The 105,020-nt window shown below is 47.8% G+C and overlaps 4 protein-coding genes and 1 non-coding gene across 10 annotated transcripts; 1 reads left to right on the forward strand and 4 right to left on the reverse strand.

The window, feature by feature from the left end:
* Positions 1-621: 621 nt before the first annotated feature.
* SARS1 (seryl-tRNA synthetase 1) lies at positions 622-14,792 on the reverse strand. The gene is made up of 11 exons (XM_090026007.1): positions 14,574-14,792; positions 11,052-11,122; positions 10,488-10,568; positions 8,544-8,702; positions 7,699-7,842; positions 6,889-7,044; positions 4,916-5,137; positions 4,239-4,368; positions 3,346-3,503; positions 1,775-1,904; positions 622-1,237 (listed from the first exon to the last, which is right to left on the reverse strand). Exons 1-11 carry the CDS (start codon positions 14,707-14,709, stop codon positions 1,080-1,082), a joined length of 1,545 nt encoding a protein of 514 aa, XP_089882133.1. The 5' UTR covers positions 14,710-14,792; the 3' UTR covers positions 622-1,079.
* A 799-nt stretch (positions 14,793-15,591) lies between these two features.
* On the reverse strand, positions 15,592-91,918 carry ELAPOR1 (endosome-lysosome associated apoptosis and autophagy regulator 1). Of its 6 annotated transcripts, XM_090025279.1 has the most exons (23): positions 82,142-82,413; positions 59,566-59,686; positions 56,327-56,519; positions 52,639-52,786; positions 51,703-51,783; positions 50,702-50,807; positions 50,428-50,577; positions 46,570-46,658; positions 44,987-45,164; positions 40,917-41,045; positions 39,790-39,880; positions 38,942-39,047; positions 34,125-34,262; positions 33,094-33,351; positions 31,465-31,638; positions 29,797-29,977; positions 27,768-27,864; positions 27,266-27,367; positions 24,965-25,091; positions 23,715-23,893; positions 22,666-22,831; positions 21,640-21,723; positions 15,592-20,699 (listed from the first exon to the last, which is right to left on the reverse strand). In XM_090025279.1, exons 1-23 carry the CDS (start codon positions 82,250-82,252, stop codon positions 20,631-20,633), a joined length of 3,078 nt encoding a protein of 1,025 aa, XP_089881405.1. In that variant the 5' UTR covers positions 82,253-82,413; the 3' UTR covers positions 15,592-20,630. The 6 variants fall into 6 exon arrangements, with proteins under 6 accessions (XP_089881405.1, XP_089881400.1, XP_089881403.1 ...); XM_090025274.1 differs by lacking the exons at positions 21,640-21,723; positions 82,142-82,413 and adding an exon at positions 91,629-91,918; XM_090025277.1 differs by lacking the exons at positions 21,640-21,723; positions 82,142-82,413 and adding an exon at positions 82,931-84,220.
* On the forward strand, positions 82,749-91,636 carry CFAP276 (cilia and flagella associated protein 276). The gene is made up of 5 exons (XM_090025280.1): positions 82,749-82,911; positions 84,260-84,376; positions 84,546-84,661; positions 86,816-86,949; positions 87,860-91,636. Exons 1-5 carry the CDS (start codon positions 82,831-82,833, stop codon positions 87,928-87,930), a joined length of 519 nt encoding a protein of 172 aa, XP_089881406.1. The 5' UTR covers positions 82,749-82,830; the 3' UTR covers positions 87,931-91,636.
* Positions 91,602-91,899, reverse strand: LOC149853930 (small Cajal body-specific RNA 2). The gene has a single exon (XR_016439086.1).
* A 1,771-nt stretch (positions 91,919-93,689) lies between the features above and the next one.
* Positions 93,690-96,191, reverse strand: TMEM167B (transmembrane protein 167B). Its single transcript, XM_090025379.1, has 3 exons — positions 96,050-96,191; positions 95,823-95,954; positions 93,690-94,947 (listed from the first exon to the last, which is right to left on the reverse strand). The coding sequence occupies exons 1-3, from the start codon at positions 96,057-96,059 to the stop codon at positions 94,865-94,867; spliced, it is 225 nt and encodes a 74-aa protein (XP_089881505.1). The 5' UTR covers positions 96,060-96,191; the 3' UTR covers positions 93,690-94,864.
* Positions 96,192-105,020: the final 8,829 nt, after the last annotated feature.

Below are 105,020 nucleotides of genomic sequence, written 5' to 3' on the forward strand. Positions count from 1 at the left end.
ACAGGAACCAGCTGGCACAGTAATGAGGAAAAGAGAGATTTCAGCCAGCTGACAAGAAGAAATACCCACACTTTGGAAGTGTAAAGATGAGAGGATTCCCATGGTGAAGTTCTCATCTGTTATGTGACTGAGGCAATTGACTTTTTTAAATCAAAGTGCAAAGCACGCACTATGTAGATCTGAGACCTACTACACATGGCACCTGGAAGTGTTCTGGCTGGAACCAGAATCAGTATAACGTAGTCAGTGGTTCAGCACTGCAGACAGGTGGTGATGGTACACAAGAAAGGGTACTGTGATAACCAAAAAGCTTGTTTAAATCTATCCCAGCCACATAGTTGGTCCAATAAAAGAGATCACCCACAAACACTCTTGCCTATTTCCTGAACCATCGTGGCTACATCACTTCAACACTACCAAAACATACAGCAAAGTAGACATTTACTGCCTAGGGAGCAAAGGGAGCATAGGTGACTTCACCCTTACCATGTGCTAGTCCTGCTAAGACAACTGCTCCACTGACTGCAGCCTCCAGGTGAATATCTGTGTGGGGATGGTTGATCCACCAAGCAAGGTAAATCCAAATAAATGGCGATATCAATGATGTAAAGAAGTACACACTTGCTTTCTCAATAGTTTGATTTATTGCCTTGTACTGAATCCAAGATAAAATCCTACATCCATGCAATAGGTTACCAATACAGTAAAACTGCACACGGAACTTGAGAGCCTATCCATATTTTTCCCTTTTTATCTCTTACCCTGTGATATTCAGGTGGGGAAAAGAGTTCTGTTAAATGAGGATGAATATGATATCACCACTTTGTTCCCTTTGGTCAGATTTGGGGTGAGGGTCTCCAAGGAAGCCATATATTCTGCCTAATAGTTGAAGAGACGTGATTCCTGGGAAGAATACTGCCTAGCACTCCTAGCTGTAGCTGAAAGTGCTGGGCAGGCATGGATGGCTCCTCTGCAAGGTAGGTGAAATCAGTATTTTCCGCACATTACACATGGGGAAGTTGAAGCCAAGTGAAGTGGCTTGCTAAAACCAAGCTGCCTGCCAATGGGATGAGGTGGGGTTAGGCATCATCTACACCCATGGTCTGCATTTGCTGTTCCAGGGCACCGTCACCTCCAGCTGGTTTCTTCTTGCCTCCTTCTTGCTGCTTCTTCTGTTTCTTGGACTGTTCCTGATCAATGGGAGCAGGTTTCACAAACCGAATCATTTCTTTTAGATCTAGCAAGAGAAGTGAGGCAGATTAACTTTGGGAGAGACCTGGCTGGGAAGGCTTCTGAGCTGCTCTATCCCTACACAGGCCAGGGCAAAAGCCATTCCCCTTCCAGCCTTCAGATCATGAAGGAGAATGTTACTATGAATCTCTTAAACCTCCACTCCCAACCCCTTTTAATTTCCTACCTTCACCCCATCCCTATGAAAGAGTTCCTCACTCCCCGCTTCTAACCTGCAGCTGATCCACTGGCCTGAAAAATCAGCTTGAAGAAACTTAGAGCAGGATCAAGCGGGAAGCAGAGGTGAGGGAAAAGATCAGGCAGGAGTAGCAGCACAGGGAATCAAAAGCCCAACTGGACTTGCACAAGATAAGAGTCCTAGCTTTCCTGCATACCCTCTCTCTAACCTTCTACCCAAAAGAGAATGTAGGAACAGATGCACTTGGGGGGAGGAGAAGACAAGCAATGGGAAAACAGGAAGGGAACATAAGGGAAGAAGATTAAGAATTCACGGGCCATATGAAAAGGCTTTCTCTGGTTTTACCTGATGGCATGAAGTCCTTCAGTTTGTCAGGTATGATGATCCCTTCTTCTGTCTGGTAGTTCTCCAGGATGGCACAGATAGTGCGGGTTGTAGCACACATGGTGGCATTCAGCATATGTACGAACTCCACCTGAAGGGATAAAACCAATAGCATTGCAACCAGGACTTAAGAGAAACTTCGCAGACAGCACCCCTATTGAAGCTAAGGAGCCACTTCCCCCCCAACCCCTTCCAAGAAAAACAACTATAATGCACCATGGGAAATACAGCCCAATACAGCAGCTCAACCTACCAAGGCAAATGGGAACACGAGTTTTCCAAACTGTGTCTCCCATTAGATGCTGCAGCAGCCCTTACAAATCAAAATTTTGGATTTAAACCTGAGTATTTTGCTAATCAAAATTTTGCTAAGAAAACCAACATGTTCTACAACTATAATACACCATGGGAAATGCAGTCTAATACAGCAGCTCAACCTATTTAACTACATGTATTTAACAACAGGCATTTTTGCATTCATAGTTTCTGTTGCAAAAATTCCATTTTTGGACCAGCTCTAACTGGAAACCAATACGACCAAGAAAGCCGAATTGTCTGACACAGGTTGAGGTTCTATACAGCACTGTTAGACTCCCAATCCTCTGGAACTGAGTACCGAATACCTCCAATGAAAAATATTGTTGACGATAAACAAAAACAAGTTGACTTCGCAGTTGTGGACTCGGGGAGCAAAGGCAGGGAGAACCCTGGGAAATGGTTTACTCTTCAGACACTTCATTCCCAGGACTTTGGTGCCTGTTTTCTTAACTGCTCTCAAGAGGGCACATTGGGAGACTAAGCAAGAAGTTGGATACGCATTGGTCAGGAAGGATCTATGAGTAGCTATGCCATACTATGCTATGGGTAGTCCTTGTGCTCCTGGGTTTTCCTGGGCCAGGGAGGATTTTCCCCCTCCTTCCTGTTGCTGCATGTCAGGGTTTTGCACCTTCGTCAGGAGTGTTGGGTGTTGGTTGCAACCAAGGCTGGGGAGATCAGCTGGGGTGTGCCAGTGCTCCTGTTGAGACTAAAACCCAGAAGTTACTGGCTAGAGGGCCTTGCCCCTTTCCTCAGGGTCAGATCAACTGCCATATTTGGAGTCAGCAAGGAATTTTACCCCATGGTCAGACTATTAAGGACTGTGGGGGTTTTGCCTTCCTCTGTAGCAGGAGCACAGATCTCCTCCTTGGATCTCCTGAGTGCAGTCTGACACTCCCTGCAGCAACAGGACCCAGACCAGCATTGTCCCCCAACCTTACCCGTGGCAGGTTAAGGTGCTGTGCCTTGTTGTGTGAAAGGTTTGATTTGTATGGGATGATTTGGATAGGGATGACCTTGCCTCAGGCCAACAGCTGGACTAGATGACCTCCAGAGGTCCCTTCTAGCCTTACTTTTCTATGATTCAAAGTAAAGCAGAATATAGGTCAGGGTGACAACCTTAGAGATTAACCGTTTCAGAGGCATAAGCTTTTGTAGGGAACAATCTACTTCATCAGATGCTAGGAACTGAAGCATGGTATTGAAACATCACCTACTTTGTCCATCATTTTCTTGGTCTGACCGTAGCGAATCCGTAACCGACGTGCCTGGTAGTCTGTGCAATTTGAGCAGGACACAAGCTCGCGGAATGCACCAGAGCCTGGGAACCAAGCCTCCAGGTCCAGTTTTTTACTGGCAGCATGATTCAAAGAGCCTGAAACATCACAGGGTAGCAGTTACCAGAGAAGACAGATTCAGAAGCACAGCAGGCCTGCGAAGTGAGGCTGTTCTCTCAAACCCATCAGTGACTGTGAACAGTAACAGCACCCAAAGTATGAAAGTGAAGTAACCTTTCAATCCCAAATATATCAGGAGATAATGCACTCAATGTTTTACACAACATGCACAAAACATGTTGCAGAGCTCCTACTTATTTGCTTTAAAGAGGGATAAAGGTTGATCAAGCCAAAGGTTTTTAAGAGGAAACCTCAATGCCATAACAGTTCTAGGACAGTCTTTATGCTGAACAATTCAGTTTAAATGGCCAATCTCATAAACCAGGCAAACAAGCCTACTGATCAGCAACAAGACAAAGGTCAAGCCAGGAATAGCACTGTAGACTTTACTCCGGGGCAAGCAGTAATTTTGGGCAGAGGGCCACTTACTGAGTTTTGGCAGGCCATTGATGGCCGCATGGTAGACAGCCAGGGGCAGATAAATATTACTTTTCTAAATTTTTTAGGGGCCCCGCAGGCCGGATAGAATGGCCTGGTGGGCCACATCTGGCCCCCAGGCCGCATTTTGCCCACCCCTGCTTTACTCCTAGTATAACGTCCTGCCCACTAGAGCCCTGCATTGATTTTCTCAGCACAGATCAACAGCTGGTCCCTTCACTTCACCCCAAAAGACATGCAGGCAGACTCAGGAATCAGAGAACCAAATTCCGTACCTGAGACAATATTCACAATATGGTAAGGAATGCCCAATGACTGGTAGAACTGCTCAGCAGTTGCAATCATTTCATCAAACATTTCCCATGACTTGTTGTCGTGAGGTGACGCATAGACAAACTGCTCAATCTAGCAGGAAAGAGAAATAGGTAAAATTGCCTCCTTTCAGTCTGTCCAGGCTTGAAGGCAGGGCAAGGACCAAGAACAATGCACAAAAAGGTGACAGCAGAAACCAAACTTTACCTGATGGATGCAGATCTAATGGAGCTACAGGAAAGGGAAATAACAACACGTGTACACATACCAGCATTTACAGAGTGCTTCAAGCCTGGTGCAGCCTCAAACTCTATGCCAGATTAACTATTTTAAGTGCAGCCACCACTAAGGCAAGGCATGGCAGCCACAGTCAGTAGCAGCACCTATACAGAGATAACTTTTCTAAATAAAACATTCTTTGAATACACTGACCTTGTGAAACCTCAGTTGTATCATATGCCCTGACACATTATGAAAGAATTAATTTTAAAGGAGTTTGGTACAGGAGAGAGTGCATGTGTACATATGCCAATCCCCTCCAATTAAGGGTTTAGTGTTTTAATTTCCCCTTCAGACACTGTATCTTGAAGGAAATATCATCTACAATGTTTCCCAAATGATCCAAGTACCTCTTTCTTACCTTTTCAAATTGGTGAACGCGGAAGATGCCTCTAGTGTCACGGCCATGGGAGCCAACTTCCTGCCTAAAACATGTAGACAGCCCAGCATATTTGATGGGCAGATCCTCTGGCTTCAACCACTCATCCCTGTGGAGAGCTGCAATTGGCTGTTCAGATGTTGCAATGAGGTACTTCTCATCAATGGAGCTGTCATCTGATCTCTCACTACCCTTGCCAATTACCTAGAAAAGGTGGGAAGGCAATATCCCTCCGTTAGGTTATCAGAGTTAAACAAACCGGTCTGTGAGGGTGTGCAATACTGAGTGATACAGTTCTGTCACAGAACTGCAACAGCCCCCAGGTCAAAAAATCCTCTAACAGGACAAATGCTAATGGAAAACCGTATTCTGTGTACATGCATTTTCTTCATTGTACCATGACAGAGGGTCCATCTACCATATACAATGGGGTGCTGTTCAGAAATAAATAGAAAAATAAGGCTGGAAGGAACTTCTAACATGCCCCAAGTAGGATCAGCCCTGCCTAAACCATCCCAGACAAATGTCTAACTGCAATTAAATGCTTTCAACAACACAGGTTCTATCACCTCATTAGGTAACCTATGTTAACTTGCTTAAATCACCTTCACTGTTATAAAGTTCTTCCTACTATCCATCTCTAAACAAGATAGCACAGTTACTGGCAACTATGGCTCTTTACTGAGACGAGGTGCAACAGTGGGCTAATGAACTACCTGACATCGCAGCATGACACTGCATCTCCAGTTGTAAATTCACAGATCTAAATTCACAGAGAAAAAGATAGCTATGAACAAGGACATCTAGGCATTGCACGACAGTCTGAAATGCAGAAGACTCAACAGGACAACTCAGGAGATTAATTATGAAATAGTCCAGCTCAGACTAATCATTCAGAAATGAGCAAGGATGGAAAGCCCCCGTTGCTGGATATTTGTTTGACCTCCCCAAAATGTGATGTTGGCCTCTGTCCAGGTCCTGATGATGCAGTTCATGACAGACATCTATCGTCATCACCAGGTTATTATGACAACTGGCCCCGTCAGGAGTAGTCTCAGGACACAGACCAAAAATAAAGCAGGACAGGAGACGATTTTCACTCCAAAAGATGGACTTTGAAGTAGCAGAACAGGGAAGCAGATACTACAGTGCCCATATTTAGTTATACATGAGGGACCTTTGGTCTCTGGCTTTCATGACCAGGAAATATTCCTAAAGACACTACATATAAAAAACAGAAAATCTGGTTCTGTAGGAAAAAGGGACCAAAATTTCTATAGAGTGAGGATCTGAAATGAAGGATGGATAATGAACAGACTCACTGATTTCAAGGCTTGAAAAAGCCTCTTCTGATCCTTTTTGAGCCAGAGACTATTACTTAGCCACACCAAACTCACCCTAAAGTCTTCTGACAAGTCTAGATCAGGGTTATCCGACTGGCAGCCCACAAGTCACATGCACCTGTAAGTGGTTAACATGCAGCTCCTGCCCAGCTGCCACTGCCCTGGCACTCCAGCTGTCATAGCAGCCAGGGTCTTGGGGCTGTCTCCATGCCCTGGCCTCCACTGCATGTCCCCATAAGCAAGGAATGGCACAGTGCAGCCTCTGGTATCAGGCAAGCTGGCAGCCCAGAACTTCCATGTGACGGGGGGCCATGGGGAAGCCAGCAGGGGGCTGCATGTGGTGCCTGGGCAGAGGCACAATGGAGGCTCCTGTGTGCTTGTGCTAGTAGGGGAGGGGGCTCCCAGAACTCACATCAGTACAGCCCATGGGGCATACATACCCCAGTCACTTACAGGTGTGACATCCCTGGTCTAGATAACAAGGTCTGATTTGAAAATCCCAAGAGACCCTCTTGCTAACTGCCCACAGGTGCCGCCTATAGCACATGATAAATGGAAGCTTCCCATCCAAGCCTGTCACTGTGCACAGCTGCTCTCTTCCCACCAGCTTACCTTGTAAAGCTCCTCATCAAACTGACTGAGCTGAGCAACCTCCTGCATCACCTCTTTTCTCATGAAGAAGGGGGTGTAGATGGGGGTGTACCCACTCTTTGCCAGCGTCTGCAGGGCATACTGAATTAGAGCCTGTTCGAGAAAAACCAAGGCACCCTACAAAAACAAGACAAGCCACTGTCAGGTCACTCAAAGGACTGTATTTCCAAGGAATGAGTACCCACTGTTCCCACAGACTCTAAGGGCAGATACACGTGTTGAGCTCCTTTGAAGATCAAGCCATAAGCACATATGAAACAAAGCCTCACCAAAATAACTAGGGTAGGAAAAGGACCTCAGACACCATGGATGGGCCTAAACAATGCAACACTAGCCACCATCCAGAATGTATCACATATATCAGATAAACAGTAAATCAGAAAAAATTACACAGAGCTGAAAGATGGAGTATTTGGGACTCAAAACTTCCTTCCCTGCAGCTTAACACATACAGCACTCAGTTTAATGCCGATGCCCAGCTCAATACCCTTTGATCGCTTTTAAGAATGTCATGTATATAGCAAAGACAAGGATCTTCAGAACAAAATGTACTAAGGGGTAGGTTTCGAGCACAGAAGGGGCCTCCTACACAATCAGGGATCAAATTCAACACTAGAGCCAGGCCTGGTACTTTCAGCTAAAACAGCAGTAGGCACAGCACAAGTGATGGAAATGGGCTGTCCATTTCTGTTCTTGTGCTTATCTGATTTGAGGTCCTCTCACGTGCCCTACAGACAGGAAGGGTTTGTGTGCTGGGAGGGGGCCTCTCACCTTAAGGAAGTACCCTCTGCTTCCAGCTACTATGGCCCCCTTTTCTCCTTCATAGCCATCCACCATCACCACTAAGTCGACGTGGGAGTACTTTTTTGTCGTTGTGCAGTCTCCCCATATCCTTTCTACTTTGTTATCCACATCCTGCACACAAGATGGAGAGAGCAAGAGAGAAAGAAAAATGAAAAGTGACTCAAGAATCTCTGCTCACAGTCCCCAGAAGCCTGGCCCCTTCAGGCAGGAATTCCAACACAGTCTGTATAACCCTGGGTCAGTGTGTTTTGTGAAAGGCAGATTGTGCTTGAGAAGTGGAGCAGACATGCTTTAACTCATGCTGAGGCTCTACCCTGTATGAATGTCTACTCCAGACTATGCTGTCTGTAGAGTGACCAAGTGAGCAAGAGTGTGGAACCCCAACACTGCCCCCTACTGACAGCACATTATCCTGCCACTTGGATGCCAGCCCAACCCAACTGTAGTCCTGAAGATAAATGTTCTTGCTGAATGAATTAATCAGCAAAGGCAGATCCCAGCGCCTGGCTCTGACAAAGTTTCCCATGTATTCCTCAAACAATGACAGCATGCTGCACTCTGAGCAGTTCTTTATGTTCGGTGAGCTCCTTCTCCACAGGGAACGCAGTCTTGTCATGCAGATTTTATTCACTTGATCCCAGATCTCAGCAAGCCCTTTAGGCAGGGACCTCATTTCAGTGTTCCCTGCTCGCCAGGACCCTCGGCATTTTGCTTTGATGTGCCCGTGCACGGCTGTTTGGAACTGACTGTATGTTACTTCCCTATACTCACCGGAATTACCATCTACATGAAGGGGATGCATCTGTTCATACCTCGTCGTTGCTGATGGGCACAGAGGGATGGAGGAGGTTTCCAATTTCTCGCAGGTTTTCAAACCTCTGTGCTTCCAGTTTCACCCGCTCTGAATCACACTTCAGGATAGCATTATCAATGAGAATCCGAACTTTCTTGATCTGGGATACCCGAAGACCCTGTTACAAAAAAACAACTACGTACATCACAACAGAAACTTTATAAACAGGAAAAAATAGCTTTAACATCCTTATTCTAGGAAAAGGACAGTGGCCCTTTACGTACCACTAACCACCATGATTCTCTGTTCAAACTACCTGGCTTTTGCAAAGAAAAGTTTTATTTCACCATCAGTCAGAATTCACTGAATGTGTCAATACAGTATTGGATAAAAGACCACTACTTGACATACTGTATTCTCTCATACACAATATACATCGGGGTCAGCAATGTTTTTGGGCAAAGTGCCCAAAAACCCCTCCAACCTTGACTTGTAAGATCCCAGGGGCAGATGGCAAGGGCGCCACAAGGGGCCTGATCTTTGTTGGAGCAGCACAGCCCTTTCTCTGCTGTCTGCCCCAAGGCGCACATACATTTGCCACCAGCAACAAGCCAGCCAGGGCTGATGCAGCTGTTTACAGCCTCCCCACCGCCTGCTGCGGGCAGCTCAGGCTCCACAGCTGGCAGCATGAGACTGCCCAGAGCTGGGGCTGGCTGTGGCACACTGAGAAAGATGGCTTCACCTGCCACACTGACACACATGTTGGGGGTTGCTGACACCTGATATATACCACCCCCCGCCCTCCCCAAAAAATCAGCCCCCCAAAATCGAGGTGTTAGACTTTTGCAACACTTTGAACAAAGACTTTCACAAGAAGCTACTGAAGAAGCTAGGCTGTCATGTGGTGAGAAACAAAGCACTAGAAAAATTGGAAAAGGACTAGGAACAAAAGGGCAGTTTCCATCAAAGCAGAACTGCTGCAAAATTCTACGGTTGTTAATTATTTATTAATAAGCTAGAAAGCAGGGGGTATCGAGATTGGAGATGACAGGGAACAACTTGGTTTGGTCAAATCCAAAGAAAACTACAAGAAAGCCAAACAAATGGGTAATACAATGGCTAATTAAGTGCACCACTTAAGAATACCAAATACTGTATGTTGTTAGGAATAATAGGAAGTACTCCAAAACCTAGCAGCATTTTAAATTAATTCTATCAGCTCAGAAATGGGACCCAGCATCGCTATAGACAGCTCAAAGACAACTTTCTGCTCTCTATGCTGCTCCGGTAAGTAAAACAAAGATGGTAGCATGCAGAGGGGCTGGGGTGGAGAAGAAAAAAACCTTCTAATTATATGAATCAATTGTGCAGTTATTCCTAGACTACTGCATGCAGCACTAATCACCCCATCTGAAATTGGGATATTGCCAAATTATAACGGTGCACCAATAAAGATTTTTTTTGATTGATACCGATGGCCGATTATTAACCAGCCATATCGGCCGATACTGATCCAATTGCCGATATGCAGCCCAGCAGCTTAGAAAGCAGTGTCCGACCAGTAAGTCGGGGGTGGGGGGCAGACTGAGCCCCCCATGGTGAGGGTGGGAGTGGAGCTGGGGTAGGGACAGGCGCTACCCAGCTGGGGTGCATTTATCGGTGACATTATCGGCTACACTGGCCAAAAAAAGTCAAATGCTGATAATGTCAATCTTCCTTTTATCCGTGTCAATACAATATGGACTGCTATATCAGTGTACTTCTAAGCAAAATCTAACAGGCTGGGGCTGCACTAAATGACCTGGTCGAGGTCCCTGAATGCAGGCATACATATACACTAATGTACAGCAAGGAATCATACTTATGTCAGGAAAAGAATCAGAAAAACATCAGAATAAAAGCCCGTTAATGACTATTTTTTCATAATGTTCAAAGACTAGTGGAAGATGGAAATCTAACTCACCGCTAGTATGTCTGCAGTGAGATCATCCAGTTTTTGTGCACTTTCTGGTAGAGACTCATCATCTCCTACAGGCTCCTTTTTCTGTGACAAAAAAAATCCATAGTACCACCAAGACAGAAAGAAAACAGTAAGACTTTTCCAAGAACATGCATCTTAAACAATAACGATGAGGAGGCAACTACAGCTGCTGGAAGAGAAAGGGTGGAATTAGGACTGGGAGGAGAAAGGTCCATATGAGAATCTTCACTTTAGGAAGTGGCCCAGCATATAGAGTAATATGAAATCATGGCTTGAGTTGATTAAAATTTCAACAGTCCAGCAATAATTTTTCAAACCTACAGCAACCTTGATCTAGATTAGCTAGAAATTTCAGATGATATTCTTCAGATCATTTCCTGAGCAAACTCCTCCCAGCAAAGCCAATCCAGGTAAGAAAGTTAGGACCTGACCAGACTTTTTTTTGAAGTAAACACTGCTCTGAGCTGGTGCCATATCAGCTGGAGGTGAGAACCATATTACAAGGCAATACAACTATTACAAACATATGGTGCTTCTCTCTCTTACCTTCATTTTCTCACCTATCGTTTTGCTGCAAAGGTTCTTCAGTTTGTTCAGGTAATCTGTACGAAATCGACCTAGGAATGAAGCATTGGAGGAAAATGTAGTTTCAGCACAGAGACCGCTGGTTTACACAATTTTACTAGTGGCCTCAGACCTGCTGAGTTGGAATACTGTTATCCATGTAAATGATGTAAAACTCATTCCCTCTTCACCTCAAAAGAACTGCCAACTCTCTGAATACGATTTGTAAAAAGGAATGGAGAAATGCTTGTGGAGAGTAGGCACTTCAGTTTGTAATGAAAGGATGGCTTCAAAGCCAATGCACGAGGAATAAACACTGAGAGCACTGTGCCCCTAGGCAAGCCACTGCCTCTCTGTACTAGTTTTCCCATCAATACGTTAAGTGTGATGCTTCACTACCTCACAGGAGTATTGGGAGATTTAAGTCAGGCATGCAAAATTCCACTCGCCATTTTGCATTGCTCAGTACCCTACAAGACAAGAAGAATATTGAAATGTTATCACTCTAGTGTTGTTGTAAGTAAACAGATTGTAGTCTTATCTAGAGGTGCACTAAAATATCAGTCCATATCATAATGGCACTGATAAAAGGAAAATTGATATTATCAGTAGTTGGCAATATGTAGCCAATAATGTCACCGATAAATGCCACATGCATGTGCGCAGCCACAGCATGCACATGGCCAGAAATGCAGCCTGGCAGCTTGGAGAGCAGCATCCGGCTGGTAAGTCTGCAGGATGGAAGGGGCCTGGGGGGTGCAGACTGAGGCCCCCACGGTGAGGGAGGGAGTGGGGCAGGGGCTGCCCAGCCAGGGCGGAGCAGGGTGCAGGAAGGAGCCATGGGCAGCTTGTCCAGCAGGTGCAGGGGGGAGAGCAAGGAGGAGGAGGTGGCTCCTGCTGCTGCATACACCCCTGGGGGAGGCATAGAGGGCATGTGCTCCCCCCCCAGATTTGTGCGTGGGACAAGAGTGGGCTGCCCACTGCAGGCTCAGGGCAGGGGCCTGTATTCCCAGGGCAGATGACAGCAGTACTGGGAGCAGGAGGCTATGGCAAATTTTGGGGTGGCTGTAGCCCAACCTATAGCCTCCCAGTGCAGCTGCCACCTACCCTGTCCTGCCCTGAGCACAGCCCCAACCTAGGCCCCCCTCCCCAATGGGGAAGAGGCTGGCACAGCCCCTGGCCCCAAGACCTCAGTGGGCAGCCCACCCTCACCCCACACACAAATCTGGGTGGCACATGCCTCCTCCTGGTGTGTTCTTAGTGGCAGGAGCCATCCCCCCTTCTCACCCAGACAAGCTGCAGCTCTGTCCCATGTCCTGCCCTGGCTGAGCAGTGCCTGCCCCTGCCCCATTCCCTCCCTCACTGTGGGGGCCTCAATCTGCATCCCCATGCCCCTTCCCCCCCTCCACCCCCTAGATTTACTGGTTAGACGCTGCTCTCCATGCTGCCAGGCTGCACTTCTGGCCACATGCAGGCTGCAGCTGCACACATGCACGTGGCTTTATCGGTGACATTATCGGCCACATCAGCCCAAAAAAGCCGATTGCTGATAATGTCATTTTTCCTTTTATCGGTGCCAATGCAACATGGACCAATGTAGAGGTGGACCTCTACTGCTTAATAATCAGCTAGCGGTATCGGTCAACACAATCTTTATCAGTGCACCCCTTGTCTTATCTGACATTTCAAGGCTTGAAAAAGTTTGGTCGCTCTCCACAGGGGAAACAGAAACCTTGTCCTCAGAAGAGATAAGCCTACATCCACCCCTAACAGTATGCTTTCAGTTTGAAAATGTCTAGTTTCTTACTGGTGCTAAGATGGGTTACTAAATGTGAGTTTGCAGTGGCACCATATTCCACGGGCTACAAAAAGGGCCAGATTTCCTCTGCTCCACTTTCCAAACAGCAACATGGCGCAATCAACAAAACCCCGGGCAGTTTCACTACCACTGCGCAGAAGAAGAAACAAACATGCATCAGGTATTTTTGTCTTATCTAGTACTGCTTTGGAAATCTCAGCGTGGCGAGGGCAGAAGCAGGAAATAGCGTCCTTCGTTAGAATGAAGGAGTCCCAAAGGGAGGAGCAAGGACGGCTGGGTAAGGATAGATCCCAGGACACATGCCCTTTCTGCTCCCTGAAGCAAGGAAGCTCTTGAGCCTCCAGGGAAGAAGAGAGGGATTTATCAGCAGCCTACTAACTAAAGGCACATTGTAATGAAGGAATCAAAAACTGCAGCCAGGGATAACCACCTGGTTTTAAGCTCTCTCTTCCTTTTCCAGGAGAGAACAGAATCCGGTTCCTCACTGGAGCACTGGCATTAATACTCCTGATGTTGCATCCCCATCCCTTCTTATCAGTCTCTGACTGGTCTGTTTTGGGCTCTGAACAGTGAAGAGATCAATTCTAAATAATTCAAGCCTTGTAAACACTGATGACAATTAAGCAAAGCCCCTTCACTCCCACACACCCTATTTTGAGATAGACAGAGTATTAATTTACAGAATCAGGAACTAATGTCAGAGTTAGAAGGACGGCTGTCTCCTGTCAAGGCAGGCTAAGAAAAAACAGATGAAAAACGATGGTGACTGTGACGACAGTCTGAAGCGTAAGCCATAAAAACCGAGAGCCCAAAAACCAAACGTGCTCTCAGACACCTGGCAGCGCCAGCTGGCTGAACAGCGATCCATTCCGGTTTGTGGCATCAAAAGATGGGTGGTTATGCTAGTTGCAGCTGGATTGCATCAGGCTGAATGATTCAACCGTGCTCCCGCCGCATCCTGCCAAACAGTGCTCCAGTGATTTGTATGCCAACACATGGTCACAGTGACCAAACGCAAGAGCCTTCTCTTGCCGTGCACCGAGACAGCTCTTCACAGGAGGTTACAGGTCACAGCGCTGTCCTCCACACCGTGCTGTAATGCAGCAAGCCCTGCCACCCGCCCTGGCTGCATTTAACCAGCAATCTCCATATGCAGTTTGTGACACCTTTCAGGGGAAAGGAAGGGTTCACAGATTGTAAGGGGCCGGAAGGGATCTCGGAAAATCATCGGGTCCAGCCCCCTGCACCAAGCAGGAAAAACACCTGGTGACCCTGGTGAGGAGCCAGCAAGGTCCTGCAAAGAAATCTAAGCCATCGATACAATGCAGAGCAAGGCAGCAGGCTGCAGACAGGAGGTGTTAAATAAGGACCCCGGTTCTTCCACAAGAAGGGGCCCACGACAGGAGTGCGCGTTAACTCCACGTTTCTCAACCCGCCAGTTGTGACCCCAAAATGGGTCGCAAGAATATACAGGAAAGAGTTATGCACAGATTTAAAAAATGGATTCTCCTTTAACGGGGGGAACCGCAGCTTTCCCGTTGCAGAGTGCGGGGCGCCAGGGCCGGGTGCCCCCAACCCCGGGACGAGGCGGGACGCGAACCGCCGGCCCCCAGGATTTCCCCCTCCCGCGCATGCGCACTGCGCCGCCCCGGACCCCATCTAGGAGGGCCTCCCCCCGCGCTTACATCGCCGCCAGGCTGCGTCCGCTTGCACCAGCGCGTCCACCAGCCCCGGGTCCTTGAAGCGCTTGATCTGCATGTCGCGCACCACGGCGGGGTCCCCGCCCTTGTCGGCGCGGAACAGGTCCAGGTCCAGCACCATGGCGGCGGCGGCGGCGGCGGCGGCGAGTGCCGGTGGCTGTCAGCGTGGAGAAGGAAGCGGCGCACGCCTACTGCACATGCGCCGAGAGGGGATGGCGTCACCTTTCCCTCCCGGCGCCTGCGCATACCCCCGACTGAGGGCGAAGGGCGGCTTCCGCATGCGCCCATCCCGCCGCCGGGGAGGCGCCGCCCACTCGGGTCCCTGGCGTGGCCGCGATAGCGGCCCCTGCAGGCTCCACGCGGGATCGCAGCGCCGCCTTGCATGAGCTCTGTGGGTGGGGCGGGGATGCCACGGGGGGTCCGGACCCTGCCGGCATTGCAGACACCTCCTTGGGGCAAGAGGTGACCGCCCCCAAACGAATGGGCTGGACAGACTTCAAGTGAGGCCGAAGACAGGGTCAGAGCTGGGTTAGACAGGGCCTTAGTGCGTCCTCGTCAGCATCCAGGAGACAGGGTGGAGATGCACCTGATAGACCGACTGGGTCAGAGATGCATAAGCTTCCACGACCCGGAGCTCACTCCAGGTGCTACAGGACAGGCAATCAAATGTCCTCCAGATGAACCACCTCTTCCCCCGCCTAAAGTCCACGGAAACCTCACCCGGTCCAAGACTTGACCCCTCAGCATCCCTGCGACCAACCCGCTAATGTTGTGGACTGGCCGAGGTAGCATCGGATCATGGACACGGTTCAGTTCTGTCCAACCAAGCTCTAATCCCACTTGTAGTTCACCTCCCTACCCATACTTCCAGTGCAGATGGTGCTCTGAAGGATGCCCCTACGAGGGCTGGGTTGCAGCAACTGAAGAGATGCATCCGCCTTCCCTTCCCTCTCCTCCCCGGCCTCAAGCAAGGAGCCTCAACTGGAGTAGTCAGAAACGTACATGTTTTATTTCATCAAAATGGTACATGCATCTCCTGCCCCCAGCAGTCTAAAAAATTATTTTAAAACAGTGTAAAAAGGAAACCTGCCCCACATCTGTAATACAGAAAGGTAAACGCCTTTGTCTTGACAAAGCTGAAAAAAATGCAGTACAAGATCCTAATTTTATAAATATAATCCAGTCTCATCTGTAATGTACAGAGTTGCAAAAAATTCTTTGTCATTTATGTAAGAAATGTATCTTCTAATCCCTGAATAACAGCCTACGCCCCACCACTCAGCCATACCTTAAAAACCTCAAAGATAGCAAATATTTACAAGACTCAAAACAGTTTGCACATTGGTGACATATTACAAATATTACACAGTTTAATCCAAAAAAGGGTTCTATAACAATATTACCATGTACAAAATATTGCAAAACCAAAGTGCCCATGTCGATCACGTTATAAAAATAATAATAATAATAATAATAATGGTGCTGTTAAATAGAGAAAGCATCTGATTCTGATCTCTTTTGTGCTGATGTAAACCAGGAGTAACTCCACTGAAGTCAAGAGGGTCACACAGCTGTAAAGATGATGTGTGTGGTTCATTTCATAAAAATCCAGACCTGAATTTTTGGCCATTTCCCTTATCTGAAGGATCCAAGCTAGCTAGATATTCAAACAATAATGAGCAACTCAAGAGCTACTGGTAATGAGGATAAAGTACACAATGGCAATGCAGTTACCTCCTCCTAGACTATTCATGCATGGACCACTCTGTTCAAGATGCCCACCCTCAGCAACCCTGAACTCTAGTGTATGGGGAGAAGTCTCTCCGAGTAGTAAAATACATCTGAGTAACTCAGAATCAGCCTACCCCAAAGGTCTGCTAAAGCTCATCCCCTATCTGGATTTTTTTTTAAATCTATGGTTGCTGCAAACAGTAGGGGAGTTCACTAACCAGAGTTACCAAAAATCTTCTCAGCTTTTTTGGTTGTTACTTTACTGTACTTTGAGTCTTGTCAACTTCACTGTTTGTCTTGTCTAGTCAAATTGTATAGTCAAACCGAGCTACACACACATTTGTCTGCAAGACTCACGTGAGCAGCCCCATGAACTTCAATGGGAACACGTTTGCTTCAATATTTGCGCGGTGGAAAATTATACTAGCTTCTTCTCTTGTCCGTATAGGTCTTTACATAGCAAGGAGGATGGGGAAAAGCATTAGAAGAAAACCATATGAAAAATGTGATTGAAAAACCCCATAAAATAATTAGCAGGAAAATGGAGAAGCAGGGGTAATTGTGCATTACATTTTTCACTCTTGTTTTAAAACAAGGACTTAACATTTCAAATATGACAGTCCCCCTTTAAAACTCATGTTACTTAAGAAGTAGTCTATCCAGGGTTTGTTGGCCAGTAGAACTATACCAATTGAACTCAATGAACAAGACTGTATGTTCACAGAGGAAACATGCTGGTACAATTCCCCTATATAGACAAGCCCCTAATCATTGTACCATCCCATATAGGCTCAAATTTTTTATCAGTACAGGGTGAGAGAGGGTTCTGCTCATTTGTGTCTTGGTCTCTAGAAGTTGCGATCAAAGGATATTCTCAGCAGCTTCCAAACTGCAATTGCAGGAGATCCTAGGCTATGCTAATTTTTGTGGGTTTTTTGCTTTTAAAAGCAATTTATCCCCAACTCCCCTCTCTGCCCAAGTCCAATGGCAATTCAGGGGGCACCCTGTACTGTCTGCTATTTTTAATTTTTCTTCAACCAAGTGCACTTTTTCTGCAGTAGGCCATAGGGTGAAGAAGGAAGATGATAGCGCAATTAAAAAAGCAACGCTGTAACTATGGTAAAGGTTGGCAAGTTAAAACACATCTATGCCTGCCCAAAGTATAGCTGGCAATGGACCTCAGTCTAAGGGTAACTGGAAAATGGAGTGGCAGTGTTACATAGCTTTAAAGAAATATTGAGAAGACCGTCTGGTCTTCCTCCCATTCATGAAATTGGCTGAAGTGGTGATGCCTTTTTGAGAAAGGGTAGAGAGGAATCCAATAAGAACAACTGATGGCTCTAGAAAGCATGCATTTCTTGGGCAGGAATTCTTGCCTAGACTTATCTAATGTTTTGTAATGTATAGACCAGAGAAAGAGACCCTTTTCAAATTGTATGCATTAGTCATGCACATTTTGACTTTGCCTCTGATCTCACTCGCACGCGAGGAAGAATCAGGGAGCAACTTCGTGATAGTCGAGTTACATTGCGATGAAACGAAAGAGCAATGAGGATCTCTGTTTGCTCTCCTCTTCAGTTGCTTCAGGCTGTGACTATTCTGATTCAAAATGCAAATTCCCACTGTTGCTTGGGAAGGTTAAAATAAACTAACACAAACTCACGAAGGAAGTATCAACCCGAGCAATAAATGCATGTAGTCAATACATGTTTGTGGAATCCAAGGACACTTGACTGGGCTACCCATGGGCCACACGACTGAGTGTCTCTGATCAAAACCCACAGCCTCTTGCCTACGTGCACTGTTATAACAATGGGCAGGCAAACAGGGCCCTAGACTTGAGAGCTGTCTGGTGGGGGGTGAGGTGCCAAAACAAAGCTATGGGAGTGCCTCACCATCCCTGCTGGAGCTCTACATGCATCATGAGCTCACCAGCTGGTCAACATGGGATCTGGCTGGGGTCCCCAGTTTTGCACAGCTCTGAAGCCCCCCACCCCCAGCCCTGGAGGTTGGGGAGGGAAAGGGTGAACAGCAGCAGCGCTCACCCCTGGGGGTCTGAAGCTCTGTGAAAGCAAGGGCTCAAGGCAGAGACTGTGCTGAACAGCTGTTGAGATCAGCACTTGCAGCACATGTGGACCTCAGGCAGGAGCTGAGCTGACATGCTAGTGCGCTCCAATAGCTCTCTCCATATGCAGCACACAGCCATGGTTGGGTACAACTATGCCATTGCACTACCTTGGATCCATCTCTGGGTGGAGACTGCAATTAGAGTCCATTTCAGCGACAGCAATATAGAGAATCAAGAATGATAAACACTGTTAAAAAGTGAAATCACCTTCCAGATGCAGGTTTAACCCCTGTACTGCCCCACAGAGGCACTGACTGACTGCATTAATCCAGGAAAATTACAAGGATATTTAAGGATATTTAAGATATTCCCCCCCACCCCGCCTTAAATAAAGACTTCGTAGCTTGATTATCTGAGCATACCATGGCGTAGAAATGGTAGCATGTGCAGGCCTCTTCTATTCCTCTGGCTCCTGAGCACAAGTTATTAGAGAGAGTGGGTAATAATCCAAGCAGGGATAGTCATGCTGAATATTTCTCCTTTTTGTATGATGCCCTGGTCTACTGTGATGTCTGCAAACTCTCCCCTGCTAGCATAGATGCATCCCTCTGTATTTAATGTACAGTCTAGTCCCCACTACTTATAGCAGTCTGGGTGGGCTAACGGCTATATGCCTGCTAAATGAGGTGGACAGTAAAACTAAGTTAGTACTAGCAGCAAAACTAATCAGAACATCAATTCTGTAGCTGGTATTAGGGGAGACACTGACAAGAACAGCCGAGTCTGCCAAAATAGCCCCTCTTCCATGCTAAACAGGGCCTAGGTAGTGTCCTTATCATCGACCTCTACTGGGATGGAAAACAGCTAGTGAGATTTACCCAATATAAATAGCTGCTAATATTGCAATGGGTGTTTTAAGTGCTGCAGACTGTACTGTGCCAGTCCCAAACTTATCCCTTTAAATCTTTGTTTAGCCTGGCAGATAAGGAAGCAATATACTCAGCGCCCCTCATAAGCAACAACAGGAGGTGGGTTCGTAGCTCTCTGCCAAGCATTTGGACAACTGTTAAGTTGAACACTCACTAACAGAAAGCTGCTTTTGACGCATATTTGCAGAGATTTTTGCCACGTTGTAAAATATTCTGCATGTTTTCCTGTGGCAGCCTAAGGGATGTGGGTAATACCACAGGGAGGAAGACTGCCCAGTGATACCTTATCATTTTCACAGGTGTCATCGTCAGAAAAACCTAGAATGGATGAGTTTACAGCAAGACGGCTGAGACACATATGCCAATTCCATCCCTGGGAGAACATTATTAGTTTAATCTGGTTTCTGTCTCCACCTTGTAGCTCAGTCAGCAGCCCCTGTCATCACTGCAAAGTCCAGGTGATGAAACTGGTCAGTGCAGTAAGGGTGTTAGGAAGCTAGAGAGAACGGCATGGTCTATCTGTGTCCAGCAGTCCAGGTAAAGATTCCCCTTTGTACTCACACTGCACATGACACTGGGCTGAACCAGAGCCCTTCAGCCAAACACTGCCCAATCTGTGGGGGAGCTCGAGCCTTGCAGCACCGATCCATTTCTACTCAAAGCCATGATGAAAAGAGTGGGATGAGCTCCGGCATTAGGAAAGAAGAAAGAAAACTCTTCACAAACCCTAATTGCCCTGCCAAAGGTCCCAAGAGATCAGGTCCTTTTGTGCATGGACTCTGCCAATTAAGCAGAACATGCCTCTAGCACACTGGCATAGCTGCTGGAAGGATCTTGCAAAAGTCAAGCCTCTGTATTAATTCATCGGGTGCAGAGGCAGCCAGAAGGGATGCCCAGTAATCCCCAGATATGGGAGTGGATGCTACGGGATGGCCTGATACCTCAGAGAAGGGTAAGTGCAAAATATTATGAGTTCATGTGGACAGAATAATTTGACAAGAAACAAACCATGCAGCAGCACAGAGATTTGTAGTCAGCTGCCAGGAACTGGGAACACAGGAAACATGCAAATATGTATTTTAAAAACACCTGTATTTGGCTTCTTTTTTTTTTTTTTTTTTTTTTGGAGGGTATGTTCCGAGTCTGTTGTTTTTTTTTAAAAAGAAAGCAATAAGGAGCTCAAGTTAAAAGTGTATCCAATAAGGCCACATGATGAGTTTATCAGAGTGCAGGGATCCACCAAGGAGAAGCATCGAGTTATCTCACAGCCAAGGCATTGTGCAGGACCAGGAGGCCAGCTGGGTGTGCTCCACCTTAGAGGTCCATGTCTGTGTTGCCTGATGAAGTCTTGAGCGGAACGGAATCAAACCCATCTGATGTCCTCTGGAAACAGCAGTGGACAGTGACCGTCAGTACACTTAGTTCAGTGGATCTTACCTGTTCCCATACTTCCAGCCCCGCTAGCCAGGACCCACTCTCCCTTAGCAGTTAGTTGCATCACAGTAACAGACAGAAGAACGCAAATTGTGGACCAGGACCCTTTGGCTCTGGGTACCGTACAGACACAGAACAAAGCATGGCCCCTGCCCCCAGCAGCGAAGGAAATATTTGAATGTGATTTTTAGTCAGTTGCTTCCCATAGCAGGGTAGCTTTTTTTTTTTTTTTTTTGGGGGGGGGGGGGGGTCTTTTCTTTTTTTAGCTTCTTGGTCCTTTACCCACTGGATGAAGGGCAGAGTGGTTGTGACTTCTGGGTACTAGTTCAGGACACCTAGGTGGAGAACCCTGGTTAAAACAGAATTTCTCTCAGTCTGTATGTGCATAAACCATGAGGCTGTTTTATGATAAAGAGCCACAGGACAGACTTTCATTTCCGTTTCCCAGACCCAAAACAGCTCCAGCAGAGGGGTTCAATATCATCTCCATTTTAGGGATGGGGAAACTGAGGCACAGAGAAGGGAACTGACCGTAAGTCAGCTACAGGGCTGGGAGTAGACTGAAGGACCACTCAGCTCCTGGCTCTATAATCTTTTATTGTTTGCATTTTGGTAAGGTGTAAAGGCCTCAAGCAAAACTGGGCGCTCCTTATACTTGGGCATTTTTTGCACTCAGCCTTAGTGTTTAGTTTAAATAGGCAGAGGATGAGAGGGGAAAAAGGACTTGCTCAGGGCACACAGCCAGGTCAGACCCAAAGCCCTGATTATTGGACCCTGCTGCCTTCTAATCTTCTTCACAGTCCATCCACAGACAATGGGTTTGATCCTTAGAGCAGGGGCTGAGCAGACACCCCGTACCTTATGTCTTGTGTTATGTGTCTCTATCTACCTGAAAGCTCCCACCTCTTCTTATTTTATTGAGAGCAGCCCTATAGCCAAAGTCTTGCAAAGCCCGACTGTAGCTCTGCATAACCTAAGGGAAAATAAACATTAACATCTCTCAGCAGTTGCAGCACCAGTCCGAAAGGGGGGCAGCGGGGGCAGGTGGGGAACTGCAGCATCAAATGGGAATTCGGATACACGGGTCCCAGGCCAACCCAGGGTTAGAGGTTCTTGCTACACTGGTCTGTAGCACTTCATGGTGACTAACCAAAGGCAGTTCATGTCAGAGCAGTAAGAATTGCAATCATTCTGCCTGCTGTATGGCAGAGGCAGGTCTGAGGAGGCTTAGCACAACTGAAGAAGATAACCAGTGTTATTAGCCCTTCCAGCTCCCACTGCCATATTCTAGCCTGGCAAATTTGCTCAGGTATCGAGCTAATGTCAGGTGCGGTATGCAGGGAAACCTATGTCAGAGGGAGAGGATTCTGTGTGTAACATTATCCCCTACTGGAGAGATGGAAGAGAATTTTCTCAGCATCTTGGGGATGAAAAAAGACTCCAATTCTATTTTAAAAATTCAGCAGTAAGTAAGGCTGGAGCTAGGAAGATCTGGGGAAGACAAAACCCAGGTCTAGCCGAGTTTCAGGATATAGATCCCAGCAGAGCCACATGTCCAGAAGGAGTTTATATTAGCACTATAACCCTTCTGTACAAATGCCACAACAGCCCAAGGCCGTTCCCCCAGCTATGCTCGGGTCTGAAGTTCCAAAACCCTTTGTGTGGCTTCTCCTTCCCTCCTGCCCCACTTATTTGCCTTCGTTCTTTGTATTTCTGGCAAGCTGGTTTGAGCACTGAAGTACAGAGCTAAGTGACCTGCAGCCTTTGTCCTGCAACTCTATGGTCAAAACAGTGACATTTTCCACTCAACAGAAGAGTTAGAGCAAGTGGATCCAAACACTAGGTGCCTGATACAGGTAAGCAGCATTGGTTGTAGCCACCAACCGGCTGTTATGGGGAAAGAACAAACTCCTACCTTGGTAGTGAAGGACTTTATCTTGCCAAAGAGAGACTTCTTGCTTGTGAATATTAGATCATCTTCTGCATCTTCTCCCTCCATAATGGCACAACTGTCAGGAGCTGGCAGCTCGCTGTCCTTTGTGGTAGCATTCATCACGAGCTTGGAGTATTTATATTCCAACCTTCAGAGGAAGCAACAACAGCATTTGTGGAGTAAAGCCCTACAAGGCAGGTCCCAGCAAAGCTATGTATACAAAGGATCTCATGTGCATTATGAGCCTGATTTTCATTCAGTGGGAAATATACGGGGGCAAAATGTGGGGCTACAGACAAGACTTGGCACTCGTGCCATTATGGCAGGTCTGGCAGAGGTATGGCTTCTCTCTGGATGTGGCAGCACTGCCTGCCAGCTCTGGTTGCCCCTATGGCAAGGTTTCAAGGCAGCCTGGCTGGGATGTGCTGCATGTCTTCCCCACAGATCCATGCTATGGCAGGTAAGCAGCTGCATCAGCTATTTGGGAGCACTGGGAGGCAGCAGCAGAAGCCCAGAAGACTTGACGTAGGAGCAGAAGCAAATCAGGGCATGGGAAGTGAGTGAGTGACTGTGCAGACTTCAGTAGAGAAGCCGATTTCTTTAAAAGAGCAACTCTGGCAGGGATTTGTTTCTTGCTTAGTCTGCCTCTGCCAGAGACCCATATCCAGAGGGCTTTCTGTGGCAGGAGTGGTTACTACTCGTTATCAAGCCAAAACATCTGGCCATGTGGCCTCTCTGGCTACTTCAGTAAATCACTAATAACTACACAGCAAAGGTTACTTCTCCCAATCACTCCAGTGCTGGTAGCTATTCTGTCATCAAGGACTTATCTCCTGAAGTTGGGCCACCTTGTGCAAGGATCCCAGGAGCAATCCCAAACTAAACAACCTCAAAGGGAGCCAGGTGTGAGGGGTCTCCAAGAGAGAGAGGCAGGAGGTTGGTCGAAAGGGGCACAGAAGGGGGAGTCCATACTGATTCTACTTGTACTGCCTGTGGACACAGCAATGTAACAGAGGCTGGAAGCTACTCACTTTTGGTTTTTCTTCCAGAAGTAACAGGTCATGACAGTCAGCAGCACAGCAGCACAGGTCCCGGCTGAGATGCCAACTTTGAGCCAGAAATCCATGGTTTTGCAGATGCTGACTGTCTGTTCTGGGAGGAGACTGCCTCCTGTGCAAAGCTTTGGCTCCCGCCACACATACGTGGTTCTCTACAGAAGTAAAAGCAGCCAAGTCCTTCTGTTACTCGCACAGTATATCTTGACAGCCTATGGGCACAGCTGGGATTTGAAAGCAATGCTGTAGCACCAATACCCTATTTAAGGATGGTTCCTCCTCTAGGGGTTAGGCAGTGTAGCAATAACCCCATCTGTTCATCTAGCTCTTAGCTCCCTGGCAGTTCTACCTAGGCATTGTCCACTGCTTCCTCAGAGTCATCTGCAACTGTTTAAGAGCTCCACTAAGATGGTTTTTGGCAGAAGCCTTACTCGCCCTGAGGCCATGACTGGGCAATGTCTCTGCTTCCTAGGAATTTGGTGGGAATTTCACAAGGTATCATGGGACCCTGGTCTCTTCTGCAAACCCTCTAGGCCACAGGGGTGACAGGCAAAAATAAGGCAGCTGGATCCAAAGGCAGGCCACCACTTGTGACCCAGTCACTGCCACTGCAACTCCAAGCTGCCTGCCCCAGAACTCCCTGCTCTGTGCCAGCAGCTCTCCTACCCCCTACTGCCGCTGCTGCCACTGCTACCCCTACCCCTCACCCTGGTTCCTATCACCACTGACTGCAGCCAGAGACACATTCAGTGATGAGAGGACTGAGGACAGGGTGCACAAGGGAGGGCAGAGATGGCAGCAGACAGCACTGCAGAAAGACTATTCGGGGCGGAGGAACACTACTGCACCTTTCTCCCTAGCTGCAGAATTACTACCAATGTCCTGGCTCTGCCAGCTGGATGCAAAATTGCTTGACAGGCTGGATCTGGCCAGTGAGCCGTCGGTGGCCAACCATTCCTGCCATTCCAGGCTCCCAGAAGATCTCCCGGGATCTCCCAGAAGCTGCTGCTTTAGGGAACTGTGGAACAGCTACCCCAAGGATGTGTGACCATGACGCAAGTATGGATGCAAGGTACCTGAAACAGCACGGTGAGTATGGACACCTTGGCTTTGTTAAAGCTTATATTGGTGCTATCCCATCAGCTCAAATGAATAGCCACTCGCTTCCACATGCATTTTTAGGTCAAGGTCTTAGAGGACAAAGCTCCATGGCTTTGAGTGCCTACCTGAATCCCACCAACACAGGCACTAACGATGGCACGGTAATCGTAGGCTGAGCAGAGTGGGCAGGCTTCAGCAGTCTCCCACAGAAAATGGAAGGTACACCCATCACAGGTTCCATCAGGGCACTTCCTGTCAGGGGAAAGGAGGAGGATTACCCTTAGCACTCAGCCAGCACATCACACATAGATTAACTTACAGGAAAAGGCAGCCTGGTGGGTCTGTAGGCTAATTATGACACTGAAATCAGACAGTGCATCAGTAGAGCTTCAGCAAAATGAGAGGTGCTCTGCACTCCTGAATTAAAAAACCCGAACTTCTGGGCCTCGCTCACTCTGGCCACCCAAACTCAGTAGTTGCTTATGATAATGAACCTATTTCTGGGTGATGCAGGATCCCATATTATTCCCACAAGGGCAGGCTTGGAGAGGAACCGTGAGCTTGCCCTACCCCTCTTCATGCCTAGTAAGGGGAAGTGCATGATATTCAGCAACTGGGCTTACAACATTGCATTTATTTATCATGGAACAGAGCACACTACTGCAGATACGGATGACGCCAGAGGAGAAGGGAGAGAGATGGGGACAGTGGGTGGATGAGAACAGGATGGGACTCAACACTGACAAGTGCAAGGTGCTGCACCTGGGGAGGAAGAGCCAGCACCACACCTACAGGCTGGGGAACTCCCTTCTCATCAGGGCAGAGGCAGAAAAGGATCTTGGAGTCATCATTGATGCCAAAATGAACATGGGCCGGCAGTGTGGGAATGCGGTCAGGAAGGCCAACCGCACCTTGGCATGCATCCAGAGATGCATCTCGAGCAGGTCCAAGGAGGTGATCCTCCCCCTCTGTGTGGCACTGGTCAGGCCACAGCTGGAGTATTGTGTCCAGTTCTGGGTGCCGCACTTCAGGAGGGATGTGGACAACATGGAGAGGGTCCAGAGGAGGGCCACTCGCATGATCGGGGGGCAGCAGGGCAGGCCCTATAAGGAGAGGCTACGGGACCTGAACCTGTTCAGTCTCCAAAAGAGAAGGCTGAGGGGGGATCTTGTGGCCTGTTACAAACTAGTCAGAGGGGACCAGCAGACACTGGGGGAGTCCCTGTTCCCCGAGCACTGCCAGGAGTGACCAGGAATAACGGTCACAGGCTGGCAGAGCATAGTTTCAGACTGGATATCAGGAGGCGCTACTTCACGGTCAGGGCGGCTAGGGTCTGGAACCAACTTCCAAGAGAAGTGGTGCAGGCTCCTGCCCTGGGGGTCTTTAAGACGAGGCTGGATGAACACCTTGCCGGGGTCGTTTGACCCCAGTACTCTTTCCCGCCACGGCGGGGGGTCGGACTTGATGATCTGCTCAGGTCCCTTCCGACCCTACCTACTATGAAACTAGGATGAGACCTGAGATGGGTGGCAGCATGCGGCAAGCCTCCAGGGAAACCAGGGAGGTGCACAGGCCCCAGACTGCTTCTAGCAGAATCCCCAGCAGCTTTGTGAGGCCTTCAGGACAAGGGCCAGTGTCTGTACAAGCAAAAGCCAGCTGGCTTGTGTCAAGTCTCATCTTCATCCACACTCCCAGCTTAAAAAGCTCCTGTGGGTTGAGTGAAGCTGCAAAAGTCAGCTGCTGTGCAAAGCGAGACAAGGAACTGCTTCTCCCTCCTTTCTGAGGAAGCAGTTATCCTGATGCTGCATGCAGGGAAACCCCTCCAGGCCCTTTTACTTCCATTTATCCAGCCCAAACCATCCTGGGATCAAAGTGTCATTTTCCATCAGCAAGACCGTGTGACAGAGAAGGCTAAACCTGGCCTGAGACATGTTTATTCTATGGCCTGTTTGATGCTCTCAGCATGGAGAGAAAGGAAGTAACTATGGTCCACAGGATGCAATGCTCCTCCTTTAGCCAAGCTGTTCAACACCATCACCAAGGATGGCACATGTGGTTTCAGGTGGCCATTGGCCAAAATTTTAACCAGCTCAAAGTGGGCATACATGCAATATGGTGGTTAATACACTGGCTCCTGCTCCTGTGTATACTAAGGCTCCCGCTCCCATTTGTGGCATCAGTCCTGGTGACTTTCAGGAGGTCCATGCTCTCAGAATCAAGGCAACTTGCAATACGCTCCATCGCATGCCAGGAGGCCATGGCCCTCCATTAGCTGGCAAGGTGCCAGTACCACCCTGACATTGGCAACCTGAGGGCACTTGGCCTATCAAGAGGCCTGACGAGAACAACTGCATCTGGAGGGAGAGGCAGCCCTTCCAGCATCTGCTTTATCTGCCGCATTCAGAAAAAAGGATGATTATTCCTACCTTGGCATGGAGAGTGTTCCCGAGCCAGTCTTCAGAGGGTTGCAGCGCATGCGGATGGCAGTGGCCCTTCCAGAATTGCACGACTGAGTCACATCATTGGATCTGCCCATTAAAGGAAATAAACAGAGCCTTTGGTACCATCCTACTATCCAGCATGTCCCACCTGTACGTACCAACGCACCTGACTGGCGGAAAGCTCCTTGTCCTATGATTGTATCTGGTTCACAAGCTGCATAGGATGTGGAGGGGTCATCCTTGTTTCCCACCTTCCACCCTCCCTTTGGGTACTGTCAAAACCAGTGTGTGAATGTGACTGTGGTTCCCTTGCTCCTGGGACCAATGGTGGGTTGGGGAAGTTACTTTCTTACATGCTTCTTCAGGGCTCGGAAAAGCTCCAGACTGGGGAGCTGGAGAGACACTGTGGGCAATACTGAGTGCCATGTGTGGGATGTGTGTGCATCTCACTGCGCCTGACCTCCATCTAGCGTGGCTGCCCCATTACCTGTAGAAGAATATCACTTCAGGCACCCCAACATTCTCCGTAGGGAAGTAGTCAGGAGGGGAGGTGATGTGGTCCAGGGTCGTCTCAGTTGTCACTCCTGAAACGACATTCATCCCAATAAGAAAGCAGCACAGAGGGCAGCTACTGCTCTGCTCCCAAATGCACTTGGTTACAGGCTGTCCAGAAAGCAGCTCCCAACAACTCCAGAGAGGTGTAGTTGGCAAGCAGAAAGCTGCTATTTCACCTTGCCTCCTCTGTGCGCTCCCCTAAATTTGAACTTCTGCATGACCACCAGGAACAGATGCTGTGCAGTTTAACCTTTACCTATGGTTAAATTAAACCTTTGCAAGTGCAATTGGTAGCTCAGGGCTACAGTTTGCACCTAGTTAAGATTTCTAACGCTTCAGTTCTAGTAGAAATAGGCTCTAGCACCCTCTCCCATAACTGGGATGGCCCTGTAGGCTACTGGGAGTAGATTGCTAAGATGGTTTCTTGAGGCTACTGGAAATGAAAAATGTAACCAGCTGTTTAGTCACCGATGTCAGCAACTGACAATGATGCACACGGGGAGTTGGTTTATGGAACCTTGTTCACTCCATTCCAAGCCCTGGACCTCACTCTGATGGACAAAGAAGAGTTAATTATGGATCTAATCATTAGTGGTTGCTTAGACACCGATGACAGTCCATTTGCTTTGTGCAAATAGAAGAGGGCACTGACTAATACAGTGTTTACATGGACTTTTAAAAGGGAAAGCTCCCCAAAAGTTAAAGCAACTGTCACCATAACTATATGGGGTATGTTATTTAAGAGTGGGAAGTGCGAGTGAAAACGAGGAATTACTCAAAGATAATCATCCCAGCCTCCCAAAAAAGCCATGATCTCACAGAAATAACAAATTAGTTAGGCTGGACAAAAAAACCCATCCTGATTAAAAGGAAATGTAAAAAGAGGCAGTACCACTTCACATATCAATATCTAAATAATGGAAAAAAGAAAAAATAAATGACAATGAATATACAGAAGAAGTTAAAAGGGTAAACAACTCAAAAAACAAGTGAATGGAAGCAAAATATCCATAGTCGATAGGAATAAAGATATTTTAAACTTATTAGAAACAAAAAGGCCCTTAAGTCAGGCATTTCTCCATTTTTGGATACACATGATAAATTTATCAGCTGCCTTTTTATATTGCTGAAATAGCCAACAGCTATTTCTGTTCTGTATCTAGAACAAGCAGGAGGATTTCATAGATTTCATAGACATTAGGGCTGTCATCTCCCCCACTCTTACTAATGACACATGATAGGGTGTTCTTAGTGTATCTGGTTTTGTGACTGGCAGCTGTGTGCGAGTGCTTGAAGTAGAGATTTGGGGATTCCTTGAAATTTGTCTGCATTTGTAAACGCAGACAACTTGATTCAAGGGCCCATCCAGCCCTATGTTCCTGCTGAAGAAGTTTCCTTGCCTTCATAAAACAGTAAGGGAGCCCTTGCAAACTGGGTCTGTATGGTCCACACGTGCAGCCACTGTTCCAGCTGTTCAGAGGGAGTAGTGTCCACACCACCCTGTGGGCTGCAGCAGTAACCTACCCTGTGGGCCTCTATGTAGACTGATACAGCTATGGGCTGAAATGCCTAGCCCCTGCCTGGGAGGGGCTCTTTGCCCCCTCTGTCATGGTCATGCAGTAGTGTAGGACTGAACACTTCCCTGACTGCACGGCAAGAAGATATTCCTTGCCTTTATGCCCAAAATATGCACCCCACTACCACCACAAACAGAAGTGACCAGCATGAGGCAAAGGCTACAGTGACAAACAGGGTGCCAAGGGCTCTGTCCTCCCTTGCCTCGTACTGAGTGAAGTGACTGATCTATCTGCCAAGGGAGCTCAAGACTTTCCTGTTCCACACCAGCATAGCTCACACCCACTCTGCCCAGAAGCCAGTGGCTCAATGTACAGGCTAGCATAGGATCAGGCTTGTAAAAAGAAACACCCACCGCCCTGACCCTCATGTCCGGCAGCACTTACCAACAAAGCGGTCAGCCAGGCTCACAGGCTGGGAGGACACCACTGTTTTATAGCCCATGACGTCAGAGGGCACAACGATGGACTGGCAGGCATAGGAGGTGACAGATTTAGAAAACTCTACCTCCCCATCTGGGACCCGGATGTCGGTGACGTTGTCTGTGCAGGAAGCCATCTTCCTTCCCTTGGGTGGAGGAGCAGAGCATAGTGAGTGCCAGGACCAAGGCCATCAGTCTGCTTTGTGTAGGAAGGGATCAAGGGAATTCTAACACCCAAAAACAGCAGCGGGGGCTGGCCTGAGCAGTGCACAGAGCTCCAAGCAAGCTTCTCCACATACCATATTTTCTCACATATAAGACTCCCTAGAACATAACACACACCTTGTTTTTGAAAGGCAGAATTAATTAAAAAGATCTTTCCTTGTGGTAAGTAACTGAGTAGGAGCAGAGCCTGCTCATTGTTCCACTCCCTGAACAATGAGCAGATTTTACTTTCACTTTCGCCTGTAACCAGCAGAAACTGTTCTTACCACGTTTCTTGCATGAAATGTGCACTGAAGTTCCCAACAGCTGGGTTTGGGGAAAAGGTACCTGTTGTATGCATGAAAATATGGTAGCATTTGCAGTTTACAGATGTAACGTGCCCTTCAAAAATACAGGTTTCCCTCGCTTTCTGCTGTACATGCGTTCCTGGAAAATGGCACATAACTCAAATTTGCATAAAGGGAACCCACTTTGCAACATAACAAATAGGGATACGGTCTAAGACCTCAGCGGTACAGACCCCCAGACCCATTTCTACCACTTTCACAAGACAATTTTGGCACTCACCAACAGTAGACAGTACACACAAGCACCAGGCACTATCATAATGGGGATGGCAACTACAGAAACATGTGTTGCAGATGAGTGAGGAGCACCGATCCACACATGAAACTAGATTTCGGTGTGCATCACACCCACAATGCACTGCACAGAGCAGCTGACTACGGGCTTCCACCACACCAACCGGATAAGAGTGAATTTACCTCCCATATAACGAATTTTTGGTGTAAAAAGTGTCATCGCATACGAGCGAATTTGCACAGACAGAACCCACATAAAGCGAGAGAAACCTGTATCTGTTCTTCAGAATAAGTAAGGTGCTGTCTACAGAGCAAATGGTCTGTGCCAGGTGGCACTGGCTTCAAACACTTATGCTGCTTAGTGCAGTCTGCCCTCTTAACTGCAAGCAGCTTAGTGGTGTCTGGGCAGCACTTCAGGCAGACTAAGTAGCACTGCTAGGCTCAGGGCCAATTAACTCACCCCTGTGCTAATAATTAGCCCACTGGCACCACTGTGGACTCAGCTGCAGCTTAAGAGATAGCCTTCAGGAGCAGTGCAGTGTGCCTCAGGGTGGTACAATCGGGCACAGTAAGCTTACAATGCAGGCATGACCTGTAAGTGTCAAACGACATGTTTAAGTACAGCACCTGCAGATAGGAGCTTGCTTGTTAGCCAGCCCCTGCCAGTCATAACTGCTGACCTTGCTCATATTCCATTTTTGCTGGCAGTGCTAATAAGTCAAGCAGCCAGACTGAGTGCTAGCATTTAAGTCACACCTTTACCCTCTCAGACTGGGGAGGAATCAGCAGAAGAAAGAAAATCCTCAGTCTTGCAGGTATGCACTTACGTGGTTCCCACAAAGGCTGATGTTGAAGTGATGGAAATATTTCAGTCCCTTAGAAGTGAAGCTTGGCCCACTAGTGAAGGATGTGCTGTTGGCTAGGGTTGAGAAGTCATACTCCAGAGTCCTGCCATCCTTGGCCAATAAGAAGTGACAGTCATTATAGCACAGGGAGTGTATCTGAGGAAGAGGAACATTAAGCAGCCAGTTACCATGATCATGCTGGAGCATGATGAACAGCAGCATGGAGCATGTTGGGATACTGCGAGGACAAAAGAGCTCCTCCAGCGCTAACTGTTGTAGCACTAACATGTAACAGTTCAGACATTACACGTGGTACTACAAAATGTACCACTACAGCAGTTATTACCAAAGGGCATGGCGCAAGACCAGCAGAAATGTGCTGCGAAAAGTTGGCTAGATGGGGCCCAACCATGCCAGCCCCAGGAGGAGGGATCAGGCTCACAGACTGAATCTGGTCTACAGATTGACCTGGAACTACTCATCTAGCCCACTGGGCCAAAAGATTACATTTTATTTTCATCAATCCTTGCGTTTTGAGTGCGCATGCATATGCGTACGTGTACACACACACACACACACACACACACACACACACACACGCATATACTAAGAAGTCATCCTCTCTCACACCCTCCCCCCCCACCACACACACACTTTTTGGGCCTAAGAATGAAATGTGCTACCAATTTAAGTCCAAAAAAGAAGCTGAGGAAACACTGCACTACAGAGAAGTTCTCGTTTCATCCAAGTACCTTTCTTGAGTGCTTGCACCATTTTGTAGCATTACAGGCAGGGTGCAGGTCCGAGAGCCACATTTTGTAGTACTATAAGGCTGTATATAGCACTACAAATACTATGCTTAAATACAACCCAAGTTGCTGGATTTACAACAGTGCGATTCATAGCAAAATTTGACCAGGCATCTGTAGTAAGTGCAGGGCAATCTTAACAGGCACCAGCATTGCCTGAATGACAGCTGTAGGCCAGGTCTTGGAGAGACTTGACATGATGATAGTAGGCTGTGCAGACCCTCCTGTTAGATATTCTAGCAGCCAGAGAGAACCTCAAAGCTCATCTGTAGCCAGTAGCCTCAATACATATATTCAGAGAATATTCATTACAGGCCCAGGCTTGTTTTCTCTCTACTGCAAGAAACTCTCCCCTTAAATCACATGTGACAGATTGATTCTAGATGGAAGAAAGAGGGTTTTTTTTAAATTTATGATCACATTTAAAGAACAAATCAAAACCAAACCAAACAAGCAACGCTTGAGCAAAGCAGGAAAGAAAGAACTATCTTGGAACTATCTAGTTCCAAGACCCTACAATATAGCTGTTGAGGTCTGCAAAGTGTCGATCGCTGGCTGGTCCACTCATGTCTACTCTGGACAAAAAGTGGGATTTGCTGTCCATCACACGGAGTGCTAGGACCTGATCCCACAATCACAACCCTGAGGGTTGTGGAGGATCTTAAAGCCAGCAGATGAGAAGGGCAGATTAGCCACAGACCACGCTTCAGGATCAGGATCCTTCATCTTTGCAGGTGCATACAGCATCTAGCACTGCAGGCCCCATCACATTGCTACCGACTACTAGGAAGGGTAACGACACCTTATTGCTAACAGTGCCTGGGCCACAGGGGATGCAGGCCTGATGGCCGTAGGGCTGGTGAGCTTTCAGGTAAGTGTTTGGTGCGCAGGGGTGGCAGGCGCCGGATGTTCGGTCGATGTAGTTCCCAGGTGGGCAGGAGGTGCAGGAAGATCCTGATGACTCCAGGGCACAACGCCGGCAGTAGGAGGCCACACCATCCATAACATTAGTCACGTTGATTGAGTAGAGCTTGGCAATGTCGTTTGTGTACTTCCTCCCCTGGAACAAAGACATTCCCATCAACCCTGCATGGAAGTAGCATTTTTGCCAGAACTGGGGACTCAGGATCTTACTGAGATTAGCCTGGATAATTTAGGATAAAAATAAGAATCAAGCCCATTACAGTAGGACAGAGCTTTTCTACCATCTGCCATGAGTACTTCTAACTTCCCCACCCAGACAACTGGAATATTTGAGTCCTTACACTTTTCTCCACTATCATTGCCCACACCTGGGCATCAGGTAAGTACCGTTATCCCCATAGGAGAGATGGGAAACAGAAGCCTAAGGAGGTTAAGTGATCTGAGCAAGCTCACACATGAAGCTTGTGACAAAGCATGGACTTGAACATGGATTTCTAGATTCATGTTAGTGCCCTAAATCACTGGGGCACTGACTGAATTGTTTCTTAAATGGGAAGCAGTTATGGCTTGCTTGGGAGCAGCCCTGGAGGTCAAATAGCCTGGCAGGCCAATTAGCCTGTCCCCAAGCTAACTAGCCTGCTCACAGATGTATCTACACTGCTTCTGGTTTTGGAGGCAATGCACTGTTCTTGAGGGCACTGTTGCCAGGAGCAGTAAGTATTCATATAGATTTAGCCTGAGTCATCTTTCCTCTATGCTGATGATCCCAGTTCTATTAAAGGGCATGGCATGTATTTGAAAGGTTCTGGAAGCTACATCTTGCAGGACTGGTGAAGGAAAGGAGGATGCAATCAACTCTTAATGGGTCATGTCCTATGAAGACCTGGGACTATGACACCACCCTCTTACTGCCTCATGATATGGTGTCCGTTGGAAGGCCCAAGTGAAGCTCATCGTGGCGTTCTTTTCAACGATGTACGTGTAGGATTGTTTCCCCTTGGAGCCGGTCCAGGTCTCTACTGGTGTGTTGGTCTTCGAATTCACACCCTGCCATGGATGAGAGAATAGAAAAGTGGCTCACTAACAGATGCCATTGTACACCAATGAGTTTTACTACAGCTGGTCAAATAGCTAAGAAGAAAGGCAAGCCAAAACAACACATATCCCACGGCCTGCCCTGAAGGGGCAAATATCTTCATGAATACAGAAGAGGTGTCTCTGCTTATATTTATGGTGAAAATTTCCCCAAATACATCAAAGCCCCATTTTCAGAAGCCATGTAGTAGTGCCTACACTTTAGGGAACGGGGGTTGAACTCACCCTCCTCACAGGCTGGATCTGGACTGCAGAGCTCTTTGTGGGCTGGATCCAGGTGCAGCAGTGGCATGGTGAGTGGCAGTGGCACAGGGTTAATGCAGCTGTCACTCACCTCCTACCTCTGACATCACCAAGCGGCCTCTGGACCCCATATTTTTGTGGCAAGCCCCACCCCTGCTTGCTGCATGCCTCCCCTTCCCCATCCCCCTCAAATTCCTGGCCCTTCTAGGAACCCTGAAGGCCAGATAACATGGCCCCATGGGCTAAATCCAGCCTGCAGGTCATATATTGACATCCCTGCTGTCGAGCAGAAGCCATTGGGTGCTTTTACCAAATATCTGTTATATGCAGACACCTGCTTTTGCATCCACTCAAGACCCTTGCAAATTCCACTGCCTGTGGCTACAGACAAGATATGCATTTGTAATGACACAAAGTGCCTCAGCACTCTGTGGCACTACAAAACTGTAGTGCCATGGAGTCATACAGATACTCCAGCCCCCTGGCTGAACAGCTACAAACTCATCTCAACATCTTGCTTTCCAGCCAGGGGAAAATATGGAACTGCTCCTTAAGTTCTCCCACTGCCGGGGGGCTTGATCACTGACAGCCCGCTCTCCCTTCTGTGCAGACCACAAGGCAGGCCAGGAAGAGTTAAAGGCCTGGAAGCCCCGAGTTCTGTAAAGGGCAACAGAGAGCATCAGAACATGCGGCTCTGTTCAAGAACATCACGAGATGGATCGAACTGGCACAAACTGCAATAGTAGACAGAAGCACATAGGACTGTTTTGGGACCAAACCTGAAACAATAGATGTGTAGGGGATGCTGTACTTGAATCAGTTCATTAATCAGTATATTGAAAGGTCAGTGGCACCACATATGACTGATCAGAAGGAAGACATATAGGACAATGCAGTGAAACTGGGGACAACAGAGGTAAAGGCTAATTATAAAGATCACTAGTCAACAAGCAGCAATATGCAATCACGTCTTCCCAATGTAAGCGCTTCTAATGTATAAAATGTGTAGAACAGAAATGTGCTTGGATAAGTGTTTAACCCTGCACTATCCCTACTGCCGGCCTGTCTGATCACTGGGCTGATAGTATGAATAAAGGCTACACTAAATCAATACTCAGTGGCCACGTCTACATGAGATGCTGACTGAACGGTTCCTACTGCGCTGTCATTTAGTACTTGCATAACCAAGTACTAAATGCCTGCAGTAACCAGCATTACTGTGCAGTAGTATCCCCGCACGGGTGCCTGGTGACATATACCGTGCAGTAGTGTTGCACCACGGTTCACACCCAGAGACGCTACTGCACAGCAGTAACAAGCTCCTGCACAGTAAGCATCTCGCCACTGAATAGCTGTGTTGCATGCTTCTTTGAACCATGTTGCAGTAAGACTTAACAGGTCTTTGGGGGTAACACCACCCTGCTGGGAAAGGGGGCAGGTTGTCAGTGATCAACTGGCAGATGCTGAAAAGCAGCACCTGTCAAAGACAGCATCCTCTACCCCTGCTGCCTGTGGAGGGGGCAAGAATGAGAAGAACCCCTGGTAGTGCCCCTTCTCCTGTGGAAGCAGCGGTTCTAGCTCTGGCAGCAGTGGCAGGAACTTACGGCCCATCTACCAGGGAGTCCCAACTGGGTGGGCTGCCAGTCTCTCTCCCCTGTCCCTTTCCTCCTGGAAGGGAGAGGGAAAGTGAGGATTATGGGATGCTGGGGGGCTGAGGGACATTCTGTTGCACTCCATGCAACTAAAAGATGTTACATGTGGCAGTACAAAACAGTTCCTCTTTAAAAGAGAAACATTTGTGGGATGGATCTAGCATTTTTGTAGCGCTACCATTAAATATATGTTTCTTGTGATCCAAATGTCCATACCCTCAGCCATAGAATCAGAGCTGGAAGGGGCTGGAGGGTCACCTGGTCCAACCCCCTGCACAAATGTAGGAATGCTACTACTAAACCATACCTCTCTGGTGACTACTCAACCTCTGCTTGAAAACCTCCAGTGAAGGAGATCCCACTTAATGTTCTAACCGTACAGAAGTTTTTTCTGGTATCTAATCTAAATCTACTTTGCTGAAATTTAAAGCCATTGCTTTAGGTGCCCGTGCACATGCTGTGCAGCTGCTCCAACGCACTTTAATCACAGTGTATCGGAGCAGACTCAATAAATTGAGTCTTGCTGAAGCATGCTAATCAGCATGCTCCAGCCAGCCTCCGCATCTCTTGTATCAGCATCCCCACGCTTCAAAATGGCGGTGGGGGCGCTTTAACTAAAGCTTGTTCAATGAGCTTTAAGAAAGCACTCCCACAGCCATTTTGAAGTGCAGGGATGCTGATACACGAGGCGCTGCGGGCACTTTAATTAGAGCAGCTCTTGAAGCCGCTCTAATTAAAGCCCCGCCTCCACCACATGTAAAAATGCCTGTTATGTTTTGCCCTCTGCGGGAAGGTAGAACAGCTCTTCCTCCTCTTCTTTATGGGTCTTTCAAACATTTGAAGACTGCTATCATGTCTGCCCCCTTAACCGCCTTTTCTCCCAAGTTAAACATGGACCCTCTCCCAATTTCTCCACACCCTTCTTAAAACGTGGAGCTCAGAACTGCAAGCAATACTCTAGATACGACCTACCCCACGCCGAGCAGAGTAGTACTATCACTTCCTGTGCCTTACACCTGAAGTGGTGATGCAGCCCAAAGTTGCATTTGGGGGGGTTTTTGCAGCTACATCACATTGCTGACTCATGTTGTGTCTGTGACCCACCAAACTCCAAGATCCTTCTCAGCAATGCTGCCACAAGGTCCGTTATCTCCCACTGTTTATTTGTACATTCTTCCCTATGTGTAGCAGGGAAGAACTTCACTCTGTGTCGAATTTTATTACTTTGTCTCTATCCTGGCTTTCCCATCTATCAAGATTGATGCACTCTTAATTCTATCCCTATCCCCCAAAGCTTTTGCAATCTTTCCCAGTTTGCTGTCTTCTGCAGACTTCATCAGAAAGCTTTCTATTCCAACATTCAAATTATTAACACGCCGGCTAATTAGCAGTGGACCTTGTGGAATCCCATTTGAAACCTCCTGCCACTCACAATTACCATTTGCTTGCAGTTATTGAGTTACTTAGGTGCCTGCCTCATAGCAGTCTTATCTAGCCTACATTTCTCTAGTTTACTTATGAGAACATTTTGAAAGACTTTATCAAAAGCCTAACTAAAGTCTAGTACACTCTGTCCACTGCGCTCCCTTCACTCACCCAACTAGTTACTTTGCCAAAGAAGCAGATCAAGTTGGTTTGGCACGATTTGTTCTTAGCAATTCCATGCTGGCTGCTACCTTTCCTCCTCCAGGTGTTTACCAAATGTCTTTTATAATCTGCTCCTGTAACTTGCTATATATTGAAGTCAGGCTAACTGCTCTATAATTTCATTGGCCCTCTTTGCCTTTCCATAAGTGGGGCACCGTTGGCCCTTTTCCTGACCTCTGAAATCTCACCTGTCTCCCAAGACTTTGTACATAATATTGCCAAGGGTTCCATGATGCCTTCTGCCAACTCCTTCAGCACCTGGGCTGACTTTCACCAGGGCCTGCTGACTAAAATCCAATCAAACTACTCAAAAGTTCTCCAATGCTCATTTTAGTTACCATGAGCCTCAGTCTTTCCCAGTCTAGCCCATATTATTTTTGCTAGCCGTCTGGTTACTTTTTTGCCAGCCTCAAAACAAGTGGGCATCCATTACATCGTGACTTTCCCTTCTCACCAGACTTTTAATTTTAAAAAGGGGGTCATGCCCAGTGTAATCTGCAGACCAACGGTGGGCCATGTAGCATCCATGGATCAGACTGGGAACTCCAGTTTCAGGTGCCTCATCCCTTGTCATTTAACTCTATTCATCCCCCCCAGTTTGTACCAGTTCTGTCATGGTATAGAAGAAGAAAAACAGCAAATGTGCTGCATGGGAGGGAAGAGCAAACACAGCAAGATAAGATGGATGAGGTACTTGGTTGACGGCAGCAAGCAAGTGGAGGACACGACAGCCACAGGCTCACGCGGCACACTGGAACCCAGCGCAGGGTGCGCTGCAGTAGCCAGGAGGGAGGCACAAGGCTCATCGAGTGGTACTGTCTGGGTGAGTGGCAACTGGGCAGGCTTTTCCTGCAACTCCACATCCCCAGGCTGCAGAAGTAAGCCCAGTTTGGAGCCCTTGGCCTCTAAGCCACCTACAGATTACACTAGCATTTGGTCTTTGCTCCTCCTGCAAAGAAATCAAACCAGCAACCCAGTGAAAGCTCCATGTCTGCAGAGGGTGGGGGGAAAGCCCTTCAAACAGAATGAGGAAATGGCATTGACTTATCATGAAAGGGAACCATGGCAGGAAGAGCCATGTTAACCTACCACCATGAAGTACAGCTCGCAGCTTACAGTGCAGACAGTCTCAAAGACAAAGGTAATTCTTGCCACCTCTTTGTTTTCAGCATCCTCCATCACTGACTGTGGGGGGCTGTAAATAAAAAGGCATATATCGAGGTCATAGCTCTATTGCCTAAGACAGGGGTGACCAACCTGCAGCATGCATACCTGAGTGGCAGGGGTCACTTCTGTGCATGGCACGTGGCAGACCAGGGAGAGTGCAGGGAATACAGCAGCAGAAAGGGCGGAAAGCAGAGCAACAGATTGGGCAAGGAGCACAGGGTAGGGGACAGAAAGCAGAGCAGCAGATCAGGCAAGTGGAGTGGATTGGAGTGGCACTTGAGGAGGGTGTGAGGCTAATTCATAGCATGCGTAGAAAAAGGTTGGCCCCCACTAGCCAAAGACATCAGGAAGTTCCTGGAGAGAGACTGACTTCATGTGCAGGGATTGCTGAATTTAGGAGTTCTTGTTCGAATGACTGCCTGGGAGCCATCGCAGGTTCGTGGGCCAGGCTGGTGTCCCCTGGATACCAATAAAATCAGTAACCTTCACTCCAAATTTAAGCCCCTACATGTGGCATCAGAATCTGGTCCTCTGTGTTCATGGGACAGACAGTGACTGCAGGTGCCTCACCTCCTGCGCTGGAACGTCACTGAGCTGCCAAACGAAGCAGCTTGTGCAATGATGTTTATTCAGGTGTATTTTCCTACAGGGGTCACGATAACCTAACAGCTAAACATATCAATCACACTGAATAGATGTCCTCCCACCTTCTGGGGTAGGCTTCACATGAGCCGGAGTCGGCCTCGGCTTGGCACCACCTTGCCCCTCACCTGAATCCTGGAATGATCAGCGTCAGGATCATGAAGTCGTTATCAGAGGCTCCTGCTGCTGTGTAGATATAGTCGCTGGCCACCTCCCACCCTGTAACAGCACACACGGGAATTAGATACAATGCAGCTCAGAAAGACTTGTCTTACAACAACTTCCAATTGCTACCCGAAGCGAGCCAGAAATGCACACGGCATTTTACTAAGCAGAACACAGCCGAGGGCCTCATGCCCCCGAGTTTGTCTCTGGAGTCATCATTTACACTTGTCTTCACTGGAGAAAAAAAAACTGCTACTTGTGTAAGTGCTGGAAGTATTCTGATCTGACACCTGCTTTGCACCTTTGTTCCCCAGAGGCTTTTAGCTGGTAGGGGCAGGACTGAGTACTGCTTGAGGGTCAGCTTGTTGTCTTCTATTAGCTGATGGCCGTGCATGGACTTGTCTACATTACAGGGCTGCTGCTACCCCAGCTTTGTTGGCACCGCTACAGCAGCATAGCTAATGGAAATACAGCATATGGTACCAGAAGGGTTTTTTTGGCTGGCTTCGAGATGCCATGACAGAATTTCTACTGGTAGAAGCTCCTGTCTGTTGGCAGAGCTGTGTCCATGGTAGAGGTTTTGGTGGCAGGGCTATGTTGACTGTGGGGGGTGAGTTTTCCACTTCCCGAGCTGACACTGCTCTGCTGACAAAACTCTGTGTAGACCAAGCCCAGCTCAGCTACATCTAGAAGTTATACTAATGTAACTATACTGCTGGAGTTAGAGCAGTGTACAACCTGTCTAATGTGGACACTGCCATGCCAGGGCAAAAGGGGCTTACACTGAAACAGCTATTTTTGTATCGGAAAGAGAACAAGATTTTGTTCTTTTTTGTGGGCACGGTTATACCCACACTAGACTTGTGTGGGCAGCACTGTCTGGTGAGTTTTTCTCCCATCCATTAACTGTGATACTTTAGCAATTAGAGAAATCTGCATGCAAGGCATGCTTCAAGCAACACCTGGGGCAATTTTGACTGCTGAGAGATAGAGGGACTCTTCTATTTGCTGAAGTATTTTATGAATGAGATGGGGAATACTTTCAACCCCCTTGTGGAGAGGGCAGAGTTACAGGCTCCTTGGCATATACCTGCCATCCCTTTATACTCAAAGTTGATGCCGCTGAGCACAGTTGTCTCCATATTAGCTGGCAGCGTGTTCCACCATTTATATTCCAACCCCAACGCAGGCTCAGTTCCAGCAGGGCAGCTAATGCAGCCTAGGGATAAAAGAAAACAGCAGTGGTACTGTAGGTCTGTGTTAGACGGATACTGGGTAACAACAAGCAGAGGAACTGCCCTGCACTTTGCCTAATACACCCTACAGAATAGGAACACAATTCCCTTGCAGCTTTCTTCCACTCTGTGGGGTATGACCACCTTTCAGTGCTAATTATCCTCTCCCAGCTCTGATCCCATGATGCCCCCATCAATGGGCATGTGTATACAGAATGAGCCAAGAAAGAGAATGTGAAAGCGAAAGTATCTCAGACAGACCAAGGACTTTCCCATACCATCACCAATGGGCCCTAGGGAGGATGGGACTGAACATGCCCCACCAGTTCAAGCCTGCAAATGTACTCCTGAGTCAGAAGTTGCCCATGAAGCCATTCTGGATTCAAATTAAGTACCTGCTTTCTGGCCAGCTAGAGACTGAGGGCTTCAAAGTGGGCATTAGGCACCAGAACAGAACTGCTCCATGGATAAACTTCAGGCTCTGGAGGATGTTGTTAGACTTGGTTATGTCCCATCCTTCCCAGGATCCACCACTGTCCTACTGTATTTATTCAAATACAGGACCATTTACCTCAGCTGGTTAGACTAGAGCATGGGGCTAACAACACTAAGGTGGCAGCTTTGACCCCAGTTGGACTAGATAATCTCTTCAAGCCCCTTTCAGCATTACTTCATTATGAAAGCCAAGAGTAAGTTTTTTTTCTTCCAGTTGCCCTGGGGGAAAAATCCCCTCATTTTATAATTGCATACAAGGAAATCTCATTAAATATACTATCATTAAACTGATGCCAAAAATAGCATTTGCTCAGCAATAGAAACCAACTATGAAGTTGATTAAATGCAGCCAATACTGAGCATGACTATAAAACACATAGCCCACATTGAACAAACATGCTGATACAAGCTTATCACAAGAACAGATTAGCGTAACACATCTGAATGGGACATATGGTTGTGCTCATTAAGTGCAGTCCCTCTCACTGCCAACTCTTTTTCAAGTCATGGTGAGCCACAGCATTGCATACAATTCACCCAGAATCCCTCTGTTGGCCCTTCTCTCAGCCAAGTACACATTATTAGTGTGGCCCCACACTTCGTGAGGTGAAGCGGAACCTGCACCTCATTTGCATATAATTTTTGGAGCATCCCAGGTCTTGTGACAAGAACACCCAGGTCCAATCATGAGTGGGGGCTAACTAGCATATGGATCCTTTGTGGGAGTATCTGGACTATACAAACATACTGAGCAGTGCTGAGCTGTGCGGTCACCATGGCTTGAAATACTGTTGCCTCTGGTGGGGCCTAGCCCAATGAACAATGTGGTAAGTAATAAGCTTTTGGACAAATATCATACATGGTTTGTACTATTAAAAAAATGGCTGCCACAGTACTGCTCAAAAGCATGTTTATGAAGTATCTGTACTAAAACTTGCAGCACTTTAAAAATATATATATATACACATCAGTTCTGGATAAGCTAAGTGCATGGGTATTATATGCAAGTTGCTCTAGCCATATTTAGTTTCAAGATTATGGTTTTCATAGTTTCATGGTTGGTAAGGCTGGAAGGGACCTGAGCAGATCATCAAGTCCAACCCCCTGCCCTGGGCAGGAAAGGATGCCGGGGTCAAATGACCCTGGCTAGGTGGTTGTCTAGCCTCCTTTTGAAGACCCCCAGGGTAGGAGCGAGCACCACTTTCCTTGGAAGTTGGTTCCAGATCCTATCTGCCCTGACTGTGAAGTAGCTCTTCCTGATATCTAGCCTGAATCTATGCTCAGTCAACTTATGGTCATTATTTCTTGCTACTCCCGGTAGTGCTCAGCGGAACAGGGTCTCTCCCATTCCCCACTGGTCCCTCCTGGTAAGTTTATAGATGGCCACCAGATCCCCTCTCATCCTTCTCTTGTGGAGGCTGAACAGGTTCAGATCCTGTAGCCTCTGCTCGTAGGGCCTGCCCTGCTGCCCCCGATCATGCAGGTAGCCCTCCTCTGGACCCCCCCCCCCCCATGTTGTCCACATCCCTCTTGAAGTGCGGCGCCCAGAACTGGACGCAGTACTCCAGCTGCGGCATGACCAGTGTCGCCTAGATGGGGAGGATCACCTCCTTAGACCTGCTCGTGATGTATCTGCAGGTACATGACAAGGTGTGGTTGGCCTTCCTGACCGCGTCCCCACGCTGTCAGCCCATGTTCATTTTGGAATCAGTGATGACTCCAAGATCCTTTTCTGCCTCTGCACTGACAAAAAGGGAGCTCCCCAGCCTGTAGGTATGGTGCTGGCTCTTCCTCCCCAGGTGTCGCACTTTGCACTCGTCAGTTGAATCCCATCCTGTTCTCATCTGCCCGCCCCTGTAACCTGTCTAGATCTAGCTGCAGCCTGTCCCTCTCCTTCAGCATGCCCACTTCTCCCCACATCTTAGTGTCATCCGTGAATTTGAACAGGGTGCTTTTCACCCCCTCGTCCAGGTCTCTGATGAAGATGTTGAACAGTGCAGGCCCGAGGACTGAGCCCTGGGGGCCCCCACTGCCCACATCCCTCCTGGTCAAAAAAGACCCATCCACCACCACTCTCTGGGTGTGGCCCTCCAGCCAGTTGGCGACCCAATTGACTGTGTGGGTGTCGATGCCACAGTTGCCTAATTTTTAAGTTTTTTTTTCAAATCTGTTCCCTTACTTCCATGTGCTCAGGGAGAACAGGGTCCGATTAAGGAGAGGAGGAAGGGGCTGCCAGGGGAAAAGTTGGGGGGGCAGTAGAGAACAAAGTGTTACTTGAGCCCCCAGTTTTATTCTCCCTGCTGTAGCAGTGGGAAAGGACATATTCAAGGAAAACCTCCAATAATTAGATTCTACACCTGGAAAACTATAACAAATTTATACATTTAACCATACATAGAATCTAATTATGGGGGGGGGCTTTCTATTTGAATAAAACTGCTAACAAAGGCAAGCCTGAAGTAACAAGAGCCAGTAACTGCAAGCTGAAGCTGGCCAAGTTCAGGCTAGAAATAAAACATGCAGATTTCCAGTGGGTGGGAATTAACCAGTGCGTCTGCCTATTAAGAAGTGCAGCCGATTCGCTCCATCACTTGGAACCTTTAAGCCAGAACTGGGCGTCCTTCTAGGAACGATACTCTCACTGGCTCATAAGCCATGGGCTTCCCATAACTTCCTGCATCGCTCTGGCTACAGGACTGGACTGGTTCTTTCTGGCCTTAATGAGACGGCAGTGGCTCACAGTGAGGGGCCGGCAAAAGCATGAGTCAGTGGTTCTCATCCCTTCCAGGGCTGGGAGCTCCTTCTCCGCACTAACATACCCTGTCCAAGGCTCCCTTCCACCTGGGCACGATGAAGCCACTTCCTGCTAGCTCCCATAGCAATACGGGAAGGACGGGGTGTCACAAACCTCTGGGAAATCCTCTGCAGGGGGGTCTGACCTGCTCAGTCCCTCACACCTCAGCCCTAACTTTGGCCCTGGAAGTCTAGATAGCAGAGTGCAAGAGCGAGCTGGGGTGGCACTAGGGAGGATTGGAGGGGGGGGGCTATAGCTACCCCAAAATTTGCCTTAGCCCCCCATAGCCACCCCTCCCAGCGCCGCCTTTGTTCAAGTCCCACACTTCGCCCCCAGGCTGCTGCTGCCACACACCTCACACAGCTGAGCTCACCCCACTCCCACCCGCAGCCGTGCGGTGCTCTTGGCCCAGCCCAGCCTACGGGGCCCATGTCCCACCTTTGTCTGCACAGCCTCCCCAGTTTTCCGTCTAGCCCACCTCGGTCCCACCACCGGGAAGAGGCTGGCACTGCCCGTTTCCCAGGCACATGGTGCATGTGTTCAGCACAGCTCAGCTTTCTCCACATTTCAGGGTAAAGAACCAGGAATCAAGCTATGCTCCCACGGAGCCCAGCAGAACAAACCCAGTGGCATTACCGGACCCATTTGAGTATGCCCCATAGGGACAGGGCTCGCAGGTGCTGGAGTTGGTTTTGAAGAAGCCCGGGTTGCACGGTGGGCACTTGGTTTTCACACCAGAGGGGGGCAGGTTCACCGCATCAGGCAGATCTTCACTGCAGATTTTCGGCTCTGCCCACTTAAACATTAACTGAGTCTGGAAAGGTATAAGCAAACTCAACCTCAGCTGGGAAAAATGAGCATCTCTACCATGCAAGACAGCTTAGGGCATCACAATAGCATAACATTGCTTTTCCCCTCCCTTGCAGCCAATGCTTTTCAAGTTAAGATAAAGCCTAACAAGACTGGGAAGTGCACTGTGCTCAAGTACAGTACCTTTCTGGCAGAGAAAGGAAGGCACCCAAGACCATGTATCAGGCAGTGCCAAGAAATACAGCACAGGATTCCAGGCTCTCAGCACTATGCTCTGCCCCCAGCACAGTTGTGCACCTGGATTAACCCTGCAGCGGGGTCTGGTTCACGACTGAAACTTGTAGGCCCTCCAGTAGCATGAGAAAATAAATAAGAGCAGCAATAATGTGTCCAAATTAGAATGCAGGTATTTGCATAAATGCCTTCTACTATTACAGCCGATTTCGCTTTCCTTAAAGCAACCAGCTTCTGTATATAAGCAACACTGTACAAATACAACGGTGAACACAGGCTAAGGATCGTGATGGTGCAGGAATTGTAACTGTGCCTATAAAGTGAGGGAATTTGCATGTGTACACAAGCCCTAGCTGTGGAATAACGAAATTGGGTAATATGCTTTTAAATAGTCTGTGAGCCCTTCTAGCAGTGCTCACTATGTTCTCTGAATCAGAAATCACAGAAACCACTGAAGCAGAAGTCTGCATGGATATGCAGACCTTGCATGCTGTGCATTGTTAAAAAATATGGATATTCAGCCCCATTGTTCTTATGGATTTCCTTCATATTGTGTATGCTGTAACAGGGAGGAAAATGCCCCAATACTAGCTAGTTAAAGTCAGTCTTGTTCAACAGGTGGATCTGTCTTCACAAGAGTGTGCCTCCAGTCTCCAGTGGCTTGTGTGAAAGACCCAGAACACACATCAGGGAAAACCAACTATCAGACTGCACAGGGAAACGGTGACACTGACTGTATGGCTACAAGAACATAAGAACAGCCATTTACTAAGTCAGATCATAAATGCATCTAGCCCAGTATCCGATCTCTCACACAGTGTGGATGCCGAGGAGGATGGTGAACAGGGCATGTCCAGCATGTCCCTCCACCGCCCACCAACTCCTCTCCCACTGTAGCTTCCAGCATTCAAAGGATTGGGAGTTTAGCCACAGCAAACATGCTGGGAATCTGGGGCAGAGGGGCTTGGTGGTTATTTGTAACAAGAGGCAGGTAAAAGTTGCAGAAAGGGCTGTCAAGTAAACTGCACCTCTTTAATTAGCGAATGCCTCTACTATGCTTTGAACATGGAAAGAACAGCACTGAAGAGCAGAGCGTTACAGCTGCAGTAAAATGAGGGAACCCTGTGGTTTATCAACCCGTGCTGAAACAGCCCTGGGGACTGATAGGTACTCACCTCCCCATTAGTGTCGCAGGCCGTGTGCGTGTAGAAATAATCCTTATCGGTGCAGGGAGGACGAGGCTTGCAAGTTCCTGAGCCTTGTTCTTTATCATCAAGGAAAGGAAAGAGACCACTGTTAGAATTAAAACCCTGGAGCATCAGGGAACAGAGCCCGCGTGTGCCCACAGCAAGTGCAGTGAAAGAAGACGACCTGGCTCTGCATTCAGAGGCGCTCTGTTTCATCTGGATGTCAAGCCTTTGTTACATTTCCTGGCAGAACAGCCATCACAGAAATCATGCGTCGAGTCCAGGTTCTGTGGAATAGCTTCTTGCTCAGTGTCTAACCTTTTGAGGATCTAATGGTGCACATTACTCAGATAGCCCCGCTTCAGGCACATTGGTTGTGTACTGTATTTTTTGTCTTCTGTTTATAAGCTGGTTACCCGACTAGCTGAGCATCTTGCACTCTTTACTGCAACCTTTCTGTAGGGCAAAGTAATGTTACTACTCTCATGGAGGTACAGAGAGGTTATGTCGCTTGCCCAAGGTCTGATGAGGAGTCTCCAGCAGAGCTGGGAATTGAATCCACTTGTCCTACAGCCATTGGACCAATCTACCTCTGTTTTGGCACCTCACTAAAAGATGCCCAGGGCAAGTTTTCACTCTGCCCTAGAGGTGAAGAATACCTTGGGGCTAAATTGTATTGTGCACAGCACCCCTTCCCCCAGGGCTGCGCCTAAAGTTTTCTTCTGCCTACAGGAATTTGCAGGAACTACCGTGACTTGGACAAAACCCATCCTCTGCTCACTCACATTTGGGGAAAGGAGTTGTGTACTGCAGCCCTGAGCAGGTGCAATCATTTTCCTCTATGCATTCAGCCAGCTGCCTTGGCCTGGCCAGCGCCTAAGGGCTGGAAAGAGACCAGTGGTTCTATCCACTCCCAGCCTCTGCCCCACAGTGATAGCAGCTCAAGTGAAGACCCTGTGCTCTGCAAAGCACCCAGCCCCAAGCTTCTGACTAGTACCCTCCAAACAGCTGCACAGGAATAAATCAGAATCTAAGCCAGTAATTCTCAGTGCAAATTTTCACAAAAACTTAGAGATTTCAAATAGCGTTCAGTAGCGTTAAAGACATTCTGACCTGCTGTGGTCTTTCCGAGTGCCTTGCAATAAAAGAATTACTCTATTATTTTTTCTGCAGTGAAAAAAGAGAGTGAAAACTAAGAGCTGGCATTTTCCAAGGGTGACTCCCGAGTCTAAAAAAGTGTTGAGAACCACCAATCTAAGCAATAGGGAAATCACTGTCTCCCAAGTGGCCAATCAAGCCCATTCATATATCTGTGCTGTGCCCAGACCCTGTTCCTCCTGCCAGCTTTATCACACCATCGAGCTCTCCAGACCAGCAGGCATTTCTGCTAAATCGAGTGGAAAATGCCGCGCAATTAAGATTTGTTTCTTATAATCCAAATCTTACTAGCTCCAGCTGTGTGTAATTAGAGGCACAGAAACAGCTGGCCCTCCCTGTCATATTTATCACAGTAACTAGCACGTTATTGGGCTCCCTGTGAAGTTTAGCACCTCAGGGCTGTTTCTGCTGCCTTCTTTTTTTTGTTTTTTTTTGCAGGGGGGGGGAGAGGGGTTTGCCAAGTTTAGTCTCCAGATGTTGGCTTTAAGGTACCACTCAATATTCACTTCTAATCAAACAATTGGGAGGATGCCAGGAAAGGGAGCCCCTCTCCCTCTGTTGACTTGGTACGCTGCTGTACAGCGTGCTAGAAAATTATCGCTGAAGGAACAAGCATATGTTTTTACTCTTCAAACAACTGCCGAACATGAAAGCATGGCTCTGCCAAGCACCTGGTTCTTTGAAAAACGCTCGCACCCTTCACTGCTTGACAGCTTGGCTATGTCTGGTTAATAGATAACAGCAGTGGAAGGGCCTGCCCTTGACCTTCACAGCACTGCGAGAAAGGAAGGTCTTGGGCTGCTGTATATTGAAAACCTGAAGCATGTCTGAAAAAGAGTATGCCCTCACCACATAAACCTGTGATCTAGAACAGTGGTTCTCAACCTTTTTTGTACCAGGACCCATTTATAACATCAGTAGCCAGTCTCAACCCACTGCCCCCACCCCTAGGCCTCAGCCCCCTCGTGTGTGGGGCATGGGGGGGGCAGTGCCTAGGCCCCAAGCAGCCCCTCGCAGGCTGAAACTCTGCCAGGCTGCAAGAGAAAAGACATGGTTTCCCACATTTTTTTTTTTCCTTTAAAGAAGAATCCATTTTTAAAGTTTGCTCATGGCCCTTTTGATATATTTTTGCAACCCACTTTTGGGTTGTGACCTACATGTTGAGAAACACTGGCCTAGTGGAAAGGACGCTGGCCTGGGAACTAAAGCATGAGGGTTCAAGTCCTTGTTCAGCCAGCCTGGAGCAAGTTACTTCCCTTTTTGGACCTGTTTCTCCATTTGTAAAATGGGAGTCATTATATCGACCACCTTCGAACACTACTTGGAGAGCTACAACAAACACACTATGTAAGACCAAGGTATTATACTGTTATTCTTTATTCTGTCTTCTAAACCAAGGTTGGCCAACTTGTAGCACAGGAAGGCTTTGTGTGCAGCATGCAGCAGACTGGGGGGGAGACAGGCAACACAGTGGCAGATAGGGAAGGGTATAGAAAGCAGAGCGAGCAGCAGATCAGGCAGGGAGCACTGAGCAGGAAGCAGAGCAGATCAGGCAGGGAGAGGGGATCAGAGCGGCACTTGGAAAAGTTATGCGGGTAATCTGTGGCACACCTGCCAAAAAGGTTGACCTGCACTACTCTAAACCCTCTAGAAGATGCGATGCTTTGGATAATGGGATTTTCCAGACACATTTTGTGAGGTTTCAGGTTTAAATAACCATTTCCCAAACTAGGAATCAAAACTGCAAATCAGATCACAGACCTTGTAAGAAAGGTTGAGAGCCCTACAGACAACCAGTTAGCCCAGACTGGCTGGACGAGAAACAGGGTCACATGCAATCATAAAGGGGTTCTGGGCACAAACCATGGACCAGGTTACAATTCAAAGAGAAAGGAAACACCCGATTTAGATGTTCAACACTGATTGAGAAGGAACGCTATAAAGAAGTTTGCCTGTCCTAAAATTATTGTTGCATTGGGCCACATTCTCCATGTATCATCTTCTTCCCCTAAATGCAGCATATTCCACTGCAAAAAAAAAATTGATTCTAACCAAACAGCTTCCATCTGTATCAGTCCTGCAAAACTGAAATATTTGGAGCTTTAATAATAAATCATTCATAATTTTTGCTTCCCTTGCTTCTAAAGAGAGAGGAAGATAATGAGACGGACAGGGAAGAGTGGGATGAGGAAAGTGGAAGAAACCAGCTGCTCTAAAAGCTACACTAGGCTGATAGACCTTGTTGCTGTAAGGACGTATTGTGGACTAGCACACTGAGACTGACACTGCTGAGAAGGTATGTCTTATTTCCAAAAGGTCCTGTCATGCAAATGCCATGCGCATGTGCATGCACGTATGTTTTACATTAGAGCTACATGGCAAGCAGAGATGACACTACAGTCAGTACTGGTCCAGCTAAGGTAGCTGCATACCAAGGTAGCAAACCCACCACAGCCTGGGCTTCAGCCTGAGCTGCCTACTCGAATGGGTGCCCAGGGTCCTGGATGAGTTTGAACAGTCAGTGCTTAAGACCACGCAGCTGAGTCTTCACTGTGATTATTACCCAAGCTAGCTAGATTAAAAGCTACCGCAGACATGCTTGTATATCCTTTAAACACTCCTCCTGACTGCAGTGCACACATGCCATACATGCACATGGGTGTGTCTGTGTGTACACCCCTTCATTACCTGAGTAAGTGTTAGATTCGCACTGCTGGCATGAGGTGGCTCCCTTGCCAGAGTAAGAGTTTGGTGGGCAAAGCTTGCAGAAGGTCGATCCTGGTTTGGATGCATAGGTGCCTGGCTTGCAGGGGAAGCATTCTGAGGTGTAGGCCACTCCTGGGGGAAGGAGAAGGAGCAAAGGAGAAACACTCAGTGAACAGCACTTGGGCTGCTTCTGTCAAGGAGGCTGGCCACCCCAAATGGGCACTGAAATAGAAAGGCGGCACTGCCATTCATGTACCTGTGATGCCAATGTTCCTTACAAGCACAGGCTTGGGGGTCTTGGACCACACTGAGAAGGCTGTGGTTCTCCAGTACAGGACATTGTTGCCATGACTCAGTTCCACCTGAGGAGGTAAACAGAACAAAAACAGGGCAATGCTCAGGTCCTGACAGGAGATGGAACATGATTTTGTCTGGTCTTGGAGCAGGGCCCAGAGCGACACACATTGGACAAGGAAGGAGTCTGGCTTTGCGGTGAGAGCAAAGATCCAGTGTTGATCTTGCCTACCAAAGCCCAGCTTCAGCCACCCCAGATCTGTAGTGATGTGAGTGATTACATCCACACTGGCTCTGTGCCACCTTCACATCTGCAGCTAAGAAAAAAGTCATTCCCACCTGCTCCAAACTAGGGAATGCAACAGTGAGGCAACTCTGAGAATGCTGCTTAGTGCTACTCTTAAGATCTTGGTTTCTGGTGTGCCTGAGAATGGTGGCAGGAAGTGACCCTCAAGTGGCCACTCCACTGAGTTTCTGGGTTTGGAGTGTGTGAATGAGCAGGGTGTATTCTACAGTAACAGCCTGAGGAGTGTTCCTGTAGACATGTAACATGTAGAGAGTTACTGTAGACATACCCAGTGAGTTTGGAATCGGACCCCAGGGGTCCAGCATTCATTCTGCCCATTAAGTGCTGCCTGCAGACCTTGACCTGCCCTCTAGAACCTGTGTTAGAGAGAAGGAATTTGTCTGGGAGAGTGAAGTTATCCCTAGAGTGACCAGGACCAGAGGAGTTTGGGTGCTGAATGCGTGACACGCACCACTTATTACTTGCATGTTAACCTTCCTATGATCTACCCTATGGTCTCGGAGAAATTACTTCTGTTTAATCTCTCTGCTGCACCTCCAGTGCTAGCTGTGAACTTTGGGGTTGGCATGGGGCTTGGATTCCAAAGCCTCCCACACTGCCAGCTGGATCCCACTTAGATGAACAGCACTAAGCTCTGCCCTTTGGTTTGTACTCACGCTGTGGAACTCCCATCCCTTCTCAGTGGTTTTCATCCACCTCGACTCCTCCACGGTTGGCTGGCACTGGTCATTCTGAACCTAGGGCAATAGGGAACTTGGGATGAGGATGCAGCTTCTGGAGGCCTGGCATCAGAGGAGCAAGCTACTGGGTTTTTAATCACAGTGGACAACAACAGTATCACTCACTGGTCTTTAAAAGGGGCTTTACGCCACTTTCTCAGCTCTACTATCACAAAACAGAGGCTCTCAAAATGGGCACAGGTAAGACTGCCAACATACTGGGAGCCCGAATGCCACACACCTGACTTATCACATGAAGCAAGAGTAGGCTTAAGCTACAGGGACTACATAGGCCGGCATGCAATGCTTCAGCTCAGAATATCCACACCAAGGTACCTATGGAGCACTGAGTGCTGAGCTTGTGAGGTTTTTTTTATTTATTAAAGCCAAGGACAGCTGCCAGCCATGCTTTAGGGCAAGACCTGTTCTAACTGTTCTTCCTCTAGGGACACTGCAAACAGATCACATTTTCAGCAGCTGCTTTGGAATCAGAAACAAATGCGTTAGACAGACAGACGCACCAATGAATAAACAGATTCCTACAGGCAGCACTGAACTATTTCCTGCAGAGCTAGGGGGTAGAGCCTGAAGACTGTCAAAACACATCTCCATCTGGAGCCGAAACAGTCATATGGAAACTTGAGTGGTCTCTGGACATACATACGAGCTAGGAAGGTGCAGTTGTCTTAGCCAGCCAAATAGGATCCTTCAGCTCAGGCAACTGATATGCTTTCTGCAAAAGGTGGAGATCACAGGTTCAAGCCCTGCTGCTGACCCACCTGGGGACGTGGTGGTTAACCATCACAGGGAGAATCTTTTAAAGGAATGCAGTAGAGATTTGTAATGAAAGAGGTGCAACCTCAGGCAACGTACAAAGAACTCGAAGACGATGCTGCTGTCTGGGTAGATGTACTCAAAGGAGACCATGCCAGACTGCTTCAAGTTGACAGCGTACATCAGGGTGGCTGTGCACTCATCTGTGTTGGAGGCAACGTAGTCTCCCAGAGGCACCCACGTTGACCTGGAATAGGATTGAGAGAGAAGCATGGTGGTTGGCAAGTGCAGCACAAGTGCTGCTTGGGAGGCTACTGGGGAGGCTACATAGGCTGGATGACAGCCGAGCCCACCAAGATAGAACAGCTCAAACTATACTGCAGCAAAAAGGTACACGCTGCTAAGCAGGTCACAAGGGCCAAACCTTCCTCTTTGAGATAAAAGGCCAAATTCTGATCTCCATTTATACAATTTAGATGTTGCCCTTCCCAACAAAGGCCCAGGGTGGTTTATAATAAGCCAACAGAATAACTTATAAAACAGGAGGACAAAGAGAACAAAACAGCTTAATGAGAACTAGAATATCAACACAAAGAAAGAGACCGCCCCCCCTCCTAAAAATATCTCAGCAGTATGAAACTCAGGATGAGGATCAAAAATATCCCAGCGTAGCAGCAACTGTGCAATGTATGTTGCCAGAGAAATACAGCACTGATACAAGAGTCAAACATAGCCCAGAATGGCATAGCTGCCTAAAGATAACTTTCTGTTTCCACTGATTGCTCTAACGGAGGTAGCGGGGACCTCCTACCCCCATACTCTTCCATTAGTTCTTCCACTTTCCCTAGCAGGTCACATGGCGACATGGGAACCCTGTCCCACTCCTATCTCTGTAATATCTGGTCTTCCCTCTGAGGCAAATAAGATGATCTGATCCTACTGCAAAAGAAATGGGGATGAAAATTAGTAGTGCTGCATCTGCTACAAATATGCCTAGAAGTTGAATGAATAATTAAAGTGACACTAGAAGTAGGTTACATTTGCAAAGTGCATAAATTCTCCTGATAGGGTTGAGTTGCAGTCTTCTGGGGAGTTACTCATAAAAGGATAGTTTGATTGAAGAATCTGAGCTTGCTTCTCTCTGCATGAAATGATCAAAGAGAGCAGACAAATAAAGGCAGTGTCGCAGAATATAGGCAGTGTGTGGGAGCAGCCTGTGCACAGAGGAGGAGGGTGTGTGGTAGCAAACTCAGGCACTGAGCAGAAAGATGGGGTTGATATCATTCCTTCTGGAGGGAGATGACATCAAGTCTATGGAGCCCCTTGCCTATTATTCAGGGATGCTCTGGTTTCACTAAGGGCTTGTTTATATGGGGGAATAACTCAGAATAGTTATTCCACAGTAGCTTTTAGTATGAGCACTCTGATTCCACCTGATGAGTAGCGTGCCTGCATTGCAGTTGGAGAGGTGCGACTGCACCATGGATGGCTTTTAATTTGGCAACCCAAGGAAATGCCCATGGTTCTAGGAAGCCTTCTTCTGGCTCTGATGATGCTCATGTCACTGCAACTTCATCCCTATTGGGACCCAAACTAGCTAGATTAAAATTAGCCCAGGTGTGCCTATGTGTGCTGCAGTCACATCTCAGATATGCAGTACAGACACAGTTTAACAGTGCCTGTGTATGTGGAATTAATGTCAACATAGAGACTTAATGTAGGCACTTTAAATTCAAGTTCTTTCCGATTACTGATGCACACAGAGTGTATACACCCTACCAGTTTTAAGTTAAATAAATAAATAGGGTTTAATTCAATTCATTACCAAATTAAGCTAAAATTCAATATAATTCTATTTTAAAATCAAATCAAGGCTGACCACACTGTATCTTGCACTTAAAATGACACGATTAGTTGAACTAATGCAATCTCTGACTACAGTAGGCCTTTATTTCCACTGCAGCTGCATTTCCCTGTAGCATTCTCCTTCGTTTCCTCACCTTGCTGAAAACTATAATATTACCACCCAGAGTTGACTGTCATACAATAGTGATGAAAAAGATCCCAGCAAAACTTGTGAAATGTTTTGGCAACCTTTAGGATAACAAAGGCTATGCTTTTATTTATTAATTTATTCATATTTGCATATTGGCTTACGCTTCTATTGATCTATTCCACCCAGGAGAACATACAAACACTAACAGACTCTTCCTATGCCTGAAGATGGGTGTTTGTGCCCAAAAGCTTGTAAAAAACAATTTTTCCTACTATTTAGTTGGTGTAATAAAAGATATCACATTTACCCAAAGAACAGTATCTACCTATGCTTTTATCTACTAATGAATGTTAAGTTCCACTGTTGTCTGCAGTATGGTGGAAGTTGCTGCCTTAAGGGGATTTGTTTGGCTTGGTTTCTCTGAGATGGAGATCTTGTCTCTCTTCACTCAAAACAACTGATTCAATTCAGAATTTAGTCTGAAACAGCCACAAAACACTGACGGAATGATGTTGCCAACTATAGGTTTGCAGAAGAGCTGATATGGACACAAGTGGCCTCACAGTTGGAGCTCACCCACCCTCCACTTCCAGGTAGATCCCAGCTCTGGATCCAAGATGTGATTGCTCTGGTTAGGTTTCTGATGGTCAGTCTAAGGCAGGTGCAAGTACAGGACTCAGATATTAAGGGCCAGAAGGAATGGTTGTGACCATCTAATTTGAGGTCTTGTCTAGTACAGACCAGTGGCCCTTGTCTAGAAATCCCTGCAGAGAATCTACTATTTCTGACTGAGTTAGAACAGGCCCACTAGAAAAAGAAACCTAGTCTTCATTTAACCCAGCATCCTTGCTTGTCAGAGCCCTCAAGCTGAAAGTGCCTGCAAGAGAGTGCCAAGGTTTCTGCTGAATCAGGCTGATGGTATCAGTAAAAGTGGGATCATAGTTCGCAGTAGGGAAGAAGCAGCTGAAGTGCAATAGGCCAAGAAACCATCTACCCCCATGTCTGTGTCCATGCTGAGCACCAGATGTTTCAAGTCTGGGACTAGAATCTCAGTAAGAGACAACGGAAATGTGTTCATGGGGAGAGAGATATCTAACACAAAACCAAAAGTGGCTTGCCTATATGAGTTTAGCTTTCTTACGTACTTAATCATATTAAACATAGCTACGATTACTCTGTATACAGACACCTCACTGAGCTTTTCAAATCCCACTGTACTCGTGGGCTCAATAACATTGTGCAACAGTGCATTTTACAGGTTAATCCAACACTGGGCAGAATTTTAAATAAGAGGGGGGGAGCAATGAGGTTGTAGCACATCTGGAGGGGCCTGGAGGAGGTGTAAAAGAGGGAAAACTCAGGTCCAACATCATGAAGGCCTTCTTCATGGTGAGAGCTCACCAAAAAGAAAGAGAAGAAATTTCCAAACTGGAAGCCTTTCACACTGGCGTTAACAAAACACTGGGAAAATGGACAAGGAAGGATTTACCAGCATGGACATGCTGATCTAGTAGCCATGTCCATCGAGTGTCAATAAAACAGAGGCGACACCAGTGATATCAGAGGAAAGCCAGATGTTTTAACACCGGCGTGAATATGAGCAGAATAAAACTTGTTAGGGTTGTTACAAAAAAGTCTGCAACCCACACCAACTTCCACTACAGTGTTCAGCACTTCTGAAATTAGGCTGTCCAGCATGACAGGTCAAGGTTGTTGGTGAAAACTCGTAGCTCGCATGGCTCTGTTCTCAATCTGTGCAGCTCTTTCAGCATCTAGCAACAACAGACTCACGTGGTGCAGTTCTCTGCTGATTCTGAGAAGCTATCGTCAACCTCAAGGGTGGTTGCCACATTTGCAAAGCCATGGGGTAGCTCATCCCATTCATCGAAGCGAACGCCAGTGCCCAGGGAGTATCTGCCCTCTGCACAGGATTTGCATGACTGGTCTTTCATGTCCAGGAATTCACCCGCTTTGCAGGAAAAGGCTGTAATGTAGGACAGCAGAGAAAGAGAGATCAGGAGAAAGGGACACAGAAAGAGTCTCCATCCAACAATCCCATCTGTATCCATTACTTCTGTGACACTTGGATCTCAAAACACAAGTCCCCTTACAGAATTCTGGAGAAGTTTTAATGGATTATTAATTATTTCCATTTTACAGGCAGGAAAACTGATAAGGAGAAGGCTGATTTGTTCTTACTCACAGAGCAAATATAAATTAGCAACAGTGCTATGAAACAGCTTATCACATGCAAAGATTTCTCCATAACTGTAATGTTACAGCTGGGTCACATATGAAATATTGTTTCTAGGTATGGACAGGTGATGATTTTCAAGCTGATACGCGGACGTTTAGAAGGGTCCGAGGCAAAGCCAGGCTTTAGCCTTTTAGTGAAGCCAGAAGTAACCGAGACTGCAAAACAGCCTCGGTTCAAAAATTACCCCAGTCTGCCCAGCATTTATTAGAAGACATTATCAAAAACATTATTGGAGATTTGTGGAACAAAAGCAGAAATTCAATTTAATCCTTTGAATTTCCATTGCTTTTAAAGCCAGAGTGGGGCCATTTTTATCTGGCCTTTTACACAGCACAGGCTCCAGACTTTTACCCAGTCATAAGGGGTAAGGCCCCTACTTGCTTCCTCCCTTTGCATGAGAAGGATATGTGCATGTCATACACATGCATGGTTATATGGGGAAGGTCACAAGCAGTGCGTTAATTTGCAAGGGCTGCAACTACAGCATTTGCAGGTATCCTTGAACCAGCTTTCCTCTTGCTATTATGGGCAATGACAGCAGTGATACTGCAGGGGTACAGATTTCAGTAAGGGTGCATGAGGGGACCCTAAGTATGTATGCAGGCTTCCAACCTATACTTTATATCTGTGCTGATGCAGCTGCACTGCTATTACATGAGCTAGTGTGGGGATGTCTATCTGTGGTGGAATCATGTCTTCAGTTACAGCTTAGATGTAGCCACAAACCCCCCTGTAAGGCCAAAAGGACACACAGAGGCTACTTTTAGCTCTTGTCCAAGAAAGGTGATGTCCAAGAATAAACAAACCATGGATGTATTCTCCAGGCACACCGGCTCAGTCCACAGCAAAGATGAGCCTGCACTGCAGTGGGAGTTCAGGTGTTGTCAAAGCCTTGACATTATTATGCCTACCACAGACGGTGGGTTTCCATGCCATCCCGAGAGGTTTTGTTCATTAGGAGCTTAAACGTTATATGAACAGCTTATGAATCTACAGCACTCTGCAGTTTAAACCTGTGCTGCTGTCTAGTCTCACTCCACACTAAAATCAACCCAAATCTGGACCCAGATTCTAATTTCCTGAATGTTTACACCCTGTTCATGGCCTTTATCCACCTCAAGCTTTAGCCTAGCAAAAATTATCCAACACTAATGGAGTAAGCTCAGAGTGGCCTATTGCTATGGAGCTACTCCTACTCTGCAATCGTGTAACTGGGAGCAGAATCCCGACTTCCTGTATCAGTCTAATTAAACAGTGCTCAAGTCACAACAAGTGTGAATGAAACAAAACTAGTGATAAAAGGTGATTTACAAAATGTAGGAGTGACTCTGAAAAAAAAAGAGGCATTACAAAAATATTCATAACCAGATGTAATTTTAAGTAGTGGTTAGGTGGAAACCTTTTGGATTGCAGCCATGCATCCTTGATTTTCTTGGTCCAGCAATTCTCCAGTGATCATATGCATCTCAACTAAATGCATATTTAAAAATAAAATTAGAAGTAGAAGTTGAGAGAGAGACAGATCTCAGAATCTCCTCTCTGGTCTTTTGCTTTATTTGTTGCACTTCTTTCAAGGGCTACAGTCATATGTTGCAGAGTTGTTGGTTGTAGCTGTGCTGGTCTAAGGAGATAGGCAGGCAAGGCTCTTTGGGTAGATGCAATATCTTTTATTAGACCAACTAAATAGTTGGAAAAAGTTCTTTGCAAGCTTTTGGGCACAAACATCCTTCCTCAGGCACTGGGAGACTGAGGACAGCAGCAGTCTCCCAACGCCTGAGGAAGGGTGTCTGTGCCCAAAAGCTTGCAAAGAACTTTTCCCAACTATTTAATGGGTCTAATACAAGATATTGCATCTACCCAAAGAGCCATGCCTGCCAAGGTCATATGTTGACATCCACAGGGTTGACAGAGATGAATGATGGTAGGATAATGCCCAAGGAAAACGAATGGAAAATACTTGCCAGCTGTTAAAAAGGCTACAACCATAAAAACAGAGAATAACCTTGAATAAGAAGCTGTGCTGCAGGCAAGGAATAGCATTTCTGAATGCATAATTGGTTTTAACAGTCAAATGATTTTCTATCTGAGTGAACGGATTCTCAGTTCTCTTTAAAGGTCTCCTCCACCCCCCACCCCCCTGCAATCCTGTCTTCCTTTAGTCTCTCCTGTGAATGGCAAAGCAGCTGAAGTCTTGGATAATGAGTGTTTACTGCTATCAAGCAGACAGATTCTCTTGGTACCTTTTAAGGAACTGCACCATTATGTAGCTTATGTAATGCTGAGTTTCATTTGAAGTCTCTATTGTAACTGCTGCATGTGAAAAAACACTCTTAATGAACAAAACTTAGATAACGAGGGGGACTGATTCTCCTTTCGCTTACTCTGGATTAACTATGTTGACCTCAGTAGTGTTACTCCTCAGCTGCACTGGGATGAGAGAGAAGCATGAACCAGGCCCAGCTGGGAATCATTCATGCTACTGGTAAGAGAGAAATCCAGCTCAATTCTCCCGACTGTCAGTGGTGTAAATTTGAGGTGAATATTTACTGGTTTGTCTCCATAGGAGCCAGTGGCAAAGAGCTTGCTGACCCAGCAGGAGCTGGAGCTGGAGCTGGCTTGTATCATTTAATAATCCCATAATGATTTGGACAGACAATGGCACAGCGAAAATGTGCAAGGTAGAGTCACCCCCGCCGCACAGCCTCTGGCTCAGAGCAGCCCACACCAGTCATCGATGAACGTGAACCACCGAACAGCCTCAGCAGGCGCTTACAGCATTCAGTGCCTTTGATGGGGTCTGGCAGGCCCGTGCAGAGTCCTGGGGTGTGTGGCACAGCCACCCTCCACCGAGAGCCAAGGCTGTCACAGGCTGTGTACTCGTAGTGGTATTCAGACTGGAAGAGAAAAACACAGAAGAGAGCTAAAGCTGGATACATGCAAGACCTAGCTGGGTGTTGACAGTCGTAAGGGCTTCATGCATCTCCCCAGTGCTGGGTCCCTCTAATGACTCCAGTGCAATGAATCCCAATTGATATCAGAGCATCCTGAACACGCTGCGTACACAGTACGGGGCCGACGTGAAGACCGCCGACTGGAATCCAGCCCCAGCTGCAACCCTGCAAATCAAAACCGTGTCCACTGGTTTCAGTGGAAATATTCCTGATTTGCACTGGTTTCACCGAGATTAGATTCTGAACCAGAGAAAGATCCACATGTGCATATGGTCTTCTTTCAAAATCTTACATCCCATTTTGTCTCAGCCGAGCAACCTTACCCAGCTCAATGGATGTCATTAGCATATTTATTATCATCGTGACGGGAGTTTCTCTTGAACAGATTAAGGCTCGGCAACTCCAGTGGAATGATTCCTGATTTACCTCAGGTTGATAAAAATCAAGCCCAGCGGGCCAGATTTATGGAAGTACTTTATTGCCTAATGAAGCAAACAGACACTTTATACCAGGTGTCTATCTGCATCCTGAGAAGTAAATTAGACCCCAGGCTGCTATGCATAAGTACAAATACTCAACCTGTAACCTCATTTCCCTTCTACTTACATTGGTGGGAAATGAAGGGGAAGACCATTCAAATCAATGAGGAGATGACTGGAGAGCTGAGTCCAACATCTACCTTTAACAATCCAACTCGGTCTCCTAGTTCCCCGCCAGCCCTCTCTGACCGCTTCTATTGAGCCAAGAAAACTTCCACCAAAATCTTTAAACCATGAAAGCTCGTCGATTCTGCCCCACATTTGCCAGATTTAGTGGCAGATTCCCTCATGTTTTCTGCCTGCACAGTGGCATGTAGGAGTGTATTCATCTCACCATGGTTGACTGTAACATGGTCAGAGCTGTGATTACCCACGCCCTGCATTGTTCCCAGCATGGCCCGGCACATGCCACTGAGATCACATGCCGCTGCAGTACACAGCTAGGAAAAATAAGGATCTGGCTTCTCCGTCTCCTCTTGCACAAGTTCTCATCAGACATCACTGACAGTTAACTACAGCTGGAAGTGTGACTGCAGCAGCTGCTGGCATACCGGAGCTGGCTTTCACTTAGTTAGTTGGCTCTGAAAAGTCATCAAGAACATAACCAGGCTTCCAAGTGAGTTTGTGCAGTCTGTGTTCTTGTGGCTCCACTACTACTGAAACCTGAATGAAGACTGTTCCCTCATCCTCCAGCTCTGCCCTGACCCTAGCCATATCTTTCCTCCACTCATAGGTGCCCAGTACATGGGGGAATCAAGGGCCCTGGTCCCCCTTGGGAAGAGACCAGGGTGACCACCCACCCCTTATGGGGTGGGACAGTCCCAAAATGGGAACATCAAGTCCCAGTCCAGCCCCAAGCAGTGGTAGAGAGCAACTCCCCCAGCTCCCTGCAGGTAAGTCTATGGCAGGGAGGTAGTGGGGCAGGGGCAGGGGCTGGGGCTGGGTCTGGTGGCACTGCCCAGCCAGGGTAGTGCATGGGGCCCAGGGCCAGGGTGGAGAGTGGGACAGAGCCGCAGGCAGCTCATCTAAGGGGTGGGGGCAGCAGGTCCCTGCTGCTTCATGCACTCCCAGGAAGGGGAGTATGGGGAGGCATGTGCCCCCCAGATTTGTGCATGGGGTGGGGGCAGATGCAAGCTGCCCACTGCAGCCTCAGAGCCCTCTCCCTGGGAGCCTGAACCGAACACAGTGCCCTCCACAGAGGCACCTCCCGCCCACCAGGCAGCAGCAGGAGCAGCAACATGGAGTCGTGCCCCGAGGCTGCAGCAGGCAGCCCATCTCAGTCCTTGGGGACCTGACCCAGGACACAGGTTCTGGACACAACAGTTGCATGCCTATAGGCCTGGACTCCACACCCAGTGCAGTGGGGATCCTCAGCCTTCCTTTAAAGCAGTTGATGCACAAGGAGGTGCTGCCCTTCTCCCAGGAGTAGGGTGGGCTGCGTTTAATTCCCTCCGCAGTCAGGGAAACTCAAAGACAGGTTTCCTACCTCCTAGAAGAGCACCCTGGCTACCAGGCTGCAGACCCATGCTTCTCTGGTAACACAAATCACAAATTCTGTTTCTGCACAAAAAGAACATTTAAGAGGGAACTTCATGCTGTAGCTTGGTGCCAAGGCACTCTCCTGCAAAGTGGAACAAGTGGGCTTAAATCTCTTCAGGCTGAGGAAACGGAAACCGGGTGTCCCATGCCCTGAGTGACTGCCCCGTCACCATGCTACTGTATAAAAGAGACACCCCACCTTGAAGGAAGCAAGCGTGCCTACCTTCAAGGGCACGGGGGGAAACTAACTCCTGAAGGGAGTCCCCAAGCCCTAGAGAGGGAAAAGAGCTCAAGCAACCTGGTTGTGCTCCCTGTGAGCTACCTATTTTGGATCCAGCATCAAAGTGCCCAACCCACCTTGTGTATTGTACAGAGTCTGGAGCCCAGGCTGTGGATTCCACACTAGGAGAAAGGGCAGGTGGAGGATCGGGTGCCTACGCGTTTGCGTATGCAATGCACAACACTGTGCACCTAAGTCCCTGTTTGGACCAATAGCCAGATCTGAAGTCAGCCCCTCCAGCACCCACCCTTCTGGCAGCAGCCGAGTGCCAATTCTAGTGCCACACAGTCCTCACAGAGTACTTTCCACTTGCAGACCTCAATGTGCTTTATAAAGGAGATGAGAATCATTAACCCCATCTTACAGATGTGGAAACTGAGACACAGAGAAGAGAAGTTCTTTGGCTATGGTCCCCCAGCATGCAAGTGGCAGAGCCAAGAACAGAAGCCAGCTCAGTGCCAAGCTGCATCTTGGAACTTACTCCTTCCCCATTACCCTGTACAGTACTTATAGGAACCTGAGGGCTCCCTTAAACATGCATGGCTCGTTTACTGGGCTGGCAGTGAACCGGAGCAAGCTGCTATATGGTCCACATGCCCTCTCTCTGCTTCCTTGCTGGCCCTGGCTCAGCCAACAGCTTCTCCCCTTGCTCTCCACTTCCCCAGAACCTCCCTGCATGTGCTGAAGCGTGACCGCTGGTCACCATGTGCTTGTTCTAGAGTTGGGTGGCTCACTCAGTGCAAGGCAAGGAAAAGGCAGTAGAAGAAAAATAAGCCTGCAACAGAGATGGGAGGACAAGGCAGCTCTCTGGACCTCGTGTTGTCATTATTGATGAGGCTTACAGCTGGAGTTTAAGGTATCCGGACACCTATTTCCCACGGATTTCAAGGAGTTAGTTGTCTAAATCTTCAAGTCTGACCCCAAACCAATTGCTCATGGTCAAAGGGGAATTAGCAGAGCAGGGACATGAACCCAGACCGTCTAACTCCTACAGTAACATGCTGATTACTGAAACCAACCTTCTTCGCATCCTTCCAGCATCACACATGAAATGCACCCTCTGCACATGAACTGCCTAGCAACTTGAATGGGAAACCCACAGAAAAGCCTTGCATGACTAGCTGAGACTTGATTAGCTTGTATGACCTTTTGCAGGGCAGTGATTAGCTCCATATCATATGTACATCTTTCACCGAGCCTTACACAATAGAAATTCTTGCTTCCAACCCCACAATTGTGGAAGCAGAGCAAATCAGCCAGGCTGTCCTGGAAGGGCAAAGTCAGGTGCCTCATTTGTCAGGGACTCGTGCTGAAAATCCGCTTGCCAGCTTGTCAAGTTAAAAGCAAATCAGCACATGAATGCAACTAGGAGGTGATATTGGAGCTGTCGAACAAAGGCATAAAGGTCACTGGGACATGGTCTATCTTATTGCTCACACGCATGTTATCTTGTGCCAGCAGGGGCACAAATCAAAGCAATTAGGACCCCTTTGCTTTTATTAAGTGGTATCAGCAAGGCAGATTTGCTTGAGCATAGGCAGTCTGGATGGAGGGAGGAAAAGGGGCCAGTACTGGAAGTGCCGATGTGGAACAAGACAATGTTTTTGAAGGGCCTCTGCTTGCCAGAGTGGCAGCAAAACTAATGGATGACTGGTCTGCACAAGTGGGGTCAGCATCTGATCCTCAGAGTAAAGCAGGGGCAGTTCCACTTCTACTTTCTCAACAAAAGAGCACAACCTTGTTGAAACTACTTGTTGAAAGGTCAGGATCAAGCCCAGGCACTTGAACGGACACTCCTGGACAAAACCAGAATGATTAGTTTAGCGCAAGGCAACCTCATCTCAGGCAACGAGGGGCCAGAGGGAGAAAGAAAGGGTCAGACAATTACCCAGGTGCTAACAACAGGTAGTAGGGCCTTGGATTAAGCCCATCACTTCCAGGCAGGATCAGCACTCACGCAACCAAGGTCAGTTCTTCAGAAGAGTTCAGCACATTGAATATGCTTCTTTGAGAAATCAGTCTTTGCTGGGTGTCTCAAAGTTGAAGCTGAGCTTACTGAAGATCTGGCCCCAGTTATGGCAATCGGAAACCTTCCCTTTGAAAAAGTCTGATCTTGAGGATCTGGTTGCAAAGACGGCTCCTTAGCAAGACACCACTTGTTCCTCCCATTATAAATGCCCCATGCATCAAGATTGAGCCCGTGTAAAAACCTTGCAAGGTACAGACCAGCTGGCCTGGAAAATCTCTTCATTTTACCATGCTCCTCACTAGCGCTCCTCAACAGAGAGCTACTCAAAGTATTTATTGAGGATGCCAGTATCGACCTACTGGATTGCACATTTCCACTTAGTGGGGTTATTTTTTTTAATTAAATAATTTCAGCCAGTCGCTGTCATGTCACAGCTGAGTTACGCTGATTATGCTGCTCTGCAAACTTGAAGCTCAACCAAATTGTGGAAAGCTCATTAGAAAGGGTGCCCATGACTGGATTCACTCTACTATATCCTACTGACCAGGATGTCAGAGAACAAGCACATCTCCACAGATGCAGGTCTTGGGGAGGTGGGAAGAGGGGCTGAATTCTTGGCTTTTTCCCTGAAGACTGGAAAAAATAGGAATAGGGCAGGGGTGGGCAAAACACAGCCCACCAGGCCATTCTATCTGGCCCGTGGGGTCCCTAAAAAATTTAGGGAATTAATATTTATCTGCCCCTGGCTGCCTGTCATGTGGCCCTCGATGGCTTGCCAAAACTCAGAAAGCAGCCCTCTGCCCAAAATAACTGCCTGCCTCTGGAATAGGGGACCCCATTTATCAATCATTTATTGCAGGCAACCCAGTTTGCAACCACACAAGATGGTCCCTGCCTCCAGAATTTGTAATCTGTTGGGTCTTTTAGGTTGAAAGAGGCAGAGGAGTCCAAGGAAACAGGGAGCGAGTTGCACAGTTCCTAATAGTTTCACTTGTAACTATGTGATTTCCCCTCATTGTTACATTGCATCCATTTATCTCTCTGCTCACACTCTGGAGCTGGGATTATATTTTTGATGTAATGGACAACTCTGGCTACAAAGCACTGATCAGGGCCTGAAATTAAAAAAAAAATTCTCCCTATGGGTTGGTCACACAACAGAGAAGAGAGCCACGTTTCTGCAGACTTCATGCAAAAAGCATTTTTGATTGCCCTTTGGTGCCATACAATTTAATTTAAAACCCAGGTTGTAATGTAACTGGACAGAGATCCTTTAATAACTTGTGAAGTGTATGCAAGTGGCTGGGGCAGTCTCCCTGCTGTTAGGAGAGCAGTGTTTATCTTGGCAGGACTTGCACATGTGTGTGACAATGAGCATTGTTCATTAAACAGGTTCCTCCGCAAACCCGGACATGGAGTTCTGCCTAAGAAAGTATAAGCAATTAGGAGGCAGTGACGCCATACATTTAAGCTGAACTGCTGCTTGCAGTGTTTGCTTACTGTATCATGCACAACTGGACAATATTTACACATCCTGGAGCAAGATGTCTGGATAGCTCAGGAGTTTGTTTGCTCAGAGCCTTCCAGCACCTCCCATGACTGATGCGAGGGAGAAAAATGCATCAGTGGGGCAAAGGGGTGGCGGGGATATTACAGGTCGAGATGCCTGGCTTCTGTTTCTGCCTGTAAGGCTAACTTGGAGTGTGACCCTAAGCAAGTCCCTTCTGTCTGTGCCTCAGTTTCCCTACAGGAAACAGAGAAATCATGATATTTCTATTCTCCCCAGGTTCTTATACTGCTCTCATCACCATGCTGAGTGCCTTCCATTAATCGTGTTACTTAATGCGCTAACAGCTGTCATTTGTCTCAGCAGGGAGGTCTGCAGCTCAATTCCAATTAAACAGGCCCTCAGGTGAAACGATTACATTTAGGTTTCCCTCTCCCCACTCAAGGGCAGGAGAACAGCATGGAAGACCTTGGACTCCTGGCTCTCCCCTGCCCTTGAATGGTGTGTGCAGCTCCCATGATTAACAGCAGCATTACACCTCAAGGTGTCAAGCCACATGTTTGCGTGAAAAAGAAACCAAAGAAAAACACCTTTTAAAAAGACATTTTCATAAAAGCTGACGTAAACCAGCTACGATATCTTGGGATGGACATGCATAGCACAGATAAGGGTCCCCTGCTTCAGGGGAAAACCAGCCACATTAACATCCCAGGCAGCTTCACCTCATCACTGATCACATTCAGTATATACATATGGAAGAACATCTGTTCCCTAGGCTTGTTTTCCGCGCCACCGCAAACTACCTTGAAAGCTAATACTCTTGAAGCAGAGAGAGAAGGGGTGTTTCTGCATGAATTACAGCAATGCTTATGACAAAGTAGACCAGCAGAACATTTAATTTCAATAAGTGATGAGCAAATGCCCAGAGGATTTAGCAATGTTAACGCTAAATCCTGTTGACCTTTTCTTTCCCCACTGGTCTGATATTAGGTAAATAAGATCTAGACCATAGAGGGCAAAGTTTTCAGTCCTATTTCTTGACCGTTTATGAGAAGTTACTCCAACCTGCTTGGGGCATGGTCTCAGCGTTCTACATTTGTACAGCACCTAGCACTAGAGTAAGGCAAGGGTCTTGGCCTATAAACAGGGCTTCTAGCTATTACCTATAACGTAGATGTTTGTGAACACGAAGGTACATATAAGGTGAACACATAACACTTGTAGTTCGTCAGTCTTGCTGAGGGTTTTTATCCATGGAGACGACACAGAAAATTCCTTTAAATGAAAACATTTGATTTTTGATTTTTTTTTGTAAATTAAAAAGGTGCCCTTCCCTCCGTTACTGAGGATGCTGAAGGTAACTGGAAGCAAGTTCTGAGCACCGCGGAGCAGCTTTGATGCAATTCCATTCTCTGCTTGTTCTATATTAGCACTACTTGCATATTTATAAGTCCTGTTTTATAGTTACATGTTTTTATTGAATCAGTGGGGCAGGAATATTTGCTCAGCGTTCCAGGCCAGGGGTTGGCAACTTGTGGCCCATGGAGCCGTTGGATCCAGCGCACAGACTGACCAGCATTCGGTGGCAGAAGACTGCAGATGCAGGCACTCCTGCTGAGCCACCGCAGGGAGAAGCACCAGCTGCAGGGAGGTCCTACCTCCTGCCTGCCTCCGACCTGAGGTGGGTCAATGCAGCTTGCAACCACAAAAGGTTGCCTACTGCTTTCTAGGCCACTCTCTGGCCATTTCAAACATACAGTACCATAAAATCGCCATTCCTCCTCCCCTCCCAAAGACAAATGTCAGAGATGATGCCGAGTAGGGACCTGGGTTCTAGCCTAAACTCCTATTCCTAATGGAGCAGAGATTTCCCTAATGCTCTTCATCTGTTTTACAGAAAGACTAGTATATGCAATGTGCAGAGGCTGGAGAAGGGATTCACTAATGCCCAGCACAGAATGGCAGCTAGCACAACTATGCTGGGAAGCTGGAGAGATGCAAGTTCAAACCTCATCTGCACCAGGGGTAACCTAGAACCTGGGACTTCTGCTTCCTGAGCAAGGCCCTAACCAACGGTCAAATCAATCCACACTGGTACGGCAGGAGTTTTCCAGGGGAATCCCAAAATGAACGGTCCTGGGCCAGGCATTGTTCAATGTGTTTATTAACAATTTGGATGCTGGAATGGAGAATTTCCTAGGCATATTTGTAGGTGACACTAATCTGGGCCGGGGTGTAAACACATGTGAGGACACAATAGCAGTCTTATCTGAAGGGCTGCCAAAAGGAGAGGAAGAATACTGTTTCTTGTGCTGCAGACAGCAAGAGAGAACCAATGTCTTGAAGTTGTGCGCTGCGTGCGACATGCCAGCTATGGCCTCCTGGGGTCCTTCTGCCATGCGAACAACCCTTCCCTTAGCACCCACCACATGCCTGGCTCCCCATGCTGCATAGGCAGCCCAGCCCCTCTCCCAGCTGTGTGCAGCCCAGCTCTTCTCCCAGCCATGTGCGCAGTGTGGACAGTCTGGACCCCTCCTGCTGTGCTGTCCCACCGATGGGAGCAGAAGCCAGAGGAAGGAGGAGCCTGGAGACTCTGGCCACCTCCGCAGCAGCAGCAGGAGCAAGGGGAGGAATGGTGGCTGGAAGGCAGCCCTTGGGCTGCCAATTAAACCCCAGCAGCCCACATGCACCCCACAGACTGCCAACTGGATAGCCCTGCTCTAGATGAGGCCTAACCAGTGCCAAGGAGGTGCACTACCACCTCCCAAGCCTCAACTCTTAATGCTCCTGTTGATGCAGTCCAAAGAGCCGTGAGCCATGGCAATTAATGCCGTCATTGCTCCCCATTGCCAAACTTCCAGACCCGCGGGGAGCCCCATGTATGCCAGACTGCACCAGCCTACAGGCGCTGTGTGGCCAGATCTGGTTAGTGGGACCCCACGGGACTCTAGATCACATCCGCAGTCCGCTGCATGCACTGACGCTCTTGCTGGATCTGGCCCATGGATCCACCCCCACAGCACTCATCCAGCCCATGGGGACAGAGAGACTGAGCACCCCTTTTCTAAACATTGTCCCCTGTGCTGACCAGCTGTTTACTCCCAGCATCTCCCAAGGCCTCTTCTCCAGCTTCACTCTCCCTATCATTCCAGATCTCTGCTACTGTCTCTGCTAAACCGGTCCTCCCTCAACCAAACCCCACCCCAAAAATGATAAGCTAGGGGGAAAAACTGGCAGCACTAACTCATCCATTCCAAGTCCTAATGGTGGTCAATCTGATAGTAAGCTTTATTTCTTTCCCCCAGCATTGTGCTTTTCAGCTTTGGAATAACAGAGGCCATGCCCCAATGCATGGGCAGGATGGACTGCAGGGGGATATCCTCTGGGGTCCTCCAGACAGATCATACACATGACAAACCTTTCATCGTGCACAGCAAGATCATGCACATGGTAAATTTTGCATTTAATTGCATGCTACAAATATACACACTTGAAAGGTGATTGAGCTAAAATTGTTTTTTTTTTTCCCCCAGGGCAAACTTTTTCATTCTCCAACTTTTATGCTCACAGTGCAATTTTAATGCTTCATTAACAGGCGTGCACGCAGAGAAGAGCGGCACATTGCATTTTTGTTACTAAGGGCTGTGCAGTCAGGGGGCTTCCAAACACTTTAAAGCAGTTCCAGACAAAGCAACAAAAGACACAAACATCATCACTTCTATTTCAAAATGCTCCCAGACAGGTGAAGAAGACAGCATGTGCGTGCACGCAAGCGCACACATTCTTTTTTTCAGGTTGGAGGTCGGGGGAAAGCACAGCAACCCTTTGATGTTTCATAACAGCTCAAAGCTAGAGGGAGTGGGTGGGAGGAAAAGCAGAAGAGAAGGCCTTAGAGAAAGACGGTCTGACTTGCAGAGATTTCTGTCACACTGCTCCAAAGATCACAGCTGATACAAAAATGCACACATTTCCCTTTTGAGCAGTGTACACGTGGAACGGTGAAGAAAGATGCATCAAGCGTGTGCATCTTCTCCACGGAGGTTTAGGCAAAAGTAAAAATTGGGATGATGCTGTCCAAGCTCCTGCATAGCACAAGCTGGGGTACTTTACTCAGCGATTTCTGCAGCAATCCTAAACCTGCCTGAGCAACAACAGATGTTTTAAGAGACCCAGTCTTAATAGAGAGCCTCCAAGAGACGGAGAATCTGCCACATCCCTTAGCAAGTTGCTCCAATAGTTAGATAACTTCACTATTAAAGTGTTAGCTGATTTCTAGCCTGACCTTTTTACTGTACAAGCTTTATCACTTTTCCTCGTATCCCCCTCCGTATCTGGCACCCATTGTGAGGTAGGGAGAAGTGTCCCCAGTATATGACTCTGGCCCTTGAGGTATATGACACAAAAGCTTAAGGTAGTGAACCCAAACCTCCTTCTGACTAGCCACTGAATAAGAAAGTTTTACCTAATGGTCACAGCTCAAGGCAAGGGTTCTGAGGTCTCCTGATGGCTCTCACCTTCATTTTGCCATGTGGATACAAAGCCACGGCTCATCCAGGGGGCACAGGGTGAGGGGGCAGTTCCTGCCACTGCACACACCTTGCGAGGGCACGGGGGGGGGGTGCCCCCAGATGTGTGGGGCGCAGGCAGGGTGGGCTGGGGCCAGGCTCTTCCCGGCATGTGGGGGGAGGGAGGGGTTTGGGCTGAGGATACAATTGGGGCAGGTGGCAGTGGTGCTGGAACGGGATGTGAGGGGGCTATGGCGAGTTCTGGGGGGGCTGCAGCCCCCCCCATAACCCCACTCCCAGTACCACTACCACCACTCATCTCAAGCACAGCACAGCCCAGTCCCCACTCGGAAGAGCCTGGTGCAGCCCCAACCCGCAACTGCAGCCCGTCCTGCCTTCACCCCATGCAGATCCAGGGGCACATGCTCCCCCCCGCTCATGCCCTCCCAGGATGCTTGCAGCACTAGGAACCACCCCTGCACGCCCCAGAAGAGCTGCGGCTCCATCCCACACCCCAGCTAGGCGGTGGCTGCTGCAGCACCAGCCCCACTCCCTCCCTCACCATAGGGAGTGTTGATCTGTCCCCCCACATCCCTCCCCCCTCTCCTTCCACCATAACAGACTTACCAGCTGCACACAGCTGTATCAGCTGATATGCCTCCTTAAAAATCGTCTATCAGTTTTGGACCCCAGAATCTCTATCAGTGCACCCCTACTTGGTGCAGTTTCCATTCTTTGCTTTCCTATTCTTGGAGAGCAACATCAGCTTTGGACTCTCAAGCAGGCAACTAAGGAGAGTTCCCCTTTCGATAGACAGAGTCCCTCGAACCACTTGCACCCTGGAAATGATCCCATACTTGGACATTTTATACTACACTCATCCAAAATGAGACTCACATTTGCCACAGCAGGTTGACATGACAAGTTTTATCCGGTTTAGGTTAAAATAATCCTGCTTCCTTGTAATGACTTGTAAAGCTGAAAAGCATAAGGTTTCTGCACTTCTGTCAAGCCAACTCTGCAGAGGATGAGCTATTAAAAGATCAGACATCATCTATTAGGTGTCACTGTAATGAGCCTAAGAGCCCTATCAGAGGATCAGAGCCCCATTATGCTAAACAATGCAGAGAAAGACGATTGTCTTTGCCCCAAAGAGCTTATGCTCCAGCTGAACTACTGTTGCTGGAATCACATACACAAGCTGCAAGCACACTCCTGGGATCTCTTCCCTATTCGTGAAGGAACCTCAGGGGTACCAAACGGATGTGCTGGATTGTATAAGCCGCACAACAGTAATTAGGTGCCAGATGGATGAAAGCATGTGCAGGCTGGTTTGTCCATCTTTGAGCAAGGTATAGACTTGTAGAAGCCATGTGAGAAAAGGAAGCTGCCTCTGCTATTCCACCCCTCCCTGTCTTTCTTTCAAAAAACCACTTCGTTCCCCCCTGCATCGCTGTAGCGCTTTCCTGCTGCTGGGGCTTTTCCCCAAGCAGAAGCAGAGTGAACTGCACCTAGTCCTTGTCCACATCACCGCTTCTGCCCCCACTGCATTACGAACATCAGTGAAATCTGGCTGGCCTTTCCAATGGCTCAGAGGCTGTGGTGCTGTCTGTCGACTCCAGGAGATAGTACTGAAGTTTTATGAGTGGCGCAGGTTTAGATATTCATCTTTGCTAAATCCTTTACAAAAACACCAAGCTGAGCATCTACAGAAACTGATGGCACGTGTGAACAGCCGCTGCTCACAACAGGCAAGCAGATTTTTTCCAACCCTGAAAAGTCTGGGTCCAGTGCGTGGCGAGTGTGAACTAACCGACAGAAATATCCTGCCTTCCTACAGCCACTGCTATCAGCATAAGAAGCGTAGAAACAGGGGTAGCAAAAGGGATGCGAGGGCAGACGGCTCGGCTAACAGGGCTCTCAGAGTGCAAATACACCTGGCACCACAGCAGGTGCAACAGCAGGGGAAGCTGTCCTTCAAAGAAGCAGCTGGGCAGCTTCTGACTCCCAACTCAACACAGGCACAACCTGTATCCCCTCCATTAGGCAGCAAGCCTCTTCTCCAACTCCTCCTATTGCCCCAACAGCCATCCTCTCTGAATTTGCTGCTAGATTCTGTGCAAGAGCGCCCTGGCCCTGGTACTGAGGCCATCTGAGCGCCTATTGTCAGCAGGGCAGGAGTGGCAGGGTGACTTGGGGCAGAGAAAGATGACCAAATAGACCCAAGTTTTTCCAGAATTTTAGCTGCTCCCCTCTTGGCAGAGAAGCCGCCCCTTTCACACCCCCTCCCATGAAGTGAGAAGTTTCTCATGGATGAAAAACATTGCCCCAGTGAACATGCCAGAGTGGTAAGGGTTAACAGCACCCAGGACACGTTGTTGGGAAAATATGGGGGATGGTGGGAGAGAGGGGGTAGAACTGGGACACAGCCTGTAGAAGACAGCTCTCTATGATGAAAAATACTCATAGGACCCCAAAAATATCCATCGGCCAAAGTTCAACTGCAGTCCAGAGCAACATTGCATGGACTCACCTTTCCCTGGATTTGCAAGAGAAAACCAAGCCTAGCTCCTGCTTAACGCATGCTCCACAAGCATGCAATGCTTGTCTATGGTGTTGATCAGGTCTCTGTTCCTGTGACAGCCAAGCTCCTCATGTGTTTTATTGTATTTATATCTTCAGACACCTCTGGGAAGAAAGGTAATGCTGTCTGCCCCACTATACAAGTACTCTCTGAACCTCTCCTTGCAAGGTGCCACTGGCAGTCTTGGAAGGGCTTGAAGCTAAATGTCCCATACAAAGTAGCATGGCCTTAGCTGTTTATCCACCCTTCCTTTCATCTAGGATAGCGATTCTCAGCCAAGGTACCATGGGGTGTCAGGCAACGCTAGCACGGTTAGGTGTCCAAACAAGATTCACAAGACCAACCCAGAGATTTCAAATTGGAATCCATAGTGGTGAAACCATTCTGAGCATTTTGCCACAGAAGAATTGCTCTTCTTATTTTTCTGTAGTCAAAAAACAAGTGAAAATTAAGAGCTGGTATTGTCCATTGCTTACACACACATACCAGGATGGGAAGGATACAACCCCAGCCTACCCCCATTCCCCAGTTTTGCACTATTGAGTGGCATCAAGTCTTTAAAGAGCTTGATCTTGCTGCCAGAAAAAGCAAAGACCTAATTCCCTTGGGCCTGAGTCCCAGAGAAATCTAAGTTAGCAAGATGTGACAGGGATAAAGATGTGACAAACAGTGGAGACAAGCCACACGGAATAAATAATCCCACTGCCACAGTGGGCAGGGCCAAATATGCGGTGGGCATTTAAGGACCAGCAGCACTGATGAGTTGGGGTAGACCTGTGTGCCTCCCCTTAATGCACCCCCACACGCAGCTGCCTGTTGGAGTCCCTCTGCTTCCATACCTCTACACAGGAACTGCTCTTTCTTACCCCACCCCAGGGAAGGTGGGGGGATCTTCCTAAAGAGGACCCAAAATTAAATCCAGCATCCCTGTGCTGAAGAAATAAGTATTACTGGAAACAGCACCGAGTGACACACACCCCACCCACCCTGCTTCAAAGGGACTGTACTGTACACACATTCCAGATTAATATATTCATTTATGTACTGCACCAAGAACAGACAGCTGACCTGGGAGACAGGTGCAGGAGTTATGTTGCCCCAGTAAAGATGCAAGTCAGCCCTTGCCTAGCAGAAAGAGCAGGAAATAAATCCCTCCCAACTTGTTCATGCAAAAGAAAGTCAGAACAATATTCTAGCGCAAGCAAAACTAAGAGATTGCACCTGTTCTGACTCTGAACATTGCGGCCTGATGAGGCTGCATTTTATTTACAGAGATTTGCAGCTGTGGAGTGGACAGCCACTGGGGTGGTAAAGAAAAGTAGTGGATTTGCTCAGGCTGACAATAGAGAGCTCTTGGGATGAAGGTGGGACCTGAGTCTACCTTTGCAGACAGTATAGCACAATACGGAGCTGCCAGGTATAGCGTAAGGAGGGAAGGAAATCCTGATTGAGGCAAGGTGGAGGACTGCACACTTTGGCCCATTTCCTCTGTAAGCAGCATCTCAGTATTGCATGTGTGACCAGCATTGTAAGCAAGAAATCATCTGGATAGGCAAGCCTTCTGCAGAGGGTCACTGCACCTGTGCCTCAGTCCTACCAGAACCTGCTCAGCCCATGATAGGTTAACTCACTGCTCCCACGAGCCAGACTTTAACAAGTGAGTCAGGCTATGAATCAGGTTCTTCTGGCCCATCATCCAGATCTCCATGCAGGTGGCTCAGCGCCCATTACACAATGTTAGCATCCACTCACCCTCCTCACTATCTGTGCCATCTGCAGCCCAGACAGAGGGCAGCTGCCCAGATCTGCCAACACAGTACATACATGGTCACAGTAGCATAATGCAGGGGGGCATCCAGGGCACCAGTTCCAGTCACTAACTCAGCAGCCACAGATGCTGCCCCTCTGCCCCATACACAGCGACTGTCCAGGGTGCACAAATGCCCAGTTAGGCCCCTACACTTCCATGGCTCAATGGTCATGAATAGGCTGACACACTCGTACTGAGGGAAAACCCATACCAGCGAGCTAAGTCCATGGAAAGTATGTGCATACTGCATATGTGCCAGTTACTCCACTCCACCTGCAACAAGTGGAGCCATCCCAGGATCAGCCCTGCTGTGAAAGGAAGGGCTGGTTCTACAAAGCTGAACCCCACTTTTACCAGCGTGGCCACTGCTTACTAGGCTCTCCCCTTATTCTTCAAGCCAGCGTCAGACAAGGATGTGTTGATCAGAGATCCACCTAGGACAGGACGCCTATTCAGAACAGCCTGGCATTCTGTTTCATGAGCTCTCTGAGGAAGATCCCCCTCCTGCAATTTGAGCTCATTGAATTTTTAGAACTCATTAAGTTTCACAGCAGTGATTGCAAAGCAACAGTGATGGAGGTTAGGTTAATTAACAAAACAAAGGAGTTTGTGGCAATTGGAAGATTGATCCAATCCTCTATGTGCTCAGTTTGAACAGAGAGGTCCCATGCTTGGGCAACTACAATCATTGACTGAATCCTCGCCCTTCCCACCCTACCCAAAAGTTGGGCCTTTCTTTTTCCCTCTTGAAACCTCTGTGGCATCCACAGACATCCTGCAGGCTCATCGCGGCTTCACCCCTGCACTCCACATCCAGGTCATTGACAACCCTTACTGCCACTTCTCTGCTTTACTCCCTCTTCTTGGTAGCAACTGGAAGGCCTTATCCATCAAGCCTGATATTACTTTTCCATCCCAAAGGTCCAAATGCAATGTCATGGTCAGACCCTGCTAGCCTCCCATCTTGACTGCACCAACACACTCCTCCTTCAAATGCTTAGGTGGATACTGCCATCCTAACACACCCAAAATACTGCTGCCAAAGCCATTTGTTGATCCAGTGATGTGTCACTTCTCCCTTGATAGAGTCCCTATGCTCTGGTATGCTATCCAAGCACTTCTGAATTCAGAAGAGCCTCCAACAGTCCTTCAAAGGCACTCAGCCTCCTCTTACCCAAGTAGATCCGATGGCAGCAGACCCGCTGTTGCTGGCCAACACGTTGGGATGCGGGAGCTGCCGCTGTTTCAACCTCCAGCAGCTGGGTGCAGCACACGCTGGGAGCAGCTGTTCCATGTGCAAGTCTCCTTGGGTTACATACCAAAACGAGGCACAAGGGCCAAAGTTGGGGCCCGATAGCAAAGTAAAAGGGCTGCGTTTTATGGGAGACACATTTACAACCCAAATTCCCCACCTGAACTCTTAAACAGGGCTGTCCAACTTCAGAGCAGCCAGAGGCTTGCAAATTAAGTGACTGAAGTGACAAACAGCCACTGAAGGGCCTGGGAACAAAAATTCATAACCTTACTGGACACTAAAACCAGTGGAGTAAAGGCACGTAATGGTCATGGGACTCGTTACAATCAACCTGCTATTTCTATTCAACTCTTTGCATTCCACAGGTAATAAGCAACCCTTTTCCCTTCCGCATTGTCTTGCTCTTTTCATAATTAGGATATTCACTCACTGCATTTCCCTCCTTTTGAAGTTACTTCTGATCACTTCTTGTTCTTATTTCACACCCATGTTCAAGTTTATAACTGATGGCTGACAAGGTTATTTTGGGTAAATCCAATATATTTTATTAGACCAACTCAAAAATTCTTCTTAGCAAGCTTTCAGGTACAAAGTGATGGCTTCTATTTACATAGAGTTGAACACAAACATCGCTGTTCTCTTGTTTTCTGTTATTTAGCTTAGCTCCTTTTCTCCCAGACCTGAGAAAGGCACTTTGTGCCTGAGAGCTCATAAAATTTCTCTCCCAACTATACAGATGGTTCAAGAAAAAACACTACCAAAAAAATCCTCTTGTTTCAAGTCAATGGTACAGCACTAGGGACCAATTTGGGCCACAGCTATAATCCTTCCTCGCACAAATTAAACATCTAAAAATACCAAGTTGTTCTTTCCAAACTCCAATAAAAGCAAGAGAATATCACCACCCTTTTGCTACAATGATCTCTATCAATCGCTGTGGCCAGAAGAAATTTATTCTTATTTTACCACATTCTAGCAGTGGTAAAATGAAACCTTGACAAGAACTGTCCTTTTCAGTAAAACTCCTCTGTCTGGAAAGGTGTCAGCCAGTAGAATCCCTTGGTCTCGAAGCAGAGTTAGCAAGGAGCCAGGGAGGTGACTTGAGCCTGTTAATGTATAATCCAGGTTCTGTGACACCGGGAATTTAGAGCAAGAGAATGAGACTTTTGAGATAAGATACCAGAGCACAGATCAATGCAACTGTGAGCAACATGACCACAGCTGATATAATCTAAACTATTAGTGATAGCCCAAGAATTGTTTCAGGTAATAGAAACAGAAGGAGCCCATGAGATAAGCCATCTTGACATGTCTTCAGCAATACACCATTTAGTAAAAAGTTTAGAATAAAGGAAAACAATCCTCCTAAGCTTGGACTGAGCAGAAATCCGCAAAACAAATGATTAAATGGGCACACAACTTGCCTGTAAAAAAAATAAAATAAATAAAAATACAATATTCACTAAGAATCTACAAAAGGTATTTAATGGACTGAAGATGCATCATACTGCTAGGAGAAGGTTCTTTGGGTGAATCCGATACCTTTTATTAGACCAACTTAAATAGTTGGAAAACAATTATTAAGCAAGCTTTCGGGTTCAAAAGCCCTTCGCCAGGCTAAGGAAGTTTCTGCAGTTGGTGTGTGCTCTTCCAGGGTGGAATGAAAAGTAAAGAAGCCGGAGGCTGGGCCGGTATGCATACAAGACAGGCAGTCAGTCAATCTACATACCGGCCCAGCCTCCGGCTTCTTTACTTTTCATTCCACCCAGGAAGAGCACACACCAACTGCAGAAACTGTCTCAGCCTCACGAAGGGCTTTTGAACCTGAAAGTTTATTTAATAATCGTTTTCCAACTATTTAAGGTGGTCTAATAAAAGGTATCAGATTCACCCAAAGAACCTTGTCTGCCTGTGTCCTTAGACCAACACTGCGACAACCTACACCCTCATACTGCTAAAGAATTCAAGAATGCCGTCAGGAGCACATGGACAATCTGAAGTTGTATTAAGACCTAGAACAAGAGCTCAGCCTGACTAGAAGCTAATATTAGGCATTTTGGAGTGAATTTAGACACAAAAATCAACTGTATTTAGAGTACGGCCACTGCAACAAATCCCAACAGGCTCTGGATTTGGATTACAGGACTAATTAGGAGGTTAGAACATGGCTGTCAAATGCAAATGTTGCACCTTGAGAAAAGCTGAGGAGATCCTATCTAAACTTCCAAATGGAAAGGTCATTCTCCTTCTTTAAGGCAAGCCAACAGGTTTTAGCAAGCCTGACTTGGTGCACCACACTAACAGAGCTCGATAAATTCAGCTCCGACTTGTCACTTGCGAGTGCCCCACTCAGCTTAAAATGCTTGAGGACAAAGCAGAATGGCACTGGGGCAAGCAAAAAACCCCATTTCTGGAAAGATTTAGATCTGAATTAATGCAAGCCTATCTGGCTTGGGGGCAATCCTTCTGAAAGATGATCATGGCAAGCCAAAGCACAGCTACCCTCAGCTCAAAAATTGAAATGCTGGCTGTTTTCAGTTTCATTGTGCTTTGTTCCATACTCGAAATTGCAAATCACTGTTTGCTCTCTTCAGAGAACAAACTATTCTTGTTCAAGCATTATGAATCCAGTGCCACTACCTAAAGTCTAATATTAAAGACTGGCAACACATGGTTACGGGAGCAGGCAAAAATAACCGAACCATCACACCTTTGGAAGCTGTATTTCAAAACCTTGGTGTGATGATTTGTATAATGACTTCCATGAGAAAGCAAGTGCCAAAGCAGTCATTAAACACAAAATGCAAACCCAGTTAAGGTCTTCAGGTAGTATCCATGCTTTCAAGATTACATGTAAACACAGCAAGCAAGGAAGATGAAAGCTGGAAGACAAAGCTGGAAGATGAATTTGAAACGACAAGCCCTATCCATTTTCTGAACAAAAAGTGACCAGCACACATGGGAAACAAAATGACTCAGTAATTCCACAGGGACAGGCAGGCAGATGAGACTGCCGCATATGGTGAAACCCCATGCAAAGAACGGCACGCCACAGTATTGGCACATAAGAGGGCAAAAATACTAAGCATAATCTCCATGCCTGCCTGGGTACTGAAGAGGCAAGAACACAAACAGAGATTTCTTATTCCAGTCAGGCATGAAATGCTGCCATCAGAGATAAGATACCCAAGCATGAAATCTGTAATCAATTCAGGAAACAAAATGCAAGAGCAGCACTCCAGCCACATGAAATTCCTGATCAACTTTAGTTCAGTGTTGGCACTGATCTTTTCAAATCAAAAGAAGAAAGACCACCTCTTATGGCAGCCCGCTAGTCCCATTTTCTAAATGGATCGGTTCCATGGCAGCAACAAGAACTTACTGCAAATTTTGTTCCCCAGTGGGGTTCCAGATGAGTTGGCTACTGATAACAGCACAAGGTAGAAAGGCTCATTTTGGCAGTTTTTTGATCCACCAGTGTCAGCACGCAGCAGACAGCCATTACTGTGCACAGCCTAATGGGTTTTCAAAAGCAGCAGCATGAATGGCAGAGAATTTCAGAAGCTTTTACTGTAGCATAAGGACTCCACTGCACTAGGCACCGGTGCAAGCAGAACAAGATGACCCATGCCCTACAGAGCTTGCAATCTAAATAGAAGATAAGAAACAGATCCAGACATCGGAGCACAAGGAAATTAAGGAGGTATTAGTAAGAAAAACAGCCTGCAGTTACAGCACAGGAACAGCCTCTTTGTGACGGGGCTTTATACACGCAGTGCGGGGGATTTCTAATTACGACAACGAAGTTGCTTTGCATATGTTTACGGAAAGTCCCTCTCAGGTGTGATGCGCAGCACGGGAGAAAGTATAAGGGAGCTTATTTGAAATGTCTAATGAACGGGCAACAGGAAACTGGTACCATAGGCTAACCAAAGGTAGGAGCTGACTTCTTGGTATAAAAAGCTTTCATAGATTCAGAAATCTCTTCTGAGCATTGTAAGGTATAATAGCTGAGCATTGTAAGGTATAATAGCTGACAGTGCTTTATTAGGATCATCCAATGCTCAGGCACTCATAGGCAGGAGAGCAAAAATCTTAAAGCCAAGTATGTACAAGCTTCTTTGCTAAGCAAACGCTAACCCTGAGGTAGCTGCAAGCTGCTAACACTGGGTCGGCCCTCCCTGGTTTGCATGGGATTGACCTGTTAGACGCACATCGTGAAACTCAAGCAGAAGTGGTCTGGTGACAACTATTATCCCTTCTGAAACCTGCCTTAGTCTCCCTCTTGTCCAAAGGCCAGCTGGCAACCTCCCAGGTCACTATATCATCATATGTAGCCATCCATCCCCAGACCTCACAAGGACTAGTCCTGCAGGAAGAACAGAAGAAGCCCAGTAAAAACAAAGATGATCCTGGCTCTGGTCCCCGAGAGCACACTGCTGACAGCAGAGCATACACATGGATGCTGATCAGGATGACAATGTGGGCCAGTCTCAGGTGGCATAAACCAAAGTCAGTGGAACAATGCCAGTTCATGGCAACCAACCAATCAACCCGACAGGCCCCAAGCAACAGATCCACCCCACCTGAGCACTGCAAGAGCAATAGCTCCGACCCGAAGGCTGCTGAGATCCAGAGAGACAAGAAAGATCCCTCCTGTCCAGTGAAAGACAGAACAGCTTCCCCTGACCTAGGTATCTCCATTGTTACTAACTGGATGCATTCATTTGCAGCTAGTATTTTGTTTTTAAAAAATTAGATAATTTGCCAAAACTATTACCCTTTGTAGCCCTTGCTCCTGTTGGGTAACTGGTATAAGACATCCAGCATTCCCATTCCTTCCACATGGCAAGGACAGAGCTATCACCAGCGTGAAAAAAAATGCAATCTGATTTAAAACTGAAATTTCAAAAATCACCCCATCACCCAGCTAAAACAGACCCAATCCAGACTTCTGGTGTGGTCACAAACACTTTGCTACTGGCCCGCAGTGAGAGAAGGACCAGAATGGGAAGGTTGGACACACAGTACCTTGTAATAGCAACCTCCAGCTGCAAGCCTTCTGATGAATGTATATTGCTAGTCATCTCTCTGCCGCAAATAAATCTGTGAAATCCTTAAGGGCCACAGAAGACGGCAGATGCCAAGGTAAATACTACTTGGCAATGCAATGCAAGGAGAAAAGGAGAATGCAAACTACAGCTACAAGTAAACAGCAAGGAAGAAACTCACTCCAGCATGAAGGGATCTCTTGATCCCGCTGAAGTCCACGCAAGCCCTTCTACTGAGTTCATTAAGGGCAAGAATAAGTACCACTGCAGTCAGGGAACAGGACACGGGATAAGGAGACACCCGAAGCCTAGTATACCCCCTTTGATCCAAGGGCTTGATCCAGTAGTCACTCAAGCCAACGGAAAAACTGCCATCAATTCTGAAAGGTGCAAGCTCAAGCACAAGCGACTAATTGCCAGTAGCAGCTTGCATTCAGCATTCTTCTTCACCACCTTTTTTCTTCATTATAACGGTCATCATTTTGTCTAATTACACATATTTCCCATGTTAATTTGCTATCCTAATCTTTGAAAACAGGGATCATATGAAAACGCAATTCTTCCCATCTACCCAAGAGAAGCTACGCTAAACACTTGAGACTTATCAGTGCCTGCCATTTCCTGACATCACTACGTGGCTTGCAGCCACCTTCCCTTAGGAATTGCCCGTTTGCTGCCTGGAGAACACGTTGGCTCGACCTGCTTGTCCAGTAACACAGTCCCACTAAGCTCCACTCGCCGGCCCGGCGCGGCATTTCTTTTTCTTTCCTTCCTGTTGCGACAAGCACATACGCATTTTCCTTACTCTGAGCCCATTCATAGCCCCCGTTTCAGCAGTGCCACGCTCGCACTGCTCCTTCTCGGGGGACCGCCAAGCAAGTTGTGCGCGCGTGGTGAGAAGCGGGGTGGGCAGGGAACCACATCTCCCCTGATAAATCTCCCCAGTGCTACTGAGCATCCCAGCAGGGATTTCCATGGCGTTTTTGTAAGACCGTCTCTCACCCCATAGGCTGGACCAGCGAGGCAGAGCATCCCGCTGAGCCAGCGGGTGAAGCCCCGGCCCAGGGCGCCAGCCCCAGGGATGCCGCGCAAAGCACTCCTGTTGCCGCGGCAGACGTCGGGTGGGATGGGCACCTGCGGTGTGGCGAGGGGGCCAGCAGGCCCCTCTCCCTGCCCGGCAGGCTGGGCAGCCGCTCTCCTGCAGGGCAAGGCTGAGCCCCGCTGCAGCCGCGGAGCGGGATGCTGGGCGCTGGGCGCCGCCGAAGTCGGGTGCACCCCCCGGATCCAAGGGCCTGGAAAACCCTGCCCTCAGGGTCGCTCGAGCCCCCGGCTCTGCCCCTGCCAGCCCGGGCCCGGTACCTCCTTGCACGCGTGCAGCTCCCGCTCCTCTCCGCCGCCGCGGGCGGCGGCCCCCGCGCCGAGCAGCAGCAGCAGCAGCCGGAGCCCGGCGGGCGGCGCAGGACGGGGCATGGCGCCGGCGCTGGCGGTGTCGCGGCCGCCCGGGAAGCGCCGCAGCAGGGCTCAGGTGCGGCGGCGGCGGCGGGGGGGGGAGGAGGAGGAGGGCGGAGGGAGAAGCCCGGCCCCGCGCCGCCCCCCCGGCAACCGCCGGCCCGAGCGCACCTGCGCGGGCAGCCACGCACCTGCGGCTCGAAAGATGCGCCTCGGCCGCTTGCGCGCGCAGCTCGCCCCCCCGGGCCGCGGGGTGCCTTCCCCGGGTGGGCGCGCACGGCCTCGCCGCACTGCGGAGCCTTGTCAGTCTCTCCCCTTCATGCAACAGGAAGAGGGGTCGGGGGGGGGGATTCAAATCTCAGGGCCCCCCCCCCTTCACTCCTCATGACATCAGGCGAGCCCCTGCTCCAGCCCCTCCGCCCTAGGGCAAGGGTCCTGTTTGCAGCCCCCCCCCCCGGCAACGCCTCCCCGTTTCCTCCGTCTGAAATCACAGAGGCCCGTCACCTAGCAACCATGGCCGGGATCTCAAACAAACCCCGGCATGGTGGAAGCTGCCGCTCCCGAGCCCTGCCTGCCCGAGGAGATCCTGCCGCTGAAGGATGCCACCCACCGGGGGCTCCTTCCCTTGCTGCAGCTGTGACAGTAAAGACACCTCCGGTGGCAAGGCTGGGACCTCCCAGGTAAGGGGCATCTAGCTACCTCTGCTCGCCATCGGGACTTTGCGCCGCGCAGCGATGCACCGGATCCAAGGAGCAAGGCAGGGTCGTGTTTCTCATGCCCGACTCCCCTTCATCTTGATCCTGGCTCCCTCTTCATGTGCGTTTCCCTTCCTTTCCCTAAAGCGTGTGATGCGGTTAAACTGGGAACTCTCAGCCCAGACCTCTTGCCAGACCTTGACCTCGGATGCAAGCGGGCGGAGCAATGGTGTCCACACCTCTGCCGAAATGCATCTGCCTCTGGGGTGGAATGCAGCAGCTCTCCTACACGGGATGGCGACAGTCAGCAACAGGCTGATGAGAAGGAATTTAGATTGTAGGGAGAAGGGGGCAGAGAGAGATGTGAATGTAATTCCCCAGATTAGACTGTCCTACAGGAGGGATCATATCTTTGCTCCTGTGAAAGGTAGCACGGGGAACCCAAATCCAGTGGCTGCTTGTGAAAATGCCGACCTCGGTTTCCTGTCTTTATAGGCTGTGCACATAACACAGGCCGTACTTTTTTGAAGTGTGCCTGCAAATCACATAATGTAGCAGAGGCAACTCAAGGACAATGCAGTGCACACAAATACTTTAAGTCCCCTTCCCTATAAACTGTAGAGAGTTCATATCAGGGTGCAATTTTAAAATGAGCTTTTTGGCATTTTAAAACTGCCTGGTACACATTCCTCAGGACGCTGCTGTAATAACAGGGAGCATAAATTTATGCTGGGTGCAGCTGTACAGAGCTCAATGCAAGATCTGAGCCTGAGTTAGCATCGTTTGGTACCATAGCACTGAATGGCTTTGGGCACAGCCTGGTTTAGACTGATTGCTTGGACACCATTAATAAGCACAGAAAAGGTCCAAAATCCCACAGCTTTGATCAAGATAATCAGGACAGGATCTCCCTAGCAGAAGGGCAAGGAATACTAGCAAGCAGAAGGCGTTTTACAGATATTTAAACTGCAAGACAGAGGCTTGTCGTGGGCAATCACTGGAAAGGTAGCTGGGGAGCATTCCCTCGCAACTAAAGCCTGTGTTACAAGTCCTGGTAGTCTGAACCGTGCTGGGGGAGATGCTTTCCCTTTAAAAGGCACAAGCCTATCTGGAGCATCTCTTACAGCGCTTTTGGGATCCCCTGCACAGCTCTAATGCCATGTAAGGGCAATGCCTAGACATACCTCCTGCAGCAGCACTCTATAGGCCCATGTGCCACACTTGACTACTTTGCACTGGGCATGAGTTTCACCACAGGATGTTCCTGGCAGAAGAGATCTAGACAGCAGGCTTCTCCAAGCATGAACTATTGCCAGTTCTTCCTCTGTTCCAGAGAGGTTCTCTTGCTGAGCTCGCTCCCCTTGCCCAGGAGCAGGACCCTTGGAATCGCCTGCATGCAACACCCACCTTGTCTAGCGTCAGGAGGGAAGTCTGGTACCTGGAACCTGGGGTAAGGAGATAGCACTGCTGTACTGTTCTCCCCTTCCGACCCCCGCTCCCCCAAACACCTCCCTCCCGCACACAGACTAGAAACAGATGTTGCATTAGTCACAGGACCAGTTGTGCCATGATTCCATCTATTAACATATGCAGCAACTTTCTCTGATCGCTTTTGGCAGGTTCCCCAGGACAGCTTGGACTTTAACCTGAGCTCATTGTATGACCACCACAAAGAGCTGCTCAGAAACAAGAACCAGGTAGTCATCCACAAGGAGACGCTCTTTGATGACCATGGGTGAGCACAATCACGTTTTTCCAGAGCCCAGACAATAGTGCAGCTACTGCTAGAAATAGCATTTATGCCAACCAGTGTGCCATTCCCCTAAGCTGGGAGGGAGCCAGCAGCTCTGCCACCCCACGTGTGACCTCATATATGCATGCTGCAGCCAACATGGCCTAAGGCTCCAGCTTGTGTCTTAGCCTTTCTTAGCCTTCCGCTAAGTTAAAACCTCAGGCAGCGCCCATGGTTTCCCGCAGTCCCCATTGCCATCAGTCTGGAGCTGCTCTTAACTGGGATCTGAAGGAGCCTAGATTCAGCCACCACCACGATTGCATGGAAGACCAGCGGGCCTTGAGGCTAGCATCGTGTCCAAGGCCAAAATGGGACACAGAGTACCAGAGGGTAGGACACAGCTTGTCACACCAGCAGCTTACCTCAGTCTTGAGAGCACAAAGCAAGAGAAGCCTATGAGATACAATGCATCAGAGTGGGCAGTTCTCTTGATGCCCCCCTTACCATACCATTCAGTTGTATGGCATATTTATTATACCCAAAAGGGGATTCAGCCTCCACATACCATGACTACTTTGGGTCAAAAGAGCACTGGAAAGAGACAGGGGTTTAGAGTCTATATGCCAGGACACAGATCTCCCATATGGAGCTGCTGTCCACATATAGGTGAGGCACTAAAGGGCTTGGGGCTGCTTGCCCATTCCCACAGGCTGCAACTGCCTACCCTGAGGCTCTTGAACATTTTCATTCCAGTTGCACAAATTTCAACCCTGCAGAAAATTAAGTAGGATCAGGACAGCAGCAAGTCCCTTAGCCAGACTGTGCCTAGGCAGGAACCTGCTGGCTACCTCTCCAACTTGCTACCTCTCCAACTTGCTCTACTAGCAATTCAAGTGCTGGAATGCACAGTATGGCTTCATTCACACCAACCCCAACTTTGAAAGGACGTAATTGAGAGATACCACGATAGGAATCTGTCATCTGATCACAGGATGCTAAAGTTTTAAAGCTACTTCTGCTAGAAAAGTCTGGAGTTAAAATACAGACCAGCAAGAAGGATGAACAGTTGAACAAGAGGTATTAGTAGGAAGATCACGTTACGTTCTCAGCGTCATCCAAGAAGTGTCTTGGTTTATCTCGTAAAATCCATATCTAGGCCCTTGCTGGGGAGACGACCAGTAATAACAAAAGAGAAACTTCAGGATAAGCTTGCTGCTTAAACCTGTTACTAAACTCTCCCTGCCCATAAGTTTCTCTAAGCAAAAAATATTCCCTCTCCCCACTGGTTTTATATCCTGGGCTTAACATGTAAATCAGCCAAACTAGCAGAACTTTACTCAGCAACTTGCTAGTGGCTTCCATCCCTGCAGCAGGGCAGCGACTGGAAGAGCCGTGTCAGCAGGAAGCCAGGGAATCCCAGCTCTTACTTCATTCTCTTGCTAGTCAGAGACAGAGGAGGAAGACAGACTGTGTGCTGTGCTTCCTGGCAGCTGGCATCTCCTCACTGTTAGCAGTTGCCAACTCTTATTTTTTTTCTTACAAACTTCAGGGTATTTGTGGGGTCTTTCTCCAAGAGCCAGCTTACAGAGTCAGGTGATTATGAGGATCTGAGCTTTCTTTCTTTTCTTTTTTTAAATGAAAGTGCCTAGTCCCCTGGCTTTCAGAGGAAAGGTTGAAAGCATGATGCAAGTGTGACTTACCAGGTTCAAAACCCACAATGCAAATATGAATTCCTAATAGGTAAAACCTCATGGTTGGGGAGCGGGGTGGCAATGGAGCTGACTCATAATTTTTAAATGCTTGGGACTGACAAAGCACTAATAGTCTCTCTCTGTGCTAATTTCCTATCACATTATTATGCACAAGTGGTTGCTACTAGGGGAGAGAGGCACAATAACATGGCATTTCTCATTCAAAAGATCTGTTCTGCAGTCAGACCCAAAAACATGGACAGCTGCGAGCAAGGAGCAGGTTACTGCCTTTGCTGGGATCAGCCCCTAGATGCATTAAATCAGATCCACTGTGTTTTATTTGTGTTATAGTTGCACCTACATGCCTTGTAAAGAATTCAGGCTGCATAGTGTCAAGTGCTATACACCCCCCACAGAGAAAGGTAGCCTCTAAACAGCATCTAATGCATCTCACTGTTCACTGCAGAGTACTGAAGGGGCTTGACTCTGTACAGGAACCTAAGCCACTCCCTGCTGAGAGCCGTACGTCCCAGGAACTGCCCATGAGATGCTGGGTCAGCCCAACAAAGGAATCAGTCCACAGCATCAAGGGCACAATCGGTAAGGGCAGTGGGCAGGAGCTGTTCCTTCAACGTGTGAAACAGAGGCATCTTCCTGTAGACAGATGCTCCGCTATTGTCACAGCTGTTTTAAGTATCCTGGTCTCACTGTAGATGCGATTCAGTGTGGCCCGATCCTGTTTGAAGCATGTTAAGAAAACTAGGCTGCAATGATTTAGAGACAGGATCCAAGGCACAGATACATTGAGAGCCTAGCTGTCAGAGGCAGTGAGCATCTCCTATTCCAGCTAAAGACAACAGGATGTACATATGCTCAGCCTTGCTAAAAATCAAGCATCATGGGCTTCACTCAAGATGATGCAGGGAGCCTGTGTCAGACCCAGAAACGTACCGGAGTCAGAAAGGACTCAGGGACAAAGTGCTAGGCTGCGAGTCAGGAGATCTAATCAATGCTACCAACCAGCTGCTGTTTTGGGTAATACACCTCCACCTTCTGTGCGAGCAGCAGTAGCAGCAATATTCCTTTGTAACATACTTTGGATTCTATGAAAAAATCCCCTAGGGGAGCCGAGCGTTCCCATGACCAATAGCAGAATTTGTTTGGTAATACCTTTTATTGGACCAACTAGAGGGTTGAGAGATGTTAAACAAGTTTTCAAGCAAAAAATGCCTTTCTGAGGATAAAATACAGTCTAAACTAAGCACCAGGTAGTTTAGACTGTATTTTAGTTTGGACTACACAGCTGGTCCGAAAGAAGGTATTACCGAGCAAATCCTGCATCTTGGGATTATGGACAGTCATATCTATAATACCACTGCAGCACCGCTATGACTGCCAGCTGCAGTCCCAGCTCAGAATGACGCTACATGAAGTCTGCCCCAGCAATGCTACTGTAGGACACTTTCAATGCTTGTAGGCCTGACAAGTGCATGCCTCCTTCTTCTTGCAGAGTGCCCACATAATGCTTCCACCAACAGCGGGTACTCCCGCAAAGATAATGGAGGCTTCTTTTCTCAATGAAGACTGTGCCAGCCTTTGCCACTGCTGCCGGACCGGATCTTCTTTGGATGAACATAACTCTCACCCCTTTGCACTCTACTAAGGCCCTTTACTCAGCCAAGCCCACCAAATGAACACAGCTCTGGTATTTCGTTTCCGGGTTTTTTCCTCTCCTTTCTACCTCACCCTTCTCTCCATTCCAGATAAATGCTCCATCCCTCACTATGGAGGCACTGTGTGTAGTTGTTCTGGCCCGCAAGCAACTACTGCACAGAACACACTACACCAGAAGCGGGCAAAATGCAGCCCATCAGGCCATTCTAACCAGCCCTAACAAATTTAGAAAATAAATATTTGTCTGTCCCTGGCTGCCTATCATGCGGTCCTTGATGACTTGCCAAAACTTAGTAAGCATCCCTCCACCCAAAATAATTGCCCACCCCTGCATTACACTCTTTCTGCAGCTCCAATTTGGCTCCAGCCACCCAACTTTCATCAGGCTAGATATTTAAGTAGTCTCAAATTCTGGTGACCCAAACTTCACTCTAGATGGGACATTTCAAAGTTGTGGAGTATCAGTCTCTCCTTGCAAAGCAGCATGTGGCCATTCATGTCTTGTATTGACCTGGGCTACTGAAAATGGAGAAACCTATGATTAAAGCCTACTTTCTAGGATGAGGGCCTCAAACATTAGCAGTTGCTTATTTACTGAAGAACTAGGGATGCTCCATGAAGTGAAAAGGCAGCACATTTAAAACTAATAAAAGGACATGTATTTTCACATTGCACTTAATGGGACAGTGGAACTCCCAGCCCCAGGAAGTCACCGAGGGGAAGAATTTGGCAAGACTGAAAAAAAGGGATTGAGGCACTGAACAGGAGGGAGAGGCAGCTATTTTAATCAAAACAAGTTTTGGCTGAAAATCAGAGCCAATGCCCCAACACATGCGGTCTTATTCAGGCAGCCACCCCTGCTCCCGCTTTGCACTGCCTAAGGTCACCAAAGGGCAGGCTAATACTTCAAGCAAGGGAACACAGAATCTCAGTCCCCTAGTCTGTGAGGTTACAGCATTACACTCGCTGTGATATTCGGTGCAGCAGACAGTGCCATAAGGGTTTACAGAAAAAGAGCAGTGAAATGTACTTTTGTGCCAAATGTGCTGGCCCAGCTGGGAGACTGGCACCAACATCTATTAACTGTAAGTTTTTCTCACTTCAGAGCATGCTACCAGGTTCTATGGCAGTTAGTCATTAACAAATCCTTCCTACCCACTCATGGGATTTCTCCACCCTCACCTCCCACATCCATTGCTGGACTCAACAAAAAAAAAAAACACAACGGTTCAGCTTGGAGCCATACTAAGTATTCTTCCAATATTTGCTATAGAACAACTGTTGCATCTCCAGGCTGATTTCACTAGGCTTGGTGAAGCATGACAGTACCCCAAAGGCACCCAGGAACTAGAGCAGGGGTGGGCAAAATGCAGCCTGGGGACCGGATGCGGCCCGCCAGGCTGTTCTATCCATCCCGCAGGGCCCCCAAAACATTAAAAAAATTAATATTGATCTGCCCTGAACTGCCTGTCACGCAGCCCTCGATGGCTTGCTGAAACTCAGTAAGCGGCCCGCTGCCCAAAATAATTGCTCGCCCCTGAACTAGAGCCTACAAGCTCACATGGTGCAAGCCTCTCAGCTGTCACATTTACACACTTAAGGTATTCAACCCATCACCACAGCAAGGATATGGCAAACAGGATGGCTTTGGATGCCAAAACAAATGTGCTCTCAAACTCCACATTGAAAGGTCTAGAAGCAGGAAGGAATTAGAACAAAAAGCTGGAGCCATTTGAATGCCTGTAATCCTAGCCTCCAAACTAAACTGACTACTGTGTGAAAGTAACTCCAAATAATTGAAGTAATCCATCATCCTGCAACTTGCAGTTTTCTTTTCTTTGGGGAAACATTAAGCCAGTGGCTTGCAATCTTTTTAGACTCCAGACCACCCTGGTTAGACTAAAAAAGCCCCTTCTGAACATGCCAACATCCCTCATTTTTTGACTACAGAAAAATACTAGAGCAATTCTTCCATGGGCAGAGCTGGAAATTTGAAGAGGGGTGCAGGTGGTACAGTACATCATCACATGTAACACAACACAATTTTTTCTCCAGCTAAAAAAGAAATTAGCTTTACTTATGTGCTAGGCCTAGAGTGGTAATATTCAGTTTTAAGATTGAAGCAAAAAAACAAAGGCCACTTTACTGGCAAATGTATTGTGTGTAAAAAACCACAATACATTAGGCAAAAAATAATCAGAAGATGTTGCTTCTTTTGTCCTGTTGCAGTTCAATTCATAAAACAAAGTCTAGCCTGGAACATTTTGGCAGTGCACCTAATGCTTCACCGAAAGTTATTTCCACACCCAAGTTGATGTACACCTCAGTTAATGTTTTTAGCTAGAGTTAAAAAGTGCTGGGCTGTGAAACAGAAACTATATTAAGAGAAGCAGCTAACAAGCAGCAGAATTGCAGAAGGCTTCTTCACAAGCAGCGCATCAAGATGACCTAAAAAGCATGGATGGGGCTGTTAACACCTGTGGGATGAAGAGTGTAGAAGAATCAGGTCAAGTACAATGAGCCATAAAGTCAAGCCACTCCCTCGTGCTGTCTCAATAGAAATGCTGCTGTGGGGAGTCGGTTTTAAATTTTGGGTGGAGTAGGAATCAAAGCGGGTGGGTGCGTGACTGCACCCCCTGGATTCCTCCATTGCAAAGAAACTTGGGAAGACCAAGACAAGCCAGAATGGTTTCCTGTTTGAAATCTCTGGGTTTATCCACATGAAGTGTGCTTGCACACCTCAGCGTGCGGCACCCACAGCACGCCTGAATGGCTCTCAGAGCACCAGGAGTGCCCTAGCCTCCTGCTTAGGGAGCCCTGCCTTCCTCCCCTGCAGACAAGGTTCTTTGGGTGAATTGCTTCTCGGCCTCTTGAAGGCTCATATCAAGCGTGATGGCTTCTCTGTCCTCAGCCTGGCAAAACTTTTTTAAACCCAAAAGCTTGCTAAAAAAAAAAAAGTTTTTTTCCAACTATTTGAATTCATCTAATAAAAGACATCAGACGCACCCAAAGAACTTTTGCCTGCCCGTGTCCTTAGACCAACACGGCTACAGCCTACACCCCCGTGTCCGAGAAGGCAGGTTTCCTGAACCGCCTCGCAGGAGAACTGGAGTCTTCTCCCTTGCTCGCTCTTGCAGCCGTAGGGCTAAGGGAAAGCAAAACCCAGGGCATCCGAACCCCACGCCTCCAGGCTTGGGCCTGCACGTAGGATGCCCACCAAAGGATTTGGAAATATCTGACACCCCAGGGGCGGGTGGAGGATGTTTGCTGGTAGTTGGGCCACTTACAGTTTGGACTCTTGGGTATGGATTTAGTTTTGGCTAATTTGGCCTCAGATACGAATTTAAAAAAAAAAAGTGCTCTCTTTTATGAGACCAACTTAAATAGTTGGGGGAAAATTCTTCGCAAGCTTTCAGGTCTAAAACCCCTTTGTCAGGCTGAGAAAGCACTTTGGACTAGGAAGGGAGAGGTCGGGGAGCGGGACTGGGAAGGGCTCCCTGCGGCACCGGAGGGCGCCGGCCCGACGCCCGGGCACGCCGCGGGGGCGCCCGCAGGGCCTGGCACGGAGCGGCGCGGGGTCGGATCAGAATCGCATCAGCACTCACAGGCGGCAGCTCCGCCTCGTCTATCTGATCAAGTCATCACGTCCGACCCGCCCCGATCTGCTCCCGCACAGCGCCCGCAGGCTTCGCCGGAGGGGTCTTCTCATCTCGGGCCGGGCGGGCGGCGTCCCGGCCCGATCGAATAAGATCAACGTGTAGCGCACACGGCGGGGCCCGCACACACCCCACGCACGCGGCAGCCCGCACACGCCCCACGCGCACCCCGCCCCACTCACACACACACACACACACACACACACGCACGCACGCACGCGGCTGCCTCCGCTCGCCCCACGCGCTGCCCCGCTCTGGGCTTCGCCCGCCCCGCCGCTTCCGCCGCCCGCCCACCGGCCCCGCTCCTCTAGCGCCAGCTGCTGGCCGGAGGAGTGCAAGCGCTTGGGCCCAAATTATGGCGTGATCCGGCAGTGGGCGTGCATTGCACGCGTGGCTCGTCTAAACGTCCAGCGCCATTCACAAGTGAATTGCCTAACATGTAGCAGGGGTCGGAGGGATTAGCAATTGCTTCCTCCATCCAACAACAGCTGTCCTAATGTAAGTATAGGGCCCATCCACTTTATTTGTAAGAGGCGATACAATTCCCTATTGCTTCTCTGGCTCTAAAGATTCATTTGTTGCCCCTGCAGGCCAGAGTCTCGGTATTTTTGTGTGGGTTGTTGCTTTCTGATCTTGTGCCGTTCTCCCTTCTGCAACTCTCGCTTCCTCCTGTACCAGCTCTTATCCACTGGACAGTTTAAACGCCACAGAAACACAAGGGTGAGGTCTGTTTCACTGGCCCCTGGAACTCCATCTCTCCTTGGACCTGGGGTTGCCACTTCTAAATAGCTGTCAAGAAAAAGGTTTTGCCTGTGTAGGTAAGTTCACGCACTCATCGACAGCACAATTCAGTGAGAATATTCTTTGCCGTTTGGACAAGGAAAGCCCAGCTTCTACAACTGACTTGCAGCTGGATCTGGAAATGTTAGCAGCGGGGTAGATGTGATTGAAGTCTTAAAGCCTGGTTAAATTCAGTCACTACGTTCTTGGACAAAAGGAACATCAGTGGCCGCCGAGCATGGGAATCAGGGATACAGCCTCTAAACCAGAACTTTCTAGACGTTTAAGTGCTGGAGGCTGCCAGTGACAGGAACAGTGGAAAAAACCTCTGATCAGACCCAGTTCACTCTCCCTGTCAGCATTCACTCCCTGCCACTGTGTGACATGGGATACTGGGCAAGATGGAACCAGTAAAGGGCATTTCTTATGTTAGCTGTGATCAGCCACCTCTCAAATTTGCTGTTCTGTGGTTCCCTCTGCCAAGCTTGTGCTGTCCTCTTGGCATAGTCAATAATATAGAATATGGAGGGGATGATGTGATTTCAAAGTCCTACAATAAGAGGGCAAATTTAGATTCTTGGCTTGGTAAACTCTGGAGCTTTGCTATTAAAAGAACACAGTGGATGAAGGAGTTAATACATTTAGTCCTCAGGGGCCAAGGTCAAGGAAGCAGAGAGGAATCGTGTAAGAGGAAATAATATGGTCCACTGGTGAGAGAGCAGGTGTTGGACTTCTAGCAGCCAGGTCCACTTCCTTGTGTGACCTGGACAAGTAACCTACTCTATGTACAAACAAGGTAAAAGCACTGTCCTACATGCCACTGTACAGTTCATAAATCCATTAGGGACCGAGAGATGCTCAGATACTAATGTAATAGGGGACCAGATACATGCTTACTCCAGATCTATCGGTGCCTACTAAAACTGATATCACATAGCTAGAAATACTTCCTTTTAAGTTGTTTTAAAGCTCCACAACTGTGAGTTTTACATATTACTCCAGAACCTCAGCTGCCTTCTTAAGATTTTGTAACAGCAGTTACCCAGAGCCATCCACAACCAAGTAAACTTTAGTAAGGTAAGTACAGAAATGCAGTACTTTATTTATTGGTAGGACTTAATTCAAAACCTACCAAAGCCCCTTAAGTCCAATAGGCTCTAGCCTCCATGAGGTAAAAAGGCAGGAGAGGAAAATGATTTAGCTCTTGCTTAATGAAAGAGGACAAAGTCAGTAGGGAAAACATTTTATTTGCAAGTTTTAAATTAGGATTTTATAAACAGAATTTTTTAAAAAAACTAAAGCTACAAAAAGTAGCCAAGTGTGTAATTTCACTACAATTGCTGCAAGGGATTGAGTCCAACATGTCAATCTGGATATTGCAGAAAACCAGATGAGAGGACAGGGCGACTAGAGATGGCAATACAAAATAAAATTAGAATAGGAGACTTATTTTCAACAGTCTTTACACTTTTCAAACAAACAAGTTAGGTTTTAGCCACACTTTAAGATCATATCTGCTAAGTTGGATAGGGATTCCCTACCCCATCCCCTCACATTAGTATGAACTAATGTCCCATGTACAATTTCAAAGCACCTTCATCCATTCTACTATTCAAGAGCAAGGATGATTTGTGGACTATTTCAGAGTCCCAGATAGCAGTACCGCTATGCTTCAGTCCCATTTACAGGATATAAATGTCTAGGCTTGCACCCTGGAGTCACGTACTGCTACCACTGAACCACTAATTTGCTGAGACTTGCACTCAAGATCTCCAAAAGCTGTCTTGCATGAAGGTCTTCTTCAGGGCCACCTCAGATTTCACTTTACTGCCCACTGAAGTTTCAGCTTGTGCGTTTAATATACCATGTCTTTGGCCCCTCAAACGTGCACAACTCATATGTTAGAGTTGAATAGCTCAACTCCTCCCTCCCCAGTTATTTTTTATTACCCTCAAGGAATCCCCTCGAAAACAGCTTAAATACAACTCATTTCCCATCCACAGCCTGCCAAACTTTGAGAGCTCATTCATCAATTACACCCAAATAAACTAATGCACGAGAGGTTTCCCTTGAGCAGACTGTGTGTAATGTTACAGTCAATAGAGTCTGATTTGTATACTGGCAGAGATCTAAATAATATATGTCTATAACTTCAGAAAGGGATAAGAAGATAAAAGAGTATGTTCCAATGTTGCTAAAAGCACAGAAAACTTGGGGCGGTCACAGACAGCAGTGTCACACTCTTGATTTGGAAGAAGCCTGATATGCAGAGGGTCCCTCTTGGATCGTCACACAGCACTCTGTCCATTCCTCTCCCGAGATGAGTAATCGCTCTCCCCCTTCAAGTAAACCCTCCTTTTCAGCAGTTTCTCCCAAACAGGCTTGTGCATCTGAAGCCTCAGCATTCATTTTATGAACAGAACATAAAAAGCCATCAAGATGCAGGATATAGCCACCACGGCATGAAGTCTGGTTCCAATGACGGCAGCTAGAAGGCAAACACATGGACACACGGACACACACACATACACGAAATGACACTCAGTACTTTCAGAACAATCTGCCAAATAGGGTAAGGCTTAACATGTATTCTGCATGCAAAGAAGGTAAACATCAGACGCTTTTTTTACTTAAAGGCTGAAAGATGCATCAAAAAAATAAGATAACCATCCTTCGCTTGAGACAAATAAAAATCAGAGACAGTCAGTGGCAAAACTAACAGCGGGCTCCTGGCTCTATCGCCTATTGCCAAGACCTCTAAAGCAGTGTTTCCCAACCAGTGTGCTGCGGCACAAAAGTGCACCGTCCAAAATGAACAGGTGTGCTGCGGAACTTTGCCATGGCAACGAGCTACAATAGGTATGAGCACAGGGGACACCTTAACAGGTGTGCCGCAGAAAAAAATTATTAACACAAGCGTGCCTTGGCCTGGGAAGGGTTGGGAAACATGGTTGTAGCGGCTCTGCAACATGGTCAGCCTTCGCTTCGGTCTAGATGCTCATCTTGCTGGGATCTTTTGACCCCTGCTGACTTCCTGCCCCTGGGGTGGGGGGCTGGACTCGATGATCTCTTGAGGTCCCTTCCAGCCCTAATATCTACAAAATCCAGAGCAGGGGGTGTCAGCCACGGGTTTGACATGTACCCCTGGGGGCATGGAGGAACAGCGCTCCCTCTAAGCGGTGCAGAATGCGCGATTGTGCTCATGCTGCACCGCGCGCATGGCACTGCTTAAAGGAAGTGCTGCTTGGGAAGGGCCCGGCGGCTGTGGTGGGCAAGTACTTGGGAAGCAAGCAGTGGCATCCAGCACTTCCCCACCCGCCAACTCACTGACCGGCTCTGGGGCAGCCGCTCCCCGGGACCCACCTTTGTAGAAAACGCCCCAGACGCCCTTCTTCTCAGACAGTAGCCAGGCCTTGAGGCGCGGCACCTTCCGCAGGTAGGCGCAGGTGCAAACGAGGAGCAGTCCGAAGACCAGCAGCCCGTCCAGGGAGTACACTGCGGGCAGGGGCAGAGGCAGAGACAGGTCAGCCCAGTCCGGCCCAGCCCGCCCCGGCCCGGCGCCTCGCCCAGCCCCGCCCCGCCCCCCTCACCGTTGGTCATGGCAGCCGCTCCGGTGCCCGCGTCCGCCGCCGCCTGTCACCGCGGCCCGCAGCCCCCCCGTATGCGCCCCACAACCTGCCGGCCAACGCGGCCGCCGGAAGCAGGAGGCAGAAGCAGCCGAATGCAGATAACGCCGCGCAGGCGAGGGTAGGAGCGACGCGCATCCATCCAGAACTGCTCAATCGATCGCCGATGCCGCGCTCCGGTGCCGGCGTTTGCTGCGAGCGGCGGGGGAGGCTCCAGGCCCTGTTGCTCCAAGCACCGGCAGGAGTGATCGTGCCGCCAGCAGGGCTTGGAAGGGGGTGGTGGGATGGCAGCACATGGGTTAGCCTTACTGGATGATGGCACTGCATCACAAACAACACCGTCTGTGGGGATAGCAAAGCAGAGATGGAAGGGACCTCACCAGGTCTAGTCCAGCCCTGCTCCAGGCAGGGCCGGCCCTGACCATTGCCCCAGCCAGGCGTTTGTCCAGCCTGCTTTTGAACATTTCCGGGGATAGTGGTGTCCCCAGGGAGCCTGCGATGGGTGCCCATCATAGAGGACGGTCTGGTTGTCCGCTGCCCTCTACTGATACGAAACCGGATGCTGACATCCGAACCCCGAGCCTGCACATAGGATACCCAAGCCTGCACATGCGGGCTTGGGCCTGCAGGTTGGATGCCCGCCAAAGGATTTGGAAGCCTTGGGACAGACTTGGGGTGGCCATCATAGCGGACAGTCTAGTTTTCTGCTACTCTGTCCTCTGTTTATATGAAACCCGACACCTTTATGTCCTCTGTATTTCTCTTTGAGAGAAATAATAGCAGATATAAAGGCATCCAGTTTCATATCAATAGAAGACAACCGGACTGTCCCCTATGATGGCCACCTTAAGCCTGTCCCAAGGCTTCCAAATCCTTTGGTGAGCATCCTATGTGTAGATCACATCGGATGTCCCCAAGTTTTGCCTGCCCTCAGCCATATAGCCGCAGAAGCAAGCTAGGGAAGTCTTCCATTTCCATAAAGCTGAGATCTTCCCACTGGAAGTGTAAGTGGGAGGCTACCTATGCATCACCTTGGTCAGAGTACTACCCCCTGCCAAGTTCATGGTTTTCCCCAGCCAGTAGGAAAACCACCTTCAAGGTCATGGCGTTTTCCCTGCCAGGTAAGTGTCTGAAGCCCTAGGTGGGGGTGGAGGATGCTTGCTGGTTGCGGGGCCATGTATTGTTCTTGAATGACTCATATGGATATGGAATTGATTTGGCTGATTTGACTTCGGGGACAGAAGATTTTCCTTAAAAAAACAAACACAAACCAACCTGTCTCAAGGCTTGATCACCCTCATAATCAGAAAGTTCCAGCCTGAATTTTATCTGCTGCGGCTTGAGTCCATTTTGAGCTCCTTGTCCTTTCACATCTCCATCCACCATATAAATATCATCCTTCCTCCTCTTTATAAACATCACCCTATTTGAAGATTGTTACCAGAATCACCCCTCGGTCTTGTACCATTGAAAGGATATGAAACTGAAGCAGAGAAAAGAAACACAAGTTACCCAATGACTGTGACAGAGTTGGAATAAAACCACAGGAAAAAGATCATTTAAATAATTTAGTTTTTTATCTGGTCACATCAGGAAAGGAGAATTGTAGCTGTGATCCAGAAAATGTGCAAGAAGCTAGGGGTTTGGGTTTTTTGGTGAGGTCTTTTTATTGGACTTACTGTATGGTTGGGAAGAATGTTGGACAAGCTTTTGAGGACAAAACGCCTTTCTTCAGCCACTCTTAGCCCATTGTATGGCTGATCACAGAACCATAGAAAATTAGGGTTGGGAGGGACCTCAGGAGGTCACATCTAGTCCAACCCCCTTCTCAATGCAGGACCAGCTCCAACTAAATCACCCCAGTCAGGGCTTTGTCAAGCCAGGCCTTAGAAACCTCCAAGGATGGAGAGTCCACAACCTCCCTGGGTAACCTGTTCCAGTGCTTTACTACCCTCCTAGTGAGAACGTTTTTCCTAATATCCACTTGTGGTGCTGTGGTGTGGTGCCAGAGGACTGGAAGAGGGCCAGTGTGGTTCCCATCTTCAGAAAAGGGAGGAAGGAGGACGTGGGAAACTATATGCCAGTTAGTCTTACCTCGATCCTGGGTAAGTTTTTTGAAAGAATTATCCTGGCACATGTCCACGAGGGGCCAATGGGGGAGGTTATGCTTAGGGGCAACCAACACAGGTTCATTAGCGGCAGGTCCTGTCAGACCAACCTGGTGGCCTTCTACGACCAGGTCACCAAATCCTTAGATGCAGGGGTAGCAGCGGACATAGTCTTCCTGGACTTTCGGAAGGCCTTCGACACTGTCTCTCACCCTGTTCTCATTAAAAAACTGGGGGACTGTGGCGTCGGCACCTACACAGTCAAATGGGTCACCAACTGGCTGGAGGGCTGCACCCAGAGAGTGGTGGTGGACGGGTCATTTTCGACCTGGAGAGATGTGGGCAGTGGGGGCCCCCAGGGCTCAGTCCTTGAGCCTGCACTGTTCAATGTCTTCATCAGTGACTTGGACGAGGGGGTAAAAAGCACCCTGTTCAAATTTGCTGATGACTCGAAGATGTGGGGGGACGTGGGCATGCTAGAAGGGAGGAATAGGCTGCAATCAGACCTAGACAGGTTACAGGGGTGGACGGATGAGAACAGGATGGGATTCAACACTGACAAGTGCAAGGTGCTGCAATGGGGAGAAAGAACCAACACCATACCTACAGGCTGGGGAACTCCCTTCTCGTCAGTGCAGAGGCAGAAGAGGATCTTGGACCCACTATCGATACCAAAATGAACATGGGCCGGCAGTGTGGGGAGGCAGGAAGGCCAACCGCACCTTGTCAGGCAGGCACAGATGCATCTCGAGCAAGTCCAAGGAGGTGATCCTCCCTCTCTATGCGGCACTGGTCAGGCCGCAGTTGGAGTACTGTGCCCAGTTCTGGGCGCCACACTTCAGGAGGGATGTGGACAACATGGTGAGGGTCCAGAGGAGGCCACTCGCATGATCAGGGGCAGCAGGGCAGGTCCTACAAGGAGAGGCTACAAGACCTGAACCTGTTCAGCCTCCACAAAAGAAGGCTGCGGGGGATCTAGTGGCCGTTTACAAACTAGTCAGAGGGGACCAGCAGGCATTGGGGGAGTCCCTGTTCCCCCGAGCACTGGCAAGAGTGACAAGAAATACTGGTCACAAGCTGGCAGAGGGTAAATTCAGATTGGATATCAGGAGGTGCTACTTCACGGTCAGGGTGGCTAGGATCTGGAACGAATTTCCAAGAGAAGTGGTGCTGCTTCTTACCCTGGAGGTCTTTAAGACGAGGCTGGATGAACATCTTGCTGGGGTCGTTTGACCCCAGTACTCTTTCCTGCCATGGCAGGGGGTCAGACTTGATGATCTGCTCAGGTCCCTTCCGACCCTAGAAACTATGAAACTTAAACTTCCCTTGCTGTAACTCAAGACCGTTGCTGCTTGTTTTCTCATCTGCCATCACTGAGAACAGTCTCACTCCATCTTCTTTGGAACTGCTCTGCAGGGAGTTAAAGGCTGCCATCAAATCCCCCCTCGGTCTTCTCTTCTGTAGACTAAATAAACCCAGTTCCCTCAATCTTTCCTCAGAAGTCATGTGCTCCAGCCCCCGTACCATTTTTCTTGCCCTCTGTTGGACTCTTCCTAATTTGTCCATATCCTTTCTATAGTTGGGGGGGCAAAACGACACAGTACTCCAGATGTGGCCTCACCAGTGCAAAACATAATCACTTCGCTCGAGCTGCTTGCAACACTTCTATTAATGCAGCCCAGTATGCTGTTAGCTTTCTTGGCAGCAAGGGGACACTATTGACTCATATCCAGTTTATTGTCCACCGTTACGCCCAGGTTCTTTTCTGCAAAGCCGTAGTTTAGCTACTTGGTCCATTTTTTTAATTCTCCTCCTTATAGGTTACATAGGCTGTTTTCAAGAGGTAAAAGGCACACTATTAAAGAAAATGTCCCATTATGTGAAAACTAGACATATTGATCTGTCACTGCATGCCACTGAAAAAGCAAATGTTGACTAGGTATATCACCAACCTGTGAACCTTTTCAAAACAGCAGTTAAGACAGTTAAATGGCATTACCATTATTGCTATTCATATCATTTACAGAATCAACACACTTCAAAAACTGGACTTAAATAGGCAAGGATTGTAATTGGCCAAACTACAATTAAATATATTATCTCTATCAAATTAAATGTAAAGCATATTTATATTTTAAAATAACTGTTCTAACTTTGGCCCAAAATAAATACCATTTTTTCAGAAGCAATCAGAAAATATTAAGTAAAACAGAAAAACCCTAGTGAAAAAAGAATATATAAAAATGATATATGTGCACAGCAACACTGATATAGTATGTTAACAGTCATAAATAGAAATATTACTCTAAAGAAATAGCAGTTCTAAGTACCTTACATAACTGGTAATTTTCAAATGATGAACTGATATTTTTATTTGAACAGTATCCTTTTTAAAATAATTAAAACGATACATAAACAATTCATGAGTCAGAGTTCAAGTTATTGTTTTGTAATCCATATTGATTTCAATACGTTTAGAAAGACCAGTGTATATTTTTATTATATGGACAGCTGGCATAAAATAAGCAGTCATATTAGAGTTGACTAGTCTTATGGTAAGTCAGTATATTGATGCTGACACCTTAAAGAGTTTCTGAAACAAAAGAATTCATTCTTTTGATTAGCAACTCCTCTCATCTACTGTGCGTGGAGACCTCAAAAGGTAGGGCATTTTTACACATGCATGCATTGCAGCACGGAGTGCTTTGAAAACTGCCCAGCGCCAACATGCATGCAGTTGTAGAAGCAGCAAAATAAGCATCAGCACTAAGAAAATGGCAGTGGTGCGCTTTTGAAATAAAATGCCTCGGAAGTGCCTTAGTTCAAAAGCGCACCGCCGCCACTTTCTGTGTGCTGACATACATTTCGCTGCTTATACAACTGCACGCGGCGCAGTGCAGTTTGCCTCAGCTCATGTGTGGAGCAGACTTCGTTAATTGAGTCTGCTCCGAAGCGGCAGATCTCCGGCAGGTCACTGGAAAAAAGGTGTGTGTATAAATGCCTGTAGAAGTTGTCTAAAGGGCTTAACGTCTCCTGAGGTCCTATTTCTTATGGGAAGAACAGACTAACTGAGCGCATCTACACATGCAATTAATGCAGAGCAATAAACTTCAGCACGCATTGTGCCAGAGTTTTTTGCTCCCAGGTGTGCTGTTTGAACGTGCACCCAGGATCGCAGCATGTTAAGCTGGGTCAGAGCAGCCCCACATGGCAGGGGACCCCAGGTGGAGGTGGGGGGTGTCAGCCGGCCAGCCCAGGGCTGCTCCGACCCTACTTCACATGCTGCAGAGGGGTTGGCTCGGGCACCAGGGTGCTCCAGTGCGGGGCTAGCTGGTAAGCAGTCCCCACATTGAAGCACCTTCATGCCTCAGCCAGCTGGTACTTCCCTTACAAATACTTAAAAGTAATTTCTTGCTGTAGAGTTTATTAGTGTCCTGCAGCCAAATAGGGCTGAGATGTGTACTGCAGAGCCAATTAGGCAGCTCCACTGTAAATGTCTCATGTAGACATGCCCAAGAAGAATCAAACGGAGAAGCTTGGGAGACTGTTCCAAAGTCACTGTGGTTGCTGAGGGTCCTTTAATATATTTATATCTGTGCATTTAAATTGCCACATACACTTTTTTATTCCCCAACACCAAGTTCTTCATCTTCCTCATCTTTAGCTAAATAAGTGCCACTTTGTGGAATGCTTCTTGGACCTTGGAAGAATCCCTTTTGCCCAGGGACTGTTACTAATTCTACACATACTTTCATGTCTGGATCAATTCTATTCATTTTGGTCAAGATTTCCAGCTCAATGAACTGGGGTTTCTGGTTTGTCTGTTTGTTTCTTATGGGATTATACTACCCCCACCCCCAAAGTCCAGTTGCTTACCTGTAGTAGAGCTGCCCCAGAATGACGTTTTAAGAGAACAAAGCTCAAGCAAGTACAAAATATGAACCTCAGGGACACAGCTCTATTTCCTAACTTGTCTGTAAAGCACTTTACACATAAATAGAATGATGAATGGGAACAAAGAGTTGTGAAATGGAGGACAGATTCACCACCATGAGTTTAGCTGAGATTTTCTAATATAACACATGGGATTTAAGCACCTAAATCCTCCCCTTGCGATCCTTTATAAATGCTAGTTTTAATGTTAGTCCCAAAGCAGAAATCTATGCTTTCCCTTCACATCAGCATACATCTCCCTAAGGGGCAGTTCAGACCCTTGGGTAAACATTGGGATTATTCATGATGGCTTAAATAGCGCAAGACACTTAAAGCTGGTCACATGACTCCTGCCTGCTCTCCCCTGCAGAATTAGCCTTAGGGGTTTAGCTGATATAATGAAGAGCCCGTTGATAGGAATAGGGGCTATCCCAAGTCACTGACACTATCTCCTCTGCAAAGGAAAACAGAGTGCGATTATTCTGGAGATCCCAGTTCCCTTCTTGCTGGTTTTCCCTGGAGCGAGGAAAGTCCCGCAGTCTTTCTGGAGCCCAGCAGCACGTTCCCTTCAAGTCAGCAAGTGGGGCTAATACGATTTTTCAGTACCAAGGCAAAAGCAAGGACAGGAACAAAGGAGTGAGAGAGAGCAGAAAGACAACCTCAAGCATAATTTTCACCCTACCTCGGAGTCATGGGGCTCACCCATACCAAGCAGGTGAGTAGCTCTCCTGTCACTAGGAAACTATTTTTGGACATACGCCTCTGTGCTTTGCACAGAGCTGAACTCATAGATAGAGCTCAATAAAAAAGAATGTATCATCGTATATATGGAGGAAATTCACTCCCTATGCCCCCACCCCCACCCCATTCTTGTCATTTTCTTTCCTTACCCTCTTTATTCCCCTTTCTTCTTTTCTCTCCACCTTCCTCAGCTGGGAGAATTATCGGGAGATGATCATCAGCATTTGCCTAAACAATGTTCTCATCCCATAAAACACTGACTAAAGCGGAGAAAGCCCCAACTGAAAGTCAAAGGGGGCACTTTGACAGTCTAAGTGGGGAAAGTCAAAGAGTGCAAGGAATGCATGAGAATGCAAGTCAAAGTGCAGAGCTGAAGGAACTGGCTGTTTCAGGTGTTTTCACTTGGGTGGGTGGTGCTGGGTTTGAGATCAAGTGGCTTGGACATCCACTGTATATAATCTCATTGTCCCAAGTTGCAATTTCTTATGCAAAAATGACTGGAAAGATAGAGACCAAGTGCATCTTACCTGAAACTCCCCATCCTGTTCCCAATCTGTAAAATGGGGATAACAGTACTTTCCTACCAGCCCAGGATGTTAGAGGATAAATGCGTTCAGTAAAGAGAAGCAGTCCTCACCCATATGTTGCCCTCACTGCCCGTCCCCCAGAATCTCTCAGTTATTCTCAGAGATGCTGCAAACAGACTCTCTTGGTCTTAAGGATCATTTTGAAATGAAGTTTTACAGCTTTTTGATATTTGTGCAGAACTTGATGAACATGATGGACACAGGTTGATAAAGCTGTAGGCTAGCCCCGTAGAGCAGGTACCAGGAAAACTTTCCCAAGCCCAGCTTTGTCAAGACACCTCAATTCTGACCCATCATTTTCTAACCCCCACACTATCCTAGTCCTTACCCACCCAACTCCCCCCCTGCACTTCAGTGCTGACTTCTGGCATCCCCTCCTATTTCCATCCTGTTCTTACCACACTGAGCTCTGTGTGGGAATTTAATCTGGACCTGAACCCCTTTTGCCAATCCAGTCTGGGGATCCTCCTGAGTCATGATTCTACTAATCACGTCATTTTGTGATAAGCATCAATGTTTGTTACGGACAATAAGAAGGGGATGCTGGCTGCATTACTATCATGACTATTTAAGTGTTCCGGGGGCCAAGATTTACCTGGTGACCACAGTGACCTTTTGCCCACAAGCTTGGCTGAGTCTGGAGCCAAGAAGATCTCCAGGGTGAAATGTGAGTGCCTAGAGTGCTGCACCTGCCCTGCACTGCTTCAGTGAAACAAATCTTTCCCTTCCTCCCCTGCCAAGAAGACTCATGCTGAGATAAACCCATGGATGAGCTTAATCCTATGCCTAGGTATACCAGTTTCACAGTCTGATTGCTCTTAGGGCATTTGTATGCCCCCTCTATGACAATTTAGGCTTTGGAGAAATGTTGATATACCAGCCAGGCTTCTTCACAGATATAACCCAGGTCATCTGATCCATCCAGGCTAGGTCTCTGTGTACAGCTTGATGGCACGGTATTGTGGAAGAAAAGTAGTATTGCTGTGGCTAAGAATTTCTGTTTGCACGGCTTTAAATTTGCTTTCAGTTCTAAGCTAATCAGAGGGTAACCTGACCCTCACATCAGGTGTAGAAAGCAGCTGTAGTGGTTATCATTAGGTCTGGCTACATTTCAGTCTGGGTAAATGACGGTATTCTGCTGTCCTCAACTCGATAGGGCATTTTGTGCCCAAAGCTTGTCTAACATTTTTCCATTTCTTCCAATTGTATAGCTGGTCTGACAAAAATATTAGCAAAGACCTCCTGTTACTGGAGGCTAGAGGATTACTGGAACATATATCTTCTTCTATCGAAGTTATAAAGAGAGCTTAAATATTCATGCCAAGCACAGAAGATCTATGTTGAAGAGTTATATTTCCACCTTATACTTAAAAACTGAATATTCGTATTTGAAATTGTAAATTGAGATTAAAGAGCCGTGCCCTCAGAGATTGTTAAACATTTGCCAAATTCTGCTTCACAGGTGGCTGCACGTGTTTCCAGTTCGCATGCAGCTTGGGGCCTTTGTGTTCCCCAGGTTTGTTTAATTTAATGGTGCAGGATACTATGTTTGCTATTATCAGGCTA

The sequence above is a fragment of the Crocodylus siamensis genome, chromosome 13, assembly GCF_052110815.1.
Source record: "Crocodylus siamensis isolate JL-2025a chromosome 13, ASM5211081v1, whole genome shotgun sequence".
NCBI lineage: Eukaryota > Metazoa > Chordata > Crocodylia > Crocodylidae > Crocodylus > Crocodylus siamensis.

What these genes read in the sequence shown, in the direction of transcription:
- SARS1 (XM_090026007.1), bottom strand. Translation starts at nt 14,709, where the DNA reads ATGGTGCTGGACCTGGACCTGTTCCGCGCCGACAAGGGCGGGGACCCC. An exon ending in GCAGAGGGTACTTCCTTAAG is followed by an intron (nt 7,045 to 7,698) that starts GTGAGAGGCCCC and finishes TTGTTTTTGTAG; the next exon opens with GGTGCCTTGGTTTTTCTCGA. An exon ending in TTGATGAGGAGCTTTACAAG is followed by an intron (nt 5,138 to 6,888) that starts GTAAGCTGGTGG and finishes CACCTTTTCTAG; the next exon opens with GTAATTGGCAAGGGTAGTGA.
- ELAPOR1 (XM_090025279.1), bottom strand. Translation starts at nt 82,252, where the DNA reads ATGCCCCGTCCTGCGCCGCCCGCCGGGCTCCGGCTGCTGCTGCTGCTG. An exon ending in TGAGTATAAAGGGATGGCAG is followed by an intron (nt 39,881 to 40,916) that starts GTATATGCCAAG and finishes GTGCTGTTACAG; the next exon opens with GGTGGGAGGTGGCCAGCGAC. An exon ending in CCTGGCTGACCGCTTTGTTG is followed by an intron (nt 27,865 to 29,796) that starts GTAAGTGCTGCC and finishes ATGTCGTTTCAG; the next exon opens with GAGTGACAACTGAGACGACC.
- CFAP276 (XM_090025280.1), top strand. Translation starts at nt 82,831, where the DNA reads ATGCCACCCACCGGGGGCTCCTTCCCTTGCTGCAGCTGTGACAGTAAA. An exon ending in GCAAGGCTGGGACCTCCCAG is followed by an intron (nt 82,912 to 84,259) that starts GTAAGGGGCATC and finishes CCTCTGTTCCAG; the next exon opens with AGAGGTTCTCTTGCTGAGCT. An exon ending in CAGCATCAAGGGCACAATCG is followed by an intron (nt 86,950 to 87,859) that starts GTAAGGGCAGTG and finishes TTCTTCTTGCAG; the next exon opens with AGTGCCCACATAATGCTTCC.
- TMEM167B (XM_090025379.1), bottom strand. An exon ending in CTGGGGCGTTTTCTACAAAG is followed by an intron (nt 94,948 to 95,822) that starts GTGGGTCCCGGG and finishes TTTGCCTTCTAG; the next exon opens with CTGCCGTCATTGGAACCAGA.